At 54.3% G+C, this 139,392-nt stretch overlaps 2 protein-coding genes across 4 annotated transcripts; one reads left to right on the forward strand and one right to left on the reverse strand.

Annotated features, from left to right (window-relative positions):
* The first annotated feature begins 7,664 nt into the window (after positions 1 to 7,664).
* Positions 7,665 to 16,514, forward strand: YKT6 (YKT6 v-SNARE homolog). The gene is made up of 7 exons (XM_006217125.4): positions 7,665 to 8,019; positions 10,252 to 10,334; positions 11,477 to 11,577; positions 12,572 to 12,676; positions 12,966 to 13,031; positions 15,297 to 15,398; positions 16,214 to 16,514. Exons 1-7 carry the CDS (start codon positions 7,916 to 7,918, stop codon positions 16,247 to 16,249), a joined length of 597 nt encoding a protein of 198 aa, XP_006217187.1. The 5' UTR covers positions 7,665 to 7,915; the 3' UTR covers positions 16,250 to 16,514.
* A 3,738-nt stretch (positions 16,515 to 20,252) lies between these two features.
* Positions 20,253 to 108,663, reverse strand: CAMK2B (calcium/calmodulin dependent protein kinase II beta). 3 transcript variants are annotated; one of them, XM_072965274.1, is made up of 24 exons: positions 108,401 to 108,640; positions 77,023 to 77,117; positions 61,898 to 61,957; positions 56,197 to 56,251; positions 52,315 to 52,380; positions 46,131 to 46,203; positions 42,801 to 42,903; positions 42,629 to 42,712; positions 41,855 to 41,949; positions 41,583 to 41,705; positions 40,985 to 41,068; positions 40,189 to 40,231; positions 39,216 to 39,290; positions 34,238 to 34,275; positions 34,003 to 34,074; positions 32,518 to 32,562; positions 30,875 to 30,923; positions 29,420 to 29,533; positions 29,063 to 29,143; positions 28,088 to 28,201; positions 23,068 to 23,143; positions 22,845 to 22,939; positions 22,343 to 22,577; positions 20,253 to 22,128 (listed from the first exon to the last, which is right to left on the reverse strand). In XM_072965274.1, the coding sequence occupies exons 1-23, from the start codon at positions 108,463 to 108,465 to the stop codon at positions 22,345 to 22,347; spliced, it is 1,938 nt and encodes a 645-aa protein (XP_072821375.1). In that variant the 5' UTR covers positions 108,466 to 108,640; the 3' UTR covers positions 20,253 to 22,128; positions 22,343 to 22,344. The 3 variants fall into 3 exon arrangements, with proteins under 3 accessions (XP_072821375.1, XP_072821373.1, XP_072821374.1); XM_072965272.1 differs by lacking the exons at positions 28,088 to 28,201; positions 29,063 to 29,143; positions 29,420 to 29,533; positions 39,216 to 39,290 and having other exon boundaries at positions 34,238 to 34,278; XM_072965273.1 differs by lacking the exons at positions 28,088 to 28,201; positions 29,063 to 29,143; positions 29,420 to 29,533; positions 32,518 to 32,562; positions 39,216 to 39,290 and having other exon boundaries at positions 34,238 to 34,278; positions 108,401 to 108,663.
* Between the last annotated feature and the right edge of the window lie 30,729 nt (positions 108,664 to 139,392).

Below are 139,392 nucleotides of genomic sequence, written 5' to 3' on the forward strand. Positions count from 1 at the left end.
AATTAAGCTGCAGGCGACTGTGTTTCTGTCACACGCGCCAACCTGCTGCCCTGAGGCTCAGTCATCACCCGTCACATCCAGGTGTGGAGTGGGGGATTCTCCTGCCAGCGCTTTCTGCGCTCCTGCGAGGGCCCACGCTGCCATGGCAACCAGGAGCAGGCCTCTGCGCTCGCGCCCTCCGGCCTCCGCAGGGCTGACCATCCTGTCATTAGAGCTGCCATGCAGAAAACTGGGGCTGATGGCAAAAGGCCTCCATCCCCATCACCATAGCGACAGCCCGATCGCCTTATCACCGCAGACTTTGCCACCTGTCAGTTCCCAGGGCAGGGTCACAGGGTCTTCCAAACTCATATCCTAAGGAGTGGAGGCCCCCATGAGTCTGGGAACCAGAGGAAGAAGGAGCAGCTGGCTTGGCCACCAACATTGCCACACGTGCCCAGACCACCCTCGAGCTTTGATCACTGTCTTACGATTGCGTAGCCAGGACAACACTTCCCCCTCGAATGGCTTCACCAATTTATTAATCCTCCCACCGTTATTAGGAGTTTGACTACATGATGGCCAACCTTTGAGATGATAAATCTTTCGGATTTTTTGCTTATCTGTTATCTCCTCTGTCATATGAGTTGCAAACTGCTGGACACATTTTTTATTATCTTTATGGTTATTTCTTTTTCTAAGGGTGACTTGTTTATATTACTTAGCTTTTGTTATTGAATTGTCTTTTGCTTTGCGATTTGTATAAACCATTTTTACATTCCACCCATAATATCTATTAGTCTTTTGCTTGCTCAGTATGCTATCCCTCCCTTTGTCCATTGCTAAACTTACGGCTTAATCAATAGCATCTTTCATCACACAGAAGTATTTCTTTCTTATGAATCAGTTTTTGCTTTCTTTTTTCTGAAGTTCATGTCTTGTTAAGAAAAGCATTTCCCACCCAAATTGGAAACATGTTCACTCACATTTCCTTCTACTAGTTTTTCAGTTTTTAAAAATGTTTAGTGCTTTGATGTTTCTGGAATTTGTGTATGTTGTGAGGCAGGAGTCTAATAGTCGTCAGGTAGGCTAGCCTTTCTCCACTGATTTGCATTCCTGACTGCATCACAGTTCTTTCTCCCTTGTTGTATTTCTCTGTTGTAAGAAATGGCTCAGCTCTGGTCACCTAGCAGGTGTCCTCACAGGACCCCCAGGCCAACTTTGGAACCACAGCCAACCTCAGCCTGTCAGAACACTTTGTGATTCTCCAGGAACTGAGGTTGGACAAGAAGGAAGCTGCCCTGAGGCCACCTCCCACTCTTCCCCATCTGCCCAGGAGGCAATCAGGAAGGTTTCCTCTAACCTCTGCTTCCGAGATGTGAGGCTTTCTGCCCCTTGCCCCTCAGGGTGTAGCTGCCATCTAGAATGGGCTCCCAGCCCCGGGAGATGCTTTGGGGTGACTCAGGACGCAGGGATGCAGACTCTTTGGTTTGGGTGTCAGCCTTCCTGGTGGGACAAGGATGGGGAGCGGCACCTTTGGGTGATTTCTTTTCTTTTCTCTTTTCTTTTCTCCTTTCTTTTTCTTTTCTTTTCTTTTCTTTTCTTTTCTTCCTTTTTCTTTTTCTTTTCTTTCATTTCTTTTTCTTTTTTTTTTTTGCTACCTGTGTCAGTAACAGATTGCCTGAATGTAAAAGTGGCTCCTGGTACTCTGCCTGCCTTGGCCTCGGGTCTGCCTGTGAGCGGACCTCTCTCTGTCCATTTCTGTGGCTACCACACTCTCTCAGTTGGCATAAGGTTTTGATATCTGGTGGGATAAGCATCTGTTCTTTTTTTTTTCTTTTCCCCACAAAATTTTCTTTACCATAAACCTTTTATCTTTCATATAAATCTTAGAATCTCTCATCCCATTTCAGTAAAATAATGCTGTTGATCATTTCATTGGAAAGGCACTGAATTTGTGGAGTTGAGGGTCTGTTTTAGAGAAGTGGCATTTTGATCATGTCAAGTGTCCTCATTCAGAAATGTGATATGTTGTCCCATTTGTTTTGGTCTTTTTTTATGTCCTTCGGGTGAGTTTTCTTTTTCTCTTATAGGTCTTGTACATTTCCTTCCTCCTTCCTTCCTTCCTTCCTTCCTTTCTTTCTTTCTTTCTTTCTTTCTTTCTTTCTTTCTTTCTTTCTTTCTTTCTTTCTTTCTTCCTTTGATGGAGGTAGTTAATTGGTTTGTTTATTTATTTGTAGAGGAGGCACTGGGGACTGAACCCAGGACCTCATGCATGTTAGGCATGCGCTCTAGCACATGAGCTATACCCTCCCCTCTTGGCCTTATGTATTTCTTATTAGATTTATTCCTAAAGAAAGGAAACAGATTTCTTAGGAGAAGGAGAAATTAACATTATAACTATGACTGATTAAAACATTTATGATGCACAAAGTACTTGTGCATTGATTCTGTCATTTGATCAGACAGTGTTGGGGCAGTAAGCAGGGGTGGCTTTATTTTCGCCACTTTAAAATGAGCTCACTGAGACTGGGGAGGGGAAGGATTGGGATGCAAAGTCCTGCGATGCTCACCGCCCCGCAAGGACAGGGGCCAAGGCAGTCCTCTTGCAGAGGTCCCAGGTTCTGCTGCACAGCTCTGCTCTCCCTGGCCACAGCTGGCTGGAATGTCACCTAAGCCAAGGGCAGCCACACTGCACCCCGACCAGAGCCCTGGGGCTGGCCTCACAGGAGACATTTACCCAACAGGGACTACGTGAAACAATGGGTGGCTTTACGGAGGCCACAAAGGGGCAGAATCTCTGAGCGTTCAAGTCTCCCAAAGGAAAGTCTTGCATCTTTCTCCTTGGAGAGAGGCAGAGGGTGGTACATTCCTGGCTGAAGAATCTGGAACAGGTTGGGGAGGGAGCCCCCTCAGGACTCCCCTTGCTTCAGCCCCTCCCCTGCTAAGCCCCCATCCCTGACCTGCCTCTCCCCAGTTTACACCTGCGCACCTGGTTAGCATCTCCCATTAGTTACTGTCTTCCTCCCACCCTATTTGTGCCATTCTAGTGGACGATTTGCCCAGGGGTTCATATAAACAAATGTACTTTATCGTCTATGTTTAACCAGAAGTTGGTATTGATAATATTTGGGGTTCACTGCCCTTAACCTCTACCAGTCCCATTGCTTCTCCCCCAGGTGTCAAACACAAAGTCCTGAGCTTCACTCTGATTGGATGGTCAGCAGATGGCTTGCATTGATTGGCTGAGGCCTGGGTCAGGTGTCCATCCATACACCAATCTCTGCGGCAGTAGGGACAGTTTTGTGCTGATTGACTCTGACTCAGACTTCCTGGCACCCACATGTGAAGAGGGGTGGGGAGCCTCAGGGGGTGGGCAGGTTCAGAGGGGAGAGAAGGCAAGGGGCTGGAAGGGGGGATGTCAGCAGGGGTGGGGTGGAGAGGGGGCTAAGGGACCAATCATGAGAGCTTTAAAATTCTTTGTCACAACTTTTCTTTCGTGATGCCTCCCAGCTTGGGTGGTTTTTTTTTTTTTTCTTTTCTGCTCTCAGAGGTCTGGAGAACCAAGCTCCTCTTTCACGGTGGCCGTCTCTTCCTACTCTGCAGACTTTCGCCCAGTTTCCGTGCAGAGCAGGGCCACAGCTGTCAGGGTGCCCTCCTCAGGTCAGGTCACCGGCCTAAATGACCATGCGTCCAGCATGGGCTGTACATCCATCCGTAGACCCTGAGCAGCGGAGGGCTGCCTGGTGGCACAAATACAGCTGCTGGAAGGCCCTGCAGGGGAGGAAGTTCTGAGGGCGCCTGTCCCACTGTTTCAGGAAGCTGCCAGCTGGCTCCCCGTTCTTTGGCTATGATCTCTTCCTGTCCACTGCCTCCAGGTAAACCTTTTCACAGAATACCCCGCCCTCTCCTGCTCTGACATCCCCTGTTCCCTCTCGGCTGGTGGCAGAGCACCGCCTGTACCAGGCTTCCCTGTGACCTGGAGGACCCGGTGGGCGCACGGGACACCTGGGTGAGCGGTGGTGGTAGTTAAGCAGCGTTCCTGGGAGCTGGGTTTCCTGAGTGATGGCATTATCTGTGCTCGTTAGACTCAGGGAGATACTGAGGACGTGTAAGGGAGGAAAAATTCTCCTCTGCTCTCTCTGGGTCTCCAGCTGGGCCCAGGAATTAAACTGACATTGACAGGAGAAAAGCACAAAAGTTTTACTTACATTTTTTTTACATGTGCTTAGGAGCCTTCACAAGGGAGTGAAGATCGAAGGAAGTGACCAGAGAGAAAGCTTTTATATCTTTACAAAACAATACCTTGGTGGAAAATTGACAAGACAATCTTTATTGTTTCTTGTTCCTTGTTTGTTTGCACAGATTTCTCTTGGCCTCCGTTCATCTCTGGTGATAAGAATGTCTTCCTCTTCCTGGTACAGAGAGGGCACCTTTGACCTGGGAGCGTCACCTCCTGCTTTCGGGAATAACAAGGAAGTTCAGAGTGTCCTTCTTGCAGCTGCTGTTTCTCAAATGCCTTTAACTCAAAACGATCGCTATGTCGAAGCAGCGGATTTAGCGGGTGACGTTCTGAACTCCTGCAGAGGCCCGACCGCATCAATGGCCCCTTACAAGTCCCCCTTCCTGGGTGGGTCGTGGTGGCTAGGGTTAGGCTTACTGTGAAAACAACCCTGCTGCCCTGGCCTTGGCTGACCGACAAGGGGGCACGGGGACAGAGGCGCTGCATGGCTGGGTTCCCTCCCCCCCACCCCCGACTGGGCCTCCTGGGGTGTATCCCTTGGCTGGCTTTTATGCAGCTAATAGAGGGTTCTGCTGTTGCAACCAAATTGAGTGCCTTTTGTGAACTGAACAAAGTCTCAAAGGAGGGTGGCTGCCTGCCTTGCACAGCAGGGTGAACTGAGGGGACCGGGGCCATTTGTCACAGGCAGCCTTGCTCCGGTTCTGTCCGCAGAGGGGCTTGTCCTCCAGTGTCCAGCACACGCTGGGGAGCCTGGACCCCAGAGAGCCGTGCCTCCCCTGTGCCTGCAGGTGCTGCAGGCAGAGCCTCAGGGCCCCTTCCGTGCAGTCTGTTCTATCCCCGTAATTCAGACTCCCAGAACAGCTGCAAGAACAGCACAGTGAACTCCTGGCTACCCTTGATCCTGACTAAATCTACCATATTTGCAGAGGGTGCAGGAGGGTATAACTCAATGGTAGAGCGCATGCTTAGCATGCACCAGGTCCTGGGTTCAATCCCCAGTGCCTCCATTAAAAAAATAATTCATAAATAAAACTAATTACTACCCCTCCAAAAATTTTTTAAAAAATTTAAGAGAATACCATATTTGCTTTACTCTCCATATATATTATAGATAGATCTGAACCCTTTGGGAGCATCTTGCAGACAGGATGTTCCTCTACCCCTGAGTCCTTGCATGGATTTACCTAAAAACCAAGACTTCTCTTATGTAACTGCTACACCATGCTCAAAATTGAGAAATTAACACAGAACACAATACTATTCTGCAATCTACAGACCTCCCTCAGATTTCAGATTTCAGCCTACTGTCAAATCTCCGCTTCCCACAGCCTGCAGGATGCCTCTAACTTACCACAATCTCTCTTCCTTTCGGTCGTGAATGATAACAAGACACAGTATCATCATTGTTCTTATTTATTAACATGTACTATGACTCGAGCTTGGAATATAATGTCTTATCATTCCCAGCAACATGCTTATGGGAAAGGGCATTTTTGCAGTTTTACAGATGGAAGAGAAAGAGAGACTCAGAGAGGTTAATGGTTTGTTCACATTTGCGGTTTTGTGGTTTGTGGCACTGCTGGGACTGAAGCCAAGTTGGGTGATAGCTGGGGTGAGGAAGTGGAAGGTGGGTCTTGCTTTTGAAGAAGATGGATGAGCGTGGGGAGTTAGTAACCAAAGAGGCTGAGCAAGGCTTCCTGGGGAGATGGAGGCTGAGCAAGGCCAGAGAGGAAGGAGGGAGCTGCTAAGAATGCAGCTGGGCTGTGAGAGAGCGTTTGTTCCACGTTTCGGGGTTGACATGTGCCTTCGACTAGCAATTTCCTTGACCTGCATCTCAGTTTCTAGTCTGTACGGTGTTAGTAATATCTTCGTCTGTTTTTGTGAGGATTAAATAATGTAACATATGGAAAGGGCTTAATGTAAGGGAAACCTCAGGACGGCTGCTCCTATGTGGCATGTGAATACACTTAAATCTATTCCAACCAAGCACTGTCCTGGTTCCTCCTTTAGTGGCAAAGGGAAAGGGGCTCTGAGCATTTTCTTCAGAAATGGCTCTCACCTGCCTCCTATAGGGCAACTGTGTCAGTGCAGTCAAGATGGAGCTGCACTGACAGCTCCCCCACCACGCAGTCTTCCTGTGACCCAGCCTGGCAGACAAGTGTGCCCACATCTGTGGGAAGCTGGCCTGGCGTTGGCCAAACTCTGTCCTTGAGGTTTAGCACCAAAACGGAGGGGGTGTGGAAAAGCCCTTTCCACCCTCTGCACTTGGAAATACCCAGGGTTGGTGAGGAAGGTGCTGAGTGAAAGGGCACGTGGTGGGAAATTCCTTTTGCCACAGGAATATTTAGACCAACAGTTCTCTAATCCACTGCTCCCCGGGGTACATCTGGCAATGTCCAGAGACATTCTGGGGTTGCCAAATGGTGGGTGGGGTGCTCCTAACATGTAGTGGGTACAAAGCCTGAGATGCTACCTACAGTGCACAACAAAGAATTATTCAATCCCAAATATCAATAGTGCCCTGGTTGAGACATCCTGATTTAGAGTAATGTTTATAGTGATGCTGTTGATTTTTCAAATATGCCATCTTTTCCCCATTATCTCAGATCTGGCTGCTTCTAGCATGACGGTTGTCTAAGCTTACTGCCAACTTCCAAAGACCAAGGTCCTTTTATGCATGTGAGTCCTGCACACGCATGCTGTGTGTGCTTTCTGATTACATACCATTAATTAAACCAGAAGGGCCCAAGAGGTGGTACCCTTAGGGAATTGAGCCTCATTCATCCCCATCCATTGAAAAAGTATTATTTCAGTATCTCAGGTAAAATGAGGTTTACCGACTCACTGTACACCAAGCTGCTCCCTCAGTGTAGAGCTGAACTTCTGCCCATTTCGAGGTGAAGTGGCTCTGCCACTCTGAGGTCAGCAGCTTGCTCCACAATCAGTGGTTTAGTCAGACCATTGACCAAACAAAACAAAATCGGTGGTTAGTTTCACAGGTGGTGGGCAGGCCCAGGACCGTCACCCCCGCAAGCTTGTGATGACGAGTCCTGTGTGACCAGGGATTTGCTCCAACATGGGAAGGGCGTGAAAGAAACTGATCATCTGAAAATAAGAAGCATGTCTTCACCTCCCGGCAGGAGCCTCTTAAAGAAAAGGTCCCTGCCCTTCACTCAAAAGGAGATCTGGAGGGGAAAAAAAAAAAAAAAAGATCTGATTTACAAAACACTTTCCGGAAAGGCAGTTCGCCCATAAATCAAAGTCCTTCGTGCAGTAGCACTGGTGCTGCTCTGGGACTCACTGCTCGGAGGGAGGACGCCGCCGGGGTCTCAGAGCCGTCCGAAAGGACGCAGGACCGCCAGGAAGAAAGGGAGAGCGACGGCGCCGGGAGGTTAAGGACTGCGAGGGGGTGGGACCAGGACCAGGAGGGCCTAAAAACGCGCACGCGCAGCACCCTGCCCCGCCCCTCTCGTGTTTCCGCCCTCTCCATTCTGCATCCGGGGCACGAAAACCCTCTCCGTTGGGCCTCGGGCGGCGTCCCCAGACCGGAACCGGAAGTGGACCCCGAGCCAGGAGGAGGAAGCCGGCTGCCAACCCGTCAGCAGCCGGCGGCGGTCGCGAGGGGCGGTGCCGCCGTGCTGCCTGCGAGCCGGTCCCGCGGCGGGCGGGTGGCCGGCCCCACGGCGCGGCGCCATGAAGCTGTACAGCCTCAGCGTCCTCTACAAAGGCGATCCCAAGGTGGTGCTGCTCAAAGCCGCGTACGACGTGTCCTCCTTCAGCTTCTTCCAGAGGTCCAGGTGAGCTGGCCCCGGCGGGCGGGGTCCGGGTTGGAGACGGCCGCGGAATCCAGGGAGGTCCGGGGCTCGGCCTCCCGCAGTGGGGCCCGGTGGTGGCCTCTTCCTCGGCCTGCGGACTGTGCCTCTGAGAAATCATCCCCCTTTCGATCGCAGAGAGCCTTGTACCATTCTAGAACATACTTCTGTAATCACTGTTTTTCCAGATTTCTGTCGTATAAAATTATAAGGAGACTTTGAAAAAGTGCGGACTCCCCAGGTTCACACCCAGACATTCTAAACTAGTGGGTTGAAGCCCAGAAATCTATATTTTAAACCAGGAACTCCCACTTGGTGCTTCTGACCCAGGAAGCTTAAGAGCCACGTTTATAATATCTGGTGGGACTTGTCAACAAATCAGTGTAAGAGATACTGGTATACTCTCCCGTTTTGTGGATGGAGTCACTGAGGCCCCAAGAGATAACAAATCAACCAGGACTCAAACCCAAATTGTATGCTCTTTATGGTTGGGTTCTAGTGGTGCAAAAAGGTTCCACACTGACGATTTGGCAGGAAGCATGGGATTTACAGGGCTTACCGGCTCTAAACATTTGTGAGGCGCTTTCATGCAATAGGTGTGTGTTAGAAGTACCACAGACCCTTCCAACCTGTTCGTGAGAGGGGTGGGAGTGACTCGGGCACAAAAGGAGGAGGACCCTACAGAGTCAGTGTCCGTGGTCACCCAGTCTCCAAGTTGTGGAATCTGCCATCTGGATTCTGTTGTTACTGCTTCAGTGTGGCTGTTTTGTTCTTGATGAGAGTGGCTTGCTGGTAGCATCTCAAACCATTTCTCTTGTTATTTTGTTGAAACTTTCTGCTTCTTTTGGGTCCTTCTTGGTACTTAGCTTTCTTTACCATGACCTCTGTTCTGTGTCGCTGTTTTTCTGTGATGGAACTTTTGGTACTTGGCTAACTCTGATTCTTTTTCTTCTTTTTCCCCTGCCCATGTATATTGAAGATCCTCAGAGATTTCACTGTAAGAGTTTCACCTCACTGCTTTGCGATCCCCACACGAGTTTCAGATGACTAACACAACAGCAATACTATAGGGACATCTCTACCAGCGTCTCTTAACACATATTCCAGCTGAGCGCATTTTTTTTTCTCATAAGTCCTTCTCGCTTCCATCTAGTCTTACTGCAAAGATTTCCTTATTTTCTCTAAGGGATTATTTGGATTGTGTCACTCTTTCAAGATAATAGTAGCAAATAATACTTTGGGCCAGACATTGTGCCAAGTGCTCATTGAATCATCAGAGCAAATCTTGATTTTGACAGATGAAGCAAGGTACAGTAAGTACCTTGTCTGAGGTCACACGTCTCATAAGTGGCGGACCCCAGCCAGGCAAGTCCACTCCCGAGTCGGGGGCCTTCACACTTCCGTATGGCTCTCAGTGCAGTTTCAGAAGTGTGCAGGTCTGCTGGAGCCAACCATGGACTCCATGAGTCAAGACCTTGCTTTGATGGCCCTTTATGTGGCATTTTCAGTTGGAGGCTTCTTATTAACTCTGGTTCCTCCGGCTGGACCTCTGTCACCTGTGACTGTTCCATTCCGGGCCACATCTCTTTGTTGGGCCCATGAACCTCCTCTTCCCTTTCAACCTCTCATGCAAGCCTTTCCCCATCTCATTGTCTTGGCTGAGCTCTTGCCCGCCATTCCTTCCAGAGTGCCCTGGGCTGGTACCATGGGTTTGCCCCAGCAGAGCTGAGGCCATGTTCTCCACCAGAGCCAGCGCTCACTGCGGACGTGTGTCACATTGCAGTGTTCGGCATATGGCGCTGCCATGACTGAGTGGGCCTCTGCCGAACAATTTCTGCCACTTGTGTTTTGCCGTCATGGTTTTGTCCTGCTTGGAAGTTAGTGGAGTCTTGGGGACAAGAGCTGGCTTCTGCTTCTCCCGTGTCCCAAATCATACTCAGACCAAAATGTTAAATTGACTATAGCCTGTAGAAAATTCCCTGGTAATCTGCAAGTGGGTTGTTTGGGTGAGCTCGGTAGCAAACGATTTGAATGGTTGTGATGATGAGTAATTACCTATGTTTGCATTATTTACAGAGGCTTTATTGTTGGTAAGGTGGGGAGGGAAAGGAATGAAACCAAGAAGCAGCGTCTCCTTAGTGTATTAGCTCAGAGGTCACTTTCCGTTGTGCTGGCGACACGGTGACAGGAGCAGGTAATATATGTTGTGTTTCTTAGTGTTCAGGAATTCATGACCTTCACAAGTCAACTGATCGTGGAACGCTCGGCGAAAGGCAGCAGAGCTTCCGTCAAAGAACAAGGTAAGAGGACCCTCCCCCTCGTGAGTGCCTGCTGGTCCCGCGGCCACACCTCAGGCAGCTGGGAGCTCAGAGCAGGAGCTGTCACCTCCTGATGGAGAGAGCTACCAGGACCCCACTCCTCACTTCTCTCTTCCCTCCTCCTTTTCCTGTTAACGCAAAATTCTGTGCGCACCTTGATGTCTAATTTGCTTGGTTAAAATCACCCCCGGAAGCTTGGACGCGCTTCAGATTAGGGTCCAACTGTCTTGGAGCAATAAGCAGCCTGTCGTGATCTCCTCCTGGAGTCGCGGATATCTCAGAGAGGGATTTCCAGCCAGCCCTGTTGATATAGCGCTGTATTCTGTGCTCCTTGGATTTTTGCCCAGGAATCTGGAAACTCATAATTTTTTCCCTCTTAACCTTTATTTTTCCTTCTTCATAATTCAGGTTTCCTGGAAGACTTTTTACATGTTTATTTTAGAGGCACTTGGTTAGCTGTGTCACCTCTGAATCCTTTCAAAGTGATGAAAATTAACCCCATGGATTGTGACTGTTTTGCAGAAGTACCTTTTGATAATCAGATGACTTCAGCACAGTCATACTTGAGACCCCAGCCAGCAGTGGCGAGCTTTTTTTTTTCTGGATGGGCCTTGTCGCTTCCTGCCTTCCCTGCCCCGTCCCCACAGGGCCCACCACAGAATGGAGCAGGCTAGGTTGCCGTGATAAGGAAACCTGAGGCCCCGCGAGGTGACTTCCTGAGTTGGGCCCCCTCTTAACAGGGTTTTTAAAGAAAGTGGAGGCCGCTTGGCTCGTCCAGGGTTCTGTCAGTTTGGGAACAGCAGAACCTCAGAGGCCACACTTCCCAAGGCACAGCCGAGCCTGACCTGGAGCTCAAGGGTGGGACTTGGACGTGGCCCCGGCGTCGTGTTGCCTGGGGTGTTTCTGCACCTTTGGTGCACCTGGCCATGCACACTGGGCCTCAGAGCCGCTCCTCGTCCTGAAGCAGGTGTTGGGCCCCGCCGATGGCAGAGCTCCTGCAGGCACTGTCCTGCATACAGGGCCACTTCCCTGCCCGCTCTGAAGGCCCAGCACTGTAACACTTGGACTGATTTGGGGAGTGAGAAGTCTAAAGTCCTCATGTCACCCCTCATGTGTCTCCTTAGAATATCTGTGCCACGTCTACGTGAGAAACGACAATCTCGCAGGAGTGGTCGTTGCTGACAATGAGTATCCATCCCGCGTAGCTTTCTCCTTGCTGGAAAAGGTGAGTTTGCAGCTTGGCTGGGCGAGTTTGGACAGGGGCTGGGAGTGACTGTAGTGCCCCAGGAATTAAAAGGGATGAAACAGTGTGTCCGAAGTCAACCTGTTTTCGCCTTTTTTTCCTCGCCCTAAACCAAGAGGCAGTCTGAGAGCCTTCCCAGTTTCTCTCCCTGGCGCTCATCTCTGGCTTTCATCCCCCTAGTGTCCCTGGTGCCACCCCGACTCTCCTTGTCTGCCCCAAGTCAGACTCTCTCCTGGACTGGGGCCCTCGGGTCAGCTCTGGCTGTACTTTCGTCCCCACCCCCACCCTGTGTCACTCCTCTAGCCGGTTTTCTTCCTGCCTCTGCCCTTGACAGTCATGACTTTCAGTTCCTTTTGAGCCACCCTGGACTCCACACTCTGCCCCATGTTCCACCCTCCCCCCTCTACTGGCCATCCCTGCACACACCAGACTCCTCCGCACCCCTGTGCTTCTGCTCACGGAGTCCCCCTGCTGGCCCGTCCTGCAGTTACAGTCGCTCCTCTCCCTGGTGTGAGGAGGGCCCGCGCCTCTGCCTTCTTCAGCGTCTTTGTGTGGTGCTAATGATAAACTCCTCAAAGACATTGGCCTCGCATCCCCCACAGCACTCGTGTGCTTAAAAGCACATGAAATCTGGTGGGTGCTTAAATTCCAAGGACATAATTACCTTTTTGAAGAATTGTTTTGGAAAATTTAGAAGGCTAGGTATCCTTTTTCCTGGAAGTTCATCACCTGATAAAAGTGGAAGTCTGTAGTTTAAAATTCTAATACTCTTATCATTCACCAGATGAGGTTCATATCAGGCTGGGCACGCTTGCTTTTTAATTCCCAGAGTACTTACAAAGGAGGAACATGGACCTAGATTTTCCACTTGCCATTAGCCAGCCTCCTCCCCCGTCCTCCCTGGGATCTGGAGGCCTGAGAGCCTCTTCTGGATGAGCCCAAGGCGGGGATGTTGTTGAGCTCCCCTGTCTTGCAGGTACTAGACGACTTCTCCAAGCAAGTCGACAGGATAGACTGGCCAATTGGATCCCCTGCTACCATCGAGTACACAGGCCTGGACGCTCACCTCAGTAGATACCAGGTAGGGCACGAAGGCTGACCCAGGCCGTGTGCAGCGGGAGAGCCAGCGGTCCGGATGGTTGTGGCTCTGGGCGACAGCCTCGAGGTTGAACGTGCCTTCGAAAACCGCAGGGATCCACATTGAGACCTGGAATCTGAGCGCCCAGGCAGGCTTTTGCTTCTCTGTCGTGTGTTTAAACAGCCTGTGGTGTTTAAATTCTGAAAGTGTGTCCAGCTCACTTGGTTTTGAGCCCTGTTTCCACGAAGCCACTCCCATCCTGACATTGTTTTTATTTTTGATTCTTTCCTAGAACCCCCGAGAAGCTGACCCCATGACCAAGGTGCAGGCTGAGCTAGATGAGACCAAAATCATCCTGGTAAGTAAGAAAGTGGGAGAGCAAGTCTGAAAACAGAGGGGCAGACAGATTTGCCAGCACTCAGGCACGCACAGCCTGAATTGAATTGTAACTGAAGCACTTTTCGGAAAGTGGTGACTGCCCCCCTCACCCCATGCGTCAGAGGCCTCAAAGCCAGGCTCACTCAGGCAGCCCCAGTCTGTCCCTCCGGCCCCTGTCCCGTTTAACGGCAGCCACTGCCTGAGCTGGGAACCAGTGCAGCCCTCATTCCCCGTCCCGGCTCCCTGTCTGGGCAGTTGCCGGGCTCCAGGGGTCTGAGTTCTGATGTTCTGCCCCCCCACCCGGTGCCTGCTTGACTCACAGCCCGGCAGGTGCCTCTCTTTCAGGGTCTCGGTCTCACCCACTCTGACTAAATACAGGCCCAGAGTTGTCAGATAGGCCTGTTTTAGAGGAGCGGGATCTGTACGTTTTTACCTGAAATCCCTGGTTTGTAATTGCTGCTTCAGTTTTTTTTTTTTTAATTGAAGTATAGTCAGTTACAACGTGTCCATTTCTGGTGCACAGCGTGATGTTTCAGTCATGCATATACATATATATGTTTGTTTTCATGTATTTTCACTATAGGTTACTACAAGATACTGAATATAGTTCCCCGTGCCGTACAGAAGAAGTTGTTTATCTGTTTTGTATATAGTAGTTAATATTTGAAAATCTCGAATTTTTTTTTTAAACTGTGAGCTACTTTTGGCAGTCAGGCAGTCTAGGATTTGGTCCCTGTGGCCTCTGCCTCTGCCTGGCCTCCTGGCTTCCCCCTACCTCCCGTCTGCCCACCAGACAGTAGCTGTTGATCTGTCAGTCTTCTCCTTGGAGCCGCTCTCACATCAGCTCTAGGATAAAGTGCAGACTCCCTGACAAGGCCTCATGACCCCGTGCCCCTTCACACCCTTTCCTGCCTGGCTCCCACGCAGGCGCCCCACGCTCAGGCCTCCCGAGCACTTGGAGGATGTACCCTTTCTGAACGTCACTGCATTGTCACTACGTGTTTATGTGAGTCCCTGACTAGTGGGGAGCTCGCAGGACTGGGAGCTTGTCCTTCTGTTTACAGCCCTGCTCACAGAACAACGCCTGGCTTGGGGTTAGGGCTTAAAAACCAATGCCCAGCAATTAGTGGACACTGAAGTGGGTGGACATTAAGCCCAGAAAAACCCTGCCCCGAATATAAAACTCCTACCAACCCTGGCTCCGCTTTCTTGCACGTCAGCATCTCCTGGGGTTGGACTCGGGTCTGGGCGGGGCCCAGGCTGCTGCGTCCTGTGAAGAGCACTTCCGGGGCTCCAAGCCTGCCTTCTGAACCATGCTTCCAGTAGTGTCTGGGGGCTTTGGAACAAAAGTTAGATGTGAACGTTTTCAGGCATCTCTCTGTCTTTCCTAGTGTATTTCTCCACATTTTCTAATAAGCTTTGGGCAGCCCAGAGCCGGGGACCCCCACTCTCTGCCTTTCCTTCTCTCCCCACTGCAGAGAGCAGATCGGTCCTGGTCACCCAGTCCCAGTGGTAAAATCTGGATTACTGGTCATGCTTCCTTTTAGCCCATTCGCACCTTAATCCAGTTAACGTTTTATGGTGGGAACCTGAGTTGCGCAGCTGTGTGTAGTGATAAAGGACACTTTTGCTCCTTCCTCATTCTGTGTCATCTCACCTGTGCGTACCTAGCTTCGTGCCACTTGCTCTGAAGGGGCCTCTGAGGGCTTGCGGCGCTGTGGCAGCGGCCATCTGGGGTGGAAACGAGCTGGCCACTGCCTGATGGCCCTGGCAGCGGGGCTGGGAGCTCTGCTGGGGGCCTCCATCCCTCACCCGTTCGGGAAGGGTCTGTCTATGTTCCTAAGTGCTGAGACGCTCTCACAGAGTTGTTAGTAATGGCTCTTAAACACAGTTGCCTCGGAGGGAGGCAGGAAGCAGTCTGTCCGGTAGGCGTGTGTGTGCATAAACACAGGTGTCAGAAGTACCACTCATCCCCTCATAGAGTGTGGGTACCTAAGCCTGTGCTGCAGAGGGTTTTCTGGGAAGTGCTCTGTGTCCCAGTCAGGACCTTCTAGATTCTCCAGGGAGGTCACTAGGTCCTGTCTCCTCCACGGGTCTGGGAACGCTGTGTCTGGATGCCCGTGTGGCGGGGAGAGGAGCCCAAAGGCGGTGCTTTCCTGTGACTGAACTTCATGGGGAGGGGGCTGGTGTCAGCTCACTTTGTGAACAGAGCAGAGCGTTCTTTTCTGTTTTTCCTTCTGTCCAGCACAACACCATGGAGTCTTTATTAGAACGAGGCGAGAAGCTAGATGATCTGGTGTCCAAATCCGAAGTGCTGGGAATTCAGTCTAAAGCCTTCTATAAGACGGTGAGTACGGCCCGGCCGCTCCCGGGCACCCCTTCCGCGAGCAGTGGCCGAGCACTCCCACTAAGCGAGCCTTCCTCGGGATGCTCAGTGACGAGCGGTGACAGCCAAGGCGGGTTACAGAGGCCTTGCTCCCCGCTGCGTCCGGGCCGCTCCCCAGGGAGGGCAGGCGGTGGAGTCGGGTTCTGTCCCAGGGGCTCACCCTCGTCCTCGTCCCTGCTGTCTGCAGAGCAGCTACACAGTCTTCCCAGAGAGGTTCTCACACTCCCAGATGAGGTATTTCACTGAACAGTGGGTGCGCTGCGTGTACCAGGTCCATCCACACGCGTTTGCTTTCAGGTGTGCCTTGGCGGGAGCTGGCCAGTGGGGTTGGGGTATCTGAACAGGAAGCGAGAGGGAAGGTAACGAGCCACCCAAACCAAGTGGGGACCTTTCTGAAGACACGCTCAGCAAAAAACACTCTCCATGGGGCCAGATGGCGTCATGGGGAGACAGGGCTGCGGCAGAGGAGGAGATTCAGCTGACTTTCATTATTGGTTTCTCTGTACTTGGCTTAACAGTGGGAGGTTGGCTTCCCCACTGATAGCATTAGGGGTGGACAAAATGACCTTGGGGCTGTGAGCTGCTTCTGGACAGCTTCCCTCCAGGCGTTGAGGATGGGCCAGTTACTTCTCTCTGTCCTTGGTGGTTCCAGGGCCTCTGTCTGACTCAGTGGTCTGGTTCCCAGAGCCCCCGGTTAAGCCGCCTGATCCCTGAGGGGGTCGCGGTGCCGTGCGTGCCGAGGTCTACCTCTTCAGCTCCCCTTTGTCTCTTTCAAGGCCCGGAAACAAAACTCGTGCTGTGCAATCATGTGACGGCAGCCGGCGGAAGCCCCTGCGCTGGAGCGTCACCGTCATTCACATCAGCAGTGCAGCCCCCAGGAAGCGGAGCTGCCGGGGGACGACCCGGATGGGGACAGACGCTCAATTTTCACCTTGGAGCTCCTGGGAGGAGCCGAAGGGTGGTGGAAGGGACCTGGGGGTGGGGAACGTTCAAATTCACATGTCTAGTAATTTTTGAAAAGATGATCTGAGGCCCCCAAAGGTGTACAAAAGGCCCCCATAAAGCTCAGTGACTCCAGTAGCTGGTGCGGGGCTCGTTTCTAACCCCCTGAGAAGGACGCAGGCCCCTGACGTGGTGCCCCCGGGGGTCAGAGCCAGCCCTTTGTCTTCAGTGCGCCTTTGGGTTTTACTTGTTCATTAACTGTATTAACACTCCAGTGGCGGGGGAGGGTGGGTGCTGATCACAGAGCTGGGGCGGGAAAGCTGGGACTTGGTTCTCTCGGGGAAAAGCCGCTGCAGGGGGCAGGGGTTGGGGGTGTGCGCACACACAGTGGAAGGAGACAGTCACCCGGCTTCACAGACGCTGAGACCTGGTTTGCATTTCGGCTGAGGTTGACTTCTGCAGTGCCCATCCATCAAGTGCCACTAAGATGCCTTGAAGTAGGGGAGGGGGCGCCTGCCCTGACTCGCGGTTTGGCTTTGAGCTCTTGGATCACAGCAGCACGTGCTGTAGTCTCTCACAAACGGTTTTCACTGGCCTCTCTGGTGACAGGACTGTCTGGACAACCACCAGGGACCTTCATGTCTTAGCAAGTGGCCTTTCCTGTGGCCACCGTCCCTGGGCGCCAGGAGAAGGTGCCAGCCAGCCCAGGGGTTCGTCACAACCCACTTGTGGACTGAGCCAGCCTCAACCCCCAGCAGAAGCATTGCTGGGCCCCCGAGCAGCGTGAGGCCGGCAGCCCTAGGGCCCAGCCATGGAGGCAGGCACAGTAGAGCCACCAGACGAAGGCCCGGGAGGGTCTGGGCCAACCTGGTCCCTCAGGCCCCGCTGCCATTTTCCGAACTGCATCGTGGCCTGCTGTGCTTCCTGAGGACACAAGCTCAAGATGTGCCCTTGGGACCCCATCCCCATGGAAGGCCCTGCTGGGTTGGTGCCGACCAGTGTGGGCTCGTCCTTGGCTGGCCTTCTCTGAGCGCCCCGTTCTTGCCTTACCGGGGAGGTCCTGCTGCCTTGACAGGGAGTGCCAGTGGCCCTGAATTCCCTTACTTGGGCCAGAAGGTGGGAACCGCGTGGCTTCCAAGGACCTCACCCCTAAGAGGTTAGCCTGCCGACTGCCCTTCTGTGGGCACTGTCCCGGCCAGAGGACCTCGGCCTACCCCTAAGGTAGCCTGCCCACGTGACTTCCTTATGCCACGGACGTCCCTGGAAAGTGCAGCCCTGGCCTGCTCGCTGGCATCTGATGTGGCCGTGACTTCCCCTGAGGAACGGTTGGATATTGTCTGACTTCCCTCGCACTGGGGAGGGACTGGGGGTGGAGGGTGTGGATTTGGGGGAGGAGGGCGGCAAGGGTGGGTGGGACTGGCCCAGACTCCATGTCCAGCATTTCCCCAGCTCCTGTTGTTCTAATGTTAAATCATCTGGCAAAGAGTGTATTTTAATAACTGTCGCCTAACTTCTCTGTGTTCAGTCTGTGAAGTTCCTGTCTGGATAAAATTTTCTTTTGAAATTCCGAAATCGTCCTGTGCTTTGTTTGAGCCACAGGGACCCGTTCCTCGGGGGCCCTGCGCCTCCGAGCTGTGCACCTGCAGGGTGTGGGGACCACCAGAATCTGGGCAGTTCCTGTCCGAGGGAGGCAGCGTGTACCTTGGCCCTCCCGTCCCCCCCACTCCCCTGTGCCCCAGGCCCAAGCTGTGACCTCCTCTCAGGTCTTCCTAGCAGGAGCCCGGTGACAGAGCCCCAGAGTAGAAAGAAACCCTGCCGTCTGAATCCTGTGACCCAGGCGTCAATACAGCCAGGAAGCCCACCCAGAAAGCCACCTCACAGCCGCAGAGCCGGGGCCACACAGGTGGGAGCTGGGGCGGCGGCCTGTGCTCCTCGGATCCTTGCAGGCCCGGGAGGCTGAGTCTGGCCCTAGTTCAGGAAACGAGCCTGGCGGCTGGTCACTGGAGGGTCTGCAAACACTGCTCAGCCTGTTTCATTGCCGCCTGGGCCCTTGTTTTCAGCCTTACCGTGGCCCTTGGCATCGGAAGCAGCGTGGGATTTCTGGCTTTTCCTGCTCAGAGGACCGCCCAGGGCATGGGGTCCACTGAGGGCCCAGGGAGCTTTGCCCAAAGCAGGTGCTGTTTAAAAGAGACAATGGGAAGTCCCCCTCCCTGACCTCTGCCTGCCGTGCCTGGCCTTGCTGGGGGTTTTGCGAGCGCTGGCCCACTTCGGGGTTCGGGATCCACAGTGGGGGCAGGGCGGGGCAGTGGCGGGTGCCCAGAGGGAGGCTTGGCCTGGAAAGGCTCCTCCGATTACAGCTGATAGATGAGTGAAGCTCTAGATACCGCGGCGGCGACAGTCTCTCCACTTGCGGGCTCTGTCCTAGATTCTCTGCGCTGGCCTGGCTCTCAGGTCCGCCGCGGTGTTCCCCAACACAGCCCTCCCTCCTGCCAGCACACCTGAGAGCCCCTGCCAGGTGACCCCGCAAGAAGCTGGCGTCGAGGGCCTCCTGGCCCATCTGAAAGTGTTTGCAACCAGATTCTGAGGCTGGAGGCCAAGGCCTGTCCCACCCTAGTGGACAGGATCGAGCAGGCCCCAGGCCACACCCATCTCACCAGAAGTCACTTGGACCCACGGGGTGGGTGTGTTTGGTGTATAGGATTATTTTGAAGCCCGTATTTCTGTCCTAAGCAAGCCCAAGGTGTAAGGTACAGACAGGCAGCAGGAGGACCTGGGGACCAGGTGCGGAGGGGAGGCCGCCCGTCTCCACATGCGGGTGCCTCTGGGGTACAGGCAGGGCTGCCCAGGGCCTGCCCAGGAGGGAGAAGGCCCAGAGGCCTGCGGAAGGGCCAGCAGAGCACAGGCAGGCCACGGCAGCTCTCACCTGGCTGGGCCTGGGTGTGCGTGGCATGAGGGCAGGTGTCCGAAGAGCCAGGCAGCCATGCATCTTGCGCTCAGGCCGCTCTGTGGTCGTGCGGCAATATGGTCAGGTGGTCAGGCAGCCATGAGGCCAGCACCAACTCATCCGGGACAGGCCGAGGGTCAGCGTCCCCGAGGGAGGCCCAGCAGGCTATGTGTCCCCGAGCTGTAGGGGTGCAGTGGGCAGCTGGGTGACGTGTCCCTCTGTGCTGGGGCCAGGCTGCAGAGGGAAGACCTGGTGGGGAGCGCCTGGCTGTGCCCACCCTGGGCCCTCGTTCCCTCCCTCCTTCCAGTCTGGGGCTGTCTGGGAGCCTCTGTTCCTGGCACCCCGCTGTCCCCCAGATCTCTGCTCTGGGCTTCTGTTGTGGGGGCCTCCGTTGTCACCTTTACTGTCATCTTTGCATCCCAGTAGCCACCACTCTTCTGCTCCTGTCGGTGTCTGACATCCATGCTGGCCTGTGTACCGTCTACCCAACCCAGCGTGCAGGCCCAAAGGAGCAGTGGAGGGGTAGCTGTGGGCATCATGTGTCCCAAGCATCTGCGGCCAGTGCAGCACGCACGGAGAGCGGCTGGGTGGAGGGAAAGACTCAACAGAGCAGAGGGGCTGGGTCCTGGGGCTCTTCCCACATAGATCAGTCCTCAGAAGCCACTAGGGTGACTGGAGAGGTTGGGGGTCATTTTGGTTCTGGTGCCCAAGGCCAACAGAGGACTCGGGGGGGATCAGAGGAGGGGGTGGAGACAGCTGGCGGGGCTGTGATCTGCAGCAGCACAGAGAGGCCCCGCCTGGGCCTGCTGTCCACCCTAGATGGGCTGGGGAAGGCCTGACCCGGGGCTCCTGCAGCCTGGGCCAACCCGGGGCCCACACGGTGGAGGGTCGGCTGGGTCCTGGCACAGAGCACCCAGATGCACCTGAGGGACTGTGTCCTGTTTTTCTTTTATTTGCAGTTTCCCGAGACAGAACAAAATAATAATTTTGTACACTTACAAGGCTCAGAAAGAAAAGACAATGAAACTCAGCAAAAAGAGAGAAGAGGAAAGGCCGGCCAGCACCGCGGGCAGCCGACCCTCTGCAGGGCGGGCCGGCCGACGCCACCACACCGCGGACATCTAGCTAGAAGAGCGGGTGTGGCTTGCTCATGACGGGTCATGCAAAAGAACTATCCCCCAGAAAGAAAAAAAATCCCCAAATTATCCCAGACAGGCAGCTCCGTGGAGATAACAGGTGAGTGGGAGAGGAGGGGAGGCGGCCCCAGGAGGTGAGGATGGCCGGGCCACACACTGTCCACGGCGAGCCCCGCCGCTGCCCGAGGCCGGGGGAGCCTGGCGGATGTTTACCCTGTGTCCATGGGTGGAGACAGCTGTCCTGAGCACAGCCGTGGACAGGCAGGTGAGGGTCCACTCTGAGTGTCTGTCCGTGGACAGTCCCCTTGGAGATCAGCATCCGGTGTCCTGTTCCCCACTCCGCGCCCCTCCCTTGGCTTGATGGTGGGGAAGATAAAGAAAATCCTTGTCGAAAACAATGTGAATTGAAGAGGGCAGATACTGGGCAGGGGGTGTGGGTGCCACACCTCCGTGATCACGGCCCCTGGCTGCCCTCCAGCCCTAACCCAGCAGGCCAGGTCAGACCCACCCCCACACCCACCTGACCACCCTCAGCTCTCTCTGCCGCCATCTGACCGCGTGGCCAGTCCCAGAGGCATTGGTGCGTGCCCGCCAGCACACAGTGGAACCCCGAGGTGAGCTTAGCCCTTCTCCCCACACCGTGGGTCCCCGTCACACACTGCAGTCTCCAAGGGGCCTGGCAGGTGCGAGCCCGGCCCTGCCTCTTGCAGCCCAGGGCAGGCCTCCACTCCCTGCTGCTCTGGGCCCAAGCCCCTCAGCGTGGCCTCTGCAGCAAACACCTGCCTGGACTCTGCCTCAGCCCGGGGGCCCCAGCCACCTGCTCACCTCTGATCCCTCTCTCCTTCCTGCCTCACGACCTCGCCCAGAGCCCTGGGAGCCTGAGGCCCATATCCCCTTGGTGGCCACACAGGCAGGGGAAAGGCAGGCAGAGAGGAAGAGGTATCCGAACAGGTGTGCCCCCTCCCCCTGGCGCCCCCACGCCCCAGTACACCTCCCTGGCCCCGACAGAGCCAGAGCTGGAGCCCTGGGCCCACAGGAGCTTCTTGGATGGCTCAGCGTCCTCCCAGAGGGGTGGGCCAGCCTCTGCTCTGCTCTGCTCATCCGGGCCCGCACCCACGCCTTCTCGGGGAGGAGGGGAGGGAAAGGAAGCAGGAGGCAGGACTGCCGTGATCAGGCCCCCTCAGGTCCCCCAGCCCCTCCCCAGATGACACCTGACACTCCTGACTGAGCCCTGTGCAGCATGGAGGATGCAGACACCTTGGGGGTGGGTGCCACCTAGCAAACACCATGTTCCTCAGGTGGCAGGTCCCTGCGGACAAGTTCACTGCCCCGGCCGGTCCCCAGCGGAGGCCAGGAGCAGACGGACACGTGGAGCTTGGGTGGGGAGCGGCCGGAAGGTTCAAAGCCCCACAAATGCCAGTGATTTTTACAGCTTTTTCCTTTGTTTAGTGTTTTTTTTTTTTCCATTTCATCCGACATCATTTTGTGTGTGTGTGGTTGTCGTTGTCATCTTGTTTTTTAAAAAGAAATCACATCTGGTCTTGGTTTTCTGCAGACACAGGCACCAGGGGAGGAACGAGGCAGACACAAACATGCGACAGGCAGGCCGTGCGCCCGAGGGCAGCTGGGCTCCAAACACCGAGTCTGTCCCGCGAAACCAGCTGCAGCTCTGAAACGGGGCGGGCGCGAGGGTGGGCCGGGGTCAGCTTCGGGGGCAGCCACTCTCCCGGGCTTTGTCGTCTGCAAGGCGGACCCCTGCAGGGCTGCTCGGTGGGCCCCGCGCCACCACGCCTCGAACACGAGGCTCCGTCCGCTCTGTGCCCCGGAGCCAGCCCTGCCGCAGTCCCCACCGCTCCCTGCCGCCTCCCCGCGCGGGCGCTCACCTTCACTGCAGCGGGGCCACGGGCGCGCCCGAGCAGTGGAAGTGCACGTTCTGCCACTTGCCGTCTCGGCGGTGCCACACGCGCGTCTCCTCGGACTGGCTGGTGCGGGGCCGGCCCTGCCCATCGATGTACTGCGTGAGGCGGATGTAGGCGATGCACGCGGCGTCCTCGCCGATGACGTGCACGTGCGGGTTCAGGATGGTCGTGTGGATCGGCTTGCTGTTCTTGGCGAGCACTGTGGGCGGGCAGGGGCTTGGCACTGTGCCCCCCACCCGGCCCCTCCACTGGCCCAGCACCCCTGGGAGTGCCATTCTGGCTGCCCCCTCCCTGTCGCAGTGTGTCCGCACCCCCTCCCACCTCTCAAGTGGTCTTGGGGGAGCTCTGCCACAGGAGGTGGGGCAGGGGCTGGCCAACCCTGGGCACAGACTTCCCAGGCCCCTGACCAGCCGGCCACCTCCAGGGATGGGTGCCGCCCTCCTCCCTGCCCCAGCCCCTCACTCACAGTTCTCAAAGTAGAATCTGTGGAAGTCCATCCCTTCAACCAGGTTGCCCAGAGCTTCAGGCTCAAATGAAGTCAGGCCTGGGTCGCAGATTTTCCTGGGGGGCAGACCCAAGTGAGGAGAGGCCCCTCAGAAGCTGCCCCTTCCATCCACCCCCTCCCTGTAGGGTAGGTTCCCCTCTCCGACCCCAGCTGCCCCAGGACAGGCCCGGGCGCCCTAACTCACGCGTAGGCCTCGAAGTCACCGTTGTTGACAGCCTCGATGAGCTGCTCTGTGATCTTGATAATCTCCTGCTTCCGCGCTGCAGGGAGACAGACATCCGCCCGGTGACCCGTGCACCACGCACTCCTGCAGCCCAGGAGGGGCCCCAGGCAGAGCACCCCGCCCCCAGCCCCCACCCGCCTCTCCTCTCCTCTGCAGGAGGGACCCTGAGGCCCCGGATCCTGGCACCCAAAATGCCCAGCTCAGACTGCTCCCTGTGAGGTTGCAAATGGCTTCCACATTTCAGGGTCCAACAAGATTCTATTTCATCTGTCTGAAATGCAATGTTCCTGCATGACTGAAAAACTCCATCCGTGGTACAAAATGTCTGGAAAATGCAGAAAGCGGAAGCAAAGCCGGTCACAACCACCCTGTACCAACCCCAGTCCCTCAGGCCACATCTCCTGGGCCCTGGGCAGCTGCAACACTGTGACCAGCCCTCCCGGCTCCTGCCCAGCCGGGCACTGCTCAAAGATTCCTTCACGCATTCAACAGCTCTCGGGGAAGGGGGAACGTCTACTGAGGGCCAGCTCACAAAGCAGGGAGCCAATCAGGGACTGCAGGGCCAGGCTTCTGTGCAAAGGCCAGGGAGCAGGCCCAGTGGAAAGCACAGGGTGGACCTCACCTCCTCCTCTTCCTGGCCACCCACGGACTGCCAGCTGGCCTCTGCCTCCTCCTGTTTGCAGTCCTGGGCCCCTGTGCCAGCCTTCCAGCATCACCTGTCCATCCCGCATCCTCTATCTGCGGCCCTGGGCGTGCAGCCTCCTCTGGGCTCCTGCCCCCTTGACCTCTGGCCCTAGACAGTGCTGGTCCCAGGGGTGCTCAACTGGGGGCCCCCTTTTGTCTAACTACAGCTTCTTTTCATGCAAAATATTTTAAACACATGAAAGAAGCAAAAAGAATAATGGAACCCACACCCTGCTGATCCAAACCTGAACAATTTCCGTATTTGCTTTAGACTTCTTTCACTAAGATATAGATGACCGTGTTCCCCTCAGTCTTGCTCCACTCACTCTCCTCAGAGAAATACCGAACTGAATCAGGGGCTTAACCACTTCTGTGCAGATACAGAAACACCCAAACGCATACACAAAACACACACACACAAGCACGCGCACACAGGCACAGACACACCCACATACGGTGGTTTCTGAAAGCAGTAAAAGCTGTAATGTGGTAAAACTCAGACCCAGGGAGGGCACTGGAAGCATGATCCCAGGACTCCTCCCTGGTCACAGCGACACCACCGGAGCGTGTCCCCGCCCCACTCCCAGCAGCACATCAGGACCACGGGCTCTCTGCACAGACACCCTCGTGGGATGGGCGCCCTCACTCCACCAGGCCTGCTGCTGGGTGTCTGTCGGTCTCCCGGATTTAGCCGCCAGCGCAGCGGGGATCAGCAGCTACGTGAGTTGACCTGCGGGCTGAGTTCCCCGAGCACAGATCGCCAGCTGTGACAGGTGCATTTGGCATTTGGAAGCACGTGCCCACGACCCCGTGGGCTGCTGGTATGTCCTGCCATCAGCACCTTCAGCTGTCTGGGTGCTCACTCTCCCAGGCGCCCGCTTGAGAAGCGGACAGAGTCCAGAGCAGAAGACACCGCGTGCTGAGTGTGAGCCCAGGCGTGCCTGCGTGTGTGCTGGGAGCCTGGGTCGTGCTGCACCGGCCCTGGACAGTGACTGCAGGACGGGCTCCATGACACCAGAGGGGCTGAGTGTGTGCGTGCGTGTGTGTGTCTGTGCACATGCGTGCATGTGGGAGTGTGGGCACGTGTGCATACGTGTTTGTAGTGCATGTGTGTGCGCGCGCCGACCTGCAAGCACGCGTGGGCTTCCCCATCCCCACGAGGCCCTCTCTGTGGACCTGGCTGCACTTCTGCTAGCGCCGTGTTTCCATCTCTCATTGAACTGCATGTCTGGACCATAACATGGTTTGGGCTTAAGGCTGTCTGTCCCTGCAGAACCCAGGCCCCACCTGTCTCCAGGAGGGCGGTCCGTGGGCCCAGCTTCCCTGACACCAGTCGTCCCCCTGCAGAGTTCTGAGCTGCAACAGAGCTCTGTCCTGACACATGCAGACAGGTCTCTGGGCTCTGTTTTCACCTGCTGGATATTTCACACCTCCTCCCACACTTGCCTCATCACAGTGCTCCTCCCCTCAATACTTACTCCGCAGCCTGCCCACCTCGCCCCTTCGGCATTTCCCAATTCTGAGTCGCCCCCTCTCCTCTGGGACCTCATCCACCCCCATCCCCAGTTCACCTATCACCTTGGTGGAGGCGGCCTCAAGCTTCAGGCTTCAGTTTCCTCCCACTGCAGCCCCACTCCCCCACCAGAGGCCTCCCCCGAGCCAGGCCCCCTGGGCCTGTCAGAGGGCAGCAACCAGCCCCTGCCTCTCCCATCCCTGCCCATCACCCAGGACCTCGCCACCTCCCTTCTGCGGCACCACGCCCAGCCCCTGCTCAGAAGCCCCCACCTTCCACCTGGGATTTACTCTCCAGCTCTGGGACCGGGACCCGCCTCCGGGCCATCCTGCTGATCTGACCAAGGGGACGTCTACACCTCTCGACACCCCAACACTTGCTGATCCCTCTTCTTCACAGACATCGCCAGCCGCCTCCACCCCACATGGGCCTCAGCCAACAGCCTTACAGCTGGAATTGTGACTTTCTTGTTTTGTTTTCAGTGCACTTTGATTTTACGGCCACCCTACTGCACTAGGGTAAATGAACCGAATCTTCCATTTAAAAGAAGTAATATTGAGTGTTTTTAAACAAAGTGTAATGAAAAATGGAGTCAGTGTAAAGAGAAAGTAGGAGAAATCCAAGGTCACGGCACACATTGCAACGCCTGAAGTTTGGGGAACAGCCACCAGGTCCATTGTGCAGATAGGAAAGCTGAGGGCACGCAGGCCTGGTCACAGCCCAGGAGTGGCCGGACACCCTGCCCCACGGAGGGGCTGCTGTCCAGGCCTAACCCTGCCCTGAGGAGCAGTCCTGCCTCACCAAGTGGCCCACTAAGCAAAGGGATGATACAGATACAGATGGTGAGAGGGTGAAAGCTCCAGAGGGTGAGGCCTGTTAGCAAGGACAAGATGTCCCCACCAGGTAACTCTGGGGACAGAGCCAAGGTGCATGGGCAAGGTCTGGCTTGAGAAGAGCCCCCGAGTTGAGCTGAAGCCCCATGCCTCCTCTAGCTCTCTTAGGGGGTGCTAACAGGCCAGGGAGGCCCAGCCACTGGCAAAAGGACTGCAGTGACCCCAGGGTGACCCCAAGCCTTGTCCCTTGGCAGCTGCAGGGGCACCGGACACCCCCAGCCACCCCAAGGAGGCAGCTGCACCAGGTCAGCCTGGATTGTGCGTAATCCCCGATTACGGAGATCCCAGCCCGGGGCCAGCGGGCAGCGACCCCATTTATGCCCTGAGACAGCTGGTGACTAGGTCCCCGAAAAAGGAGGGTACCCAGGACCCATCCCAGGGATGGCCCTCTGCAGCCTGGGCCTCGCTGCCGGGAGAGGCGGGTCCCGGTCCCGGAGCTGGAGAGGGGGCTCCCTGGCCTTGGCACTCGCCCACACGGACTACTGAGAGCCAGGTCTCACCCCAAAATGGGGTGAGATGCCCTTTCTCCAGGCTGGCGCCCACCTGCCTTCCTTCACCTGAGGACACTCCCACACACACTCAAGGGGCCGGGATGCTGGAAACTCGGGGTAAGGGGACGCACATCCAGGCACAAGGAATCCACTTCTTGAAGGAGAATGATCCCTGCCCTCGGGGTCCCCCAACACTCTGAGTCTGCACCCCGCCCTGCCCTCTGTACCCCACGGGCCTGGCTGCACCTCGGCCACCTCCATTCAGTCCCCGTCACAGCCCCCTCTGCAGCCCCCCACCTCCCCGAGTCAAGCTTGAGACAGATCCCTAAAGGGACAAGCTCATGCTGCGGGCTCCCAGATCAGCCTGGAGCCCTTAGCATCCCCAGCAGGCTCTGTCCTCAGAGCTCCCCATCTTGGCACCCCTGCACTGGGGTCCCATTGCAGGCAGCCTCCTTGGGTACCTTCTCCATGTCTTCTACCCTCAGCTTCTTTATTTGTGAAAGCAGGGGCCGTGAGGGTCTGGGAGATATGGACATGGAGGCCTCTAAACTAGGGTAAGATGCTGCACAAATGGGGAAGGGGCTCTGACCACTCCCACAGGCCCTGCTGTGCGCCCACCGGCAAGTCTGGTCTCTCACCTCTGAGACTCTCCTCCACGCCCCTCAACCAAGTTCAGATTCGGGCCACAGATCCCCCTACTCCTCCCCTACTGCTCCCGGGGCCTCCCTCCCACCCTCAGACCTGGCCTGCAGTGGGTGGGCAGGGGTCGGTGCCCTTCCGGGTCCAGCACTCACCCAGCCTCTCCCCTGCCATGCCCGGCCCCTGGCCCCGCAGCCTCTCCTCTGAGAGCCCGGTATCTCCCTGGAGGTGGGGGTGGCTGCCGCCCTGGGGTGTCATCCATCCCTGTAAGCGATACTGGCCGGCAGTCGGCAGATGGGCTGCAGCAGCGGCGGCGGCTCCTCCCTGCCTGGGGAGGCGGCCCAGCCCAGCGCCCGCCCCGCCGGGGCCCTCAGCTGGAGACGGCCTTTCCCTTCCTTGCCCCTCAGTGCCCAGCATCACCACCCAAGAGAACTGCCCCTCCACCCTCACCCCGAGCCAGGGCATAACTCCAGACAGGACCCCAGCCTGCACACGCACCAGCGTCACTAAAGAAGAAACCCAGCTTGCAGATCACGAGTGTGAGACTCTAGTTCCCAAGAACCTGCTTCCTGATTCTTTTTCCACATGTGCACATCTTGAGCCAAACGGCACCTTCGTGTGGAATTCCCTGTGCCCCGCGTCCCCCCACCTGCCAGCTGGCCCCTTCCCAGAGCCAGGGGGCAGTGCACCGCAGCCGGGGGTCTCAATAACCCTGCGAGCCCCCGGGAGCCGCCAGCGGGGCCACTCAAGGTGCTACTTACACGGGGTGGGTGGGGGGCCTGGGAGAGCCGGAGACAGGCAGGGTGGGGGGCCCTGGGCTTCTGGGGTCCCCGAGCCCCTCCTCACCGTGTTCAGGATGTCAGAGATCCTGGGGGCTGGGGCGGAACAGACGAGACGTGAACACGAGGCAGACGGGGACACGCAGGAGAGAAAACCTAGGGGCTGATGAGCTAAGCCAGAGAGAGTGGGGGAACGGAGGGGGATGTGAGGGACAGAGGGATGGAGAAGGGACATGGGGGAATGGGGACAACGTGGAGGGTGGGGGTTGACAGAGGGGACATGGGGGACAAGGGGGAAGCTCCAGGAATGTTCAGGCAGATACAGCTGTCTGACCAGGTGGCGTGTGGAAAGTTGCGGTGGGCAGAGGGTGCCCTCCAAGGAAGGGCAGCCTGGCCCAGAAGAGGGGGGAGGAGGTAGCCCGGCATAGGACAGACCCTCGGTCAGCGCTGGACGGGTGAATGAAGCAGTGAGTGAGGCAGTGTGCAGAATGTCCGGCCCCCTCCCCGGAGAACCCAGTTCTACGGGAAGGCTGGGCCCTTTCTTGTCCCTTTGAGGCCACAGGCCTGTGGTCGGGAGGGATTTCTGTCATAGCTCCTTGTGCAGGGGCGCCCTGGGGCTCTGGCTGGGGGCCCAGTGTGGGGCCCACATGAAGCCAGCATGACTGGCCAGGTCACAGCACACAGCCTGAGGGGCAGGGAACATGGGTGGGAGGCCTCAGAGAGGGAGGGAGACCCTCCGGGGGAGGGGCCTGAGGCCGGACAGCGGTGCAGGGGGGAGGCGGGGGAGCCGTGGGGGGAGCTGCCTTGCGGAGTCAGCGCGGGTGCCGCCCCGACGGCCAGCCGGGCCGGACGGTGAGCCGGGCCACGCAGCCTGGCCCGGGGGCAGCTGAGGCCGTGCATGACAGGACGCGGGGAGCCGCTCAGCAGCACAGCCAGCAGGCCTGGGGCACTACTTACATGGGGTGGGCAAGGGGCCCTCGGCTTCTGGGGTCCCCGAGCCCCTCCTCACGGAGCTCAGGATGTCAGAGATCCTGGGGGCTGGGGTGGACAGGAGGCAGACAAGTGAGGCGGCGGCGGCAGGGGCGCGGGAGGAGAGGGAGCAGGGCCTCCCGCTCTCTCCTGCCTGGGCCCGCAGCACCAGGGAGCCCCAGCCCCGAGACAGGGGCAGGCCGGGGGGCCGGGGGTGGCCCACAAGGAGGCACTGGAGGGGCAGCACTGGGGAGCCTCGGTGGGGGCGTGTGGGGGGCAGGCTGGCCCTGGCTGCAGGCCCTTCGAGGAGACCCCCACAGCAGCAAGGGCCCGCCAGCTACTTACATGGGGTGGGCAGGGGGCTAATGGGAGCCGGAGACAGGCAGGGCGGGGGGCCCTCAGCTTCTGGGGTCCCCGAGCCCCTCCTCACGGAGCTCAGAATGTCAGGGACCCTGGGGGCTGGGTGGACAGATGAGATGTGAACAGAAAGGCAGGTGAGGACACACAGGACACGGAGGGCATGCAGAAGGATGACCGGGGTTAAGCTGGAGAACCCCAGACCCCAGACACAGCTCACAGCCACCCCAAGACCACACGGTGGGGTCCACGGCTCCTGGGGCACACCACCCCAGCATAGCATGCCCAGGGCTGTGAGATCACAGGTGTATGAGGCAGGCTCAGGACCATGTGCAGGGCTGGACACAGGCCTTCGAGGGCCGGCTGCCAGGTGGGAGGGCTGGGTGACTGCCCAGCCAGGGCCAGCGGAGGCCAGGCCGGGGCCCACCGGGGCTCCTCTGCATCTGATGGACGACACAGCTGAGGTGAGAGATGCCCCCAGGCGCCTTGGGCACAGAAAAGGGGCTGTGATGAGGCTAGCCGGGCCGGCCCTCTCCCCCAGGCTCCTGCAGGCTCGGGCCGCCTCAGGCCTGCACGGAGCCACAAGAATGCACAGGAGGTCTGGATGACCTCCATGCTGATGGCTTGGGGCCTGCAGTCTGGGGAAACCACAGAAACGTTCAGTCTCCCTGTGTCCAGAGTCCCAAACTTTGTGTTCACTTCCACTCTGGGACAAGGGGGATGCTCGGGACAGGGTCACTGCATCTCCCAAACTGACAGAGTGGCCACCATGGGGCCGGGCCGGGGGCAGCCCCGAGGGTGCTCAGCACTCATGTATACAAGTGTGCGGCTAAGAGGTGGCCCCACGTCGGGGTAAGAGGCCTGGCCTGGGTGGAGTGGGTACCAGATCCCCTCTGCGGGGCGATTGAGAAAGCCAAGAGTGGAAGTGGGGGCCAGGTGAGCCCCTGTGGGGCCCAGCTGGGCCTGGGAGCCCCGAGTGTGGGACAGAGTGCAAGTCTCTGCCACCCACCCTCCCACAACGAACCCAGGAAACGCCCCTTGCTGCCCGTTCAAGTGTCAGCTGCCAGTCAGGCAGGCACAGGTTTAAGGACCTTTGAGAGAAGAAAGAGCAAAATCAATCATGAACTCGTTCCCCGATGGGAACTGGGTGTGCAGCCCCCGGAGCGACTGGGGGACCTGGGCAGAGAACTGGCCTCACCCAGGGCAATGGCGTCCTCACTGGTCAGGGTGCCCGGGACAGTTACGCTTGGCTTGGACGCTAAGCCCGAGATTGTCAGGCGCCGGTCTGTGCCCAGGCTCAGCCAGGACTGCAGCCCTGCGCAGGGTCAGCCCCAGTGGACACACCCTCATGGCAGGCCCTGGCCTCTTCCTGTCCCACCTGTCCCAGCTCCACACCCGCCAGCGGCCCACCCACCGGCCACCGCAGCCTGGGCGCTCAGGTACCTTTTGTGTCTTCATCTTCTATGGTGGTATGGGTGCTGTCGGACGACTCCTGGGGAGACACGGGGAGGAGGCACTTCAGGACGTGGCCTCTGCCCCCATGGGGCACATGCAGGCCCCTCTTCCTCTGCTGTGGCTCGGGGCCCCGTCCCCAGACACCCACAAGCAGTACTGGAGCTTCATGTTGGCCCCCAGGGGTCACCTATCCCCGGGGCTGGGCCACCCACATCCGCAATGGCCAAGGGCCCCAAATGTGCTTCTCCCGACAAGACACGTCCAATGGAAAGACTCCGTGTTTAACAAGAGAGAAAAACGAGCTTTTTGCAGTTCCAAGACCCCTGGAGAAGCAAAAAGGCACCCACAGCTCGTACATTTTGGCAGAGCAGGAAGCTGCCAGTAGGTCCTCAGGAATCTGGCCCTAGCCCAGCACCCACACCTCCTTCCCAGGCCGGGACCGTGCAGCCAGGCCTGGCCTTACCTCTCAGGTGGCCTTAAGGGCAGAGAGGTGGCCCCAGCACCTCCTACCTCACGCTCCTGGCTTGCCGCCCTTCAGTTAAAGAACCAGGCGCCATCCACCTGTCACCAAGTTCCCAGAAGGCCTGCCTGCTCCTCAGAGGAACATCTTAGGAAGGTCCCCAAGGGGTCCCTCTGTCCCCCTCACCGGACACACTGCTCTGGGCCACAAATAGTGGTGTCTTTAGGCTGTAGAATTAAGACTCACAACACAGCCCCAGAATGCTGTCTCAAGGCCCCTCGCAGGGAGAGCAGGACCCTCACCCAGACACACGGTCCTAGGAATACCCGAGTCTCAGAGGCCCCTCCTAGCACCTCGAGTCTGGATTGGCCTCGAGGCAGTGGTCCATGGCCCCTGGTCCTGGCCCATGGCTAGGGCGAGTGGGGACCCTGGGAGGAGCTCAGGCCCACGTGAGAATCTGGCTGCAGGCCTGGGCGCGCGTAGGGTGGTGCTGGCCCTAGAAACACAGCTTGGCCGCCCACCCATTCCTCCCACCACTCAAGAGAGCCAGCCCCTTCCCTGGCCCCCGGGGTGAAGATGCCAATGCAATGGGAGCTGATGCCAGAGCAGGGGGAGGAGCAGGGGAGAGGTCAGCTCAGCGGGAAGCACTGGGCGCAGCGGGCAGAGGTGAGCAGTGGGTGGGGTCAGGAGGGTCTGAGCTGCACTCCTCCTCCCAGCCCTGCACTCGGGGGCGCTCTGGGCAGCCCACGCTGGCCCTTCTCCCCTGGAACCCTCACCCCTGGCTAAGAGTCACAGAGCACACCCAGGCTCTTCACAGCACTTAAGCCTCTGGAGTGGGCCCTGTATTCAGCTGCTCCTGGCCACTGCCAGGGGGAGATGGAAAGGACCCTGAGACGTGGACCCAGCTCGGGGTATCAGGAAGCCCAGTCTCCTGTATCCGCAGTGGACGCGGTACAACCGTGCCTCCAAGGGTAGCACCTGGGGCCCTTCCCCAAAGGAGCAGCCCGTGGACTTGGGGAGGCTCTGTCCTGCCTTGGGAGGGGGTCACTGCACCGCTGTTTCGGCACAGATGCTTCCCCGGGGTCAACATCCCAGACCTTCCCCAGGGCCGGGGGGTCTGCCTCCTGCCTGAGCAGAAGTTCCCGAGAGGGTGACGAGGAACGCGCAGTACCTTGATCCCGTCCACTGGGTTATGAATGACGGTGGTTTGAGGCTCCTACAGAAGAAGGAAGCACAGAGGAAGGAAAGAGGGAAGTGAGAAGAGGAGGAGAGTGGAGGCCCCCCCGCAGGAGCCTGGGAGAGGAGAGGAGAGGGTGGCGAGCAGAGCAGGATGGAGGCAGATGGCCAGCAGGGAGCGGAGCGGCGGGAGAGGGACCCGGAACAGGACCAATGTGGATGGAACACGCAGATCCGCCCGAGCCTCGCGGGCACCTGCGACGGGAGGGTGATGGAGAGAGTGGGGCCGAGGGCGGGGCTGAGAAGCGGCCCGCTGGGTGCCCCGCCTCCGGCGCGCTCCCTCCTCCCTTTGCTGCTGAACCCTTGGCCCCAGCATTGCGGGGGGGTGGGGAGACACAGGTTTGATGTCATGGGGGTGGGGGTGGCACATGGGATGGACGGGGTTCGAGACGGGGCTGGCTGTGAGGCCGGCGTGTGCGACCCTTCCCTCCTGGGCCAAGGCCGCCCCTTACTCGCCAGGTGGCCATTTGCCAAACCCAGCCTCCGTGCGGATGGCCTGGGGCCGGCTCCCAGAAGCAGGGCCTGTGGCCATGGGGACACCAAGTGTGCTTTCAGCAAATTCAGAACCTGGAGACCAGCAAACCCCAACCTCTTGGGCTGGCCTGCTCTTCAAGAGACACCATAGGCACACAGCACCCAGGGCAGGAGGGCTGGCACCCACTGGCCAAACCCTGTGTCCCCAGCTGTGGGTTCCCCTGGACACCTCCACGTGAGGGCCAGAGCTGGCAGGTCCCTCTGAACTCGTGCCTGCCCACCCCTCCCCAGCAGACCCCTGAGCCCTCTGGGCCAGCACAAGGCCAGCACAGTCATAGAAATGTATCTCCCCCACCCGCCTCAGGGCCTGTAGGACACGAACTTGGATGGGAAACACCACAGCTGCTGGGCCATCACCAGGGAAACCGCCAAGGGATCTCTGTCTCCCTCCAGATCACTGGGTGGGCGCTGAAGCTAAGACCAGGCCCACTCATTCTTCCTGGGGAGAAACCAAAGCCCCCACCTCCCAGATGGCAGAACCCCGCAGCGCCCCAGGGAGGGGTCGGGAGCGTGAGCCCCCACTGCCCAGTCTGCACTCCCCCGGGCCACTCCCTGTGCAGAGCTAGCCCGGCCGGAGCTCTGGGTCAGCCTTTGCGAGCAGAGGAGCTGAGTGAGGCTGGTGCCCTGGGTCCCATGTCTCAGCCTCTCTGGCTAACTGAAGGCCTCTCACCGCTGAGCACAAGTCAGCCCGGGCCTGCCCACAGCACCCGAGAGGGGTTCCCAGCCCAGCCATGGGCCCGCCTGAACTGGGGTGCCCCTCACCCCCACAACCTGGGGGCAGTGGGCTCCAGGGGCCAAGTGTCATCTGTCAGAGACCTTTATCCCAGGCCTCCTGACAGGTGGGGTACGGGAGGCCCGGGACGTGGGGTGCCGAGGGGTTCAGTACCAGGGCGGCTGGAGGGAGCGTCCCCTTGGGGCTGGTGGCAGCTGCACTGTTTTTGGTGCTATTCGTCTGGGGCTGCAGAGAGAGGAAGAGAAGCCATTAAGGATACAATAAGGGGCCACACCCCTTTCTTGGGAGGGGCGGGGGCCCAGGAGGAGATTTGGGGATGGGACAAAGCTGCAGGCCCGGGGTGGGGGGACAGGGCGCCCAGACCCCCCGGGCCAAGCCAGAGCCTCACCTTGACTCCGTCTGCTTTCTTGTTGAGTAAACTCTTGGCTGCTGCATAGGAGGAAACAGGCATGATGAGTGAGGGGCCCAGGTCCCAGTGTAAGCCACCCCCTTGGCGTGAAGCAGCCTCGGGAGCCTGCCGGGAGCCTGCCAGGAGCCTGGCCTCTCCAAGGTCAAGTGAGTGGACAGCCCAAGGTCCCGAGGCAGGGGTGGCTTCTGTACCCAGCTGGGGACAGAGTGGGTCTGCGCCCAGTGCTGAGCAGAGCCATTCCGGGGAAGGCCTGGCCAGGGCTGCCTGAGGACCCTAGCCCCAGGACAGAGTCTTCCCCCAGCCATCCTCCATGACCTTGGAGGACGCCAAGATTTCTCCTCCCACCTGGGACCGGCAGCCTCTGGGCAACATGCAGGCTCTGCTAAAAGGGTGGCAGGGCACTGCCCCCTACCCGAGATGGGCGCACAGGACAGGGCACCAGGTTGCGGTGGGAGGCACCCCTCAGTAATTTTCCATGTTCTCAGGCAGAGGTGGGTGGGCTGCAGCTGGCCACCCACACAGGGTTGGGCTTGTCCCAACCCCAAGTGCCTGCCTGCTCCCAGCTTCCTGGCCCCCCTCCCTCAGCAGACAGGACTCAGAGCTCTGCCCCCATGGCCAGGCCCCAGGCGTGACTGTCAGCTCAGAGCACCCAAGGGGCAGCTTGACTCGCCCTCATGGACCGCCCCAGCAGCCCTGGCCTTGCTCTGACAGCGCTGACTGGGGCCAGCAGGGGCCTCTGTGCCCACCCACCAAGGATCTTGATCTCAGAGTGGGGGCAACAGGATGACACACTTGGGGGAGGGTCCAAAGGGTTCCCCGCCTCCCAGGTTCCCACCACCCCTCAGACTCCCAGGCCCAGCAGATGGCCCATCTCACCCCAGCCATACCCCCCAAGGAGGTCAGGGCTTTGCCCGCCTTCCCGATCAGAGGCCCTGACCTGCCACACCCCCACAGGCCCTTAGCATCTGCGCCTTCAGCAGTGGTTAGTTTTAATTACAGAACTACAAAAAAAAAAGGAAATCAGCTTACCTTACAGAAAAGGAAAGGTGAGGAGGGGGGAGGAGAGGGAGTGAGGAAGGAAGGAAGAGAGAGAGAAAACAAGATTTGTGGAGGTTCAGGCTGAGTGCAAGTCTGCAGCCTGGGACTCACAGCGGCTCCTGCCTCGCCCGCCCTGCCCACAGTCACGCCAAGCGATGCCCCGGGACGGCCGGTGCAGTTAGGGAAGCAGCCGGGGTCGGACGCCGGACGGCGGGGCCCCTTGCCCCGGAAGGAAGGTGGCCTGGCCCCACGGCCAGCTCCCAGAGCTCTGGCCGGCCAGCCCTGAAGTGGGGGCTGCCTGCTCAGAGGGACGAGGTGGCCCACAGCAGGCCCGCGCAGGGATACTCTCTACCAGGAACATCCCTGGAGGCCACTGACTCGAGCTGGCACACACATCCAGAGAGATGCAACGGTTCTCAAAGTGGGGTCCCCCGCCAGAAACATCAGCAGTGCCGGGGCCCCCCCAGACTTACTGAGGCCGAGAAGGGGGTGGGCTGAGCTTCTGTTCAACTGTCCATCTGTTTTGGGGGATCCTGACGCTGCCTCAGCTTGAGAACCACTGGTCGAGGTCACCAGTGCAGTGACCAGGCCTTTCCCTGTCCAGGTGGCCATCGCGCCACCCTAGGGGCTCTGCATGGGAACACCGGTGGCTGCTCCCCGCCAGACGGCCCTGTGGTGCCATTGGAAAGCTGCCACACTGGGTGGTTTCAGTTCCCAGCCTTTCTCCCCAACAGACCCATCAATTCTCTCAAAAGTTTCCCTCCCAAGATCCATCGGGCAAAGTTTAACAAGAAGCCTGCTCCTGACCCAACCCTCTTGCCCAGTGAGCCTCACCCCGTGAGAAGCATCGCAGGGTCCCAGCCAGTGAGGGGACCACAGGCCATCCCTTTCTTTGCCCCCCATGCTGGCCTGCTCTACATTTCATCCTCCCAAGGGCCTGGTGAGGCCGGACTCAGGACCACGCCCTCACGCCCTCACGCCCTGGCAGCCCTGCCCCGCAGGCATCCCAGGACCAGAAATGCTGCCTTCTCGAGGCCACGTCCTACTTCCCACTGAGGGGACTATGAAAACCTCCCCTGGTGGCAGCTACATCTGCCTCCCTATAACTCACCATGGAGGGACAGGCCAGCCCTGCAGACATGAGAACTCGGGGGCCTCCAGGGCCAGCAGCCTCACTCCTGACCATCATGCCTCTGGCCTCCCTGCTGACTTTGCCTCTCTGCTCTCTCCCCATCTCCGGTGCACAGGGGAGCGCCACCACCTCTGCAGTGGGAGTTTTGCTGAGGTCACAGAGCCCAGGGGCCCTGTCTGTGCTGGCCAACCAGCCAGCTGGACGCCACTGGGAAAAGGGCTTCTCCCAGGGGCCTGGAGGAAAGTGGCGTCCAGCTCTTCTTGAAGGCACTCATGAGAGCTGAGCAGGCAAGCAAGCTAAGCCCCAGCCCCCAATTTAAGGTGGGCAGTTTGGGGAAAGTCATCCCCCAGTGCCACACAGCCTTGGCCAGTGGCATTCTCGGCTGGCTCTGAGTTACAACCAGCACAGACCAGTGCTGGTCTAAGAAGTTTGGCCGGGGCCAGCCCAACGCCCCGGTGGAGACAAGTCGGCTCTGCCTGGTCTTCCCCTTGGGCAGGAAAGGAGGCCCCTAGGTCAGACCCTGGGTGGAGATGGATGGAACCCTGGGACAGTTCTGGGTGTCAAGGGGTCCCCTTTGGTCCCTGATTTTATCAACACCCCATTCCAGACCCTGCCACTTGAGACAGCATGAGTTTTGCTCCCTAACAATCCACCCTTCTGGGGACTCAGATGGCCACCACCATGGCCCAGGCTCTGCAAATCCCTGCAGCAGGCACCTATCCTTTCCATCGATTTCCAAACACTCCTCCTTAGGAATCCCCTATAACCGACACCTGCGTGTCTGGGTGCAGTGTGGCCACACAGCTGGGCCCCTCCTGAGCATTCCCGTCTCTGTCTGGGACTAACTCCAGAGCCCTGTTGACCGTCATCTATACAAGCGGTCACAGGCATAGAGGGTTTCCTCTGTGGTTCCTCAAATCTAATGCATGATTACACAGCAGGAGCCAAGGTGGGCCAGGCAGGCGCCCTGGACCCCTGGGAGACAAGCGGAGACCTTCTGCCCCACCTGCCCCGGGTCCTCAGGGTCAGGCCATCACTGCCACAGTGAAGCCCAAGTGGGACCGTCCAGGACGCTCTGATGAACTGTAAGAGATCTACAAAGACACCAGGTCTGCTGGCAGAGGGCAACGCATCACCCCAGAGGCCGTCACCCTCAGAGACGCGATGGCCTTGGAACTGAGACCGCCCCGCCCCGCCCCGCCCCGCCGAGTCTGCTGGTTCCAATGCACTGGCGGAGGTGGGTTGACCTAGTGGTGAGGGGGTGGCCTCAGCCCACAGGGCCCAGCCGTTACCTCGTCCCCTAGCTCGTCACTCGAGGACAGCCATGCTGGGCTCCGTCCACATGCACGGGCCACCCCCCAGACAGAGCGGCCCTCGGCGCCCAGGGCGGAGCCCCACATGCACACGGCCTCATGCACCGACGCTCCACATCCACTCACAGGCAGCGGGCATTGCAGGCGGGAGCCCGGGCAGAGAGCGGCTCAGAGGCGCCTGCCTCCATCGCGCAGGAGCCCCGAGTCTCACGTTCCCTGACCCTCTGCCTCGCCCTCCCCTGGGGTGCTCCAGAAAGGCCCAGAAAATGAAGCTGACTCAGGATGACCCCTGGGGGTCGGCCTGTTGGACCTGTCCACTGGGGTCACAAAAGGACCGCAGACGCTCCTGTCCCAGGACAGCCCTGCCCTGAGCACCCCAGGAGGCAGCGGCCGGGGATGCTGGGGTCCTCCGGTCAGGCAGGTGGGACTGTGTGCCCTGTGGGGTCATGGGGCAAGAGCTGGGCTGGACGTGTAGGGGGAAAGGCCTTGGGCCTGGGAGGGGCTGGGGCATCTGCCATCTCAAGCTGACACTTGAAGGGTTTTCTTTCAGGCTCCACAGCTCCATTTAGGGAGCGCCTGGGTCAGCCCTCAGCTCCAGCTGGCTCTGCCTGGCCTAAACTTGCACCATCTTTGGCTCGGGCTGAGCCCTGGGCCCACTGGGAGGTCTCAAGTCCACTAGTCTCATGGGGTCTGGCCAAGGTCAAAGCCAAATAGCCGGGAGCTGGCCTGGGCCTCCTGGGAGGTCTGCCCCTCACAGACTGAGGCAGCAGGTTGGCAGAATTAGCCTCTGCCCTCCCAGGCTGAGGACGAGGTGACGGGAGCCTCGCAGAAAGAACCAAGAGGAAGCCTTCGAAGTCATTCTCTGGGCGACTGAGGGCCCCTGTCCTGGGGCTCGTGGGGCAGACATGCACGTTTGGGACTCAGCACAGACCACCGGCTCCGTGCGCGCGGCCAGGAGCTCAGTGCAGGTCCCTGGGGCATGTGCGGGCCAGGTCACGGGTGGACCGGGTGGCACGTGGGCTCTCCCGGGGCAGGTCTCTGCCCATGCCCTTCTCCCCGGGGCCCCCATTCGAGATCCAAACCCCCAGCAGCAGCCCCGAGGCTTCCTGTGGGTGGTGTCAAGGTCATTCTGAACAGGAGGTCGTGATGGCCAAGTGGGGAGTGAGCCTCAGAGAGCAAAGGGCTTGACCAGAGGGGTCTCCGGACCCCCAGACTGGGGAATGCAGCCCAATGCATGTAGGGTGACTCATGGCTCAGGAGTCACCTAGCCTGGCCTCTCCTTCAGTAGGTGGAGGAGGCCGCCGGGACAGTGGGGGCTGCCTCCCTGCCCACGGGATGGGCTCTGTGGGGCGTGTCCACGGCGGGAGCAGGGGCTCCCGGGGCCTCTGGGGTGGCCCTCAAGGCCCAGCTGGCGGCTGCGGGCAGCGAGGGGAGCTGCATGCCGACAGGCGGGACACTGGTCAAGAACATCTACCTTGTTCCACCAGCCCCATGGTGGTGCCGGAGGCCGCGGTGGACATTGTGGCCGGAGCGGTGGTCTGTCTGCCCACTGTTAGCACCGGGTTAGAGACGAGGGGAGGGGCGGACACAGACGAGGGGTGGGCGAGGTGAGGGAAGAGAAGAGACAAAGGAAGCAGAAGAAGATTAGAGTCAAAGTTTAGGTGACGGATGGTTTCAGAACCCCTTTCACAGGAGCGTGAAAACAAGATGGAGACCGATTGACACTGGAAAAGCATTTGCCTCCTTTCTCCTTAGAAAACCCCAGGGGGGCCTTCCGGGTGCCCGGCCGGGCGTGCGGACAGGACACGTCCCATTAGTCTTGGTGTGACAGCATGCCCCCTGCTCCCGGCAGCACAGCATCACAGCAAAAGGAACAGGATGGGCGGGTGCTGATGCAAGCGGACACGGAGGACGCACCACAGACGCTCCCGCACCCGGCCTCACCGGCGACAGACAAGCCACAGGAGAGCGAGGGGGCGGCGGCCCTACTCGGGCGACACTGTCCCCGCTGGGCCTGCCGGGGCCTGTGGCCCTGGGGTCGCCGACAGACCCCCGGAGTGGCCGCACGCCCCCAGCCATGGCCACCCTCGGTGCCCCAGCAAGGGGCTGCCAGCCAGAGTGTCCGGAGCCTCCTGTCACCTCCCCTCCCAACACACACACAGAACGGGTGCTCAGAGGAGTCAGGACAACGAGGCCACAGAGGTGCCGACCAACGCCGGGACAGACACACGGAGCTGCAGCCCGGGCGGCGGCGGCTCAGACACAGACCCAACACGCAAGGCTGGAGCCCAGGCTCCTCTGCGGCCCGCGGGGCTCAGAGGACAGAAGGCCGGGCTGGGCCAGCAGCGGGGGGCAAAGGGCCACGGGGGTGGCAACAGGGCAGGCAGCTGGCCCATCCTAGGCCTCCCCGCCGCAGGCCCGTTCCTCCTGGAGAAGACCGTTCTCACCTGAGAAATTCCGCGTGGCCAGCATGGTGGTGAGGATCGCGCCCTGCGGGGAGACACACAGCTGAGGCCAGGCCGGGACCCCAGCCGGGACCCCCTCCCGGACCTCGGGTCACGGCCTCACAGAGAGGCAAGAGTTTGGCACACTCACCAGCTGCCCCCAGACAAGCCCCCACATCCAGAATCAAAACAGTGATGCTCCCCGGGCCCTGAACTGCCCACCAAGCCCAACTTTTAAAACGTGTGAAGACCCCCAGGGGCCCCCAGCGCACCGCAGCCCCTCTGGGGGTCTGCCTCTCCCCGCAGCCCCTCTGTTTCCTGACAGGCACCCCACACCAGGACTGCGCCCGGGCCAGGCCCGGACACGCGCCCTCAGCAAGGAGCAGCCTGGCCCCAGACGGCCTCCTCGTCCAGGGCCCCCTCCCTCCTAAGCAGCAGTTTGGCTGCCCCCCACCGACCCAACCTGCCCTGAGTGAGAAGCTTCTCAACTTGCTCACACTCAAGGTAGCACGACCAGCCACCCACAGGGAGTCCCCATGTGGAGCCCCAGGGACACCAGGTGGGGGCATGGGTGGCTGGCGGGGTGGAGCCAGGCCCACGTCTGGGCGCCTTTGGTGTCATTTCTACAGGGGGACTGAGTCCACCCGATGCGTCTGGGCTGGGACAGTGCTGATAAGCAGCCTGTCCTGGGTGGCTCCCCTCCCCAGTGCGGGGCCCTCGGGGGGACGGGCTCCTCTGGGTGGGTGAGCATGTGTGCGCGGACGGCACCTGGGGCCACACACGGGGGTCAGCCTCTCACCTTGAGCTTCCTCCGGGCGTTGAACTTCTTCAGACACTCCACGGTCTCCTGCCTGTGCATCATGGACGCCACAGTGGAGCGTTGCTGTGGGGAGGGGGGCAGGGAACAGGGGTGTCATGCACTACAAGGTGCCCCAAGGGGTTCTGTTCCCAAGGGGAGCTTGAGAAATGGGGGTCAGGGAGAAGCCCAGGACAGCAACATCCCTGGGCCCTCATGCCAAGAGCTACCAGCCCCTATTGCAGCCAGAGGCCACCTGTCCCCGCTGCCTGCCTGTCCCCCAGTCCATCATCCCTTATGGCCCGTCCATCCCCCACCTGTCCCCACTCCCGCCTGTCCCTCCTGCCCATCTGTGCTCCCCCTCAGGCCGTGCCCCCTGCCCACCCTCTCCCCAGCTTGCCGCTCCAACCCCTCACACACTGGACTGTCCTCCTCTTTCCGCGGAGCTCCTGTCCTCCCAGGGACAGAGGCCTTTAAACCCCTCAGCATGTCTCAGGTCAAAGGCCACACAGCCCCCAGGAGACCAGGGGATCCATCGGATGTCAGGAGAAGGCCCCACGGTCAACTCGCCAGGGGTCGGTCCAAGACTGAGGCGACTTACGCAGACCCACGGGTGTTTCAGCGCCTCGTGCGCTGTGATGCGCTTGGCAGGGTTGATGGTGAGCATCTGGTTGATGAGGTTTTTGGCTTCAGGAGTGACCGTGTCCCACTCGGGGGATGGGAACTAGAAAGGAAAACAGTGCACAAGGGAGCCTGAAGCCCCCTCCCCACGCAGGAGACAGTTCTCCCAGGGCCTCATCTGCAAACAGGGGGCATCGCCCCACTCCCTGCCTCCCCCGATGAGGAGGGGTCAGGACGGGTCCCAGCACTCACGTCGTAGGCTCCAGCCTTGATCTGCTGGTACAGCTTGTGCTGGTCCTCGTCCCAGAAGGGCGGGTAGCCCACGAGCAGGATGTACAGGATCACCCCTGGGGAGAGCCGAGAGCACAGGGCCTCACCTGCCACTCCACTGCCTGCCTGCACCCAGCAGCCCAGCCCCGCCCAGCCACACGCCAGGCGGCCACGACCCCCGGGGGGCCAGATGCCCAGCTCTGGCTCTTCACCGCTATGGGACCCTCAGCCAGTTTCTCGGCCTTGGCTAGGGTGGGGGCCCCCGGCCCAAAGCCAGCAAACCCCAGGAAGGCACTGGGGTCCTCAAGACCCCTCAATGCCCCCTGCAGCCAGCATTAGTGAGTGTCACTGTTTGGAGACCCTTGTGTTGGCAGAACAGCCTAAACAGCGCCCTCACCTCTGCCCCACTGTCACCCTACTTCACAGGGGAGGGGCCTCCACGGCCGGACAGGCTCTGCAAGAGATCCCCACCAAGGAGGCAGCGAGCCAGGGTGGTCCGCGCCACCCCCCTCCCCTCCAGCACCCATCTGCCTCCCATGCACCTGCCGCTGCTCCCAGCCCAGACCTCTCTGCCGAGCGCAGGGCGGGCTCCCCAGCAACAGCCGGGCTCACACTAGCAGCTCTAGCCTGGGCGGGAAAGGCGCTCCTGGCTGGGGCAGCCCTGAGAGCCAGCCCAGGGCGGGCCTGGCACAGTGCAAGTGGTGTGGGTGCAGCTCCCTCGCGGCGGCCCCGCCCCACCCCGCACACCAGCCTCACCGCACGCCCAGATGTCCACCGGCTTGCCATACGCCTCCTTGCGAAGGACCTCTGGGGACAGGTAGCCTGGCGTGCCAGCAAACCCTAACAAGAGGGGGACGGGTGGTGTGAGGGGCCACAGCGACAGCTGCCACCCCCACCCTGCCCCCTGGCCGGCCAGCTCGGTACTCACCGAACCATGCCTGCTGGTCCCCCTGCACCTCGATGGCCAGGCCGAAGTCCGCCAGCTTCACTGCGGCCCCTTTGCACTTGCTGGCCAGAAGCAGGTTCTCCGGCTGCAGGAAAGTTGACCAGCCCAAGGGCGTGTGGTTTACACCCGGCGGGGTGTCGCGGGAGGGAGGGGGACAAAACAGCCGTTTGCAGGCAGGGGCACACAGGCCTGACCTTCCACCACGTGGGTGTCCCCCTGGGACGGCTGACATCCTTGGCTTGGGTGCACCCCAGAGCCCCAGGCCCTGCACCCCGCAGCCTGTCCCTGCCCCCCTCCCTGGGGGCAGGGACAGGAGCCCTAGAGCAGAGGGAAGTTGTTCTCAAAGTGCCAGCTCAGATGCCTCACACCCAGGAGCAGTGAGCCTGGGGCACTGGGACCAAAACTGAGCACCTCCCACAGGCCCAGGCAGGCTGTGCAGGGGGGCCAGGACCCCCGCCGGCAAAGGCGCTTCTCTCCTCTCTCCAAGGCTGGCTGCTCAGAGACGCGGTCGGGGGCTGCCTGGTGTGGGGCTCAGGCACTTCCTGTGGGACGGCGACCCTCAACGTCAAGGAGGAACGACCAAGGGCCCCCGCAGCCTGGGCACTGCAGGACATTCACCCACCAAACCCCACCGACTCCGGGGCAGAAGGGACCAGCCTTGACCACTGCCTACCCAGCACCACGGGTAGGAAGGGTCTGGTGTGCAGCTTCCCACCTCGAGGAGCAGCACCCTTGCTTAAGCCGGAAGGACATTCACCCCTGTCCCTCTGGAGTGCCGAGGAGGATGCCATCCCTGACTGGGGGCTCTTGGCCCCAAAGGCCTGAGGGCCCCTCGATGTACACTGTGTCCTGTACCCTGGGCCCCTCCCAGCCCGGCCTGTCCCACCCACCCCACCACCTCCCAGTGGTCAGCGCCCAAAGCTCTGGACTTCCTCATCCTGGACTCCCAGGGGGCTCTCCAGGCCCTCGGGCCACCCCCTACCCCCGACCAGGCCAACCTCACAACAAGACGGCCCATTGAGACCACACTGTCACTTTAGTGCCACCAAGAAAGACAAATGCCACCATCTAAACTGAGTTAATGCTGCTTGTACACTGAGGCGTCAGAACACAAGGAATGGAATGAACGAAATTCGCCAGCCTCACGTGGCCGGCAGAAGCCAGAGCTCCCCCACAGCTGGCCAGACAAGGCTCGGTCCCCCAGGTGACCCATGCTGGGGACGCTCAGCCCTGTCTGCCCAGCATGGCCTGGAGGCCTCTGAACATCTTGATTTTGCCAACCTGAGTGGGGCTAGGGGACCCCCAAGTTCCCTGCTCACCCCACATCAAGAAGCCTGAAATAGCAGGGGTCAGGACTGCAGCTGGGAGCTTGACCTGACTTCTAAGGATCAGAAACACCCCACCCCCACCCCCCACTAGGAAACAAACCAGCACTCCTCTCTGGAAAGACGGAGCTAAGTGAACTTGGTCCTTGGGAAGAGCTGGGCAAGAAGGTTGGGGCCCCCAGGAGGAGAGGGAGGGGACCCAGGTGGCCGCACGGTGATGCCCCAGCCCCCAGGCTCCACCCTGACTCCCTGGCGGCCCCCCGAGATGGCACCGACTCTCCCCAACTCTCTCCACCCTCCACACCTTGGCTGAGAGGAAACCCACCGCAGCACCTCTTCTGGGGGGCTGTCTCAGCCAAGGCTGATGGGGGGGCTCTCTAGGGCAGGAGGGACAGTCTGCGCACCCCACAGCTGGCAGCAGGCAGGAAGCCAGCTCAACTTGTCCCCTTTTTCTTTTTTTCAGCAAGGATTCTGCATGCCCCTGGGTCACACCTCGGCCTGGGGCGGGGGCAGCCCTCTCCATTTTTGTATTTTGGCCTCAAAATTAGCTATGCATTGTGGGGTCCAGGAACCAAGAGGACGTGTGCCCACTCCCCTGTGGTCCCCGAGTGAGGCCACTTCAGAAGAGACACAGTGACAGAGGGGAACCCACAGGACAGGCAGACAAGGCGGGCCTGGGCAGGCACATGAAAGGACACGGGACCACACAGCACATGCAGAGAGGGAGCGGGGACACACAGAGGGCACAGGAGAGGGTCCTGGGCCTGCTCCTGGCGGGACATCATCCCAAGAGCAGCCCCACAAAGATCAGCTCACACACACACACACCCCTTGGGGGCCCAAGGAAGGGCGTGGCCCCATTCAGCCCAAGCACCCATGGGAAGCTTGGTCTCAAATGCCACCAGCAGGTCTCTCAGCAGGAATGACTGGCCCAGGGGTCCACCCTTAACAAGAGAAGAGACTGACCCAAGCCCAGACTGGGAGAAAGCAGAAGTCAAGAAAGGAGGAGAGACTGAGGAAGGAAGGAGGGAGGGAGCGATGGAGAGAGGGAGGGGGAGAAGTGAGGGGATGAGAGGGGAAGGGGGGAAGGGAAGGAGGGAGGGGGAGGAGAGAGGGGGAGAAGTGAGGGGTGAGAGGGGGAGGCGGGAGGGGGAGGGGAAGAGGAAGGAGGGGAGGGGAAGAGGAGGCAAGGGAAGGAGGGAGGGGAGGAGGGAGGGGAAAAGGAGGGGGAGGGGGGAGGAGGGAGGAGGGTGCTGCAGTTCCTCCTGAGGGCCCTACCATCAGGCTGAGCCCTGGAGGTGACAAACCTGATTTTAAATGGGCTGTGGTCACTTTGCCCAGAACTGAGCCAAGGGCCGCAGAGACTAGGAGAAAGGACTGGAAGTTTGCAGAGAACTTTGAGGCTGGCCCCTTACCCCTGCTCCCGAGGCATCGATCCCATCTGCACACACATCACCTGTGTCCCACCTGCCAGCTCCAAATCTCAACTGGAGCCCAGGGAGCGAGACCCCGAGTGAACACGTGCTAATATGCTGATTTTTGACAACTGTCCCCTCTCAGCCCTGGAACCTAGAAGCGTTGGCAGGGACGTGTGCAGACACATACATGCATGCACGCACACACATGTGCATACATGCACACATACACGGACACATATTCTCACACATGCACAAACACACATGCCTGTGCGCACACACCCACACACGCGTGCTCATGTACATACATGTGCACATACAATGCACACCTGTGCATCTGAGCACACATACACACGTGCCCACACAGGTGCACACACACATCCTCACATGCACACACCACACACATACATGCTGGTGCACACACACACATCCACGTGCACACACATGTGCAAACGTCACCCACGCACACAGCATCTCCTGACACTTGCGCTGCCCCACCCCAGAGCCTCCTGCTAAACGACATGCAGTTACAGACGACAGACACCTGGCACAGAGCGGGGTGGGGGACTCACCTTGAGGTCCCTGTGGACAACCCCCATTTGGTGGCAATGGAGAACCGCCTCCAGGATCTGCTGGATGCAGTGACTGCGGCAAACAGCAGGCGCATTAGTGCAGGTGGCCCCCGAGGAGTGGGCCGGGGTGCAGGAGCAGGGTGCTGTGTGGCACTAGGTGGGGTGGGGAAGCAGGGAATCAAGGTGCCGCCTGCCATGTGGGAGAGGAGACGCTGGCCAGGAGGGGGCCTCTGGGGCTCCTTCCTCACCCTCAAAGTTCAGCACAAGGCATGGCCAGGCTCCCTGCACACCCCAGCCCTGCCCTCCCCTCTGGCCAGGCCCACGCAAGTGATGCTCAGAGGAAACATGCCTGTCCCCGGTGCACCCCTCCCCAGGCTCATGCTGGCCGAGCCTGGCCCTGAGCCGGGTGCCCTCTGGGAGGGAGGCCAGGGCTGAGCCCACACCCTGCAAAACAGGCTGGAGATGGGGTGGGGGTGGGTGGGGGAACCTAGGCAGGGAAAGGGCGGAGGCAAAACAGCAAGAAAAAGAGGGCAGGCCAGTGCCACGGTATAGGGGTGACGCCCTGAGCACCAGGGCCCCACTCCGTTCTGGGGCAGGGCTAATGCTGCAACCGCTCATGTGCTAAATAAACCACGTGTCATTTCACTTTAAGAAACTTGAGCTTCCACACAGGCTGCTGGCTGCTGTGCTAGGCAGCTCGCTCTGTGGCAGCCCTGGGGTCCTGGAAGCTCCCCTGGCAAGGGGGCAGCCTGGCACTGCCCAGGGCCCAGAGCCAAGGGCTTCCTTCCAGACTGGGGAGAAGTCCTGAGCCCCCCAGGCTGGAGGGAGAGGTCCAGGCTCTCCGCAGGCACCTCGAACATCCGCGCTTCAGCAACACCTCCTGAACATCAGACCAGATGCCCCCAGCCCCTGCACACACGAGACCCCGTAGCCTGAGCCTGCCTCCCCCAGTGGCCCCGGGCATCTGCAAAGTTTCCACCTGCCCCCAGAGCCGGGCCCAGACCCCTTGGGGGTCCCACCCCACCCCTGCAGCATTGCCAGCCACGAGAGACAAGAGGGCCAGGCTGCCTGGAGCCGACCCTCCGGGGTCCTGGTCACAGCCCCTGTGAGTGGGGGCGAGGGAGGCACAGGACCCCTCCACCAGGGACTGGACCCAGAGGGGTGACTGAAGGCCGACTGCAGGTGTGGGCTGTGTTTCCCTAACAGCAGTCTTGGAGAGGGGACAGGGGACCTCTCCTTCTCCTCAAACAGCCCTGTCTACATCTGGAGACCACTCACTGCAGAGAAAACCCCCATCTCCCTCTACAGAAACCTAGACCTCAGATTCCGAATGGTGATGGATTCCTCAGGTTTGGGGGCTCAGAAGGAGCCAGGCCCAAACCTGTGGGAGACAGTCCCCCAGCAGCCCCACCCCATCTAAGGATGCCACTAAAGGCTGGAAACCCCCCTCCCCCACCCCACGCCCTGAGCTCTTCCCCCCAAGTGCCGACCTGCCCCCAGTGCCTCCCTCCCTGCTCCTGCCCCTCCCACAACGCCCTCATCTGCCAGGAACAATGCTTTGTGGTCCTGTCTCCTTGCATCCCCAACTCCCCATCCAGCCATTACCAGCCCTCCCGTTACTGCTGACGTGGGCGCCGCCCCCACAGGCTGACCCACCACAGCTGGCTCACCTAGGGGCCCCCCTCCTCGCAGGCAGAGCTCAGCTGTGAGGTCTGGGAAGCTCTTCTGAAGTCAGGACGGGCTGCTGGGTGGAGGCAGAGGCCACATGAAGCCCCCAGCACTTGCTGCTCAGAGCCACTGAGCCAGGGCGCAGGGCAGGGGAGGCTGGCTTTCCCAGCCCCAGGAACCTGCAGCTCACTGGCAGACCCAGAGCCTGGAGAGGCGTGCTGGCGCCATCACCGCTCCCCCATGGAGCTCAGCCGTGAGTCCCCAGACCACTGCACCCTGCAGCACATCACGCTGGGGCTCGGTGACCCTCCGGCAGACCAGCTCCTGCCTGCACTGCTGCGGCCAGACCCTGCTTCTGCCCTCAGGGACACCGGTCCTTGTGCCCAGCCATGTGCCCTATCATCCCCTTCCTGCAGCACACCTTCACAGCCCGCAGGTTGGCATCTCCTGTGCCCTGGCCACTCCTTGAAAGCCCTGGAGGGACATGGCTCCAACCTCAGGCCCGCTGAGACCCCTGTGAGTCTTGACTTTAGCTTTGGGTCAAGCGCATCTTCTGTATTCACCCTGGCAACCTTGCCTCGGCTCTCACCCCAAGCACGCCCTCTGGACTCTCCGTGAGCCCACGCGGTCCCCACTGCAGTGACACGGTGGCCCTGTGCTCTGTGTGGGCATCTGGGCAGCGTCTGTCTCTGCATTGGATTGTGGCTTCCGAGACCCACAGAGACGGGTTGGTTCTTTTCTCTCCATTGTGTCCTCAGCCCTGGACACAGGAAGGTGTTCCCCAAACGTTTCTTGGACCCATGGATCCTCCTGCCACAGCACTGATTGATGCATCCACTGAGATGAGGGTGGGCTGCACCCTCTTCCCTCCTCTGAATACCATCCTGGGGACGCAGGGCCCCAAACCAGCGCCAGAGACGGGGCCACTGCACCTGCTGAGCCAGCACCCGGTCTGCATCCCACCTCAAGCATCACGGGACAGCCCATGCTGCTGAAATCAAGCCACACAGCTCTGCTGCAGCCCGCGTCCCCCCCATCCCACAGGCCCTGCTCAGGGCACTTCACAGCCACCACTTCACGGAGAGGCTTGTGCTGGCTTGGCCCAACGCCCGCTTCCCCGTGCTCACAAATGAACTGGCCAAGCAAACTGGGCTCCCGAGAGAAAACTGGGCTGGGCTCGGCCCTTGCCCCCCGCCAACTGGGCAGTGCTGGCCTGTCTCCCCAGTCTACTCTTCACAGCATCTCTGGGACCGACATGGGAGTGGCGTCTGCAGCCTGCAGGGAACGGGACACCCACCTACCTGGAGAGCAGCCCGTTCTGGGCAGCCCTCCCTCCAGGGACCTCTGGGGACCGCTCCCAGGGCCTCCTCACCCAGCTCTCGCCCTGCGCTCCCATCTGAGACCACGGCCTTGGAGGACAGGAGGCCACCAGTCACAAGGTCCTGCCTCCCTTCTGCCTTCCATTTACATCATATCAGCTTCCTTGTGGGGCCCTTTTGCATATTCTAAACAATTTAGAAAGTCACTTTCATGGTCCAAGTTGTTCCCAAGCTGCATTCTAGACGCTGGCCGGGTCCTGGACGTCATTCTCAGGTTCTGGGCTCTGCTGTCACCTCAGCGGTGCTCCCTCCTGGGACAGCCAGCGTCCATCCACACAGGGTCCCCTTTAACCACCTCTCATGAGCCATATTGCTTTTCAGGGTTTTTTAAAAAATTAATTGAGCATTTTTTATTTTATTTTATTTTGGGAGGGAGAAAATTAGGTTTATTCACTTATTTATTTTTAATGGAGGTACTGGGGACAAAACCAAGGGCCCTGTGCATGTTAAGCACGTGCTCTACCACTGAGCTATATCCTCTCCCTCAATTTTTCAGGCTTTTTTTTTTTTTAACAGATTCTAAAGATTTTGAACTTTGCTTTCCTAGGTTGAAAAAAGACCCCTCATTTCTCCACAGACTCCAAAATAAAGATCCCATTTCTTCCTAAGAGGAAGCTCCAGCCTTCTTGGCTAGAAAAGGGTTCAGAAGAGCAACTCCCGCCTTGCTCCCTCTCCTTCTAGAGGTGTGACACGTCACAGACTCATCAGATGCTCAGCTTTGAGCAGCGTGGCCCTGGGCAGGCCCCCCAGAAGGGTGGCTGATAAACGTGGCCAGGCCAGACCTGCACGCTGGCCAGGGAGGCGCTCCCCATCTCAGCCAGGAGTCTCAGACTCCAGCCTCAGCACAACCCAGGGGAAACCCAGTTGGCACCACCACCCTCCCAGGGACGGGGAAAGCCTTCAGCCCATCTGCCACAGTTCCTGCCGATGCCCATGGGCGACCCAGAAGCTGAGCACTGACACAGCTGTCAAACGCACAGTGCCAGGGTTCCGGACGCCTGGGAAAGAGGGCAGCCTGAGGCGTGAATTTCCAGCTGGAAGGGATCCCCAAGAATGTCCCTCGTTCCCTCTCGCCCCCTCCTCAGAGTCTGGCTATGAGCAAGGCAGAGTCTGTGAGAGGGAACTGGGTGTTTGTGGGTGGGGCCCCAAATACCAAGGGAGCCCCCACCACGGAGTCCCAGGGAGGGAGGTCAGGATGCCTGCCATCCAGGTGGGCAGGAGGGAGCCACAGAATTGAAGGTGTGGGGTGGAGGCGGAAGGGGGCAGGGGCGAAGATGAGGTCAGAGGCAGGTACGAGGTGACAGTGGGCAAGGGGGAGCTCTGGGGCCACAGGTGTTGGGGGGATGGGAGGCATGGGTGGGGGACGCGGGTGGGCTGGGGGTGGGGGCAGGCACACAGCATAGGAGGAAGGCGCCAGAGGGCTCCAGGGGCTCCCGGCCAAGAACAGGGCTTCGCTGTGGGCCATGTCCCCCCTCAGGCAAGACCACTCACTGCAGAGCGGAGGAAGGGCCGCTGACGACCAAGGAGCCCTGGCAGGATGCTCCAGGCAGGACGGCAGAGAGGGCAGCCCTCCCCGTCCCGGCGCTGCCCTGGCTGTGGGCCGTGGGGTCTGTCCTGGGGGCAGCCAGCCAGGCCCCTTCCTTCCTGGCCTGGCCGGGCACCTGCCCTGCCCTGGCAGGTGTCAGGACCGTACCAGTCCTGGGATCTGTCCCCACCCAGCAGGCAGACACCCGCACTTGGTACATTCCCCCCTGAGCATCTCAGAGCAGGAGGAGGTGGCTCTGTTCTACTTTCTACTTTTCTTGCAAGTAGGAAAGAAATTTGAAGTCTTCCTGCTCTGAAAGGGAACAGGCCGCTGCCAGGCTGTTGTGTTGAATGAATGCCCTCCCTCAAGGCGTATCAGAAAAGCGGCCAGTGCCCGTGAGCCCTCAGGCGACTGGCCGGAGAGGGAGCTGAAGACCTGGCCCGACACCCCACCTCACCCGGGCCCAACCTCCCGCCCCAAAGCCCGCCAGGCCCGCGCCGCCTGCCGCCCAGCTCCGTGGGGGCCCGGGTGGCACCAGGACCCCGCTCACGCCTTCTCACAGGGACTCCACTTGCCCAACGAGCAAGGCTGCCTGTGGGTGCAGAAGCCAGTCACAAAGGCTACTTTTGCAAATAACGCTCATTTTCCTGATTAGAAAAGTAATGCATGTTCATTCAAGAAAATCTTACAAATAGACAAAGAAGATTAAAAAGTTAAAAACCGTCTGTTACTCCACTGCCTAGAGAGGGTCACTGTCGGCCTTTCTGCTTTTTAAAATGAGTGTACCCTTCATGCCAGGCGGGCAGGGAGTGGTGGCCCTCAGCCGTCTCCAGTGGAAGTCATTCCTGTCACGGGTCAGGGTAGCATCTGGCCAACAGCAGGGGCCACAGCAGGACCCAGGGGGCCTACCCTTCCAGGGAGAGGGACCCCGCCATCTCCCAGCAGCCGCACTACTGGCATCTCTGAGAACGTCGGTCCCCTTCAGCCCCTGGTGAGGGCTGGCGAAGTCCCTCCTTCCTCCTGCACCACGGGCCCTGGCTTCCTGCCCACCGCCCCCCAGGGAGCCTGTGGCAGGGACCCTAGGAAGGAGGGTCAGCGGGCACCCTTCCCACCAGCACAGGCCCCGCTGCTCTCTGCTCTGCTTCCAAGATGGCCCAGGGAGGATGTTACAGAAAGGGATTCCTGGCCCGTCTTTGGGAAAAGCTTTTGGAAACTGAATGTCCGTGAGGAAGGCCAGGGTGCCCACTGCGGGCCATGGACAGACGTCTAAGGGCGGGAGGATGCCCACCACTGCTCTGTCCCCACCAGCACCCCCAAGGAGAGCCCCTCTGTGAGCCAGCTCCCACCCCAGGGCAGACGGCAGGCCTGGGCCCTCCCGGACTCAGGCCACAGCTCTGTGGTCAAGGACACACGAGCTGTCCCCTGCCCCTTGGACGGGCCCAAAGAGCCCCCAGCAGGGCTAGGCGGGGCATCAGCCTGGCAGGCAGCCTGACACTTCAGCCCCGCGGCCACGTTAGGGACAACGTGCACAAGGGTAAGTGTGGGCCGGAGGGGCAGGAGCGGGGCTCAGCGAGGGGACGACAGGGCAGGCCGGCACGGGCTCTACACCCACCTGGCGTCTGCTTCACTGTAATATTCTCTTGCCACAATGTCCTCAAAGAGCTCCCCACCGGTGACCCTGTGGGGAAAGCACACAGAGGTCACAGATTCTGGAGACCCCCTCCCCAACCCTGTCACCACCACCATCATCTCCACCTCCTGCACGTCACCACTGTCACCACCAGCTCCGGCCATCTTCGCCTCCATAAGCACCAACACCATCATCATCACCATCTCCACCGCCACCTCCTTCTCCGCCACCGACACCACCTCCTCCTTATCATCCCCACTGTCACCTGGGACTGACAGCTCACCAAGCGCTCGCTCACACAGGGCGGCATTTAGCATTTCAGTCTTCACACCCCCTCCATGACACTGCTGCTCTTATTAAGTTCAGAAAACTGAGTCTCAGTGATCTCAGTGACATTCCCAGGGTGGGCAGCCTAGGAGTTGGATCCAAGCCTCTGCAGTGTCACCCGGGCCTTGTGACTAATTCTAGGCCTGAGAAAATCGGGTCTTCCCTCCTCAAACCCCCACCAAGGGCCAGAGACGCGGCCCCGGCACAGAGCAGAGGGGCCAGAAGAGACGGTGCCTGGATCTGGCCTCCCTGGTCAGGGAGCTTGCGAGATGTCCCAAGTCCCAGCTCCGGAAGGACAGTGGGAGCTCTGTCCGCATACCCTCTGGCCAGGCGCCCCTTGCCCAATGAGTAGCCTTTGGGCCCTACGGTCGGGATGGACCCTCCCCCCAGGTAGGAACCACCACCTGGAGGGCCTCTAGGAACCCACAAAGGGCTGCCCAGAGTCCCCTGGGCTGGGAAATGTGGGCGTGGACGGAGAGGAGTGGGTGCACAGGGGAGCAGGGAGGAGCTATCCCTGGATCTGCCCGAGCCCCTCGCCCAACTCTGCCAGCTCTGAGTCCTCACAGCCTCCACCAAGAGCTCTTCTATCCCCGCGTGGTCCAGCGTCTCCCTCCTGCATCCCGTGGGGACACCGAGGGGCACTCCCCCTGCAGCATCTTCCTTCCAGCGCCCCGTCTGAAGCTGCGCTGGCCCCATGCGCTATGGTCTACTATATGCATTTCGGTTCTCATAGGTGAGGCTTGAGTTGGCCTCATTTTTGACCAGCACTCAGGGCTGGGCTGGTCCATGGAGACCATGGGCACTGCTGAAAGTGGCCCTGGCGTGGGCAGGCTCTCCCTTAGTGGTAGAGAAGCACAAAAAGAAGGATGCCTTGGGTGTTGACACGCCCCAGCTTGAGGCTGGATGCATGTCCTCAGATCCTGGGGACACCGCCTACAAACCCTTGGGAGTGAGGAGCTTTTAGGGTCCCGCTTCGCCACTGGAGGAGGCTCAGGCTCAGAGCAGGTGACTGCTCAAGGGAGCAGAGTCTCATGTGCCTTTGCGCACACGTGGGTGCAGAACAGGGTCCTAGGTCCAGCCCAGGAGAGGAGAGTTCAATGTTTATCTCTCTGCACACACAGCTCACAGCTCAGGCTCTGCAGAGCCCGAGTCCAAGCACAGGGCAGAGGGGGAAAAGGCCACAGGTATTGGCCAGGGCTGCAGCAGGGGTACATGGAGCCACCCCTCCACCGGACCTCTGGGTCCTTACATCCATAGGAGGCTCCAACCTGTGCTGCCGGCATCTGGGACCTTGTGGTCCAGAGCTGCAGGGCAGGGAATTGGATGCTGGCGCTGGCGACTCGAGCTGGCTGGGAAGGGCCTGGTTCTCCCTTTCCTCAGGCCCTAGACAGACAGCGTGGCCAATTCTGGCCTGCAGCCATGGCCACGGGGGAGCCCCTTCACCTGTTCCCAGGCCTGATGCCCAAGGCCCCGTGACATTCTGAGGCGTGGGAACGGGGGAAACCTATCAATCCCCGAATTCATAGAGTCCCCAAACTGCCAAAGGGCCTGGGGCCTCCTGAAGTGATGTCACCCCAGGCCTGAGACGGTTCCCCAGTCCTGGGGCCATATGGTCTGTCCATACGCATTTTGGTTCTCGAAGGTGAGGCTTGGGTTGTCCTTGTGGCAGAGGGTCTGCAGCGTGGCACAGGGGGGCTGGGCGGGGAGGGGGAAGTGTGGCAGGGCCTGCCAGCATCCCTATGTCTCCACTGCTCCCCTCCCCCTGCGCAGGCCCTCCCTGCCCCCCAAAACAGCAGCCTGAAGCCTAGGGGTGTCCTGGATGTCCTAGAATGCGAGCTTCAAAAGGCTTAGGGGGAGGTTTTGGGGGGTATGATGTGCAAGACCCAGGACCCTCCCTCCCCAGCCTCTCCAAAAACACCAGTCAATTTCCTCCCACCAGCCCCTCTCAGAACCTCTCCCCACACCTGCCTACTGTGTGGGCCAGGAGAACCAAGAACCTCTCACACGTGTGCACACACACGTGCACATGTGTTCATGCACTTAACATGTACAAGTGTGTACACACGTGCGCACATGCACACACCATTTTCTCCCCCACTGGCTGCTCCTGAATCACACACACCCACCCATTGGCCACCAGTGCCCCTGGACATGACCACCCTCCAGCCCAGTGGCCTCTATGTTTCCTGGAAAAGAGGCTGGTGGAGCTGAGTGACAACAAGGCTGCCACCTCCACAGGGGGCCGTGGGACAGGCATTTTCAGGCACAGCCTCTGCCAGGCAGTGGCAGTGGTGTCACAGGTCAGTCCTGGCCACCTGAGTGGTGTCCTGTGGGACACAAGGGTACCAAAAGGTAATCAAGCCTTCCAGGGGCCCAGAGTCCCGGCCTCTCCTGACCAGAGGGCCACCAAGGGAGCCGGGGACTTCCCAGGCCTCCAAACCCCAAGGCCAAGGCGTCTGTCATTTGAGGGAGGAGCTCCCTGACGCCAGCACATCCTGTCACCACGGCCACGCCCCTGGGCTGGGCTTCCCAAAGGCCCAAACCTACCGCCCCTGCCCACCCCGGGGTCCGGAGCTGCACTGACTCATGGGAAGCTAAAAATAGCAGTGCCAAGCTGGAGCTGCCAGGGAGGGGGTGACATCACTGCTTCTAAATCCAGCAGGGAGCGAGAGGCGGCAGAGGCCCCAGACGCTCTCTCAGCCGCCGCACACGCACGTGTACACACACGCTCACACGTACACGTGTGCACACACCAAGCAAATCACACACGGCATACTCCCACAAGTCACACATGTACACACACACACACACAACCACAAACCATACACATGGGCACACCCACAAACCATGTATGTGTGCCCACATGCACCCACACAGGTACCTACCCCCACAAATTACACTTGCACAATCTCCCCTACACTTCAGGCAATCGCACACACACGTGCTGAGCCCACAGACACGCATGCACACACATACATGGCCGCACCCCCAGCTCACACACGTTCACACACACATGTACACACATGCATGCACCACAAATCACACATGGCCATGTGTTCACGCAATCACACTCACACACATGCCCTCATAAGACACGCACTGTTGTGCACACACAGCCCACAAATCACCTGCACAGGTGTGCACACATACACGCCCACAGAAATCATACCCACACAGTTTTATGCAACCCCATTCACACTCACACCCTCACTGGCTCACACATGCTCACTCATCAACGTACACAAATGCACACAATCATCAACACTCGTGCACTCTAACACACGCATGCGCGTGCCAGCCAGTGGGCCCCAGGGCAGCTGTGATGAGAAGACCAACGGAAGGAAGGTGAAGGAAGACGGAGGGTCCGTTCCTCTGGGGTCCTCCCCTCGTCCCCTCCCCTCCACCCCGGGGCCTCCAGCAGGTCCTGCCCACTTAGGGGAGGGGGCCCAGCCTGGACCCCGCGAGACTCCATCCCCTGGGACTGGGAGGCTGAGGGTCCCACCCCAGGCCGAGGCGGGGAGCAGACAGGGCACTCACAGATCGAAGACCAGGTAGTGGAAGCCCTCCTCGGAGATGCTGTCGTGGAGGCGCACTGCGGGGACAGGAGGCGCCGTGAGCGTGGGCAGCAGCCGGGGCGCCCCCGCCGCCCAGCCCGACCCTGCGCCCGGCCCGGCCAGCGGCCCGCAGCTCGGGCCCTCCAGGGAGGGAGCCCGCCCACCCCGCCAAGGGCCTGGGGCGTCCCGCAGGAGGGCTGGAGCGCCCAGGCCATGGATGCAGGCAGAGCCCGAGGGGAGGGCTGTGCGCCCTGCAGGCCGATGGGCCCAGGCGAGCATCCTCAGGGCCTCGGGGGTCTGGTCTCTCCTCTCCTTCCCTCTGCCAGAGGGAGACCCAGACCCTTCCCAGGCCCCGGCCACGTATGTCCCCTGCTCCCAAACGTGGCGGACAGCAACAGAAAGGGGACCACGGGCTGGAAAGGAGCCGCTGAGGGCCTTCACGGGAGAGGAGGGCCGAGGGCTCCATCGCTAACCTCTCAGGACAGGCTGAGGGGACAGGGACCTCCCGGGCGGAGGGCCACCCGCCCAGTGCGCAGAGGCATCGCTGCTGAAGGTTCGGACCCTGAGTTCCCATTCCAGAACCCACAGGGTCAGCAGGATGGCGCCACGGCCATGCACGCCCTCTCGGCCTTAGTCTGTTTCCTCATGTCCCTGAGCCTGGGACAAGGCCCCGCCAGAGTCGCGCTGGCTAGGATTTGATGTGTGAATGAATGAGGGAATGAATGAGTGAACAGCAAAGTGGATTGCAGCACAAAGAACACAAGCCTCCTTTTCCTTGAGCTGGAGATGCGCCCGGCACAAACAGCAAGTATTTCTAGGAATGGCTCGTTTTGGACACTGCCCCCCACTTGGTAGATCCTGCCTTCTGTGACTGAGGCCCACAGTGTGCTCATCAGTAACCGTCCCAACCATCCCAAGAAGTTATAGATGTGGAAGCTGGTGCACAGAGAGGGTAAGTGACCAGCTGAGGGTCACACAGCTCACACATGGCCAAGGAGCAGTGTGAACTGGGGCTCAGGACCCCCACGGAGCTGCTGCATCACCTGGCCCGCTCGGCCCCTCTGCTCCTTAGGCCTCTCCCTAACTCCGAGGGATGGGGCCGCAGTGCAGAAAGGGAGAAGAGCAGGGCTTCTCCCAGGCCTCCAGGTCCCTTCCCCACGCCCTCAAGGCTGCCCCAGTGTCCTCCAGCCTCCAGCTCTGGTCTTCCCAAGAGTCTGGCCCGCAGTGTCCTCACACCAGGAACCCCAATCTGGCTGCAGTGGGTGGCCCCTGACCTTGGGCCAAAGCCTGGCACCCGGGGGCAGACCCCTGTCCCGAGCGGCCAGGGCACCTGGTCACTGAGGAGAAGGCGCATGTGCTGGTTCCCGGGGTGCCTCGTCTCACACCCCTGCTCCTCTCACCATTCCTTGCTCTGTTTCTCTGCTCAAGGGCACGGTGTCCAGCCTTCTGCCTTCATCCCACCCAGGCCTGGGGCCAACGCCTGGCCCCCTCTCACTCCCGCCTGGATGCCCGCGGGGGTCTGCATCTCCCTGACACTCAGCAGACCCCTAGCTCACTGCAACCTCCTTGAGGACCCTCCTGCGAAATCACTGGAGTGAACAAAAGCTCTCCCTTTGCTGACTCCTTTCTGTTGGGGGCCCAGCAGGTCCGCCCCGTTTGAGCAGCCTCCCCAGGCCCCAGCTGCCTCTCCTGGAACTCCAAGAGAAGGAAGGCCCAGGGTGGAGGTGGGGCATGGGGGGGCGGGGTCCACCCTCCACCACCCTGCCAGCCCTGCAGACGGCACACACAGAGGGACACTCCCCGGGGGCCTTTCTCTCATCCCATGCAGGGGAATCCCCCTTCCCCAGGGGAGCCCCACGGATCCATGAATCTGGGGTGCCACCGGGCCTTCCTCCTGGGGGAGGCCACCCCTGCCCCCTGGGCGTCTGGAGACTGGAAATCTTTCACCCTCCCCTCCTGCACCGGCCCCCCCCCACCTCGGCTGGAAGTCCTCCCAGGGCCATGGTCCCCTGAGGTGCCCACCTGCGCAGCTCACAGGTGGACCATCCTGCAAGGGAGGGCAGTTCCAGCCCCGGAAACCAGGAGGCGGGAATTTGCCATCAGTGAGTCAGGCCCAAGGCGGGAGGGTGTAGCTCAGTGGGGAAGCACATGCTTAGCATGCGAGAGGTCCTGGGTTCCATCCCCGGTACTGCCATTAAAATAAACTAGCAGATAAATAAACCTAATTAGCTCCCCCCAACAAAACAAAAACAAAGAGTAAAATAAATAAAATAAAATATATTTCGAAATGAGCCAGACCCAGGAGAGAGAGGGTCAGTGTGCAGAGGGGAGGCTGGAAGGAGGCTGAGGGGAGGTTGGAGGTATCTCAGGATGGTTGGGTACAACAAGGATGTGTGTGTGGAGCTGGAGGCCACAGAGGGACCCTTGAGGGTCAGGCCCTTCCTGGATGCCCGGGCCTGCTTCCCAGGAGGGGCCCACACTGTGTAGCAGGGCTGGCCAATCCCCGTTCAGTCAAGGCCGGGCCACACTTGTCTCCTCTGCCCAGGCGCCCCCTCATCTCTGAACAGGAACTAAAGCGTGCAGGGTGGGGGCTCTGCCTGTGAGCGGCTGCCCAGCAGCCCGACCCTGGGGACCTGCTCCTAATGCGACCCCCTATGTCATCGTGCTGGGTGTGAGTATTGCCGTCCATGGACACGCCTCCTTTAAGAGGGGAGCTTGGCTCCTTCACTCCTGTGTGTGCCTTCAAATAAACAGAATAAGGCAGGGTGACAGCGTGATCCCGCCCAGACTGGATCATAAAAAGGCATGGTGTGTCCTCCAAAAGGTAAACACAGAATTACCATGTGGTCCAGCCATTCCACTGCAAGGTGCACACCCAAAGGACCGGAGGCCAGGATGGGACAGACACTTGTACACCCATGTTCCTGGTGGCATATGGTCCCACATCTATGAGGTTCCTAAAGTGTCAAATCCACCGAGACAAAGCAGAATGGTGGTTGCCAGGGCCTGGGGGTAGGGGGGTGTTCAGCGGGTACAGAGGTTGCCCTGGGGGTGATGAAAAAGTTTTGGGTACAGATAATGGTGATGGTTACATAACACTGTGAACGTACTTAATGCCACTGAACTATGCACTTGAAAATGGTTAAAATTATAAATATGATTACATATATTTTACCACAATTTGGGGTAAAAAAAAAAAAAGCACTGCTACTCTTCCTCTCCCTCCCTCTCCATCTCTCTCTGTCTCTCTGTTTCTGTCTGTCTGTCGCAGCCTCTCTGTCTCTCTCTGGGTGTCTCTTTCTTTCTGTGTGTGTTTCTGCCTCTGTCTGCCTCAGTCTCAGTCTCTCTGTCTGTCATCACTCACTCTGGGGAGTTCACTGCCCTGCTGGGAAGATGCTCAAATGGCCTTAAGGAGATGCCCGTGCAGAGAAGGACTGAGGCCTCCCACCAACAGACATGTGAGTGAGCCACCTTGGAAGCAAAGCCTGCAGCTCCAGGCAACCCTCCAGAAGATGCAGCCCTGGCCAGTGTCCACAGTGCACGGGAGCCCTGAGCAGGGCCGGCTCCTGGCCTCAGGTCCCAGGCTCCAGAGGGCCCTGCTCTGTTGTTGCTGTCTTGAAATTCATAATAATTTTTGAACAAAGGCCCCACATTTTCATTTTGCCCCGGTCCTGCAAGTTATGTCGCAGCCCAATCACTCAGCTGAACTGCTCTGAATCCACAGAAAGAGAGAAAATCAGTGCTTGTTGGTTGAGTGTCGGGGTAATTTGTTCCGAAGCCTAGACGACTAGCGTGCTTGTGAAACACGCCCCTTCCACGAACAAGGAGACGGTGCCTCGGAGCGGTTCAGAGGCTGCTGCGGCTTGTGAGGGGAAAGGCTGGGCCCGAATCCGGGTCTCTGCGCTCCAAACCTCAGCAAGCCACCTGGGAAAGGGGGGCCTTCACAGCTTACACCCTGTTCCCCAGGGGAACGCTCTCCGTTCTTCCCATGGGGTCCCTGTGAGGGAGGCAGGAGCATCTCCACTTTACAGATGGGCAAACTGAGGCTCCTCCCCTCCCCACACCCTGAGCATAGCTGCTTTCTGAGTGAGCCGGGAGTTCCAGGAAAGGGAGGGCCTTCCAGAGCCCCGGCCCCAATCCATCTGAACATGGTGCAGGCAACTGTCCAAAAACACCAACCCAAGTACACCGGAGTCTTCTCCCCTAAGTAGGGGATTCCTGAGCAGCGCTCAGAATGGGGGACCCTTGCCTGCTGGTGCACAGGGCAGGGGGCCGGCAAGGGAAGGGGCGTGGTTAGAGCTGGCGGTGAGGTGGCGGCTGCCAGGATCACCAGGAGAGAGGGTCATCGGGTGCCTGGTGGCTGGGCCTGGACGGGCAGAGGGGCGGCATCGCAGGGGTGAGGCCACACTGGAGCCCGCCCTTTGCTGAATGGGCCTGGTGAAGACTGGGCTGGGGTCTCCCTGGACATGCACCTCAGAACCACCTGGCGTGCTGGCTAGGATTCAGATTCCTGATCCTGCTCCAGGCTTCCGAGTCAGGCTTTCTGGGGCAGGTGAGGAATTTGTCTGCCATGATTCCATCAGACTCAGCCTTGACAATCTCTGACTTAAAGAGAGCCTGCCCAGAAACGGGAGATCTGCCTTCCCCTGCACCTCCCATGTGCGCTGGGACAGCTGGAGAAGGCCCCGCAGCCAGGAGGGGCCACAGCCACAGCTCCCACGACCAGCTCCGAGGACCCCCGAGCCCTCCCACAGCCCCCATGGCCCCGCTGGGCCCCCCACGTGGCTGAGGCCCCGGGCTGGGGGTGGTGTGGACATGGCTGCTCAGAAGCCTGTTTCCTTCAAACAGAGGCCTAGGTGTCATCCTGGTGCAAATGAAACAGAACTTTGGCGGGAGGGGCCCAGGAATCCGCCCTGACAAGCTCCCTGGGTGCCTTGGAGGCAGCGGGCCCACCATCCCCTCTGCACCTCCCGGCTGCTTCCCAGCGTGGGCAAGGCTGGGGTCCTGGGGTCCTCAGAAGTCCCTGAAGGGACGAGAGGTGGACAAGGGGCCACACAAACCGAGGGGGCAGGTGGAGGCTGAGAGGCCCCAGGGATCTGCGCCAACTTCCGGGGTCGGGGGTCCCAGCGGCACTCACTCAGACTCCATCTGGGGTTTCAGAAAGGAAGGACCTCCCGGCGGGCAGGAGAGCCACACTCCCTGAGGCCAAGACCTGGGCTCCTGGGGCTTCGTGGGCCCCCAAGGAACAGCCGATCCTCCTCACCGGACTGCAGTTCCAGGGGCCCTGGGCTGGGGTGGGGAGGCCTGGGGTGGGGAGGGTGGCAGAGGGTCTCCAGAATCAGACCTCAGACCGCAGGCTGGGGCTGTGCCCTGTGTGGTCTGTGACTGGTTTGGGGTTTCCCAACTTTTTCTTTGTAATCAAGCTGTCTTGTGGAGCCACAGAACATTAGACCCCTGTGTGTTTCCGCCAGAATCACGGCTTGGAGTTACAAAGTGCTGGGCGGGGACCTGTCCAGGCGAAGCCCGACCTTGACCTTTGGAACTTCTAGGTCAGGAGGAGACGCTGCTAGGAGTCTGGGTGGGATACTTCCATGGAGAAGGAAAGGGAAGCCTTTGGGGTCTCCCCGTGGTCTGTAAGAGAGAGCTGGGACCCCTGTCTCCGCCCCCCTTGGAAGGCCACTCACCGATGTTGGAATGCTTCAGAAGACGGCAGATTCGAGCCTCTCTCTCCAGCTTCTGGTGATCTGGGGACAGAAAGGGACACGGCATCACTTCATGTCCCTGCAGCCAGTGACACCCTTGCGCCCCTTGACTGCACGCCGGACAGGCCGCCAACCCCAAGACTTTCAGCCCAGGGGACGTGTGGCCACCACCTCTGACAGCCTCCACCTGGCTGACCGCCCCCTTCCCAGGGGTCACGTCAGGTTGTGGCCCACTCCTCCCGACCCAGACCCCCAGCTGGCAATGCTGGAGCTGAGCTGCCAAGTGCCTGGAGCGCAAGGCCCAGGGAGGCGGGACGGATGCTCCCTCGGGGCCCAAAGGTTCCCTAGGTGATTCAGGAAGAGAAAATGCCACACATCAGCAACAGAACTGACAGCACCAATTTAATCCTTGACTTAAATGTGTCCTAATTCCAGACTCCGCGGAGCTTTCTGCTGGAGTCTAATTTGTTCTCGGGGGCGGCCCGTGGGGCTGGCAGAGCAGCACTGTCTGCCGGGCGGGGGCCGTCCCACCAGCGTGCGGGGTCCGCAGGGGCCTCAGCCGGACTCTGGCTGGACGTCTGGGGAAAGGGGTGCGCGACCGGAACGCCACCCCCACGCACAAACTCATAAACACAGCCCTGGATTTGGATGGCCCTGGTGTTTATGCAACGCTGGCAAAAAAGAAAAAGCAAAGCGTCAGAGGAAAGCTGCCCTGGGCAAGACTGGTGCCGATCCCAGCGGGCCCGCAGCCCACCCGTGAAAGGCACACGACCCCGATTCCAGAGCCTGGCCCCTCAAGGGCCAAGCAACTTACCAGCCAGAATTTTATCTTGCAAGCAAACAGCGGTGCCAGGAGGATTTTAATAGCAGATGGAGATTGTAATAGCAAAAAAACGGAAAAAACCCACGTTTCCACTGACCGGAGAAGGCAGAAATAAATACACAAAATTTGTTATAAATATATATAATTACACAACAGAATACACCCCTCCACAAGTGCACGTCGCCCCAACACCCCAACATAAGGCTGAGTAGGAAAAGCTGCTCACAGAGAAAGACCCAAAGTGGGCTCCATTCACACTGAGGTTCACACGCATGGCCCTGGGCACACACGTGTGGCAGGACAGGGAGGAAAGGCAGGGGTTTTCAAGTTGAGGATGGCGGCTGCCAGGGGGCAGGATGTGACTGGGGAGAGTGTGCCTGGGGCCTGGAGCCCCTCATCCAGCCCCTGTGTGCACGGAGCCCCTCCCCGTGAGGACCTGAGGAGGACATTAATACACCAAACGAGACCTGATTCACCGGGAGCCCCTGACAGCCTCCGCTAGCAGGACACTGTTCATGTGCTAATTACAAAATGCCCTCAGAAGCAGTAAAGCCAGTCCGCAGGCCTCCTCAGACCTGCCAGCCCATCCTTGCCTCTGCCTGGGGCAAAAAGACCCGGACAACAAAATGTCCTTCTGCAGGAAAGGAGCCCACCGACTCGTCAGCCCACCGACTCGTCTGTGGTCAGCTCGCCCTGGGCCGGCTGCTGGTGGCGGGCTGGGAGCATCAGAACAGATCTGAACGTGGACAGACTTGCAAGCACTCATGCACCTTTGTCCTGAGCAGGAAAGTCATGCCTGCAGACAGGAATCTCTCTGGGAACACCTGGGGCATCCAACTGGCTCTCCCTCCTCCCGGGATTGGTACTCAGGCCTCCCAGAAATGCGAACACCTCCCTGAGCTGCCCGCCTGGCTCCCATTGGTCACGCCAGGCCCCTTGGCACTGGGAGGGCTCTGGCAGAACCACAGGGCAGGGGCTGGGCCTTCGGGACAGACCCTCACGCCCTCCCTGGCGCCCTCACCTCCACACCCAGTGCAGCAAGCATGTGTGGTGTCCACCCCCACCCTGCTGTGCGGGGAGCGGGGGCTAAGGTGGCAGCAGACAAGATGCTGGAAGCAGCCCAAGAGTCACCATTAGGAGGGATGCATGGAGAACTGTCACAAAAGAAGACACACGACAGTACGTCTGTACGAAGCTCAAAATCAAGCAACACTGAATGTAACGTGGGGCAGGTGGGGGGCAGGTGTCCGCAGACGTGAGGCTCGCTCTACAGGAAAGCAGGGAAGTAGTCCTTGCCACGTCCAGGACCGCAGCTCCCTTCTGTGTGTTGGGGGCGGGGGATGTGGAGACACAGGGTGGTGGGTTCATGGGGTTGTTCTGTCCTTTCATGGTGGTTTTTTATATTTACTATTCCGAACATTTTTCAAACTTTAAGTTGCAAGAATAGTGCAATGTACTAATAGAAGGCATTTTTGCAACATCTCTGGCCTTCCTAGACATAGACGTACTCCTGAAGCGTTTGCGAGGAAGCCCCAGACTTCACGTCCTTTTGCAGGTAACACCTCAGCGTGTATTTTGTAAGAACAAGGACATTCTCTTAGTAATCTCGGTGCAGTTACCCCACTTGCTAAATTGAATGCAGACGTGGTCCTCAATCTAACCGACAGTCCCCGTAATGTCCTAGCTGAGTCCTTCCGACGTGGATCCCAAGAAACCCATCTGCACGTGGATGGGGCCGGAGCAAGGCTAGGTCAGGGAGAGTCCAAGAAGGTCAGGTGGTGGGAGCTGAGGCAGTTTTCTCTGGAAACAATTGCCTGATTGCAGTCATAAATAAAAAATCAGGTGAAAAACTCGGTGTGGGAACTCATCTTTGGGAAGCAGATAACTATATTTTATTACTGAAACATCACCAAGGGCAGAGCCTTAGCCAAAAAAAAAAGAAAGAAAAAAAACTTGACCTACTCTTGACTGTGTTTGGGGCGATAAATGATTTATTTGAAAGAGGCCAAGAAGGGGCACCAGGCTGACCAGACCAGGCGCCAGTGTCCACCCCAGCCACGCAGGTCACTGACCCTCCCAGCTGCGCCCTTTCTGTGCCCGATGCTGCAGCGCTCGGCCAGAGAGGAACTCTGAAAGTGCACATCATGACACCTGCTCTGAGCTGGTAAAAGTCTATGTGTTTACATCCCAGCAAGACGGTAACTGCTTCACTCTGGGCAACAAAATTACGGGTAATTTTTATCATTTATATTTCCCCCCTACTTTGACAACAATCTTGTGTTACTTGTACAATAGGGCAAACCATTCTTTCTTATTTGAAAAAAAAGTTTGATCCTGTCTCCAGTGAATACAAACTCACTGGTTAAATACGATGAGGCTGTGTCATAAAACCTGCTATGATAACATTTGCCCTGGAATTAAAAATTGAAGCTTGATATTCCGTGACCATGGATGGAAACCAGAGGCCACAGGAGAGGGGATGGGGGAGGAGGTTGTCCCTCTTGGTCCAGAAGGCTCATCCCGGGCCAGGCATGTGGCCAGGGAAGGGACCAGCATCCTAACTCTGCCCACATCCCATGATTTTTTCTCTGCAACGTTGAGGAGTTATTTCTGAACTCTCGACTACCGTTGTAAAACCCATCGTAGACACAGTTAGGTGAGTCAAATTTAGTCCAATTCGCAAGAAGTGTGTCCTGGCCCTAAACCATCAGTGGGAATCTGGGAAGCCACCTCCACTCTACCTCGTGCGGGCAGCAGGACATGGGACAGGCCAGTGGCCCTGCGATGTCTCATTGCACCTGCTCATCCCTGCCAGCCTGCCTCCTTTCCGGGGCTCTGGCCCCAGGGACCTGCCTGGACTCAGAAGACCATGGCAGTAACCACTGAGCGGACCAGACCCATGGAAAGAATCCAGCCGGAATGCTGCCCACCCTGCCAAGGGCCCATCGGCACCCCAGGGGACCCAGCCCAGTACCCGCTCCTGAGGCAGGTCCCAAGAGTATTCCTGAGCAGCCAGACCCTGTCATGCCCACTGCAGTGATGTGCTGGCTGGGCGGGATGCAGGAGACCCCAGGAGGGGCCAACCAGCCACCTACCAGGGCTGTGGAGGCCACGGGGGCCTTGAGCCCAGCCAAGAACACCAAAAGGGCCTTCCCAGGGCTGTGACCAGGTGCCCTAAGGGTCCCGGTGCCCAGAGTTGCCCTGAGGCCCAGGCACCTGCTGCTTGTAGCCCCGCTGCCACATTGGCTGGTGTTTTGTCATGGAACATTCGGTATGTGTCTAGGAACGTGGGCCACACCTGTGCAGGCTTGAAACCAAGGACAAGTGAGCCCCCGGACAGGGTTGGGACCCCTCTCCCCGGTCAGTCCTTGCATCACCCCTCACATGCACTGCTCTGGGGAATGCACCTTCAATGCCGGCTTTTCCATGGAAGGTCTGAGGATGACCTCAGAAACGGTGTGTGGAAGGATGGGGCGCCAGGGAGTGAGGGCACCAGCCAAGTGGCCCTGAGCCTCCAGAACCCTGCCCCACCAAGGGGAGGCCTCTCTGCCCTCCTCCCAGCCACAGACCCCAGGCCAGCACTGACCGTGTCCCCAGGACCCATGTGTCCCCAGGAGCACATGCAGCAGTGCCATGAGCCCTGAGGACAGCAGAGTCAGAGGCCCTGGTGCTGCCTGCGGGGGACTGAGAGGGGGACCAGCTGAGTGAGGTTTTGAAGACATCTGCCATCCATGGGGGTCAGACTCGGTTCTTACACCCTCTGTGATGTGAATCTCTGAAAGGGAGCTCCCGAGTTCAGCTATCTCTTAAATGCTTGGGCATCTTAGGATCCGCACCCCACATGGAGACCAGCCTAAGCACATGTGGGTCCGTGGTCAAAGGTGACTGGCTGGTTCAGTCTGAGGCAACCTGACACACACACACACACGTGGTACTTCCACCTGTACCTGAGACAGGGCCAGCAGAGGCATAAAACAAGCTACTTCATTCTCCTGCCAGAGAAGCACCCCACGGATAAAACACAGCAGTCACTTATACCCCCATAAATGTGCTTATCAAACAGAACAAAACAAAAGCAACTTGACTGAAAGACACAAGCTACAGTGGACCTGTGATCGCCCGCCTGCCACCCTCCTGAACTCCAGCCACAGCTCGTGAGGGTCCTTTCTGGGTGATTCTGCTTCCACCTGTGTCAGGCCCGCCCTGCACTCTGGGCGTCCCCGAGGTGTGGGGTGCCCCCAGGCTCAGAGGTCAGGGGACCCAGGGAGCCCTGCATGCTTCAAGCTGGGTGCACACCCCACACAGGACAGCAGCTTCCAGATCCCAAGAGCCCCCAGGAGCCGGAGAGGGGGCCTGCTTGGGGCTGTCACTGTGCCCTGGCTGGCACCCATTACCGAGAAGGGGATGGGCAGGGGACCTCAAGTGGCAGGAAGAGACAAGCACTTCCACTCGCGACCACACGTGGGCGCTGTCTGCACGTTGCAGGCATTAACTGTTTCACTCCAATAACCCCTTGAGGAATGGCAGCGGGAGGCTCAAACCAGCTCTTCACCGCCCCAAAACTCATCAACGGGGCGGTTTCCCCAGGCATGGTCCTCCTGGGCAGGGTCCCCCAGGTGAGGGCACCTCGAGTTTAACCAGAATGAAAAGGAGGCTGCTGAGGGCGGTAGGAGAAATGCAACCCTCAGGGGTGGGAGAGGACGATCGTGGGCCCTGCTGTACCCCGCAGAGTGGGGCATGGTCACAGTCCAGGAAACAGGCACCCAGAGGCGCTCAGAGTCCCCAAGGCCAGGCCTGGACTCAAGGCTGGTGGCCTCCCTCACAGCCACCCCAGTGACAGCCCCCTCCCCAGTCCCCCAGGCCCCTCCAACAACCCTCCCAGCCCCCATCTACTCCCTGGCTGTGGGTGACTCACAACAGATCAGGGCGAGGGGGGGGTGGAGAGGGTGAGAGGAGCCAGGAGAGGGGGGACAGGAGGGACGTGGGTGGGTGCCTGGTCCCTCGCCAGCTGCCAGGAGCAGCAGCAGTGCTGTCACCAGCAGAAGGACACCCGCGAGGCACCAGGCGGGGGCGGAGGAGGGACAGGAGGGGGAAGACAGGAGGCACACCCAGCAGGACACGCTGCCAGCCTCTCCCCCAGGCCGGGCCTGGGACAAGTGAGGCCACATCTCAGGAAGCCGGGAATGAGGACAGGTCATGCTGGACCAAACAGGAAATCCCACAGGGCAAGTCCACACCGCCTGGCACGTGGAAGGGCTCAGAAACGCTCTCTTCTCCTGGGACAGCCCCTGGACCTCCACGGGCCCCTGGGGCCGGGCGGGCTGCACTCACTGGGGAGCCCACACCAGCACAAGGACTGGCTTCCGCAGTTCCCTCCCTGGCTGGAGGACGACCTGGCCAGGGAGAGCTGGGGATGGAGGACAGGAAGGCGCTCTGCTGGGGCCCTGGCCTGGGACGGGGAGGCTGGGACATGCCATGGCGCCAGCTGGAGGTCTTGGGCCGCTGTGGCTGCCGCCCAGGACACCCCGTCAAACCCGGTAACTCCTGGGCACTGAGCCAGCAGGGATCTGAGCATCATATTGGGGTCTGGCCCATCCCGGGGTCACCGTCCACTTCTGCCCTAAAGCGTGGACACCCAACCCGAGGCCCCAGGAGAAAAGGATGCCCACAGGGAAGGGGTGGGCAAGGTTGGCTGGCCTTCAGGCTGTGAGGTGTGGGAGGAACAGACCCCAGAGGTTGACCCGTCTGTAGGACCACCTGCCTGAAAACGGAGCCGTGGACTGGGGGCTGCAGTTGGAGGCAGCAGCCCCTGCCCTCGGCTACCTCGCGTGTCCTCACCATGGTTGTTGTGACCAAAGGCTTGGGGCCACGCACCAGCCAGAGACAAAGCTGCTCCCCTAGGTCTGGGGTCGGGGAGGAGGCCAGATGGTGATGCCGACCACCTCAGGAGGTTTGAGGAGGGCCATACCCTTCCAGGGCAGCCAGCTCCCACGTCCTATTCTGTTGGCTCTGCAGGGTAGGGGGCTGCCTGGGCCCCCGTTCCTTCCAGGCTAAACCAGCAGTGAACCCAAACCAACACTGTCAAGCTGGGAGACGGTGAGGTCGCCTACGGGCCAGGCTCGGGTGGCTGCAGGGACACTGGACACAAGGCCCTGAAGGGGGCCAAGCCTTGTTCTCGAAGTCTCAGTTTCCCATGTGTGAAAAGGGGCGGGGGGAGGTTCCCAGAGAGAGAGGCCACGGAAGAGAGGAACCCCCAGCCTGCCCTGCTTTTTTTCCTGCTTCCTCCCTCCATCCTCTGTCCAACAGAACATTCAGGACGCCAGCAGCTGTCCCCACTCTCCTCTCTGGGGGCTTTGATTCTTCCAGAGGAGGTGGGGGTGGGGGTGGGGGGTTGGGCACGATGGCTGCGACCCATTGTCTCCAGGTGACCTGCCCCTGTGGGCCCTGGGACGCACCACTCAGGGTTCCTTCCTCTCTTTCCCACCTGTCTCCATCACCTACGCCATAGGATGGCACCAGAGAGCTTTCTAGAATTCTCGGAGGCTCATGGAGATCCACATCCCACCTCATTCCAGCTCGTACTGATCACTCTCCAGCATCAACTCCCTAACTCACACATCCCAAAGTTCTCAAAGTCCCAAGGGACAGAGCACGGGAACCCAGGCTGGCAGCCCTTGTGGCTCCGAACTGCTGGTCAGAATCTGTTAGAAAGTCCCGGTCGTTCACGGCAGCCGGCAGAGCCCACGGCGCCCTCCACGGCGCCCTCCTGCCACGGCCCACAGTCATGCCCTCAGGGTCCCAGGAAGGGGATGAGCGGGCACGGGGGGTGGGAAGACCAGAGCAGACAGGCTCCTTCAAGCACCTGCTGGCCCTGGAGGCTCCAACCTCAGCTTCATCCTCTTTCTGGGCGCAGGACAGACGGGCTACAGGGGAGGACACGACTTTCTGGAAGAACATCCCCAAATCAGGGCTTCGGGGCTCTCACCTCCTGACAGGGCTCACGGGACTGGGATACGGGTGCCAAACCAGCCCAACCCCGGGGGCAGCGCAGGGTCCTGCGGCGGGGCCTGACCGTGCAGTCACTGTCACTGGGCAGCAGCTGGTTCAGGGGTTGGAAGAAGGTCGCAGGGGGCGTTGCCCTAAGATCCTGCTGGTTCCTCTGCTCCAGAGCACAAGACGGCCTGCGGGTCCACCTCAGGTCAGTGTCTACTGTTTGCAGATCTGGCTCTTTGGCTCTTCTTAGGCCCTGAAAGTTGCCAAGGGCTCCCTGCAGGGTAGGGCTGTTATTAACATCGCCCCAACTTTCAGATGGGGCACAGGAAAGCCCGGGGTTGGGGTGGAGCTGGGCCACCACCCGGGGCGCTGGCACGGAGACCCAGATGTCCCACAGTCTTTCCCAGGGGGCTTCTCAAGCCTGCAATGGGCTGACACGCTTGACTCCAGCCCACTCTCCCGGGGAGCACCTTGGGCCCTGGGGGCGCCCATCCTGCTCCAGATCTAGCACTGTCATCGTGCTGCAGCCCTGGTGGGCGCCGGCAGAGAGCCCTGACGATGAAAAGGGCAGCTCCCACTGTGGCTCCTTGTGCATGTTTTGTTTTAAAAAGGCAGCACGGCACCCAGCAATTATCCCACCAGCATCACCCGGCAGCCACACCGGCCCGGTGGTGGGGCGGCGCCTGCGTGCGTCCTGCAGCTGCCGCAACCTCGCCGGAACAAAGGAAGGGCTCTGGGGGGGGGGCGCTGACGAGCGCCGCGCGCACAGGGGAGCTCGGCCGGCCGGCATCCGTCCGCTCCCCACACCGCGGCTGAGCCTCTGAGCCGTTTGCTGGCCATGTGGTCCCCAGAGCCCTGACTCCGTGGCTTTTCAGCTAGTCCTCTGTGGGCGCACAGGCGCCCTCTACAGGCTCAGAGCCATCATCACCCGACACCCGGCACAGCTCAGCTTTGAAACAGACATGACATTTCATGATGTAAGGTCTAAAACTGATGCCCTCTGTGTGATGTGATGCCCTGAGGTCCCCACAGCTCCCCTCCCCACATCGCTCTCCACTCGCCACCTCCCCGCCACACAGCCCTCCTCCCCAGACAGACCAGGCGCAGAGCTGGCCTATCCCCAAGCAGTGGCCTCGGTTCCCTGCCAGTGAGGAATTATTCAAACGAGTCAACCACATACCCCTGCCAGGATCAGGGGCACCACACTCTCTTGTCACTACAAAGCCTGCCTCTCACAGTCCACTGATCACTCTCCCCCGAGCTCACCCTGCGTGCGTGGCCTGCGGGACACACGGGGTCCTCCCCAGGCTCTGGGCCTGTGTGCACAGACTGCTGTCCATCCCAGTTTCTGGGGTCGGTGTCCCATGTTCAATCATGCCCATGACCCTGGGGTGGGCTCCCATCCTCATCAATGAGCGGGAAGGAGGTGATGTGAACAAAAATGGCTATCGTCTCAAGTCCTCAGTTTTGTCAACTGTACAATGGGACAGTACCACCCTCCAGTGCAGTAGGGCGTGGTGACAGCAGGAGCCCACCAGGGGCCGCCTCCTTTCCTGCTTCCTTCCCCAGGAGCCCAGCAACAGGTCCCACACCTGGGGTAGGGTCTCATCACAGCCCACCCCGAAGACAGAGCCCACAACACTCCCGCAGCCACACAGCCTGGATATGCTCTTGAGGGTGAGCAGAGACTGCGTGCTTTCCAGGCTAGGGGGCGGCTCCCGGTGGGTGCAGGGCTCACCCCATCAGGGTCCTTCTCAGACTCAGCAAGGTCTCTGGGACGTGCGTGCTCCCCTCCTTCCCACCAGCCTCCTCCTGCCATCTGTAGTCACTGGTGACCCAGACCAGGCCCTCATTTGGTTCAGTTCTTAAGCTGAAAGCATGGGGCAGGAGTGTCACAGAGCTGCCCACCCACACTCTCCACCTCGCAGGTGAGGCCACCAAGAACATGGAGGGGGATGGCAGTGTCCCCCAGGACCCCTGGCCACACAGCCTGGCTTCCACCCCGTTTCTTCTCCTCCTTGCCTTCACCCCAATTTGGGGACGCTTCAACTTAGCCTATATGGTTGAAAAATCAATTACAAAAATCTTTTCTCTCAACAGTTCTGTTTCGCATTGTCTGATAAAACACAAAATGACCAGTTAAATCTGAATTTCAGATAAGCAACATGGATTTTTTAGCATAAGTATGTCCCAAATGCTGACAAACAACAAACACGTTTCTAGTGTAAGTATGTCCTATGCAGTTTGGGACATATTTGCATTTAAAGATTTTTTCTCGTCTATCTGAAATTCAAATTTAACTGCTAAATCTGGCAACCCCAGCCTGGTTCCTTCATTGCTCCCCCATCCTCCCCCTGGGATGGGAATTGGGGGGTCCTCCCCGCCCACAAGGGCCTCCAGCTCTCCCTCTTATTTCCTCCCCACCTGCAGAAGGGCGCCCCCAGCTCCCCATAAACCCAAGTCCTGGCAACAGAACCTGGGAGGGATGGGTCTGCCCAGATAAAGGTTGACCCTGAGGCAAAGGGAGGGATTCCCACTCCCGCCTACCCTCCAGGTCCCTAGGGAGACCCCTCCCACTGCCCAGAATCCCCTGAGGCCCTGACTTGAGAGCAGGGTCCACGAAAAGCTGGCTGGGGGGGTTGGAGATACTTATTCTAAAAAATTACTATTTATCTGGAATTGGGACATCATACAGTGAGGGCCTGGCTCCGCCCCTGGGGCGCTAGGAGCTGCTAGGGAGGGGGCGGGGGAGGGCTGCCCGACGGGGAGCGCAGAAGGGAGGGGAGGGGGCCTGAGCCGGGGAGGGAAGGGAGGACGGAGACCGGAGGGGAGGGAGGGGCGCCCGCCCGCGCATGCTCAGCCGCCCCTGCAATGCGGCGCCGCCGCGTCCTCTGGTAACCCAGTTCCCGGGGCCCGTTATCCTCTGGCTCGAGGCTGTCTTCCCGCTTGCCGGTTGTGGGGGGCCGGACCGGAAAGTCGCAGTCGCGCTGCAGTAGGAGAGCCCCCGGTTCCCGGTTCCCGGTTCCCGGTTCCCGGTTCCCCCATGAGCAAAGGGAGGTTTGGCCCAAGGGAGGAAGCTGGGTGTGGGGCGTGTGGTGCAGGCTCAGCCCCAGAGCACCCCCAGAGACAAGACAGCTCCTCCCCATCACACCTTGGGCAGGAGCGCCCACTCCCCACCCCCAGGCAGAAGAGGCCACACAGGCCCCTGAGGGTGAACTGGGCACCAGCCTGGGGGCGGGAGGAGGCTCAGAGGTGATCCCCACACCTGGGCTCTGCTCATTAGGGCCGTGGATTCCCGAACAAGTCTCTGCTTCTGTGCGACTCAGTTTCCTCGTCTGGAACGGGGCCCCCACCTCCAACCTCGGAGCATGTGTGGGGGCCACTGAGAAGCCCCTTGAAGATTGCTGCTGAGGGTCAGGGCACAACACACGTCTAAGGCCCCGATCCTGTGCCAGGTCCTTCCTCCCTCCGACTTCAGCCACTGCCTGGGGTCACTTCTCCAGCACCTGCTCCCTGGACACGTGGAGCCAGTGAACACTAATGGAGCTCAGGCCACAGGGTGCCCTCCAAAGACACCAAATCAGCCCCAGAAAACAGCCACTTAGTGACAGTGAGCTTGGGGGTCGGGGGGAGGCAGGAACAACAAGAAATGCTTTTTTGACCCATGTGCCTGATGATCCCCCTCCCCCTCCCCCTGTCAATTCATTTTCCTCTAACTGCTTTTGTTAACAGTAGTTTAATCATCTCTAATTATTCAGTACATTCACAGATTCTGAATGTCTCACAATCCTCTATTTAATTAAGTATTAAATTTTAAAAATCTAACTCTTACAGCCTCGGCATAAGCTGGGTGCCGTCCGCAGTGTCCTTGTGGCCCCAAGAACTGTCAGTTACCGGGTGGGGCAGTTTTTCTGCGTCCAGTGCCAGCGTCGCCCTCCTGGGGCTTTCTTTATCATTGGAAGTTTGTCTCCTCAGTCCTGGGGTCCTCGGTCCCTGCAGGGCTGAGTGAGGCCTCTCCACACTGCACTGAAAGCGAAGCAGGAGGGGTGGAGGGAAGGGCTTCCCCTTTGGCCTCTAGGTCCAGCCTCCACTTCCCGACTGTCTGTCTTTCTAGGGCACTTCCCCTGCATCCTCCTGCCCACCCATGAGCCCCCTCTCCACCCCCACTTTCCAGAAAAGCTGAGGCAAGCATCCCTGTAATGGGCTTCGTGCTGATGGGGGTGGAGCTGGTCTGGCTTCAGGACACTTGCTCTACTTGGAGCACGTCTGATCCTGCAGGACACAGATGCGGGCTGCATGGAGGCCACCAGGACTCAGGGAGGAGCAGCAGGCTCCTGGCCTCCTCTCCCCGCTTTCCCACCACCCCAGGCTTCACCACAGAAATTCTCCTGAACTTGGACTTCCCAAATGCTCAGGTGCTCAGCGACCAGGGGCCTCCCCTGCAAACTTGACCCTGGAGCAAACCCTCTTCCACCCAGTCCCCACCCCAGCTTCACACCTGGGAGACTAGCCTGACTCTGGCACAGACTGCACACCCGCTCGGTCAAATCCATTCATTCATTCAAACATGTATGGAGAGTTCACCACCTGTCAGGGTGTGGGCCGGGTGTGCCCGATACAGTGGTGAATGAAAGTCCTGCCTGCACAGCCTGCCAGTCTGGTGGAAGAGACAGCTACAAAATAAACATACGGTCTCTGATTCCCACTGGATGCTCAGGGGAGACCCCTCTGAGGAAGTGCCATCAACATGAGTTAAGCAGGTACAAAGTTCAGGAAAAGCATTTCCAGAGAGAAGGCAGGTGCAAGGCCCTGGGGTGCGAAGACCCGAAATCCTCTCCCCTCACCCCTCCTCTGCCCACTCAGCTAGGAAAGCTCCGAAGGGGCTGGCGAGGGTCAGATCATCCCTAGGCCCCTGTACAGGGAGGTGGTTGGTTGTTTCTAGAATCCTTTTCCGTTAAAGAAACATGCTGAACACTAGAGGTGAAATGATGGGTGGTCTGGGTCTGGGATCTGCTGCAAGATATGGGGACAGGAGCCGGGGGAGAGTTACAGATGAAATAAAATTGGCTGAGAGTGGGTAACTGTTGAAGCTGGGGGCTCATTCTATCATTTTCTCTAAACTTGGAGACGTTTGCAATTGTCCATAATAACAAGTTAAATGGGGGGAATGCAGAGACCTCCACAGGCCTGGGCAATGCCGAGGCCCAATTGCGGAGGCAAAGCAGCGGGTGTCTGGCTTCCCTGACCAGGAAAGTGGTCCTACGGGAGAACAGGCAAGGGCCAGCTGCTTCAATTCCAGATCAGCCCTGGCTGGCTGCCCCGCCTCCCATGACCCACCCTGGTCATTGTTGAATGCCGGGAATTTCAGACTCCCACTCCTCTCGATCCTCCCGATTTGTAGAACACTTTGAGGGTACAAACAGGGGAGTGTGAGGTTACTTGAGAGGGGCTGGATGATCCCACGAAAATGTACTCAGGTGGTTTTCTGGGTCTCACGAACTCCTATTCATCCTTCAAGACCCATCCAACTTCCTTGTGCCCTCGCCTGTGCTCCCACCCACACACAGGGCTGTAGTGGCTTATCTGGATGTGTTCATGCACCACCGCGTCCTCTGTGCTGGGCACATGGGAGGGGCTGGGTACACCTGCTGGATGAGTGAGGGTCTCCCCTAGGGAGAGGCCATCTGAAGTCTAGGGGACTTTGTGTGGGGGACCCCTGAAGGTGGGCTCTCTCTCTTCCTGTGACCTGGCATGAGACTACAGAATGAGAAGGAACATTCCTCCTGCTTTAGGAACTTCGTATGTGTGTGCACATCCTTCTGAAAACACTTAACACCGTTGTCCCACCCGTGCCGCCCACCCAATGTCAGGGACCACGGAAGCTCCCCTGAGTTCTGGCGGTGCAGTGCATACAGCAAGCGCTCAGTAAATGTTAGCTTTAGCGTTATTATCATTATTACAGCTCAGTTGAGGGATCTGAGCTTTCCTGAACACACATGCCCCAGGGCTGCCCTGGCTCGCGCACCACTCCTCTCTGTGGTCCCCTCTCCCAGCACCAGCAGCCCGCAGGAGGGCTTGGGACTGGCCCTACCAGGCACGGACTGGGAGAGGAGTGCCCGCCCCTGGAGACACTCGGCTCCGAAGGCCTGGTCCACAGCAGGCTCCCAAACACCACCTACACACAGCTTAGTGAACCGCACAGCGGGCTGGGCTGCCCGCCCCCATGGGCTGCTGGGCTGGCATCCGCAGACCCCACACGCGGAGGTGTTCTCAGCACCGACAGCAGGGAGGGATTCGGGCCAGGACTGCCTACCATCAGGGCCTCTTCACAGGAGGAAGAGCCTCTCAGTTAGCTCAGATTGGGTCTGGATGCTAATGGGGATCGCAGGCGTACTGGGAGGCGGGAGAGCCGCAGGCCAGGGGCTTAGCTCAGCTCTCTCTGCCCGCGGGTCACCCGGCCCCCTGTCTGACCCCAGGGTCAGAGACCCGTGGGACCCCCCCAATAGCACTGGGGGGTGGTAGTGGTGCTGCCACCTCGCTGAGACAGCCCACACCTCCACACCCACACTGGTTCCCGACCCTTCACGCCCGCACTTCAAGCTCTGCCGTCACCTGCTCAGGGTGGCATCTCCACCACGGCCTTGTCACAGTTGTTCACCACACGTCCCTTGCCCCCAGGTCCCGCCCTATCCCTCACCAAATGGAATATCATTGGATCCTAGGAGGATGGGGGTCTGTCTGTCTGCCCAGAATGGGCCGTCCCCTGGCAACGGCTTTGGAGGTGCTGGATGGGGTGAGGTCACATGCCCAGGGCCAGCTCTGGGCCAGCACCACGCCCAGCCCTGCAGGCCCACCGAGCTCACCCCAGCATCCCTGCATCCGGAAGACCTGCAGGGGCTGAGTTAGGAAACACGCCATTCACACCACCCCTCAAGCATCATCCCATCACCCAAAGTCTGCAGGTCACTCAGTCCTCCTGTGGCCCACAGTTCTTGGGGAAATGACATTATCTGACCTGGCAACCACATGCCTCTCCCCTTCCAGCCCTGGTGAGATGAGGTAGGGGCTCCATGAGCCCCTACACCAGAGCAAAAGTACAATCCAGATCTGAAGATGCATGGGTGCCCCTCCCTCCCCGCCCCATTCGGCTGGAGGCATCGTGCACATCCCACTGTGGCCACGAACCCCGATCCCCCTGTGCCCACGTCTGAGCCACAGGCCAAGCCCCATCCTGCAGCACAGGCTCCAGCCCCTGCACCCGGCCACGCCGGCCAGCACAGCCATCCCCTACCTCTGGCCGATAGCTTCTTGGTGTTGATGATCTTGGCTGCGTACTCATGGCCGGTGCAGAGCTTGACACAGCGTCGGACCACAGAGAAAGCCCCCCTGGGGAAGAAATGGGAAACAGAGACAGAGGGCTGATTAATCCCCCAGTGAACACCGGCCACCCAGTCACGAGGCCTCGGGCAGAGATCTGTGCCAGGAAGGGGCGTCCCTCTCCAAATGACTCCCAGCCCGTCCCACCTGGCACCAGCCTGACAGGGGCCCCTTCTCCCAGCAGCTGGCAGATCCCAGCACCTGCGAGACCCCCAGCCTCGGCATCCTTACGGGCCAGCTGGGCCGAGGGGCCGTCCAGGGGTCTCTGAGCGTACATCCTCCCGTGCTTTAGGCCAAGTCCGGGAGACCCAGCGAGTCTCCCCAGAGCAATGAGCACTGGCTCGGCTCCAAACATCGGAGCACACTGGTGCAGCCTGTGGGGACTCATTGAAGGTTTTGGAGGGAGGGAGAAGCAGCACATAATTAAGTTCAAAGCTGGAGGAGACGGTCCCCTCCCCTGGATCCTACACCAACAGTGTCCCGCGTTACAGCAGAGGCTGCCAGTCCCACAGCAGAGGAGACATTTACCCACCCACAGCATCAGCGGGCAGGGACCAGCCAGGGAGGCCAAGAGGAAGAAACCCAGGAGAATGGGTTACCGCTGCCGAGGCCATCACAAGGGCCTGCGGGCAACCCACAAATGCTGAGCCTTGAGAGGAGAAAGGCTTGCATGGGGGCAGAGCAGGCCAGAGCGCAGACCGCAGGCCCGCCTGGTCCAGGGCAGGCGTGCGGCACAGGCCTGAGGGAGCCTGCGGCCCATCAGAAGGTCCTCCACGGCATTCAACTTGTCACCGCCCTTGGTTTAATTTGATTTCAGACCATTTTCTAGAAACATTAGACCCAGCACATGTGAGACACGGCCAGAACAGGAAACGTCTCGGGAAGGGTCTCAGTCCAGACAGGAGGCGCCCGGGGCGGCTGGGCACAAAGGCCACCTCTGGCTGAGCGCACGGGGCCAGTGGGGCTGGGGCCTCCCTGAACGCAGGCTCCTCCTCTGTCCTCCCTCCACAGAACACAGACCCCCCCGCTGCCCACACAGCCCGAGAGCCTGTCAGTCCGGGTTCTGGGTAATGGGAGAGCAGTATCTTAAACAGGGAACGCTTTTTCACAATCATCCTTTTGGAGCCAAAACTTCATTAAGATGTATTATTCACTTTCTCAGGGAAAAAAAAATAATACACTAAATCCAACTGAACATTTTCTTGATGACCAGGTCTTCACGATCAATAGTTGTGTTTGGAGCTACAGCTCTGCTTCAGCCTGACTGGAGGGCGGGGAGACGGGGGGCACACAGTGTTCACGGTACATCCTCCGTCCCGTGTGATGTTTTCACTGTCTGCGTGGCTTACGTTCTCAAAAATACTCTTTTATTTATTTTAAGGAAAAATGTAAAGAAAAGATGACTTTTTTTGGGGGGGGATCCATGACACTAGCTTGAGATTTTGTGTACTGAGGGGGGAAAGGCCACAGGCTTCATGCAGGTCTGGGTTCAAATCCTGCTCTGTCGCATCCTGAGCCTCAGTTTCCCCATCCGTCTGAGGAGCAAGAGAGGCTCACGGGGTGGCCGTGAGGGCTGAGCCAGGCCCCGCGTGGCTGCCTGCCTGCCTGGGGCTACTCTGGCCTCGTCCTCACCAGCCCAGCCCACCCCTGGTCCGTGCGTCCGCTGCCTGCTCAGGAGGGCCACGCGTCACAGTTATAGGCCTGAGCTGCCCTCCTTCATGCTCTAGCCCCCAGAGGGCACAGATACCCACGCACCAGCTCCGCACGCCTCTGTGTGGTCGTCCAGGCTTCCTGTGCCGGAATCCGACCCCGCAGTGCAGGCCTGACCCCCAGCTGGAAGTCCCAAGCATCCAGGGGGCACATTTGTGGAAAGCTTCCAGCATGGGCAGCACCAGGTGAGGCAACAAGAGGCCCTAAGGTGCACTTGTCCCTGGAGTGGAGAGGGACTCACACAGCCCTTCCGCCAGCTGCTGTCCAGACAGAGTACAGGAATGAGCGAATCCTCCCTGGCACACGGCAGGATGGGCAGAAATGAAGTGAATGAGAGCCAACAGCCAGATGGACGATCCCGGACAGGCTGCCCCCCCTGCCCCATGTCCTCCCACGTCAGACTCTGCTTTCTCCTCCACAGAAGGCGCTGGGTGATGAACGCAGGGCCAGGTGGGCAGGAGCCAGACGCTGGAGGAAACAAGGAAGGCAGCAGGTGCAGTGCCCGGCATCCAGCAGGTGCTCAATAATGGGGCTCAGAGGTAGTGCTCAGGCTGGAGAAGGGCCTGCTCTGGGACACGGGCCGGCCTCTCCCGGAGTCCTGCCTGCCGGGTGGAGGGGAGGGCACCTCTGAAGCCCCTCGGGGGTAGGGCTCCTCTTGCCCCGCTGCCCAGCCTGAAGGAAAGTTCTAGAAGGAACAGCCCTCCGCCTGGGCCCCCCCCCACACTGGTCTGTGCCTGGGCACTTGTACCCCGGTGCCCATCAAACATAAGGGGAAACGTGGGCCGCCTGGAGTACGTGCAGGTCCAGGACGACCGGAAGGAGGAGCAGACGGATCCCCGGGAACCTGAGTCCAGTCTTCCAGCTGAAGATGCGTGGAAGTTGCCAAGAAAGCTTGGCCCGGCACCCGGGGCAGCTCACAGGTTAGAGGATTCTCCCTGACTTGACCACCCAGAGGGAAAGGCTGGCCGGAGCGGGAGGCAGCGGGCTGTGGGAGCCCAGGGAAGCGGCTCAGCCCCGATGACCACCTCTCCTGGACCCCAGCCCCTTGGCCCACCTCTTGCATCCCTGAAGGCAGCCTCTCTCTTGGTCATTGCCATCCCCTAGTCTCTCTCTGCCCCCATCCCAGGCAGCCGCCCCTTTCCAGGTGGTTCTGCCAGTTAACACTGATCACAAGGAAGCCCCCACAGAAGCGCCAGCGCACTGAGAAGCACGTGCCATGCAGGCCGTGGGCTGAGGGCCCCCAACACCCTGGACATCACAAACCAACAGTGAGGCCAACACTAGCACCGTCCTCCCTCAGAATTCAGCATCTGCCCACCAGAAACTTATAATCATTGAGTCAACAATACAGACACAGGCCCCTGGTCTGTATCATAAACACATTCCCACTGCCATCAGGCAAACTCCTATGCATCCTTCAACACCCAGTTCAAATATCTCCTCTTAGAAACCTTTCCCAGCTCCCACAGGAAGTCCGCTCAGTCTCCTCTGGTCACTGTGCTCTGCATGTGTCCTGGCACTTTGTCCACTTTATTGTAATTATTTATCTGTCTGTCTCTGGCCCCCCACAGTGACTCTCCACAGGCAATTGGGATGCTGGTGTCAGGCACAGTGTCCAGACTGCAGCGTGAGAATAAGGACTGACCTACAGGCACCACAGGTCGACCGTGGAGAGCAGAGGAGCTGGGCCTCAGCAGCAGTCAGGCCAGTGGGACAAGAAAGGGGCAGCTTTCTGGGAAGACGGGGAGAGACTGGGGTGGGGCCAGACTCCGGAGAGCAGGCCGACAGGAGAGGGTGGCCCCCCAAGGCTTCTCTGGACGGGGGTCAGGGGTGTGTCTGTGGAAGGGTGGAGGTCATCTGTGGGGTCGGGGGTGTGTGTGTGTGAATGTCTCCTGTGGGGCTGAAGTCGTGGGGCCCCTGATCAGAGCAGGAGGGCACTGTTGTGACCAGGGCCTGGCAGACCCCCTGACCCCGTACTTGGATAGGCTGGGATGCCCATCTGCTGATGCAGAAGCAGAGGGAGGCAGGGCGGGCAGTGAGGCAGCAGGTCCCTGGGCTGCCTCGGAGGGGGGCCAGCCAGCGCTGCCCGATGCTCCGATCGTCCATGAACGGCGTGGCAGGTGGCAGCCGGCAGCAGGGTCAGGAAGGCCACCTGGAACAAGGCCGTCCAGCACAGTTGTGGGGGAGAAGCAAGGAAGCTGAGGTTGAAGGTCAGGGAGGAGGGTCGGGAAGACGGCAGGCCTGGTGGAGGACCACTCTGAACCTTGAGGTCGCCACGCAATGCCCAGTGGAACACCTGCAGCTGAACTTGGGTTTAAAGTGATGAGAATCATATGTTCAGATCATGAGGCCCCCAGGCACTGAGCATGTTACGGGCTTTTAAAACTCAAGTAAAGCTGATTTAAAAACAAAAAACAAACACTTTTTCAGTCCTTACTGGCTGGCAGCTCAGAAAGGTATCTCATCTACTGTGGGAACATGACCCCCGAGAGGCCGGCCAGGGAGAGGGCGAGATTAATTCTGGAGCTGCCTGGGGTCTGGTCTGCTGCACATGGGCCCACGGTGGCATTCAAGGGTCAGTCTCTCGCCAGCAAAGAGGATGATGGCCCCTCCACAGGCCTGCGGCCATCGGCTGACCAAGCCCACTCATCACACCGGGCAGACGCAGTGGGCTGGCAGCGGCTCTCTGCACCCCGTTTACTTTTTCCTCCCTATCCAACCTGTGGCCGTGCCTCTGACCGCCACCTCCCACTCGGACACAGACAGCCCGCTGGCCCTCAGGGGCAGGGTCTGGCCCCGGGGCTCTGAGCTGCCCCTATGCCTGCCCATCCACCCGCCACCACCTGAAACTGGCCCCTAACATGGATTACCTGCAGCCCCCACAGATCCCCCATCGCACCTGCTTTGGGGACCTGCCTCCCCCAAGCTGTGCCAGCTGCCCGGCCTGCCCCCTGCCCACCAAGCTGGGCTGGTTTTGGTGGGAGAGGCCGAGAGGGGCCGGAGGGTCCAGTCTCACCCTGTCCCCTTGTCTTGGGTCTGGGGCTGCGGGGCTTCCTGACAATCGTCACCTGCAGCCGGTGGGGAGCCCCTGGCACAGAGCGGGCATCAGAATCGTGCAAGCCGGGAGCTCCTACTTCTGCTTCTCAGGGCTTTGAGCTGTTTGCACAGCCCAGGCACAGACACACCGGGGGCTGAATAACCCAGGAGACCCAGTCCACACTCACACAGGCACTCTGCTCCCTCAGATGCTTGAATTCCGGACAGCCCGCCAGAGCCCAGGGCCCACGTTGGGGACCGCCCACAGCCTTCTTACATTTTACAGCCAAAACCAGCCAGGGGCCCTGAGTAAAAGGACCAAACCCTTGTTTAGCTCTTTGGTAAAGGCTCAGGCACAGAGGTCCCCTCTTGATGAAAACAGCCCTCCTGGATCCCTGCACCCCCGAGGCAGATCCGCCCATGAAGATCTTTCTGGAACAGGTTGAGCAGGCAGCAGGCGCACTTGGCTGCGGCAACAGTTTTATTTCCCACATAAATTAACACTTGGGTGTTCTGAGACCAGCCCGAGGCCGTGTAAGTCCGCTCTGCCCAGTTCGATCAGCCCCCCGCCCAGTAGTCCTGGGTCTGGAGGATGCGGGCCGGCGCGCAGGGCAGGGACAGCCCCGCACCCCGCACTCACCCACCACGCCAGCGCCTCCCCTTGCTTGGATCTGTTGGTTGACACTAAATCAAGCTGCTGTTTCTTTGTGTGTGAGCTTAAATTTTTTTCCCTACCTTTGATTAAAATGACAAGGGAAGTCCTTTTATATTTTTTAATCTGGACCTAAGTGTGTAAGCCATTTGGTAGAAAATGGTCATTTCTACACGAGATTGTTGTGCGGGGTTTTTTTTTTTTCCTGCGTATCATAACGCTTTTAAGAACAGAATCCATGCTCACGGCAGAAAATGGAGTAAGCAGGGTAGTTTAAATACAGCGAGTTGAAGCCACCTTCACCTTTGTGACCTGCTGGTGGCGTCCCACGACGTCCTGATCCATGTGTCTCCTGTGAGGTCTAGCCGGTAAGGAGAGCCCTGGCTCCATGGGATTTGGGCAAGTGTGTGCCATGCTGGGCAGGAATGACTGATGTCCAGGGTGCAGGCCATCGATGGTACCCATCGCCCACCAACAGGACGGCACACGGAGCTCAGGGGACCGTGTCCCACTCCTGCCCAGGGCTCAGAACATCCTGGGCTCCAGAAACAGGGTCTGAAGTAGCCAGACCAGAGACAGGAGCTTGACAACGTTTAAGTCTATTTGTGAACACCCGAGTGCCTGTGGTCTCCTGCCAGCATCCCGGCGTGCCTTCCATCGGCGCGTGAGTTCCTGCTTTGTGTTTCGCCTTTTATATTTAACATCACTTCACACACAATTCCCACTCTCTGACCTAGATCACATACTTGTCATCTTCATAGTAGAGAACGTTCCTTCTATGGAGAGCCGAGGGCTTCCTCGATTGGCAGGCATTTGGGATGTGTCCAATTTCCCTTCTCATAAATGCCTGCCGTAAACAACTCGGTTATTTCTGTTAAGGGTTTATTTCCAAAGGCGCAATCACTGGCTGATTTTACAACCACACCAGCAAGGGAAACGCACGCTCGTGCCACTGTCCCCACATCCAACTCTGGCCTTTCAGAAGTCCCTCCTTGGAAGCCTGCCAGCTCCCCAGCCCCTGGGACAGAAACTCAAGTCATAACTCAGCCATGTGTGCTAATGTCCTGGGGCCGCCACAGCAAAGAACCACAGACTGGGCAACTTTAACAGCGGAAGCTGATTGTTTCACAGGTCTGGAGGCCAGAGGTCAAGATCATGGTGTTGGCAGAGCTGGTTCCTTCCGAGAATCTCTTCCAGGCCCTCTCTGTAGCTTCTGGGGTTTGCTGGCCGTCCCTGGGGCCCTGTGGCTTGTCGAAGCATCACCCCCATCCCTGCCTTCATGTCCACATGGCTTCTCCCTGTGCGTCTCTGTCCAAATTTTCCCTTTTAATAAGGACACGGTCATATCGGATGAAGGACCACCTTACACCTCATCTTAACTAATTAGACCTACAACAAGCTTATTCTCAAATAAGGTCGTCTTCTGAGCTGGGGTTAGGACTTCAGCATATGAATTTTGAGGAGATACGACTCAGCCCATAGCACACGCTGACCCCCAGTTCTGCCTGGTGGAGTCTGCCTTTGTGTGTACCAGGCAAACGCTTCCCAAATTACCATCTTCAAATATTAGCTCTACGGGATGTTAACAGATGTTACATCTGTGGGCAAATAAGTTGGGGAACCAGTAAGTTGAACAGTGCTTTCCTTTTTCCTTTCTTCCTTTTTTACTGCAGGACTTCTCAGGGCCTTTAACTTGGTCATCTGTACTGTGACTCCCTATCCAGGGAATATGAGGTACAGCCGTTCCCTACCTTATTTGACCAGAGAAATCTTTACGGAAAGAAGTGTCATGAGGGCCAAGAGTGAGGGGCAGAGAGGGTTTCTCATCTAAGGCCTCGACACTGAATGAATCTGTTGACTAAGAAATAAATGGCGAGGGTAGGGCCGAAACACCACCGGTCAGCCAGCTGGACACCCACCTGGGGACATCCACCCAAACACAAGATGTGAACACTGCCATGGAGTCTGTGGGTGAATCTCAGATGGAGAAAACCCCAGCCTGGCCCCCTCCTCTGCCCCTTGGAACAGGGCACCCAGGCCCTGGCGGCTCCTCGCCCACCGGAAGAACCCCCCGCAACCACGCAGGTGGCAAGTCCCACCATTGTCCTCCTCCCTGATGTCCCACGGAGCCAGGCCTCATCTGGAAAAGCCCCTAGAACGTCAGTTCAGACAGGACATTTCCTTTTCATTTCTGACAACGCTGAGAGCAGGTGGAATGCTCCTTGAGCAGAGCAGGGGCTGTGTTCTGATCAAATAGGCTTATGGCAAAATGCACCACAGAGTCTAAAGAGATTCAGGTGTAAAGGACCACACACGGTCACCTTTTCACGGTTCACGTAAATTACTGCCATCATTGTTACTTCATACAGTCACATCAAGTTTGTGCCGTCCTATACAGATGAGAACAGCCCAACTTTGACACGTGTCCATGCCACTGTGTTCCGTTTAAACCTCCAGGGCCTCCTGCCTCACAATGTCCCCCTCAATATCACCCAGACCCACTACCCTCCCCGCCATAGCTGAGGTCCTCTGGGTCCCAGGTCTACCAGGCTCCAGACATCCTGGAGAAGTTTCCTGGAGAGCTCAAGGCAGCAAAGCTGACAAGAACAAGATGGTGGGCACCAGCCCAGGGGACATGGTGGGCTCTGAAGGAAGTGGGACACACTGGGGCTACTGCAGGCTGTGATAAAAAAAAGTTCTGGAAACGGATGATGGTGATGGGTTACACAAAATTGTGAATATACTTAATGCCACTAAACTATACACTTAACAATGGTAAATTTTATGTTCTGTGTATTTTTTACCACAATGAAAAAAAGAAAAAGTAAAGGGATGGAGAATGTATACCATGCTAACACTAATCAAAAGAAAGAATAGCTGTGTTAATTTCAGACAGAGCTGATTCGAGCAAGGAAAATTATCAGGACTAAACAGGGGCATTACATCATGATAAGGGGCTCATTTCTCTAAGATGTAATAGTCCTCAATGTGCATACCCCCAACAGAGGAGTGTCAGACTACACGAGGCAAAACTGATAGAGTTGCAAGGAAAAGCAGACAAATCCACTACTACAGGTGGAAACTTCAATATCCACCTGGCAGAAATGGACAGATGCAGCAGGCAGAAATCCAGGAAGGACACAGTTGAACTGAAAAGCACCATCAATCAACTGGATGTAACTGACATCTATAGACGACTTCACCCAGCGACAGCAGAATACACATTTTCCTCAAGCTCACATGAACGTTCACCAAGATAGGGCACCTCTGGGCCATAAAACACATCTTGACAAATTTATAAGAAGAGACATCATACAAAATGTGCTCTCAGATCACAACGGAATTCAACTGGAGATGAAAAATGAAGAGATAGCTGGAAAACCACAAAATACACAGAGATTAAACAACATACCTCCAATTAACACATGAGTCAAAGAAGAAATCTCAAGAGAAATGTTTAAATATTTTAACTAAATGAAAATGAAAATAAATCTTATCAAAATTTGTGGAATGCAATAAAAACAGTGCTTAGAAAAAAAATATATTCCACAGAATGTACATATCAGAAAAGAAGATTTAAAATCAGTAACTTAAGCTTCCACCTTCGGCAACTTAAAAAGAAGAGCAAATGAAATTCAAAGTAAGCAGAAGAAAAGACATAACAAAAGTTCGAGCAGAAATAAAGGAAACTGAAAACAGGAAATCAACAGAGACAATGAAACCAAAAGTTGGTTCTTTGAAAAGATCAATAAAGTTGATAAACCTTTAGCCAGGCTAAGAAAAAAAAGAGAGGACACAAATACCAGAGATGAAAGGAGAGGATGGGAAGGGTATAGCTTTAGTGGGAGAGCACATGCTTAGCATGTACAAGGTCCTGGGTTCAATTCCCAGTACCTCCATCAAAAAAAAAAAAGAGAGAGAGAGAGAGAGAGTCCATCAGTACTGATCTGGAAATTAAACGGATAATAAAGAAATACTATGAACAACTCTACATCCACAAATTTGACAACCTAGATGAAATGGACCAATTCCTTGAAAGATACACTCTGCCAAAACTCATACAAGAAGACATAGACAAGAAAGACAGATGCTGTATGTTATCACTTGCATGTGGAATGTAAAAACTAAAACCAATGAATGAATGTAACAAAACAGAAGCCCACTCACAGCTACAGAGAACAAACCAGTGGTTACCAGTGGGGATAGGGAGGGGGAAGGGGCTATGTACGGGCAGGGGACTAAGAGGTACAAACTATACATATAAAATAGATAAGGTACAGAGATATATTGTGCAGCACAGGGAATACAGCCAATATTTTATAATAATTTTAAATGGAGTATAATTTATAAAAATTTTGATCACTATACTGTACACCTGAAACTAATATAATATTGTAAATCAACTATACCTCAATCTTAAAAAGTAAAAAAAAAGAAATAAAAATCTGAATAGACATGTCTATTAAAGAAGTTGAATCAATAATAACATTACAAGAAAAGAAAACTACAGATCAATCTGTCTCATGAATACAGATGCAAAAATCCTTAACAAAATACCAGCAAATTAAATCCAACAATGTATAAATAGAGTTATACACCATGACCAAGTAGGATTTATCTCAGGTACGCAAGGTTCCACATTTGAAAATCAATTAATGTAATCCATCGCACCGACTGACTTAAAAAGAAAATCACGTGATCATATCAATAGACGTAGAAAAAGCATTTGACAAAATTCAACACCCATTCATAATAAAACTCTTAGCAAACGAGGAACAGAGGGGAACTTTCTCAGCTTGATAAAGAGCATTGTCTTAGCTCAGGCTGTCATAACAAAATATCACAGAGTGGGTGGCTTAAACAACAGACATTTATTTATTTTCTCACAGTTTGCAGGTTGAAAGTCTAAGATGAAGGTCCAGCAGGGTTTGGTTTCTTAAGTGAGCTCTCTTCTCTTGACTTGTATGTGGCCACCATCTTGCCATGTGTTAACGTGGCCTTGCCTCAATGGGTGCCCATGGAGAGAGAGCAAGTCATGTCTCTGGTGTTTCTTCCTATAAGGACACTAATCCTATCAGATCAGGGACCCACCCTTATGACATCTTTAACCTTAATTACCTCCTAAAGGAACTATCTCCAAATACAGTCACATTACGGGTTAGAGTTCCAACTTATGAACAATTTACTCCACAGCAAGCATTTACAAAAAACCTATAACTAACATCATACTTTTGGTGAGAAAGTAGATGCTTTCCTTCTAAGATCAGAAACAAGGCAAAAATGTCACCTTGCACCAGTCTTTTTCAACACCATAGAAGTTTTAGGTAATGCAATAGTTTTAGGTAATGCAATATGACAAGAAAAAAGAAATTAAAAGGTATATAGATTGGGAAGGAACATATAAAACTGTCTTACTTTACAGATGATGTGATTATCTATGTAGAAAGTCCCAAAGAATCAACAACAACAACAACAAAAAAACCCACTGGAACTAGTAAGTTTGCAGGATGCAAGATTAATACACAAGAGTCAATTGCTTCCCTATGTATCAGCAATGAGCACATGGAATTTGAAATTAAAAACACAGCATCATTTACATTAGTACCAAAAAATGAAATACTTAGGTATAGTTCTAACAAAATGTGTACAAGATCTATATGAGAAAAACTACAAAACTGATCAATGAAATGAAAGAAGAACTAAATAGATGGAGAAAGATCCCATGTTCAAGGATAGAAAGACTCACTACTGTCAAGATATCTATTCTTTCCAACTTCATCTATAGATTCAATGTAATCCTAATCAAAATCCCAGCAAGTTATTTCGTGTGGCAATCAACAAACTGATTCTAAAGTTTACATGGAGAGGCAGAAGACCCAGAATAGCCAACACAATGTTGGATGAGATGAAGAAAGTTGGACGATTATCCAACTTCAATACCATAAAGTTATGGTAATCAAGACAGGGTGGTTTGGAGAAGGAATAGGCAATAGATCAGTGGAACAGAATAGACAGCCCAAAAATAGGCCCAAGCGAATACAGTCAACTGATTTTTGACAAAAGAAGTAAAGGCAATTCAATGGAGAAGATGGTCTTTTCAACAAATGGCGCTTGCTATAGACTGAATGTTTGTGTCCCTCCCAGAATTCATATGCTGAAATCCTGACCCCCAAGGTGATAGTATTAAGAGGTGAGGCCTTTGGGAGACGATCAGGTTGTGAGATCCCTGAGAAGCCTCCCTTCCCCCATCCCCCACACCGTGTGAGGACACAGGGAGACGACGGCAGGTTAGGATGCGAGCACTCACCAGACACTGAATCCACCAGAGCCGTGACCTTGCACTTCCAGCCTCTAGAGCTGTGAGAAATAAACATTTGTTGTCTATAAGCCACCTAGTTTACGGTATTTTGATTGTAGCAGCCTGGATTGAAGTACTGGACATTCAGATGCAAAAAAAAAAAAAAAGAATCTAGACACAGAGCTTACATCTTTCACAAAAATTAACTCAGAATGGATCATAGACCTAAATGTAAAATGCAAAACTGTAAAAGCCGTAGAAAGTATGGCAGGAGAAAGTTTCGGTGACCTTGGGTTTGGCAATGACTTTCTCAGATATGACACCAAAAGCATGACCCATGAACGAAATAATTGATGAGCTGGGCCTCACTGGAATAAAAACTTCTGCTCTGTGAAAGACGAGTTCAGCAAATGAGAAGCCAAGCCACAAATGGGAGAAAATATTTGCAAAACGCATATCTGATGAAGGACTTGTATCCAAAATATATGAGAGACTCTTCAAATGCAACAATAAGAAAACAAACAACCTGATTAAAAACAGGTCAAAGGCCTTAACGGATATTTCACCAAAGAAGATGTACAGGTGGAAAATAAGCACATGAAAAGGTGCTCAGCATCATATGTCATCAGGAAAATGCAAACTCAACAACAATGAGGCACCGCTACACATCTATTAGAATGGCCGAAACCTGGAACACTGACATCATCAAATGCTGGTGAGGTTGTGGAGCAACAGGAACTCTCTCGCTCATTGATGGTGGGAATGAAAAATGGTGCAGCCACTTAGGAAGACAGTCTGGCAGCTTCTGACAAAACTAAACACACTCTCAGGATATGATCCGGCAATCATGCTCCTTGGTATTTACCCAAAGGAGGTGAAAACTTAGGTCCATATAGAAGCTTGCACACACATGTTGACAGTAGCTTTATCCATAACTGCCAAAACCTGGAAGCTGCCAAGGTGTCCTTCAGTATAACGAATAGATAAATAAACTGTGGTACATCCCGACAACGGAATATTACTCCACACTTACAAGAAATGAGCTGTGAAGCCACGAAAAGACATGAAGGAATCTTAAATGCATATTATTACTACTGAGTGAAAAGACAATCTGAAAAGGCTACATGCTGTATGATTCCAACTATACGGCATTCTGGGAAAGGCAAAATTATAGACACAGTGACAAGGGATTGTTCGGGGCTGTAGGGGATGCAGAGGAGCACAGAGGATCTGAAATACTGTAATGATGGACATGCAACATTATACCTTTGTCAGTCCTATAGGGCTGCACAGCACAGAGTGAACCCTACGGAACCTCTGAACTTCAGCTAATATTTAGAAGCAATCACTATTGGCCATCAATTGTAACCAGCGTATCACACCCGAATACACATTGTTAACAGTAAAGGGAGACGTTAAGGTCAAACTTTTCATCTCACTTTCTCTACTGTCTATGCAACATTTTTGTAAATATAAAACTTCCCTAAAAAATAAAATCCATTAATTTTTTCTTTTTTTAAGTACAAAGGGAAAATGGGGAGTACGGAGGGTATAGCTCAAGTGGTGGAGTGCATCCTTAGCATGCAGGGGGTCCAGGGTTCAATCCCCAGTACCTCCACTATAAATAAATAAGTAAATAAACCTAATTACCTCCCCCAACCAAAAAACAACCCTTAAAAATAAAAATAAATAAATAAAGAGAAAAAGTGTCTTTGTGACACTGGGTGGGGGGGTGGGAGATTTTTTTAACCACACTCAAAAAAAAAATATGCCATAAGGAAGATGCGGCTCTATCAGACTCACACTGAGATTGTGAAACTCCAGCAGGACCCCCGCAATGTGAGGGTCCCCACAACGTGAGGAGGTCTCCTGGGGGGTGTCACAGACTCTCCCAGATCCGACAGCACCTGGGACTACCAACAAGTGACTGGCGCTCTACAGTTTCCAAAGCATCTCCCTCTTGGTTCTTAGGACCCCCGTGGAAGATGGGGCTGGTTGGGGGCACCAGCTGCCTTGCTGAGCTCAAGGCACTGTGGGTGGCAGAGAGGCAGGACTCAAACACAGGAGCCCACCCTTTCTGCACACTTACCTACCAGGTGCCCTTTTTAGGCTCAAAAAGGATGGAGGATGGGGGAGGACGGAATACTCTGGTGGTTGGGGGGAGCAGGAGAAGCCGAGCGCGGGAGTCGGAGCCCAGACCAGGCAGAGCGGGGCAGGGAAGTGCCCAGGTGCCCGGCTCCCTCGGGGTCTGGCTCACAAGCCAGTTCACACCGGATACTGAGAACCAAATTTAGAGGGAAATTTACAAGCTGTTTGATGTCATGCTGGCAGCTTGACATTGGCGGTGATGAGTGTACTTACACCCCAGGGATGGGCAAGCACGATCAATCAGGGTCCCCCCGCCCAAACTGTTAGCGTTTACCAGGCATTACTAGAGAGGGGACTACAACAGAGAATGGTGTGGCCCCCTCTGTACACCCCAAATGGCCACCAGTCCCCTCTCACTCTGTGGATGGGGCAGAGGGTGGGGGGAGTGGTGGGGAGATGAGATCCTGACCTGGCCAGAGTCCTCGTTGGGGCAGACAGTCCAGGTTGTCCCTGGGGACAAGAGAAAGGGCCCCTCGGTGAGAGCTGGCCTCTGTCGAGGGCTCCCCTCAAATCCAGCCTGTCGTGTGCAGCCTCCACGGGGCACGCCATGCCTGGGCTTCTAGTGGGGCCGGGCTCGTGACCGCGGGCTGCTTGCCCGATCCCTCCTCCCCATTCTGTCCTGGTGCCCGTCTCTCTGGTTCTCCCCCTTTCTCTCCAGTCCTCTCATTTCCAGGAATCAGCAGCAGCAACCACACTGGGCCCTCCCTGCCCCACCCTGCCCAGAAGCAATGAAGATCAGAGGTGGGTCTGCATTAAGCAGAGACCAAAATAAGGACAGAGGAGGGGTAGGAGGGCAGGAAAGCCCCAGCACCAGCCTGGACCCCTCGGTGCTCCAGGCCCCCTCCTCCCACCAGGCCAGGGCACAGCCTGCAGTTCAGACCCAGCCTTGCGACCGACGGTGGCCTCTGCAGAGGGTGACAGGGGCCTAACGGGAGCACTGTGGCCCCACCTGGCCCACAGGGGGACCTGCCGGGGAGACAAAGGGGAAAGGAGCCGGAGGAGGGGTGAGCAGGGCCTCCTGCAGCCGGACAGCCCAGCCCGGACTGGAGGAGGCGGCTCTGCATCCCTGAAATTCCTCCCCTGCCTACACAGAGAGGCCTCGGGCCATCCGGGCCCACCCACAACCAGGGCCTCTGTTCACCAGCCTCAGGAGAGCTGAGCCCCGACTGGCCGAGGCAGCCTCATCAGCCCACGGGCCTCCTGGGAGATGGGTTTGAAGCCCGAGGTGAACTCAGGGACAAGGGAGCACTAGCTCTGGTTTAATTTCTATTCTTCGTATTTTCACAGATTGAAAGAACTTCCAGCGTGTAGGGTACAGCTCAGTGGTAGACTGCCTGCTTGGCATGCACGAGGTCCTGGGTTCAATCCCCAGTATCTCCCTTGAAAAATAAACACAGAAATAAAATAAATCAACTTAATTACCTACCACACTAAAGAAAAAGAATTTTCTTTCAAGTTTCATTTCCTTTTCTCTGAACTGCCTGCTGACATCCTTCATCCATATTTCAGCTGGAACTTTGGCTCTTTTCTTACTGACCTGTAGGAGCTCTTTATATGTGAAGGCAAACCCCCTTCGCCGTGTGCAGCCCCGTGGCCTGCCTGCCAGGAGCAGGAGGCTTGTCACAGGCTCCAGAGAGAGACAGTAAGGCATGTTTTTGTCGTCCCCCGAAACAAACGTGGGTGCTTCCAGGGCAGCGCCCGTGTCTGCTCTTGTTTGCCCCAGAATCTCGATGGCACAGGACTCTGGCTTGTTAAAGGAAACTGGCAGTGAGCTGGGAGCCAGGGGCAGCAGCAGGGATGTGTGGATGGACAGGGAGGCCTGGCCGGGCCTGGAGGAGCGGGCCCCCACCGCCCTGTGTGCAGGCGGCACCCCACCCAGTATCCTCTTCCCGGAGCTCCCACCCCTCGTCTCCTTACTCCCGGCCCCTTGCCCACCCTGGGGTGCCCACCAAGCAGAGGTCAACCCCCCCCCCGGAGTTATCAGAGACCAATGACCACAGAGGTTCCCAGAAACACTACTGATTTTTTCGTCTGTTTTCCACCAGGCAGAGCCAGCTCAGAGAGAGGACCCTGACACCCGCCCTTGCTCCAGCCATCCGGGGTGCTCCGGACCGAGCCCGGGTGTCACATCATGGGCCTCCCTTTGACTGACACTTGGTGAGAACGGCAAACTATTTCACTGACAAATAGCTGGAAATATTTTTATGTGTTCACAAACATGACTGTATTATGGGAAGGAAGTAAAATTCACCTCGGTTATGAAGATGACAGAACTGTGTGCCGGTGGGGGTGCCACCTCGCCAGGGTCTTGGCGGTGCTCACCTGGGGGGCTCCGGGAGCTGCCAGCCACCTCACCCCAGAGATGCTGAGATCCAACGCCTCTCCACAGGAGTTCTGGGGCAGGGGGTGGAGAAGTTGTGCACGTGAACCCCCCAGGGGAAAGGCTCACCCCTTCAGAATTCTGGTCCCAAAAGAAAACTGCAGTGGGGGGTGTCAGAGAGAATCCCCAAGGTCAGAGGCCAAGGATGCATGCCTCCCCCAGCCCGCCCCGGGGAATCTGTCCATGGTCAGCTGCCTCCACCGACAGCCAGGCCAGGTGGGCTCAGGGAGGTGCAGCAGAGGCCCTGAGGGAGCAGGTGCAGGAGGTTCCGACAAGGAGCAGCTCACAGCTGCTCAGCTGGGGCCGGGTGCTGGGGTCCGGGTCAGCCCACCCGCCCACCTCGGGCTGAGGCGGCCTGTCCTGACCTGGGGACACTGACAGCACTTCTGGGCCACGGTGCTCTCAAGATGACCCCCTAGAACCTGAGCCCAGGGCTTCCAGGCTCCAGGCCCACCCCAGCTGTGCCCCCACCTGCCACCTTCACACTCAGGGCCCTCCCTGGACGGCTGCAAAGGCCGGCTCCGCATCTCCGCATCTGGGATGAGCCCAGCGCGGCTGCAAAGCAGTCTATGTGGCTGCCGGATGGACTGAGGGCTGATTCGGAAGCCACAGGACAGGTGGAGCCACACACAGCCGCAGCCACAGGCCCCGCAAAGCGCCGGCCGGGTCTTCCTTCCCAGCCCGGGTCTGTGAGCCATCACCCTGCAGTGCCACCTTCAAAGGCAGCTCTTCAAAGCCACGTCCGCCCCACTCGTCACAGTGCCAGGCAGTCGCCGACAGGGACAGAACTGAGTCAGCCCCGCCTCCGGCGGGCCTGAAACGCCTGCCTGCCGAGCCTGCAGCTTGTGGAAGACAAGCAGGAGTAGACATCGGAGGAGGGAGGGAGGAGGGACAGAGACGGGAAGGTTCTGGCAGCCCTGGCGGGAGGCAGGGTGTCTGAGCCAGCGTGGGAGCAACACCGCCCGCCAGACACAAGTGCTCCAAACACAGACCACGACTCACCACCGCACAGTGGCCCAGACCAGCGGGAGCCGGAACCTAGAAGGACGGGCTTCATGGCCATTCAGTCCCTTTTCCCTGCAAGGTGTGTGTCAATGAAAGCGCCAGGGGTTTGTTTTTGTTTTGTGTTTCAGGTCAATCAGACCTCATTCTTCTTTTAAGTTCTATTCTCGGGGATGCAAATACCCATGTGATCAGTCCGTGGACACCTGAGCCTCTGACACGTGAGTTTCGTGGCAAGTCTTGGAGGAAAGAAGCGGGGTTTCCGCAGAGTCAATTCATGGAGACCCAAGGGATCCCAGAAAGTCATCTGACCCAACCCTCCTGGTTTAAAGAGAGGGAAACTGAAAACAGACAGCTTCCCTGGTGGCCCAAGGCCTCCCAGCCCAGTGTTGAGAAGTCGTGCCCTGTGCAAAGAGACCATGTATTTTTACCTTTAAAAATGTCCTTTGCACACCCATGCTCACTATTGGCACTATTCACAACAGCCAAAAGTGTCCACCGACAGGGGAACGTATAAACAAATGTGGTCCATCCACACCGTGAATTATTATTCAGCCTTAAAACAAAAAGGGGGGGAATTCTGACACATGATCCAACGTGGATGAAACTTGAGGACATTATGCTGGGCGAAATAAGCCAGATGCAAAGGGACAAATGTGTGTGTTTTCCACTTACATGAGGTATTTCGAGTAACCAAATTCAGAGACAGAAGGTAGGATGGAGGCGGCCGGGGGCTGCGGGCAGGGGATGGACAGTTAGTATTTAATGGGGACAGAGTTTCAGTTCTGCAAGATGAAAATATTCTGGGGATCATTGGTGGTGATGGTTGCACAACAAAGTGAATGCACTTAACGCCACTGAACTTCACACTTAAAAATGCTTAAGATGGTAAATTTCATTATATATATATATAAATATAAATATATACCACAATTATAAAAAGAAAAGTTCTGCAACTGTATCTCTGAGAAATCATCAAGAAAAAAGTGAAAGAAAGTTGTATTTGTCATGCTGCCTTTAAATCGGGTTTTTAAGAAGAGCTCTTTTAGAACTATGTGACATTTCAAACTTTAACTTCTGCTGACAAAGAAGAAAGATGTAGAGGAAAAAAAATGCTTAACAATCCCGGACAGAAAACCATGAACTGAAAGGAGTGAGCTGCTGTGACGGGCTCGGTGCAGCCAGGCCAAGGCAGGGTGGCTGCTCTGCGGGGCAGACCTGGAGAGACACTCGCAGGGGACACCCACCCCACCCAGCCCGCAGCCTCCCTCCTCAGCTCGGGCACAAAAAAGTGCCAACCGCACTGCCACAGGTGTCCTGGAGGGGCCCCTCTTTCGGTCTGAGCTGTGATCTCCTTAATGGTCACCCCTGGCCCCTCCTCCCAGCCCCAGGCCCCTCAGGTCCCAGCCCTATGGCCCCAGAGACAGACACTGCATGGGAAGCTGACGCACCGTGGCCATGGGACCCGGATCGGATGCCCACCCCGCACTGGGAAGGGCAGCCACATGGCGGGCTCCCTGCACCGCAAGACTGACCCTCACAGCAACGCTCCTCTTTCACAGAGGAGGAGACTGGGGCTCTAAGAGGTGACCCTTCCTCTGTCCAAGGGTGCTGGTCCACCCTCTCCATCAAGGCACAGCCACGATTGTCCCTTCCTGCAGGGAAGGACCCATCTCACCACCCCCATCGCACAGAGCCCAGGAGCCCCAGGCTGACTTGGGCACAGTGGAGCCTGGAGCCCCTGCAGTGGCTTTAACGTGGACTGCACCCCAGTGGGGACCAAGGCGCAAGACCCTACAAACCCCTAGAGGTAACGGCACAGAAGTCTCCATTGAGGTCAAGCCCCAGCCAACCACCCAGTACCCACAGGGCTGGGAGACGTAGGAGGCGGGAAAGCAAAGGGGACTGGAACTCAGAGCCACAGCTTGATCCAGGGGGATGAACTGTCTGACTGCATTTCAGCAGAGGCGCCAGACCAGACTTTAAGAAGCTGCTGGCCTGTGGACCTGGCATTCCTTCCAAGGGGGCCACTGAGGATGGGGAGACAGGAGAAGGCAGGTCCCCAAGACGGCATCAGGAGAGACGCCTAAGTACCCTTTAAGTGAGGGAATAAAGGAGGGGAGAAGAGAAACAGGGGACAAAGCCAGCCCTCCAGCCCCTGCTCCACAGGGTCCAGCCAGCAAAGCGACGGAACCTGTCGGTCACCACACCAGGAAGAGGCTGGGCACCAATGAAGGAGGAAGGAAAAGAAAAGTCTAAACTTGAAATGGAAAAGAGAGCTGAACACTCCCCCAAGACAGGCCAACCTAGGCAGTCTGTCACTCAGGCACTCAGTCAAGATGAGCATTGGTTCACAGATCAGAAAACAAAAATGTACGGACAGGAACGCGCCCAGTCCCAGGCCGGCAGAGGAACCGTGAAAAGCATCACCTCTCAGGCATCACGGTCTGCACCCAAGAAGTCTCACTGCTGTTCCGAGGCCCCACCCAGACTTGAGGAGCGGCACACCCTCGAGGAAGGAAAGATGAGGGGGCCCCAGGGCCCACTCCATGCTGGAATGATGGCGACACCGGAGCCCTAGCTTCGGCGCTCAGGCCTCGGCCCAGGAGTCTTGGATGGGACAGTCCCAAGGGCCACTCAGGGCAGAAGCAAGTGGAGGTCCGGGATGTAGGGCAACACCAGGGGCAGAGCTTGGAAGCCAAGGCACCTACAGGGTCCCTAGGAGTGGAACCCTGAACTTGAGGTATTATGGTGGTGTCTTCCCCAACACCAGTCTTCACCAGGGGCTGCGGGGCCCTCACCCCATGTGGCACTTGGGCTGCTGGACTCCAAACCACGCCCTGCTCCTAGGGACCCGTGGGCTCTGGGATCTTCCTCTGCCGGTGAGGTCCAAGGTGGCAGTGGGAAGGAGGACATAAAGAAGGGCGATGACCCAGCCAGCACAGTGAGGAGGTGTGCAGAGCAGGCCCAGGAAGGAGGCGGCCAGATGTCCCGGAATAACAGAGCCTGGGGTTTGGGGTTGGAACTCTCCCACCAGCCCCACTCCAGCCCCTCCCGTCACTGCCAATCATGCTGACAGGTGTCCTCCTCCTCCTCTGCCCACACCCGTCACCACACCCACTGGGACCCACCCTCCCTGCTCCAGAGGAGCCTCACCCTCCTACCCAGCACCCATCCTGGCACAGTCTCACCTCCCTCAATCAGAGCCAGGAGATGGGTGCAAGGATGGTAACTTCCGGAGCTGTGCGCAGGCGCACGATCTGGGCCGGGGGTGCAGCCTCTTGCTCCCCATCATTACACTGTGTCCACTCTGAGACCGCTCTGGACTCAAAGCCAGTCCTGGCCCCGATAAACAAAACACCAAGATTTGGGGGAGTAAGAAGCGGGCTGGAGCCATGGGGAGAAAAGTCTGCAGGTCTGCCCTCCAGGCCTCTCATCCCCTGCTGTCTGTCCCAAGCCAGCCTCCACCCACCCGCTTCCAGGAGGCTCTTAGCTGCTTCTGGACTCGATGACAGGCGCCTCAGTGTGGGATGGAGTGAAGGTTGGAGCCAAGGGACATGGGAGACCATTCACTGTGGCTTGGCCATGGTGCTTTGGACCCTGCCCTGAGGCACATGAGTCAATTCATAATGCACTCCATTTCTTTTCATGCCTGAATAATATTCCATTGTGTGGATATAACGAATTTTCTTTATCCATTCATCAGTTGATGGGCATTTGGGTTGTTTCTACTTTTTGGCTGTTATGATAACACTGCTATGAACAAGCTTTTGTGCAGTCATATGTTTTCATATCTCTTGGGTCCAAATCTAGGAATGGGACATTTTGAGGAACTGTCAGACTGCTTTCCAGGACAGCTGCATCATGTTACAACCCCGCCAGCAAGACGAGGGTTCCAACTCCACATCCTCACCAGCACTTGGCATGGTCTGTCTTTTTGATTCTAGCCATTCTTGAAGGAGTGAGGTGGTATCTCATTGTGGTTTTGATTTCATTTCCCAAATGATGTTGAGCATCTTTTTGTATGCTTGTTGTCCTCTGGTGCATCTTCTTTGGAGAAATGTCTATTCAGGTCCTTTGCCCATTTTTTAATTGGGTCATTTGTCTTCCTATCGTTAGGTAATAAGTTCTTAAAATATTCAATTATATTAGATCCTTATCAGCTAAACGATTTGCAAATATTTTCTCCCATTCTATGGGTTGTCTTTTCACATTCCTGTTCGTGTCCTTCAAAGCCCAAAAGTTTTTTAATGTGGGTTAAGTCCAATTTATGCATTTGTCTTTTGTCACTTGTGATCTGTGGTGTCATACCTAAGAAACCGTTGCTAAAGCCAAGGCCACAAAGATTGACTCCTACATTTTCTTCTAGGAATTTTATAGTTTTAGCTCCCACAATTAGGTCTATGACCCATCTCTAGATAATTTTTGTATCTGGTGTTAGGTAGAATTCTAACTTCATTCTTTTGCACATGGATATTCAACTGTCCATTGGTTGAATGGACCATTACTCTTTCCCCATTGTCTTGTCAGTTTTGTCAAAAAATCAACTGACCAGAGATGCCTGGGTTTATTCCAGACTCTCATTCCCCTTCCACAGATTTATTTGTTTATCCTTCGGCCTCATTACACCCACACTTAATGCCACACAGTACCCACTCTGTCTAGGCTGCTGTAGGTGGACAGTTAATTTTGCAATCAGGAAGTGTGAGTCCTCCAACGTAGTTCTTTTTCAAGATTGTGCTGGCTCTTCCGGGTCCCTTACGTTTCCATGTGAATTGCATTCTTACTTACTCTTTTTTTTTTAAAGACAGCTGGAATTCTGACAGGTATTGCATTGCCTCTTGGGAGATCAGTTTGGAGTGTATTGTCAATATCAAATCTTCCAGGCCACGAACATGAAACGTCTTTCCATTTATTTAATCTTCTTTCATTTCTTTCAAAAGTAGGTCGTAGTTTTCAACGTTCAAGCCTTCTGCTACTTTTTATTAATTTATTACTACATATCGTACTCTTTTAATATACTTTTATTGAAGTCTAGTCAGCTTACAATGTTGTGTCAATTTCTGGTGTACAGCACAATGCTTCAGTCATACATGAACATACGTATATTCATTTTCATATTCTTTTTCACCATAAGTTACTACAAGACATTGAACATAGTTCCCTGTGCTCTACAGTATAAATTTGTTGTTTATCTATTTTATATATATATATTAGTTAGTATCTGCAAATCTCTTGTATTCTTTTAGACACTACTCTGAATGAAATTTTTTTCCTAATTTTATTTGGGGGTTGAACATTGCTAGTATAATGAAATGTAACAGATTTTTGTCCCTTGATCTTGTATCTCGCCACTTTGCTAAATGCATTTTTTAGTTCTGATAGCTTTTCAGGGGATTTCTTGGGCTACTCTATACACAAGATCATGTTATCTATAAAGAGCGGTGGTTTTATCAATTCCTTTCCTAACTCGGTGCCTTTTATTTCTCTTTCTTGCTTAAGTGTCCTAGCTGGAACCTCCTGCACCATGTTGAAGAGTAGTCGAGAGAGCTGACATCCTTGCCTTGTTCCTGGTCTGAGGGAGAAAGCAGTCAGTCCTTCTCCATGAAATATGTTAGCGGTGGGGTTTCCATAGAAGCCCTTTATCAAGCTGAGGAAGTTCCCTTCTATTCCTAGTTTGTTGAGTGTTTCTAGCAGGAAAGAGTATTAGATTTTGTCAAATGCTTTGCATCTACTGAGATGCTCATACAGTTCCTTTGTTCATTCTATTAATATGGCGTCTCACATCGATTGAATTTTGTATCTGAACCAACTTTTTATTCCTGGGATAAATCTTACTTGCTGGTGATGTATAATCCTTCTTACATGTTGCTACATTTGTTTTGCTAGAATTTTGTTGAGGACATTGCTTCTACATTCATAAGGGATCTTGGTCTGTAGCCTTCTTTCTTGTGACGTCTTTGCCTGGTTTTGGTATCAGAGTAGTTACCGGCTTAATAGAATGAGTTGGGAAGAATTCCCTCCTCTTCTATTTTTTGGAAAAGTCTGTGAAGGACTGGTATTAATTCTTCACATGTTTGATGGAATTTACCAGTGAAGTTACCTGGGCTTGGACTTTTGCTTGTGGGACATTTACAGGTTTTAAATTTATTAATCTATTCAGCTGTTATAGGTCTATTCAAGTTCTCTATTTCTTCTTAGGTCAATTTCAGTCATTTGTGTCTTTCTAAGAATCTGTCCATTTCACCTAGGTTACCTTCATCTTGGCACACAGTTGTTTGTAGAATTCCCTAATCAGTCTTTTATTTCTGTAAAATCAGCTATAATGTCCCCTCTTTCATTCCTGATTTTAGCCAGCTGAGGCTTCTCTTCTTTTCCTTGGCCTCACCACCCTTTTTTTTTTTTTTTTAGGTGGGGAGGTAATTCAGTTTATTTATTTATTTATTCATTTATTTTTAATAGATGTGCCAGGGATTGAACCTAGGACCTTGTGCACGCTAAGCATGTGCTCTGCCACTAAGCTACACTCTTTCCCCTTGGCCTGACCACCCTTTTTATAATCGCAGTCTGCCTCCTAACTGGCACTCCTGAGTTTCCTTAATTATTCCCAGAGAAGAAATATTCAATCACCTTCTAATGTGTTTCATCTTTCTGTTGATCACCTGCCTCCCCCACTGGTAGAAGCCCTGAGAGAGCAGGCACCCTTGACTTTGTTCACTATTTCCTAGAAAATGCCTGGCAAATGGTAAGTGTGCAGGCAGACATGCTGAAGGAGTGAAGGTATCCTCAGAAGAGCAAAAGAAACCAGGAAAGTTGCACAGAAATGTGATAACAGGCATGACCTTGAAGCTCCAGACATGCACTGTCCAACACAGCGACCGCTGCCTGCACGGAGCCCTAAGAGCCTAACCTGCGGCTGGTCCACAGGGAGATGTGATAGCAGTGTAAATTATACAGCAGATTCCAGAAAAGTAACATTTTTTAAAATATAAAATAGCTGAACAATAATTTTTATATTGATTACACGGTGAGATTGATTTTGGAGATACTGAGTTATATACATATGAAAGTTCTTTTCATCTGTTTCTTTTTACTTCATTTCAGGGTGAGAAAAATTGTAATTACACACGTGGCTCACATTTGTGGCTCGAGTTTTGTTTCTTCAGGACAGCCCTGCTCCCGGCGACTCGGATAGGGTCAGGGGTAACACTGTTGAATGTATTGAAAAAGGCAGGCAAATTGCAAGCTCAAGCTAAGGTGAGGTTTACAGAGCCAAGGGAGGGCGCGGGTGCGTGGGCCTGGCCTTGGATGCAGAGGCCCCCGGAGGGTCAGTTACCATGCTGCCCACGGGACACCGCTGAGGCGCCATCACCCAACTGTTGTCTGATTTGGCTGATCTGGGGTGGGGTCCCCCACGGGCAGCCGGAGGCCAGGATCCACAGCCCAGGTCACCTGTGTCAGCAGGAGCAGCTCCTAACTAGACCGGCACTCTACCCAGAAAGCGCCTAACTGACAGCCTGGGTCAAACCAATGACTTTGAAAGTCAGGCTGCACCGCAACTTGGGTACCAGAACAGAAGCCACGTGAAGAACGTTATTAAGAGATGGGCAGAATGCTGCCAACCCCTTGGCATCAGTCTCCGCGCAAGCGCGTAATTCACGCCAGCCCTGCGGCTGCACCTCACCAGGTCACGGGACAGGCGGCCACTCAGGCTGGGCATCTGAGGACACCCCCCAGATCACCAGCACCCGATGCCTCCAACCACCTGCAAGGCTCCCCTCTATTACAGGGTGACAGGAGGTCACTCTGTTAGGCACCTACCGTGCACCAGGCCTGGTTCTAAGCCCTGGAATTCAGCGTGGACTGTGACAGAGAGGCGGGGGCTGCCCCTCGGCTCCTCCCTGGAAATGGGCACCAACTGAGATGTGCTCGGCGCCACGGAGGGCGTGACATCAGAAGACAGGACACCCCTCCTGTTTCATGGTAACGGCCACAGCATCTCCTTCCCCCAGGCCTCCCTGGCTGCTCAGAAAGCGGGGAAAGGTGGTCGTTCTCAAATTAGGCCTGCAGAACAGTGTGGCTTATGCTTCCTCCAAAAGATGTTCTTAAATCTTTGCCCAACTAGTGCCAATCTGTTCTAAAATTCAACAAAAGCTTGTATCTGCCTTAACAAAGATGCATAAGTTTAGTTATTTTAGGATCATTCTGTCAATGCAAAAAAGAACCATGCCCACCAGGAGCTGCAGCCACCGAGCAAGCTAGCGACCCTCTTACCCCGGAGACAAAGGCCACCCGAAAGTTAGGCACCCAGGTAACTGCCAAAAAGGATCGTTGCCAATAAGGATATTTTCATTTTAAATAGATTCAGATCTTTATATGAATAAAATATACATTTCTATGTAACACGCCAATATGGTAATTTTTGGAAAGCCAAGTTGATACATAATGCATTTTTTACGTTTTTACACTAACAAAGTGACTTGCAGCTGCGAACGATGCTTTTAAAAATAATCAAACCAGATTCCGTTGTGGGTGGGGGAGAGAGGGAATTAAAAATTTTGAAAATACATTTGAAATCTCCAGAAAGGCCACCATCTCTTGCCTCGGACCAGGTGGCCTCAGCGAGCAGTGGGAGGGACGACACGTTTCCAAGGAGCAGACGCTATTCACGTCACCTCCACTTGGTCTTTCCGATTAAAGCGCTTGTTAAATTCCAGGCGGCTCAATATGGACTCTCTAAGGAAACCATCTCTGCTAGGATTTCGTATTAGGCGGAAGAAAGAAAATCCAACATTGCATCTCTCTCCCCTAGATTCTTGAAGGATGCCTCAAATTTGAAAAAAAAAAAAAAAAGAGGAATACCTTCTTGGGTTCTTTTTGAACAAGAATCCTGTGTCCCACCCCGGGGGGTCCCTCCAAGAACAAAAGGCCCTCCTTCATCCACTAAAATCGTGCCCTCCTGATAACTCTCGGGCCCCCAATTTCAAACACAGGATCCATTCTCCCTCTGTCATGCCTGTCGGAGAACGGGTCCCCATTTTGGGTTTTAAAACTATGACCACAACAGACACACACATCTCTCTGCTTCTAAGGGACCTGGCAGGCACTTAGCTGTAAGAAAAGACTCTCTGACATGGAGGGATCGTCATGAAAGTGTTGGAGGCAAATAAATTGCAGAATTACATCTCTGTTTTTAAAATCTTATATATGTGTGCATGTATACGTGTGTATACATACACACGTATATATGCACATATATACATCCTTATACAGACGTTAAAGTAGACAGCCCAGGTTCCCCTGGGGAATGAGGAGACTTGACTGAAAAGGAGTCACATATACTGCACATACTTACGTATTGATTCTTCTTCATAAGACATTATCTTTATTGTTTCAATAATAAAATAAAACTTCAAGCCTTGCTCGTCCCAAAACAGGGGAGCAGAGTGTTGGTTGTCACAGAGGGACGATGAAAGGAAATGAGGTTTCTACAAAAAGGAACCGTAGGGCAGTGCCTTGTGCTGGAAATGCACAAAGATGGCTTGGTGAGCAGCCCACCAAGGACAGGCAAGGCCCTGAGGAGCCGAGGGTCAGAGTGGACCACAAGCACGCCATGAGCCAGTCAATGGAATAACAGCATTTTAAAAGTACAGGCTACAGTAGGGTCATGAGCTTCGGAAAGAAGCAGAAGGTGGATGCCAGAGTCAACTGCCTGGATTCAGACTCTGGCCCTGTGTGGCCTTGGCCCTGGGTGGAGCTTCTCTGTGCCTCAGGCACCTCTTCGCTAAATGCGGAGTGATCACGGTATCTATTTCACAGATCCAGCACCTTAATGTAATAAGCACCACTTAACTGCTAGCGACTGTAACCAGGAGAGAAAGAGTGCAGGTAGCAAGCGCGAGATATATTCTTAGCTCGCAGCAAAGTAGGTTATGGTATAAAAATACCGTTCAATAGTAACTAAACTAGCCTCACCTTCGTGTGCATCTTGCAGGAGCCTCAATGTGTGCGACTTCTTCTAAATACCCTACATTAGGGATCCAGACTCCAACTCTGGGAGCCAGCCCAGCAGGCAGAGGCCGCCCGGTTCCCTGGCCCCTTCCTCACGCGTGCAGATGTGCACACCGCGCCTGGCGCTGGAGGCGGGCCCGACACCCCGTCTTTGTGTGGGGGCTGCCCAGCATGTCAGATGGTGCCGCTTGGCAGGGGAAGGCACAAGTAGGGAGAAGTTGGGACGGGGATGAGGCAGGGAGGAGGCAGGGGATTCCTCGCTGAGCAGCCAGGGGAAGGAGTTGTGTGGCCATGGGAGGAGAACAGAACAGCACAGGCAAAGGCCCTGAGGCAGGAAGTGCCCGATGTGCCGAGGAGAGGGCGGGAGAAAGCAAATACGGTGACTCCCTCTCCTCCACTGAGTCCTCTCTTCCCTGACAACCAGGCTTCGAGCTCGGGAGGCTCACCATCGATTTGCTCTGAATTTCCTGAGTTTACCTAGTAACTACCTAGCAAGCTCTTGCTAGCTGTGACTCTGTGGAGAAAGCACGGAAGGCTGACGGCCATCCTCCCGGCGAGGGGCCCGTCCCCAGGACAAGATCTTCTCTCCACCGACTGGGGCACGCTGGATGGAGGCAAGGACACCCCAAGGTCAGCTCTGGGCCTAGCTGAGGTTCAGGGAAACTGGGAGGGACAGGGGTGCCCTGGACTGGACATCCGGGCCTTCCTGTCTGCCAGGGCAAGTTGCCCCCCACCCCCGCTCCCTGAGTTGTGGTTCTGTGTCTATAAAATGGAGGGTGAGGGGGTACTCCTGGGCAACTTGAGTCAAATAAAATCAGATGTCCAAAGTCATGTGCACTTCAGAGGTTGTTACAACGCGGGGGGTGGGGCTTACCATCCCCCAAGGGGAGGGGTCCATGAAACCCTGGATTATATCCAGAGCCATGTGGAAGCTTTCTCCCTGGATCACCCGTATTTTAAAGGGAACAACCCCTCCAAGGAAAAGATCTTGCAAAATCCAAGACCTTCCTACCCACCAAACAGTCGGACATGCAAGGCCCGCCAGCGCCGAGGGCCGGGGAGGGGGGGGAGGAGGCTGGTGGGAGCGGGCACAGGGGAGACGTGGAGGACCCCAGGACCCCCGGCTAGCACCGCCACCGCCAGGGACAAACCCTAAGGAAACCCTCACACCTGCAGGCCAGGAAGTGTGATTGGAAAGGCGAAACCCTGGGTACCTCCAAGAGTACCACGAGGAGGGCCCAGGATGTACTGTATCTACGGTCACCACGCACAAGCGGCAGCAAGAGGTCAGCACACGTCACCAGGCACAGATGCCGAGAAGGCTGAGCTGAGTGCAAAAACAAGTCTCCGGATTTTCATGGAAACTTAAAAGCAAACATACCAAAGAATCCTTTATGTTGGTTGTGCATACTTCTATCTGTGTGTAAATGAACCACAAAGATCTGCGAGGACAAAATTCCAAAAGCACGACAGTCCCTGGAGGAGAATGGTCCCTTAAGATTTATTTGTGACGCTTTATTTCTTATAATTTTTTAAAAAAGAACTTAAAGCCCAAATCATAAAAAGAGTAACAGTTTCCAATTCCAGGAAGACGAGATACAAGTGTTTATTTTAGTACTCCTGGAAGTTTTCTCCATTAAAAAAAAAAATCTATCCAAGATAGAAAAAAATTTGAAACCACTTTGCTGACTGGTCCACGCTGGGCCGAGGGCTTTGCTGTCCTGCTCTGTATCTGTCCGGGCGGTGTTCAGGAGCCCTGTCCTGGCTGGGCAAGGAAGGGCAGAGCCCCAGAAAACATTCTCTGTGCCCTGGGGCCCGATGCCTGGGCCCCCAGGGGATGATCCCAAGCAGAGGCAGCAATGAGGAGGGTGGGACAAGAGAGAGAAAGGGAGGGGAGAGGCCGGTGGCCATGTCACGCGAGCAGCTGTGGGCCGGTGGCCCGACCCTTCCCGGGCAGGGAGCTCAGTGTCGCCTGACTGGTGCCAGGGGCTGCAGCTTTAAATAAACTTGGACACATCCACCTGGGCCGGGAAGCAACACCAACTGTGCCTCGGGCAGGCCAGGCGCTGTCAACAACCACCAACATGGCCACTGCGGACCCCAGCCCTGTGGGAGGCTGTGGCCAGAGTGCCTGGCCCTCGCTCCTGACCCAGGCCCCACTGCTGTTCACCCTGCACTGGCCCAGCCTCCACTGCACCCCAGATACCCCAGCAGGGCTGTGACAGACCCCTGAGCATCCCTCACTGGGCCTGGCGTCGAGGGGCTCCATCAAGAGGAGCTGGGCCAAGCCGAAGTCCTCTGGAGGGCCAGCCCACATGCTGAGGTACATCCCCTCCTCATCTGGGCCTCTGGGCCCCCTTGACAGCTAGGCTTCCTCACCCACTCACGCCCGAGGCCCCCGGCTCCGTTCCCATGGCTGCTCACATTCTTGCTGACAGAAAAGGAGCCTGGCCTCCACTGTGGGGTTAGCCACCCCATTCAGCCTTCCCGAGGGCACCCCAGAAACCTCCACTCCCCAGAGCGGGTGTGGATGGCAGCAGCCAGGAAAACCAGTGGCTGCTGCTGGAACCAGAGGCCTGGGGTGGGGATGACCACCCTACAGGGCCGCTGGCCCAGGGACATTCACAGAAACCACTTCTCTGCTCTGCTCTCCAGGTCCCCCCGCCTTGGGGCCAGGCACCCAACTAGCCCTCACCTGAGGGAAGGGAGTTTCTGGGTCCCCAGGGCCCAGCCGTGACCCCACCCACCCCTATTCCTCAGCTCCCCAGGCCTGACTGGCGTCCTCCCCCACGTGCAGGGAGAATTGGGGAATTCACACACCCCCACACTCCTCCCAGCTCGCACCCACAATTATCAATGATCAGCATCCTTCGCCAACACAAGGTATCACCACAGACGTCTTTTAATAAAGGGAGAAATAAGGATCTGCCGCTGGATGTGTAAGGGGAAACCTTGCCAGCGCCCCATGCGGGAGGCATGGAGGAGGATGGAGGAGAATGGGGCTCTGGCCACGCCACACTAGAGCCTTGCGGATTCAGGAGTTTTGGAGCCAGACCGAGGGATGTCAGGTGCACGCACCCTCATGCACAGAGCGGAGACCCCAGGACAGAGAAGAGCTCCTGACCGGCTTTAGCCTAGATCCCTACGGCAGAGCCAGGTCTGGGGCCCCACACCATTCCGGTTGGTGAGCAGAGCCCTGAGCCACCTGTTCCCCCGGTGAGGCCCTACCTGAAACAAACCTTCAAAGTCCTTCCCCATTACCTCCCCCAAAACCTCTCCAAAATCCAGCCCCCACCTACCTCGACCACCCTCTAAACAGAAGCCCATCAGGCTCCCACCTCACCCCCTCATCTCCACCCCAGTGACCTGATCCAAGCTTCCTTAACCTCGGCCCCCAGCTCTTCAGACTCCTCTTTCCAGAAAGATCTGGGAGAAAATCCTCCAGAACCCACATTCCCCTGGGGACCCACAGCAGAAGCTGTTCCCACGCGGAGCGGCGCGCAGCGGGCACCCCCCGCGCGGATGGAGCCACGCGGAGAAGCAGGCGCAGAGCCTGTCCCGCCGCCCCCGCGCCTGGCCGCTCGGTGGGGGTGGGGACGGCGCGGCCCCCGCCGGGGAAGACCCTCCCGGCCAGGGCCGCCCCCTCCCCCGCGCTCCAGGCCCCGCGGCCGCCCCCGCGCGCCGCTCCTCTCTGACCTCCGCCGCCAAATGCGTCACGTCTGCCCGGCGCTCCGGGGACACCTGCTGCCGCCCCCGCTTCGCCGAGCCCCGCGCCCCGAGCCCGGGCCTCCGGCCGGGTAGCCGCGGTGGGCAGGGCCCGGCAGGGCCGCACGCGCGGAGGTCCGGCGGCTGGGTCCCCGAGCCCGGTGGGTCGGGGCCGCGCGGGGCCGTGCGCTCCGGGCCCGGAGCCTGGCGGAGCCGGGGGCGCGCGGGGCCGCAGTGCGCTCGGAGCCCCGCGGCACGGAGGGTCTGGGTCTCCCGGGTCCCGACCCTCGGAGCGCGGCGCCCTCCGGGGTCCCCGGCCCGGCCCGGCCCGCACGCGCCGCGGCTCTTACTTGCCAATATCCTCGTAGAGCTGGTACTCGTCGGTGAAGCGGGTGCAAGTCACCGTGGTGGCCATGGCGGCGACGGACGGGCTCGGCGTGCGCTCTGCTGCGCTCGGGCGGCGGCGACTCCGGCTCCCGCTCGCGGGCACGGCGGCGACACGGGCGCGGGCGCGGGCGACACCTCGGCTCGCGGCGCCGAGCGGGGGCCGGGCTGGGCTGCGCCGGGCGGCGAGCGCACGCGAGATCTGCGCGCTCCGTCCCCGCCCGGAGCGCGCCGCACACCTACGCGCGGGGAGCGCGGGCGCCGCTGTCGCCGCCGCCGCCGCCGCCGCCGCCGCCGCCGCCGCGCCCGCCCCGCCCGCCGCCCCTTGCACGCGCCCTGCACCCGCTCCCGCACCAGCATCCGCGTCCTGCACCCGCACCCGCTCCCTGCATTCGCACTGGCGCCCTACACACGCGCCCTCGCCCTGCACGTGCTGCTTGGCACCCGCACCCGCGTCCATGCGCTTGGGGCCACGCACACGGGGAACCCTGAGCCGGCTGCCTGCTGGCGGCTCCCCTGCCCACACAGACACACACACCCCCGGGACTGTCCCCAGTGAACCCACCCGGCTTTCTCCCCTGAAGGCCTACCTCAGCCTGGACCTCAAGGGGGACTCAGGTACACATGCAGGGGCGGGGGGGGCTCCCTCCACAGGACACCACAGCGCGCCTCCTGCTCCGATCTCCACCGCCCCACACATCACACAGTCCAGTCACCCCTGGCAGAGCTGCCCCGGAGCCTCCCGGACCAGTGTACCCTGGGGAGACTGGAAGTAGGAGATTAAACGGTGGAAACTGCCCCTTCCCAGCGTGGTCCTAGCCCTTCCCTCCCTCCCTCCTCCTAGCACTGGTCACTGGGTGTCTGGAATGGAGGTCCCAGGAACAGGCATTTGGAACTCAGGCAGAGGGTCATTGAATCAAGGGAACAGTGGCTGTTCCATCAGCCGCCCGGGGTCCTGGGAGCTCACGGCCCCCCTGCCCAGGTAGGGGCACACAGTCTCCCTCTCCCAGGCCTAGTCCACCTGCCTGCTCCCAGCTCTGGCCTGGAAGAAGAGGGTCCATCTTGAAAGCGGCTTTAGAGAGGCGAAAGCAGGGAGGGAGGGGCAGGAGAGACTGGGCTGACCCGGTTTCCCACAGAAGAGCCTCCCCCAGGGCCACACTTAGGCTGCCATCTAGAATCAGGTCTTCAAGCCCAGCGAAGACAACCCACCAGGTTCCAGCAGCCCCGCATTCCTGGACAGGCCCTGAGGCATTGGAGTTTCCAGCAGCCAGCTCTGGATAGGGGTCTTTGGGCTGCCCTGACAGGAGCGACTTTGTGCCCCTCGGGTTCCCCAGACGTAAGGTCTGGGTCTGTACTGCTCATCTCTCACCTTGGTGGTCAGCCCAGGGCTGGCCGCAGAAGCCACAATAAATGTTGCCTGGATAAAAGGAATTATGGGGGCCTGGGGTGTGGAGCCTGGGCATCTCCCACCAGGATGCCTTTTGCACATGGTTATCAGGCAGGTGAGCAGACCAGGTGGTGACCAGTCTCTGTCTTGAGTGGTTTTGCAGAACCTACTTGCACCCAGGAGACGGCTGGAGGCTGAGGAACACTTGGGGTAAAGGCGAGTTCCCAACGAGGGGCAGAGAGGACCCTGTGGTCTTGGTCTGTGCTGGGCAAGGCAGGAGGGGAGACCACCTCCACGGGCTCAGTGCTGGCACCGGAGCACCCCAGGCGCCTCCTAACGGGCAGACACCCACCTCTCCTGGGGCAGCCGTGGGAGGACCGGAGGCCCCTCACAGACCAGCAGAGGCTTGCTCTTGGGGTTGTGTTCAGCCCCACAGGAGCCTCTCCCCGCACATGCTGGGCCATCTGCATCGTTCAGAGCTCAGGAAGAAGGAGGCAGTCCCACACAATAGAATACAATTAGCAAACAATCAAAACAAAATTGCACCCTTTGATAAATCAGGCTGTCTCCAGGCTACAAGCAGACCCTGTGCGCTGCCAAGGTCACACATGCTCCTTTCAGCAGGAGTCCACGCGGTGATACAGTGGCATTAAAATCATGATAACAGTGGACACTGATTTGCTGTTATGCATTCTACATGTAGTATCTCATTTAATTCTCAGACAATTCCCAGGAGGCACATACTATTATGATCCCCATTTTACTTGATGGGACAGTAGAGAGACAGAGAGGTGAAGTAACTTGCCCCGTGTCACACAGCCAAGAAGTGGCTGGGACGCAAAACTTATCGCCCCATCACTCCTCTTTTTGCCTTTATTTTTACACACAAACACACTCATGCAGCTCCGAGCAAGGACACGACAGCACTCTGGGTGTCTTTTTTGAGGTCCCTTTCCCTGGGTGGAGAAGCTGCCCAGAGTCTCTGACAAGAAATCAGAGTCTCAAAAAGGGTGTGATTTGAGGCCCCTGTTCCATTCCTGTTAGCACCTGGGGGCCACGGGGCAGCTCCTTCTCTGGGCTAGAGCATTAAAGGCATGACACCAAGTGACCCTGAGGAGGGCAGGGAGGCCAGGAAGATCAGGGCACCACAGTGGACAATGACTGAGGGACGCAGACAGTCCCTGCCTACCCAGCCCAACCCATCACCCCTACTCATAGGACCATCCACCCCAGACCCAGAGGGTTCATCTTCTGTGGAGTGGAAAAGCTGGAAGGGAAAAGAGTTGCCAGGCATGACTTTGTGGAGTCCCAGACCCCAGAAGCCCTCTCATCTGGCTTTGGCCTCCCAGCCCTCCTTCAGGAAGGGCCCTCTTCCACCCGCAGCCCCCCTGCGGATAAATCCCACCTTATCCTTTCTTGCTGGCTTTCATCAGTGAGGAGGACTCTCCCTCCCAGGTGGCAGCTGGGGCGGGTGTGGGGAGTATCAGTTCTGGGAGGTTATTGTTAGGACGATCACCATGGCAACAAGCATCACATCTGCAGAGCCAAAAGTGTCGCACATGGGGCTCACTCTACCAGGAAAGGCACAGCCTCCCTTATCCTCCTTGCCTCCAGGGGTTGCTGTCATTGGAGGGATGTCACTGCTAACACCTCTCCTGGGCTGAGCCATCTTCCTGGAAGAGCAGGCTGTGGTACCCCAGAGCAGGAAGAAACTACTCTGTCAATCTCCAGTCACCTGACCCTGACATGGCAGCCTGTGAGGGACACTGGGGCAGGTATGTGGGGAGATGACGGTAGGAGTGATAGTGGTGATGGTGGTGATGATGGTGATGGTGGTGGTGGTGACAGTGACAAATGCCATAGCTACAATTTACAATGCTCCCGCTACACACTGGAAACTCTTCTAAAGGTCCAACTCTCACCACTTCATATAAACCTCATAGCACTGCACTCTCATTAGCTTCCTTTTGCAAATGAGGAAACCAAGGCTCAGATCTGTAACTGGGTTCCGATCACACAGCTAGTTTATGGAAAAACCAGTACTGGCTTCCAAATCCACCTGACTTTATAGTTGACTCCTTTAACGTCTACACTCTGCTCAAGGGTGACTATTGGCCTTGTTCATGCAGTTACTGTGCGCCACCTCTGGCCACCCCTGCCCAGGCACTGCGTTACACCAGGGAACAAGGTGGACAAGTTGCTGCCTTCACAGGGCTTACACCCAAGACCAACAACAAACAAATAAGAGTTGTGATATTTGCTCCACACAGATTTAACACAAAGAGCGTGACACGGTGGTAACTTCAGCGTGGGGTGCCGAGGGAAGCTCTCTCTGAGGAGGTGACATTGAAGCTGAGATCTGAATGACAGAGAGACACTAGGATAAGAGAAAAGGGCATTGTAGGCAAAAGAAGCAGCTGTGCAAAGGCCCTGTGGCTGGAAACAGCTGGTGTGTTGAAGGAATGAAACAGGCGGAGGACAGAGTGCCCACAAAAGCATCACCATATCTGTCGTTTGTTCATCCGCATATTCTGCTTGGCACCTGAGTCTTCTAAGGGAGTTTGAGTCTCCTAAATGAGTAACGAGCTAAGTAATAAAGCTAACCAGGCCTGTACAAGGGCTCACCCAAGGACATGAGGGCACAAACCCCTCAGATCTCCTTTCATCAGGCATCCAAGCACAAGGTGGGCAGCACTGTCTGGGAAATTCACACTCTCAGGGGACAGGGACCCCTGCTGTACCCACTCCCAGGCCTCTGGCTGCCTGGTGCTCTTTCCTCGGTCGCCATCAAGTGTCCCTTTCCCATCCAGCTCCATGATGTCCCTCCTGGTTGGTGTCACTGCCATCCTCCTGGAGATGCCCCAGAAGGCAAGGAGGCATTGTCTCAACCCAGCTCCCCGCAACCCCATATGGGGCTCATACAGGTGTCTCCATCAACCAGGGCTGCCCAGACCACAGGAGCAGGCAGCGTGGCACCACTGTCCCAAATGGCCAGGAGGGGCCAGGGAGCCACGCCCAGTTTGTCCTTCCCTCACCATGGACACCAGGGAGTTGTCATGTGGAAACTGCCTCCCGGTGTGAGACAGGAGAACCTGGACTCAGGTCCTTCCCATGTTCACCTGCTCACCCCTCACTGGAAAACATGAAGGGTCTGCTGAAAGGCTGCAGGCCTGGGGTTCCCAGCACAGATCAGATACAGAGGACCTGCGTGCATCAGCCAGGGGCTTATGTGAAACAGACATGTGTTCCTTTCCCCCTGACACCCAGAGGAGGCACCCTCAGTCATCAAGGTCGTGGCTGCTTGGCTCCCTGTAGGCCTCGGGGCCTCTGCCTTTGGGGGCTGGCCCTCTTCCTGCTGTTCCCACATGGACATCCATCCATGTTCCTAGTAGCCAGGTAGTGAAAGGGACAAGGGACAGAGGGCCCTCATCAGCTTTTGGCCACATGTCCCTCCTCCTGATGACCCATTAGCCAGAATCTATCACGTGGCTTCACTTAGCTACAAAGGATGCTGGGGAAAAGGTCTTGACCCAGTGAAAATGTGGGGGGGTCTGTCACTGAAGAAGAGGGGAGAATGCAGCTTGGGGACAAGCAATGGTCTTTGCCGCCTCGCCTGTGGGCGTGGCTCACCAATTCTCTGGCCCTCAGTCCCAAGGAGCCAATGTCTGCAGCCTGCTGTTACAGAAGGAACAGGGACCTGAGTATGTGCCAGCTCAGGGTCCTAATTCTAATCCCAGTTCGGAGTCCCTGCTTTGTGACAGGAGCTGATACCTAATAGCTCTAAGGATTTACTATTCTTAACAGATGCAAAACACTATAAAAGAAAATGTGCATGAATTGGGGACAGCCACTTTGGAGAACTGTTTTGTTTGGCAGTTGCTTATACAGCTAGACCAATATCTCCCCTATCACCCCCTAATTCCTCTCTTAAGTATTTACCCAAAAGAAATAAAAATGTGTGTCAAAGAAAAAAAACCTTTAATGGAAAAGAATATGAAAAGGAATATATGTATGTATATGCATGACTGGGACACTGTGCTGTACACCAGAAATTGACACGTTGTAACTGTACTTCAATTATAAAAATGAATGTCAAAAAAAAAGAACTTTGTACAAGAATGTTTATAGGAAGTTTATTCATAGTACCAAGGTGAATGTGCACACATAGGAGTGCAGGTGAACAAATTGGTGTATGTAAATGAGAACAACTACTGAGACACTTGACAACATGGGCCAGTTTCTCCCAACCAAAGTTGAACAAAAGAAGCCAGGCACGAAGAACACATACTGCACGATTCATGATTATGGAAATCAGAAAAGTGGTTGCCCTGCAGAGGCTCGGGCAGTGCTGGGATTGCCTCCCAGCGATGGGAGGGAAGTTTCTGGGATGGTAGAGATGGTCTATATATTTTTTTGTGGTTACGCAAGTGTATACATTTGTCAAAATCGTAGCAAACTGTACACTTCAAATCAGCGCATTTTTATGTGTGTGTAACTTACATGTCAGTGACCTGTCATTATGTATGTAAATGACACCTAACTTTAAAGTTAGGCCAAATATTGGTATCATAGGCGGAGACTACACGTTCTTCTCAGTCACATGGACCAGTCTCAGCTGTCGGCCAAGCACCAGGAGACCAAGGGAACCTCAAAAAATTCTACAAAAGCAGGAATCAACAGTGCAATAAATTTATAAAGAAATGACTACAGGAATATAAATAAATAAATAAATCCGCTCAGCAGGAAATTTAAATTACGAACTGTGGAAACTACAAACATGGAACTTCTAAACGGATACAGGGGAAACTGCCCTGCCTCACACGGCGAGGGATGGGGCCATGCGGTGCTCAGAGGACAGGGGCCGGCTTGACTTCTTAGAAAACAAGCAACACTGGAAATAAACTAAGGTTTACCGCTGAAGAAGCTGGAAAAGGATAACAAAATAATCCCCCCAAAAAAGGTAGAAGAAAGAGTTTGATAAGGCCAAACAGAAATTAGTGAAAGAAAAAGCAACCAACAGCATGGCTAACTAGTAATACCAAAAGCCAGACCTCTGAGAAAAACAGTAACAGTAAAACAGACACATTTTTGACAAGTCTACTCAATAACAAAAATAACCCCAAAAAGTAGGTACCAAAAGGGTGACAAACACGAAATAAAGAGAGAAGGATTACAAAAGAATATCCTGCACGTTTTACCAATAAATGGAAAAACATAACTGAAGTGGAACATTTTCTAGGAAAATATAAATTACTCATGTTGACTCAAAAAAAAATACCATAGAATAAATGTGAAAACTACAGTGAACTTTGCACAATAAGAATGTTTTCAGTTATTGTACCTGTACTATAAAAAAAAAAAGTCAATGAGAATATGGAAAAAAAAATGGGTAAGTAAACAAAGCCAACAGCTCTGACCAGGGAGTAGGGCTGGGCCTCCTGGCACCAGGCCCCCAGGGCACCTGAACTCCTCTGCCCAGGTGCACGGATGCGCTTGCTCTAAATTTAAATGAATAAAATGTCAGGAAATACTGGGGGCTTTTTCCTTTAATTTTTGTTTGGTTTGTTTATGCCTATGAACGTGGAAGAGGCTGCATTCCTACCCCGGGGGCCTTTGAACACTTGCCAGGTGACCGTCCACAGCGAGGGTCCACGCAGCGCAAGTGGATGTGCTAAGAAGCCAGGAGGGTTTGGTAGGATGCGCTCGCTGGGTACCAGCGCCTCGTGGGGCTCAGTTATTCAGGGTTTCAGAGGAAAGAAGGATTTGTAATAAAGACATGCACAGCGGTGCTATTTATAACCCAGAAGACTGGAAACAACCCAAATCGCCCCCCGCTGGGACTGGCCTGGCAGATCCGCGGAGGAGGGGCTGGAGATGCCGGGCCACGTGACATGTGGGGAAGGAGAGCTCCGTGGAGACAAGAGCCTCATGCGTGGGGGGAGCCAAATATAATGCAGTTTGCACACAGCAACTGTAATTATGGGACACTGCAGGCATGCGCTCACTTACAGGTGTCAGGCCACGGCCAGGCGTGAAACTAGTAAGCTCTCTGCACGCGGGCACGTGGGCGCCGCATCACTTTGCAAATGAGGACGCTGGGCTCTGAGCGCTGGGGCCAACTGCAGTAAGGGGCAGTGGGAGGCCAGCCTGTGCTGAGGCCCCCAGCCCTCACAAGGCCAGGGCCAGGTGATCTAGCGGGCGGGGTGGGCAGTGCCCCCTGAAAGGTGTCCAGATGACAGAAACAACTTTCAGAGAGGCAAGGCCTTGCCCGGAGCTTACCACCTCCTCCCCCACTCCCTGGAAATGAAGGTGGGGTGAGGGGAGGTAACACTTTCAACTCTCCCTTGGGTGCCAGGCCCCCTCATCCTGCCAGGCCTTCCTTCTGCTCTCCTATGAGGTGCCCTCCACATGCAGGGTCTCCCACTCTGGCGATCATCACATGGGGGTCTCCCAGGTTTCTGGGCTCTCCTCTCCTCAGGGGTCCTGGTGGCAGTGGTGGAAGTGGGGGGTAGATGGACACTGAGGCCCACAGAGTGGAGTGGCCTCCCTCCTGCCCAGGCCCAGCCCAGGGTGCCCTGGCCTCTGCCAGTTGCAGCCTGCATTTGGCCTTCCTAGTAGGTCAGAAGAACCATCACACAATGGACATAGTCATCCTGCCCCTTTCCCCGGTCCCTGATCCCCCTGCACCACATCCTCAGACTGGTAGGCCCCTAGGATTTAGGGGCTCTCACACAAAATAGTCACAGAAGGTGGGGGGTCCCTCTCACTCAGGGAGGTGACTACAGAAACCATCTCCTTGCAGCTGGAGGGCAGGACCTCAGCCAGGGTCTCCACAGACTGGCCAACGGGCCCGGACCCTCACAGCTGTCAGCATGTGCTGGGTAGCGTCTCATGCAGACTCCGAAGCAGCCCTGACTGAGGTTGGCCCCCCAGACAGGCCGCCCCTCACTCACGGCAGCTCCCTCACTCCTAGCCAGTCATGTCTCCATCACAGTGACTGGTACCCAGGGCTTTCTGCCCAGGTTCTGCAGGGGGTCATGTTGATCGTGGTCCTCCCCTCGGACCCAGGGTCTCCTGGACTCTCCTCACCTTCCCCTTCCCCGCAACTCCTGTGAGAAAATGCTGGGGACCACAACCTGGAACCTGAACATCTCACCTTCTTCATGGTGTCAATAATAATAACAAAAGATACCATTATTGGCAGGGGGGCTAGAAGGTATTCTTTTGGAATCAGGAATTATGGCCACTGCAAGGGAGAAGTGAGTATGGGGGGACCAGGACTGCATGACTACTCCTGCTGAGGAGGGCAAGGTGGAGGGAAGACAAGAGACTGGAGCAGATTTGGGGTAAAGGCATTAAGTCCCACTCAGGAGTGTTGAGAAAGGGCCTCCTGGCAACATCCCCTGAAGCATCAGGTGAATATTGGCCTGCAGGCAAGAGCCAAGGTGAGAACTGAAGGTACAGACCGGGGAATCATCAGAAGGAGGAGGGTGGGAGCCCCAGCCTAGTGAATGTCACCAGGAGGAGAGTAAGGGACCAGATATGGGTCTGCAAGGGAAGCCTGCACTGAGCAGGTGGTATGAGGAAGGGGTGGTCAAAGATTTCAAGAGGAGAAAGCCAAGGGTGAGAGGACCCAGATAGGAGAGCGTCCTATAAGCCAGGGTTGAGAAGTGTCCAGGAAGAGAAGTGTCACCGGGCGGTGGGACCAGTGGCTGGGGTGCACTGTCTCAAGGAGGGCAGGGGCAGGGGGTGGAGACAAGTGTTGCCCTCCCCAGCGAGAAGCTTACATGTGACTTCCACGTCTAGACATTATGGATTAGCGGGTACCAGACTAGACCTTTCACCATTAATATCCATAAAACTGGGCAAAATGTTGGAGACAACTGCTTTCAGCAATGGACAACAGACAGGCCAGACTAGAATCCCCGACAAAAGGACAACTTGTAGTCACTCAGGTCTTGCCCACGGACAGCTCCTGGCTGTGGCACAGAGCACTGGAGCCAAGAGATCACACAGACCTGCTGAGGTGGAGACCAGATTGGACAGCAGGAGCAGTGGGAGTGTGTGGGGCAGGATATTGGAGAAGAGGGAGCTGTGCGCAGGTCCCAAAACTCCACTTGGGGACCTGCGAGTCCTTGGCTGACAGCCAGGCTGTGCATACCAGCTGTGCGGGTTTGGGTCATGCCAAATTAGAGGGCCTTGGGAAATGCCTCGGATTTTCCAAGATCTGCAGTGACAAAGCACAAAACCAAAGTTATCAGCCAGTGTTTTAACTGCCTATATAAAAAAAAAAAAAGAGTCAACATTCTTCAGAGGAAGTTAACAGAATCTTGAATTTTACATGTTAGCCATAATGTCCCATATTCAATTAAAAAATAATCATTAAATATACAAAGAAACAGGATAATGTGATTCCCCAAGCAAGCAAAAAGCAGTCTACAGAAACTGAAAAACTGAACACAAAATGACCCAGATGTTGAACTTAGCAGACTTTAAGGCAGCTATTACAACTATGTTGAAAGAATTAAAGAAAGATATGGTCTTAATCAATGAGCGGATTGGAAATCTCAGTCCCCAAGTGGAAAATATACATCTGTCTTTACAGATCAGTGGGAGTCATCTAATCTGAAGATCTGAGAATTAAAAGGCTGAAGGAAAATGAATAGAGCCTCAGAGACTTGTGGAACAACATACAATGGTCTTGCACACATATAATTGGTGTCTCAAAAGAAAGAGTGTGAAATTGAAGCAGAATAAATATTTGAAGACCCAGTGACCAAAAACTTCCCAAATTTTATGAAAAACATCAATTAACATATCTAATAATCTCAATAATCCCCATCAGGATACACATAAAAAGAACCACACTCGGACACATGAAGTTCGGAAAAGAAAATTCTGAAAGCAGCAAGAGCAAAAAGACATATTACTTACATGGGAACAATTACAAGAATTGTAACTGACTTTTCACCAGAAACAGTGGAAGACAGACAAGAATGAGATGACATCATCAAAGTGTGAAAAGAAGAAAGCTGTCAACCCCCCAAAATTCTTATCCAGTAAAAATGTCCTTTTAAGAAGGAAGTTGAAATAAATTGACATAAACAAAACTGAGAGTCTATTGACAGAAGACTGCACTACACCAAGGGAAATGACACCAGATGGAAACTCAGATCTACAGGAAGGAATGAAGAGTATGGATGGAAAAACCCGGCAGGCACGACGTCACCCACACAATAGGCGTGACATCACCAGAGCGGGACAAATGGACATTGCAGCATTACCTCTACATCACTGATGAGGAACACGGGGGAAGTAAGACAAGAGGTTTTCTGCAAAGCAGCTGACCTGAGCTCTTCAAAAATTTCAAGGCCCAAAAGGAAGGAAAGGCTGAAGAAAGAACTCTTGTAAGTGGAGAGAAACTGAACACACCCAACAGCTAAATGCAACGTGGAGTCCTAGACTGAATGCTGAGCTTATAAAGGACATTATTAAGGTCACAGGCAACCTTTCCATGGCGTCTGTGGGTTAGATGGTGATATTGGAGCCAGATTCATTTCCTGATTTCAGCAGCTGTGCTGGGTTTATGTGGGAGAGGACCCTTGTTTTGCACAAGGCTTTGGAGGAACAATAAAGAATCATGCCTAAGGCTTATTAGCAAATGAATCAGAAAAAAATACATAAAGACTTATAAAGGAAATGTAGTAAAGTGGTATCCTTTGGGGAATTTGGTTGAAGAGTACATAGCTGCTCTTTGTATTATTTTGCAACTTTACTGTAAATTTGGGATTATTTTTATTTTTTTAAAAAAACATTTAAATAAGAAGCATCTTCATTGGGCTAAAGGAGGAAGAGAGGGCAACAGAATGGATCAAAGTTCAAGAAGGATAATTATTTTTAATTACTTTTATTGAGCTGTAACATATATGCAGAAAGTTGCACAAATCACAAGTATACAGATGTGATAAACTTCCACCTTCACCCAGCACCCAGGTTACCTACCTGCCTCCTGTTCTCTCCCAGTCGTGAACCCCACCACCACCACCACAGTGACAGCCACTATGGCGACCTCTGCCAACTTAGATTCGTATGGCCTATTTGTGAGGTTTCAGCAATTGGAATTGTGAAGCATTTTCTCGTTTGTGTCTGGCTTTTCCCCCTCAATAGCATATGACATCCAAACGTGTTTCTGTGTCCACAGTTAGCAACATTTTCATTGCCATGCTGTCTCCAACCATGCAACTATTTCTGCATCCGTTATGCTGGAATGAACATCCTGGCTCATGCCTTGGTGAATATATACATATCTGTTGGCAAATACCCAAGAGTGGAATTTCTAGGTCATAAGAGTTTTGGCTGCTCCACAGTCTAGCTAGTAAGAACTGGTGGGGCAAGATTTTTGGCTATTCAGGTGGATGTGTGTTACACTGTGATGCCAACTTTCATTTCTCTGATAACTTGAGGGTGAGTAACTTCTTATCTGTCTTTGGACCACTTGGATATCCCTTTTTGTGGAGTGCAGTTCATATTTCTTCCCCATTTTTCTATTGGTTTCTTGTCTTTTTCTTATTGATTTGTAGAAATTCTTTTTATATTCTAGATCAGAATCCTCTGTCAGATACATGCACAGCAAGTATCTCTTGCCACTCTGTGGCTTTCCTTTACACCCCTCTGCACATTATTAAAAATGTATTTTTTCTTTTTACTTTTTTAAAATTGAAGTACAGCCAGTTTACAAAATTGTGTCAAAATAATGTCTTTTGAAAAAAAAATCCTTAATTTCAACGTGATTAAATTTACTGATTTTTTTCCTCAACGGCATTGTGCTTTTTATACTCTTTAAGAAATTACTGCCTACCTTCAAGGTCATAAAGATATTCTCCTGTGTTTTTTTCTACAGCTTTATTGTTTATCCCTTTGAATTGGCTCTACAATCTTTATGACGTAGTGGTGTGTGTGTATACAAATGCGTGTGTGTGCACACAAATGCGTGTGTGTGCGTGTAGTTTAAAGTAAGCATCGATATTTTTTTCCATACGTGTATTCAATTCAGCCAGCAGTAATTTTGGAAAAGACTTTTTCTCCCAATTTATAAGCGAGTGTTAATTTTGTCATAGATGTGTGGGCCTGTTTCTGGACTCAGTTCAGTGCCTTTGGTCTATTTGTCTATCCTTGACTGAGGCCACCCTGGATAATTACTGAAGCTTTGCAGTGAGTAATGATGCTGCTGGCCCAAATCCTCCAGCTTGGTTGCTGTTGTTCCTCTGCCCCTCCTCCTTCAATTCATCTTACCTGTCCTTGGTCCTTTGCAATTTCGGGTAGATTTAGATTTAAAAATAAAATAAGTAAATTTAATTACCTCCCTCCTCCAAGAACAATTTTTTTTAAATAAGTGAATAAAGTAAAATAAAATTTTAACACAGTTTCAAAGGTTACTTTCCATGTACAGTTATTACAAAATATTAGCTATATTCCCCGCATTGTACAATACATCCTTGAGCCTGTCTTAAACCCAGTCATTTGTGCCGCCCACTCCCCGACCTCTGCACTACCCCTCTCCACCTGTAACCAGTAGTTTGTTCTCTACATCTGTGAGTGTGCTTTTGTTTTTCTCATCTCCTTTATGAAGTTACACCAATTTTTTTTACTTAGTTTTTTGAGGTTTTTTTTTAGTGGAGGGACTGGGGATTGAACCCAGGACCTTGTGCATGTTAAGCATGCGCTCTACCACTGAGCTATACCCCACCCTACTTGGTGTTTTTTTAAATCTTATTGTAAATAATAATTCTTTAAATATTTTAAATTGATGCTGGTACATATAAATACAATTTTTTTAATGTTGACATTACAGCCAGTGGCCTTGTTAATTTCACATATTAATTCTAATAAGTTGCCTGAAATTTTTTTGGACATTCTATTTACATGACAATGTCATCTATAAGTAATAACTATTTTATTCCTTTCTTTCCAGCACATAGGTCTTTTCCTACTTGGCTTTTGCACTGGCTAGGCTCTCCAATAGCATGTTGAGCAGTAGTGGTGATTTCAGACGTACTCTGCCCTTCTTAGTCTCAGAGGGGAAGTTTTCATCACTAAGAAAGTGTTTTGTAGAAACTCTTTAGCAGAATACAAATGTCCCCTTCTGCTCCTAGGACATAATCTGAATCATTTAAAATTTTTAAGTGCATTGAAGCTCATGGCTCAATCATATGATCAATTTCTGTAATGTTCCATATACACTGGGAAGCACTGTGCATCCTGTCATTACTGGGTATGGCTTCTATGTGTCAAATGTGTCAGGTTTGTTAATCACGTTACTCAGATCTTGTCCTTACTGAGATTCTTGCCTCCTTGTTCTCTCGTATATTAAGCGAAGTAAGTTAAAGTCTTCCACACTAACTGACAATTTTTAAATTTCTCCTCCTAGTATTGTCAATTTTTAGTCTATATATTTTGAACTTCTATTAGGTTTATACAAATTTTTTAATTTTTGTGTATTTCTGGTGAGTGTACCTTTTAACAAACATGTCCCTCTTTATCTCCGGTTACCTTTATTTTCTTAGCGTTTATTTTATCTATTGATAGTATAGCTAAATTAGTTTTCTTTTGGTTAGTGCCTGTGTGGTATGCAGTAAAGGGTTAACATGTCAGACTTGGTTTGCCCAAACCCTGCACATTCCAAGAAAGGACTGACCTTTGACTGGCTTCTGGGAAATAACCTCTGAGATCTTGGAACATCCTGCCTAAAAAGAGTGTTCTGGTATCCCTGAGATCTTGGGCCATGTTGTATCACCTTGACCAGGGATATAAACTTAAATGTGTTCCCCCAAAACCCATATGTTGAAACTTGAACCCCTAGTACCTCAGAATGTGCCTGTATTTGGAGAGAGGGCCTTTAAAGAGATAATTAACTTTAAATGGGGCCATTTAGGTGGCCCCCAATCCAGTTTTACTAATGTCCTTATAAGGAGATTAGGACATACAGAGAGACACCAGGGAAACACATGAACAGAGGAAAGGCCATGTGAGGACATAGTGAGAAGGCAGCCGTCTGCAATCCACGGCGGGAGGCCTCAGAGAAACCAGCGCTGACTGACATCTTGATCTTCCAGTCTCCGGAGCTGTGAGAAAACCAATTTCTGCTGTTTAAGCCGCCCAGTGCATGGTCTTTCGTTATGGTGGCCCTAGCTGACAACATAACCTGACAGCTCACGCTAACATGAGCTGTGGTGAACGCCTGTTTCTGTGTGCCTGAGGCCCTGAGCTTTGCTGTGTTGGCTTGACCTCCGGGCACTGCAAATTGAGTGGCTGAGGTTAATCATGAAGACAGTGCAGCCAACTCCCAATAAAAACTCTTGCCACCAAGGCTTGGGCAATGCCTCATGTATGTCACCACACACTGTTATCAGGAGAATTAAGTATGTTCCATGCAGCTTCACTGGGAGGGGACACCTGGGAGCTGATACCAGGTTTCTCCTGGACCTCACTCATGCACCTTTCCCCTTTGCTGATTTTAATCTTTCTCCTTCTGCTCTAATAAACCATAATTTTGAGTATAATGGCTCTTCTGAGTCCTGTGAGTTCTTCTAGGAACCACGAAGCCTGAAAGTTGTCTTAAGAGCCCGTGACACACATGGTCTGTATTTTCCCATGCCTTTGTTGTCAGCCTCTCTGCATCCTTATATTTAAGATGTACCTCCTGCAGCAACAACATAGTTTAATTTGTTTCATTTTGATTCGGTCTTAGTCTTTAACTTGGAGTGATCAGTCCCTTTACATTTAATATACTACCTGACTGATAGATTTGTGTTTACACCCACTGTGTGAATTCTTGTTTTCTATTTATTCCACCTGTTTTATAGTCTCTTAATCTTTTCTTTTTTTTTTTGGAATTAAGTACTTTTTTTTATCATTCCATTCCCCCATTTATTAGCCTATTAGGCATTTCTTTACTATTTAAAAAAATTTATTGAATTATAGTTGATGTCCAATATTATATAAGTTTCAGGCGTACAACACAGTGATTCACAATTTTTAAAGGTTATATTTCATTTATAGTTATTATAAAATATTGGCTACATTCTCTGTGCTGTAAGCATGCCCTTACTATTATTTTACTATTTACTATTTAAATTCTATTATTATTCTTTTAGTGGTTACCCTTGATGACAGCATGCATCCTTTACTTATTGGGGTATTAGGGTCTACCATAAATTGGTACTCTTTTTTTAAAAAAATCTCTTCCAAGACCTTAACACACTTTATTTCCACTTCTAACTTTCCCACTTCTTTTGTTGTTACCATGCATTTTATTTTTACATATATGTATTTTTTTCTTTCTCTAAAAATTTTATTGCCTGGGCCCTTCATTCATTTATTCAGTGATATTCATTGCTTCATGGGGAAGGCAATTATAGCTAAGAACCAAGAAATACAGTATTATTATTATCTGAATTAAGCTATAAACTTTTATCTGAAGCAATATTATTGAAAGTTTGGATTTTCACTGCAAGAGCCAAGCTTTGGGGGAGAGAGTAGGTTTCTTCTTCATTTTCTTTTCTTTCTTTTTCGTTTTCTTTTTCTTTTCTTTTCTTTTCTTTTCTTCTTTTCTTTTCTTTTCTTTTCTCTCTCTCTCTTTCTCTTTCTTTCTTTCTTTCTTTCTCTTTCTTTCTTTCTTTCTTTCTTTCTTTCTTTTTTTCTTTCTTTCTTTCTTTCTCTCTCTCTCTCTCTCTCTCTCTCTCTCTCTCTCTCTCTTAGTACTAATTAGTTCAGATTAAGTATGGAATACTACATGCATAGAGGGAAGATCAAGTACAAAAGCAAAAAAGTATAGCAGACTGTGACCATATGGAAAGAGCTGGACCACGTTTCCTCTTTGTCTTTGGCACAGCACGAAGGAAGGGCTCAAGGTATACTTATTTCTATTTTTAAATTATTTTTTAACCAGTATCCATCATCTATTTGCTTTTTTTCTCAATCTCAGTATACATGTATAGCAGTATCAGAAAAGTTAAGTTGCACTCCCACAGGTTTATGTACATTTTGAATCTCAGAAGGCATTCTTATTTTTGTTACAGTGTCAATGTTCATTTATATTCACCCTTTCCATCCATTGCTCTTTATTGCTTCCTGAATTTCCATCTGTCTACCTGGTATTTTTTTTTTTTTGCACAAAAAAACTCCCTGTGCTTTTTTTTTTTTTAAGTGCCGGTATTCTGCCAATGAATTCTCTCATTTTTAAGTTTTTAATTTTTCCAAAAATGTATTTCTTTCACGTTCACATTTGTGAAGGATATTTTTGCTGCCAAACACTATAGTATTCTAGATTAGTAGTTATTTTTTTCCAGCACTTAAAATATGTTATAAATTTACTTCCTTCTGATTATTTATTTGTGTTGAAAACTCTGCTATGTCTGACTGTTACTCCTTTGAAGTTACTTTGTAGTTTGTTCTTTTCACTCTGGTTCCTTTTAAGATTATCTTTGTATTTCTCCTGCTTGGGGTTTCACTGGGTATTTTGAATCTGTGGACTGATGGCATTCATTCTTTTTTTTTTTAATTACCAACCATTATGTTCTCTAATATTTCTTCTGCTCCAATAACTCTCTTTTCTCTTTCTGAGACTCCAGTTGTACATATTTTAGAGCTTTTCAACATGTTCCATATATCTTTTATACCCCTTTCTGTATTTTCCTTCTTTTTTCTGTCTTTGTGCATCATCCTTGAGATTTTTTTACTACAGATCCCCTACTAATCCTATCAACCAACTTCCATTCATTTTCTCTTCTCTTGCATCCCATCATAAACCCATTGATTGCGCTCTAAAATCAATTACTGTGTTTTCAGTTCTAGAATTTCTGTATATATGTATATTTTCTCTAGTGAAATTCTTCATCTTATCATCAATTTTCTTTAAAATATTAATAACAGTTTTTTTAAAGCCTGTCTGGTAATTCCAAAATCTGTGTCATCTGAGGATTTCTTGGTGTGTTTAGTTATTTATAATCGAATGTTGGACGCAGTCCATGACAATTTATTGAGGCTGTGGATTCTTTTGCTTTTCTCTTGTCCTCTGGAGGCAGCTAGATTGTGGGCAGACCACCTTAACCCAAAGTAACATGAGGCAGGATTGCAGTCCTTACGTCTCCTACCTGTGGTTCATGCCCTTTCCTGGGGTGTAGCCCTCCACAGGCCCCAACTCAGATCCTAGATTCCGATTTTTGTCTCTTCATAAACATGAGATTGTTGAAAACTCCAATCAGCCTTTCACTAATTTCCCATTAGTGTCTTAGCCTCTCTAATCTACTTTCTGTCTCTATGAATTTGCCTATTCTATATATTTCAGATGAATGGGATCATATACTATTTGTCATTTTTTGCATCTGGCTTATCTCCTTTAGCGTAACATTTGCAAGGTTCACTCATATTGTAGCATATAAAATAGTCCCTCCTTATCCACAGGGGAAGCATTCTGAGCCCCTCAGTAGATGCCTGAAATTGCAGATTGTACTGTACACTATATATATATTATATATATAAAATATATATACATTATATATAATGTTTTTTCCTATACGCACATACCTATCATAAAGTTTAATTTATAAGCTAGGCACAGTAAGAGATTAAGAACAACAATAATAAAATAAAATAATTATAACAATATACTATAGTGAAAGTTTTGTGGTTGTGATCTCTCTCTCTCAAACTATCTTATTGTACTCACTCTTCATCTTGTGATGATGTGAGATGGTGAAGTGCCTACCTGACGAGATGAAGTGAGGTGAATGCAGTAGGCACTGTGATGCAGTGTCAGGCTCCTACTGACCCTCTGATGACATGTCAGAAGGAGGTCATCTGCTTAGGGTGATCCTGGATCATCGAGCCATGATGATGTCAGTGGTTGAATGTCCAAAGCAGATGATGCCGACGGTCGGGCATCTTGGGCAGAATGACGAGAGATTTCATCACACTACTCAGAAAGGCAGAATTATCTTTTGAATTGTCCATTTCTGAAATTTCCGATTTAGTATTTTGGGACCACAGTTGACCATGAGTAACCGAAACCTTGGAAAATGAAACAGTAGCTAACAAGGGACTACTACATCAGAGACACATTCCTTTTTGTGGCTGAATGCTATTTCATTGTACGGGTATACTACACTTCACTTACCTATTCATCAGTTGATGAGCATTTGGGTTGATTCCACCTTTTGGCTCTTGTGAATCATGCTGCTGTGAACAATGGTGCACAAGTATCTGTTTGAGTCCCTGTTTCCAGTTTGGGGTATATATCTAGGAGTGGAACTGTTGGGTCATATGGTAATTCTGTGTTTAACTATTTGAGGAACCACCAACTGTTTTCTACAGCAGCTGCACCATTTTGCATTCCCACTAGCAATATGCAAGGGTTCCAGTTTCTCCACATCCTCACCTTATTTGCCTTAAAAAAAATTATAACCATCCTAGCATGTGTGAAGTGTATCTCATTGTGGTTTTTGCATTTCCCTAGTGACTAATGATATGGCGGGTCTCCTTATCTGCTTATTGGTTACTTGTCCTTTGAAGAAATGTCTGTTGAAGTCCTTTGCCCATATTTCAGTTGGTTTGTCTTTTTGCTGTTGAGTTGTAGGGGTTCTTTCTACATTCTGGATACTAAACCCCTATTTTCTTCCACTGTGTATATTGTATTTTTACTTTCTTGATAATGTCTTTTGATGTACAAAAGTCTTTAATTTCAATAAAGTCCATTTTCTTTTTCTTTTTCGGAGAGGAGGTAGTTAGGTTGGTTTGTTTGTTTTAATGGAGGTAATGGGGTTTGAACCCAGGACCTCATGCATGCTAAGCAGGCACTCTACCACTGAGCTACACCCTCCTCCCACTCCCACCTTCTTTTTCTTTTCTTTCTGGTGCTTCTGATGTAATATTTAAGAAGCCAATATAAAATTGAAAATTATAAAGATATATATGTTTTCTGCTAAGGGTGTTATGCTTTTAGCTCTTATATTTAGGTTGTTGATCCATTTTGAGTTAATTTTTTTGTGTATGGTGTGAGGTAGGGGCCCAACTGCATTCTAACGAAACAGGCAAATTCACAGAGACAAATTAGTGGCTCATTAGGCCTGGGCACGGGGGTGGGATTGGGTACGAGGTTTCCTTCTGGAGTGATGAAAATATTCTAAATTTAGATGGTGGTGATGGTTGCATAACTGTGAATACATTACCAACCACTGAATTGTACACTTTAAGAGGGTGAATTTTATGCTATGTGAATTATACCTCAATAAAGCTGTTATTAAAACCAACAAACAAAAAGAACAGCTGGTGGCCCGTAGGAGTGGGGAAAGGCCTGGCAGCCCCGCCTCCTTGCTTCTGGGATAGCAAACATGCTGCCCTCCTGTGGCCTCTGGTGGCCGCCGGCCAGACTCCTGCCCTGCCAGGGCTGTGTTCTAAATCCAACACATAGCCCGGGCCCAGGATTCCTTCTCCTCTGCACTGTCACATTTTAGGTAGTAAAGGGTATTCTTTCATCAGCTTTTCTCCCCTTTGGCCTCAAGCCTAAATGCTGCTGCTGTGGGCTCCTAATCCTGGCAAATCAATCAAAAGATGGAGACAGGTCACAGATGGCAGCTCCCATGCCCATCTCTCTCCCTGGGGGTGGATGAAGCGCAGAAGGAAAGGCAGGGACTCGAATGGTCCCAGTGGATCCCTGGTGAGGCCAAGGCCAAGGCCCAGCTCTGCCCCGAGTCCCCACTGTGGAAGGAGGGGCTGGGACTCGGACTGGCCTCTGGCATGAATGGTGCTGGCACGGTGTCTAGGGGTCTTCCTGTTGCCGGGCCGGCCTGGGGCTGAGGGTGGGAGCATTTGCTGACCAGCCCAACTTGGGTTCCAAATGGGATCTGAGCATTTGGATTTGGGCCATTATGGACAGCTTCTCAGGAGATTTGCACTGACCAGATGCATGAGGCCTCTTTGTGGGTGCTTTTGGGGGTGGGGGGATGGAAAGTTCTCTAGTGGCTCCTGGCCATGGAGGGCCGCAGGAAACCCACTGCCTTCCTGCATTTGGAAGGGCAGGGGCTTGGGGCAGGGGTGTCAGCATCCTCCCGCAGCACTGTTAGCAGTGGCCCTGGAGAGGCTGCCTTGGCAGCCTTCCTGGGCAGAGGCTGTTGACAACAGGGGCCAGAAAGGAGAAGGCGGCAGGCTCTGGGTGAGGACTGTGGCTGACAGACCTTGTACAGGTCCCTGGGGACACCCCTGGCTCTCTCAGTATGACCGAGACTCTAGGTTGAGAGCGGAGGGCTGGGGCCAGCCTAGTTGGTGCCAGTGTCGTGCAGACCCCGGTAGGCCTCTGCCTGGGAGGCTCGGGCTCCCCCAAGCAGGCCCCGGGGCCCTGGGCCCTCTGACTTCCTGCTTTCCAGCAGGACAGGGGTCCAGAGGAAGCGGAGTGCAGGACTTGGCGCAAAAGCAGGCTCGGGGAGGAGGTCCTATAATTGTCCCTGTGAGGTCCGTAAGCCCAGGAAGGGGAAGAACCTGAGGGTGAGCTCCTGGGAGGGTGCGGCCCTTCCCTCTCCTAGTCCCCGTCCCCAAGGGGCCTGGCTGGCCCTGGTCCCCTTGTCTCAGGCACTTGGTGCTCTTCTCCAGGATTCAGCAACCACCTGGCCCTACAGACCTGCCTTGACATTTTAATTACAGTCATTAAGATGCCTCCTTTGGCTGTGGCCATGTCAGCAGTTCTAGGTCTTTCTGTGCAGAGCACCTCAGCATCATCCCCTCTGCCTAGTCCTAATCCTCCCCTGTCCCTTCAGGGCTCACAGTCCAGGGCTTTGGGCTCCCCCCTGGTCCCACCTCCCCAGCTGGACGGGCTGGGTTCCAGGCAGCATCTCCTGCTCTCTCCCTACCCACCTCCACCTTGGGCATGACGGGAGGGGACAGCAGCGGCCTTGGTGACTGGATAGGGGCAGGAGCACTTTCCCATGGAAGGTTCCCTAAAGGGTGTCCAGGCCACCTGTCTGCCTTGTCCCTCAGGCCTTGGGACCTCTGTGCAGGACATGCAGCCCCCAAGGGGGCTCACTGTGGTCTCCCCCAGCTCCCAGCCCACCCAGCTAGTACCTGACCCCTCCCGCATGCTACCTCCACACAGACTCCCAGTGGAATGGGGACCTCCTCCACGGGGCCACCACCCCTCCAGAGTTGGGGTGTGACACACACCCTGTCTGTCTGGCTGGCAGGGGGATAACAACCAGGCTGTCCCCTCCTAAGGCTATGAGCAAAGCACCGTCGCCGTGTGCCTCCTCCAAGACCTGAGTCTGAGTCTCAGAGTCTAATTCCCGGGAAGAGCCGTTCAGCCAAACTTAGCACAAAATGGCAATTCTGAGGTTGATCTCTACCTAGCAACAAGATTAGCAGCTGATTTTGCAAACTGGTATTTTTATCCCTGGGACTGGAACGGCTGAGAAAAGTGGCCTCCTCCTGTGCCACCTGGGGACCCCGCCTCCCCAGACACTCCTCCTGGCCCTATGCCCGGCTCTGCCTTCCCTTCTCCCTGGCAGGGGGGTCTCTGAGCCCTGGGGGTGGGGAGAGGGGTTGTGAGAGCCTCCAGAGAAGACTCTTAGCCCCCAGACCCGTGAAGAAGCCCTGAATGGATGCTCAGAGGCCCAAGGTGGCCACTCACTGCCTCTCTTTCTCTTTTCCTCATCCACGCTGCGCTGCACTTTGTCACCCAACAGATGGGGGATCTGTGGGGCTGGGTCGCAGCGGGCTGGGCAGCTGCAGGATGCTCTGGACCACGTCCTCGCTTCCCTCTCCCAGCTCCTCCCTGCCTGCCTTCTCTCCACCCTTCACAATGATGAGAACCTCCCGGCAGCCTCAAGCCCCAGTGCCGTTTGTGTGGGCTGCCATCTGCCAAGCTGTCATCTAGGAGTCATCATGGCTCCTCGTTTTAGACAGAAAATATTGTGATGGTAAAGTCTCCTGGAACTGGACTTCCAGTTCCAGAACAGCATGGCATAGACTCTCTTTTCCAGTTCCTCCTCCCTGGACATAATCCAGCAGACACCATAAAAGGATCCTGAAAGCTAGAAAGGAGAAGGCAGATAGGCTGGGGCCATGAGACTTGAGAACAGCATGCTGTGTTGTCCCTGGGTTTCTTATCTCCACATACCCAGGGCTGGGACAGAGGCCTGCAATCTGGATTGCCACCAGGCATGGACTGAAAACAACAGGAAAAGCTGCTCTCAGGCCAAAAGATTGGAGAGGGGAGGCCCAACAGATCTGGTGCTCCGTGCTTCTCCACCAGGGAGGCAGCATGATGGCACCTTCTGTCTCCCCGCCTCCACCCAGTGCCATGCAGAGACCCAAGCCCAGTGGAAGCATGCCCTCTCTTCCAGGCTACACCACCATGCAAGAACGCTGAAAACTAAACTTTGGAACCACAGCCCATAAAGGTAGGCCCTAACCTATGTATGAAACCTGAAAAGGGCGACTCCCTGCTAAAATAGAGGCATTAAATAAGATTAAGACACTTACAACATAATAACCCAAATATCCAGGATATAATCAAAAATCCTTTGTCAGAGCAGGAACCAGGAAAACCACAATTTGAATGAGAAAAGACAATCAATTGATGCCAACACCAAGATAAAACAGCAGTTGCAATTATCTGACAAGGAATTGGGGCAGTCATGCTTCAAGAAACAATTACGGATTTTCTTGAAACAAATGAAGAAATTGAAAATCTCAGCAAAGAAGTTTTATAAGTTTTTGTATATAATTTTTTTCTATAAAATATTCTCTACAAAGTAAAAATTATACCCACAATTGTTGTTTTTATCATAAATTGATGTTGTATTTTGTCAAATGTTTTTTTCTGGGTCTATTGAGATGATCATATGGTTTTTATCCTTCATTTTGTGATGTATTATATTGACTGATTTGCAGATGTTGAACCATCCTTGCATTCCTGGAATAAATCCCATTTGATTGTGGTGTATGATCCTTTCAATGGGTTACTGAATTCAGTTTGTTAATATTTTGTTGAGAATTTTTACATCTATGTTCATTAAGGATATTGGTCTGTAATTTTCTTTTCTTGTGGCATCCCTATCTGGTTTTGGTATCAGGATATTGCTGGCTTCATAAAATAAGTTTGAGAGAGTTCTCTCCTCTTCTATTTTTTGGAAGATTTTGAGGAGGATCGGTATTAATTCTTTCTTGAACGTTTGTTAGAATTCACCAGTGAAGCTGTCTAGTTCTGGACTTATGTTTGTTGTGAGGTTTTTGATTATGGGTTCAATACCCTTACTAGTAATGAGTCTGTTCAGATTTTACATTTCGTCATGATTAAGTCTTGTTAGGTTGTATGTTGCTAGGAATTTGTCCATTTCTTCTAGGTTGTCCTATTTGTTGGTATATAATTGTTCATAGCAGTCTCTTATCCTTTGTATTCCTGTGGTATCAGTTGTAATATCTCGTTTCATTCCTGATTTTATTTATTTATTTTACTTACTCTCTCTAGGTATTTTTGGTAAGTCGAGCTAAAGGTTTGTCAATTTTGTTTGTCTTTTCAAAGACCAAATCTTAAGTTTCATTGATTTTTTTCTATTGTCTTTTTAGTTTCTATTTCATTTATTTCTACTTTAATCTTTGTTATTTCCTTCCTTCTACTAACTTTGGGTTTTGTTTGTTCTTTTTCTGTTCCTTGAGGTGTAAAGTTAGGTTGTTTGAGACTTTTCTTTTTCCTTGAGATAGAAATTTGTTGCTATAAACTTCCCTCTTAGAATTGCCTTTGCTGCATCCCATAAATTTTGGTATGTTACATTTTCATTTTAATTTGTCTCAAGGTATTTTTGATTTCTCTTTTGATTTCTTCTTTAACTCATTGGTTATTCAGTTGCTTACTTAATCTCCACATATTTATGAATTTATGAATTTTATGAATTTTCAAGTTTTCTCAGTGTAATTAATTTCTAGGTTCATACTATTGTGGTCAGAAAAAATGCTTGATATTATCTTAATCCTCTTACAATTATCAAATCTTGTTTTGTAGCCCAACATACAAGCTATCTTGGAAAATGTTAAATGTCCACTTAAGAATGTGTATTCTGTTGCTTTTGGATGGATTGTTCTGTAAATATCTAAGTCCATCTGCTCTAACATGTTACTTAAGGCCAATGTCTCCTTATCAATTTTCTGTCTGGATGATCTATCCATTGGTGTAAGTGGGATATTAAAGTCCCCTACTATCATTGTATTGCTGTCTAACTCTCCCTCTAGGTCTGTTAACATTTACTTTACATATTTAGGTGCTCCCATGTTCAGTGCATATACAAATGTTATATCCTCTTGTTGGACTGGACCCTTTACCATTGTGTGACACCCTTCTTTGTCTCTCATTACAGTCTTTGTTTTAATGTCTGTTTTGTCTGCTATAAATGCTCCAGATTTCTTTTGGTTTCTGTTTGCATGGAATATCTTTTTACATCCCTTCGCTTTCAGTCTGTGTGTCCTTAAATTTAAACTGAGTCTCTCAGGCATAGTAAATAAACTTATGGTTACCGGGTAAAGGGGGTGGGAAGGGATAAATTGGGAGTCCAAGATCTGCAAATACTAACTACTATACATAAAGTGGATAAAAAACAAATTTCTTCTGTATAGCACAGGAAAGAACTATATTCAATATCTTGTAGTAATCTATAATGAAATAGAATATGAAAACATATATGTGTGTATGTATGACTGAAACATTACACTGTACACCAGAAATTGACACATTGTAAACTGACTATACATCAATAAAAATAAATAAATAAAAAACAAAGTGAGTCTCTTGCAGGCAGTCTATAGATGGGCTCCTCTCTCTCTCTTTTATTTTATCCTACGCCTTTTGATTGGATAAGTCTCACCTGAAACCATGGTGGTCAGAAGTGAGCAGGACAATATTTTTCAAGTGCTGAAAGAAAAGAATAGTCAACTGCAAAATCCATATCCTGTGAAATTATTCTTCAGGAATGCAGAGGAAATAAAGATATTCTCAGATAAAGAAAAACTAAATGAATTTGTTGCTACCAGATCTATCTTTAAAGAAATGGTAAAAGAAAGTCTCCAAACAAAGAGAAAATAATAGAATAAGGCTGGAAATTTCATCAAGGAAAGAACAATGGAAAGAATAAACATAAAGGTACATACAATAGACAACCTCATGAACTGTCTTCATGAATTTCTTTAATAACATTTTATGGCAAAAGCAAACATACTAATGTGTTTCCTCAATGTAGCGGAAATAGTGAAGACAACAGTATTTATAAATTTGGGAGGATAAAGGGACATTAACAAAAGTAAGATGTCTACACTCTTTCAAAAAGATTAACTGTCAACACCAACACGGTGACCAGTTATATGTGTATATGGAAATACCTAGTGCAACCACTGAAAAAACTATACAAGACAATGTACTAAAAAATGTTACAAACAAGTCACAATGGAATTGTGAACAAACAAGGTTCAAGAAATCTAAAGAAAGGAAAGGAAAAGGAAACACAGGAATGAGAAACAAAGGGAAGATAGAAAACAAATATTAAAACAGAAAACAAAGCCTAATGTATCAATAATTACTTTAAATGTACATGGCCTACAAAAAGAGAAAGAAAAATACTGTATGATATCACTCATATGTGGAATGTAAAAAAAAAGGAAAAAAAAGGACACTATGAACTCACCTACAAAACAGAAACAGATTCACAAGCATAGTAAACAATCTTATGGTTACCGGGGGAAGGGGGTGGGAAGGGATAAATTTGGGAGTTTTAGATTGACCATGTTAGCCACTATATATACAAATAGATTTTTAAAAGTTTCTTCTGTATAGCACAGGGAACTGTGTTCAATAACTTGTAATATTCTTTAATGAAAGAAATGTGAAAATGAATATATGTATATATATGAATGACTGGGACATTTTGCTGTACACCAGAAATTGACACATTGTAATTGACTGTACTTCAATAAAAAATTAATTTTAAAAAATAAAAATAAATGTATATGGCCTAAATACACCACTTAAAAGACAGAGACTGATAAAATGAATAAAAAACATGACCCAACTATATACTTTCTACAAGGAACTCAGTTCAAAATAGAATGAAAGTAAATGGATTAGAAAAGATATATAAACATCAATGAAAACATATACTTTTTATTATTTTTATTATTTATATATAGCAGGAATGGCTAAGTTGAGATAAAGTAGATATCAGAGCAAAGAAAATTACTAGGGACAGAGATGGACTTTACCTAATGATAAAAGATCTACCAAATAGATATAGCAATCCTAAATGTGTACATATCAAACAACAGAGCATCATAATCCATGAAGCAAAACTGGTAGAGCTGAAAGGAGAAACAGACAAATCCACAATTAAAATTGGGGGCTCTCAGCAACTGATAAAACTACTAAACCAAGAATAGACAAGGACATAAGAAATGAAAAACATCAACAAACAGGATTGAATTAACATTTATAGAACACTTTCTCCACCTGACAACTGCAGAATAAACATTCTTTTCATGTGCCCGCTGACTCTCATCAAGATAGACCATACCCTGGGTCATAAAACAAACCTTAACAAATATAAAGGAATTGAAATCACATAGAGAATATGCTGCCTGACAATAATGGAATTTAAATGGAAATCAGTAAGAAAAAGACAACAGGAAAATCTCCAAACACTAGCTTGTAAATTTAACAAAATACCTGCAAGAGGAAGTCCCCCCCAAAATTAAGACATATAGAACTGAATGGAAAAAAAATCAAAAGTTGTTGGATGCAGCTAAAGCTGTGCTCACTAGGAAATTTATAGCATTATGCATTCATTAGGAAAGAGGAAAGATTGAAAATAGTTATCTAAGTTCCTACCTCAAGAAACTAGTAAAAAGAAGAGAAAAATAAACCCAAAGGAAAAGAAATAAAAGACAAAGGATAAGAAGCAGAAATCAATAAAATTTTATAAAACTATAAAAACTAGAGAAAATAAATGAAATAAAAAGCCAACTCTTCAAAAAAAATCAGTAAAATTAATAAACCTCTACCAAGATTGACAAAGATCAAAAAGAGAGAAGACACAAGTCACCAATACCAGGAAAAAAACAGGGGATATCATAACAGAACCTAAATACCATTAAAAGGATAATGAGAGGATGCTATGAACACTTTAATACTCATAAATTTGACAACTTAGAAGAACTGGGCCAATTTTTCAAAAATTACAAACTACTAAAACTCAGACAAGATGAAATAGATAACCTGAATAGTCCCATAACCATTAAAGAAACTGAGTTGTAATTTCAAATTTCCTGAAAAAGAAACATCCAGGCCCAGATGCTTTAAGACTTGGCACCAGTTTTAATCAATCTCTTCCATAAAATATGAGAGGAAATAATACTTCTCAACTACTTTTGCAAGACCAGGATTACCCTAATACCAAACCAGAACAGTGTGTGCACATGCACACACACACACACACACACACAGACACACACATACCCCACAGACAAATTTCTCATGAACTTTGCCACCAAAAAAAATCCTCAATAAAATATTAGCAAATTGATCCAACAGTGTGTAGATCAAACATGATTTATTCCAGGTATGCAAGGCTAGTTCAATATTTGAAAATCAATCATTGTAACACACCATATCCATAGGCTAAAGAGGAAAAATTCTATTATATAAATTTATTGAGAAAAAAACTTGACAAAATTCAAAACCCATTCATGAGAAAACTCTCAGCACACTAAGAATAGAGATGAATTTCCTCAACCTCATAAAGAGCATCTTTCAAAAATCTAAAGCAAGCATCACACTTAATGGTGAAAAACTGGGCATTTTCCCTCTAAGTCCTGGAACAAGTTAAGGAAGTCTGCTCTCACCACTCCTGTTCAGCATAGTATTGGATGTTCTAGCCACTGGAATAAGGAAATTAAAATAAATAAAAGTCATCCAGATTGGAAAAAAAGAAATAAAACTGTCTCTATTTACAGATGACATGACTGATTACATAAAACATAAAATCCCAACAAATCTACCAAAAAACTCCTATCACCGATAAATGAGTTGAGTGAGGTCACAGGATATGAATTATAAAAAGTCAATTTCATTTTTATATACTGACAATAGCAAGAGGAAACAAAAGTAAAAGATGCAATGCCGTTTGACCAATTGACTCAAAGAACACAAAATATTTAGGTATAAATCTAACAAAACATGTGTGGAATCTATATGAACAAAATTACAAAATGCTGATGAAAGAGACCAAAGATCTAAGTCCTTGGAGAGATATGTTACATTTATTGATTGGGAGAATCAACATATTTACTATCACAAATTTACATAATTACATATTTACTATGTCAATTCTTCCTACATTGATTTATAGGTTTAGTGCAATTCTTACCAAAAACTCATGAGGTTTTTTTTTTTTGGCAGTCTAGACAGGCTTATTCTAAAATTTATATGAAAAGAGGAAAATTCTACAATGACCAAAACAACTATGAAAAAGAAGGCTGATCATACAACTACAGTAATCAAGACAGTGTGGTACTGATGAAGGGGCAGACACACACAAGTCAATGGAATAGAATTGAGAACCCAGAATAGATCCACATGAATATGTCCAATTAATTTTTGATGGAGGAGCAAAAGCAATTCAATGGCAGAAAGATAGTCCTTTCAATAAATGGTGCTGGAACCACTGCGGGGAAAAAACGGAACCCCAACCTCACACCCTATACAAAAATTAACTCAAAATGGATCATGGACTTTAATGTAGAACATAAACTACAAAACTTCTAGGGAAAAATAGGAGAAAATCTTTGAGATCTAAGACTATGTTAAGATCTTATAGACTTGATACTGAAAGCAGGATTCACAAAGGAAAAGCTTAATAAATTGGACCCCACTGACATTAAAAACTTTTGCTCTGAGAAAGGCTATGTTAAATGGATAAAAAGATTAATTACAGACTGGGAGATAATATATGCAAATCACATATCCAACAAAGGACTTTTACCTGGAATATATTTTAAAAATGTAAAACTTAACACTAAAACAATCAATCCAATTCGAAAATGAGCAAAAGACTTGACAAACATGTCACCAAAGATACATGGATGGCAAAAGGCACATGAAAAGATGTTTAGCACAGTTAGCCATCGGGAAAAAATGCAAATTAAGTCACAATGAGATACCTGCACACACCTATTAGACTCCAGCTTGTAAAGGCCACCTGCATTCCTTGGCTCACATTCTGTCCATCTTCAACAGGTAGCAATGGCCAGTTGAGTCTATCACTGCAACACTCTGATACAAACTCTTCTTCCCCTCCCCCCTACTTCCAATGCCTGGTGCAGGGGGAGCCCGTGGTGGGCTATGTGGAGTGGTGGGGACTGCGGTAGCTGACTCTGCCCACCAGCTACAGCCACAGCTGCCCAGATCCCACGTACCTGGGCTCCCAAGTTTTTAGGAGAGCCCAGAACCTGAGACTTCTCTGTGAAGTTTCATTTCCAATACCAGTGCTAAATTTAAAAATATTTTAACAGGTATGGAGTTTCACTTTGGGACGACAAAGATGTTTTAGAGAGAGATGGTGGTGGTGATTGCACCCCAATGCAAAGGTACTTAATGCCACAGAACTGTACACTTAAAAATGGTTAAGATGGTAAATTTTGTGCTATGCGTTATTTTGCCACAATGCGTATGTTCAAGGGTGTGGGCCTCCTGACTGCCCTGGTCACCAGGTCACCTTTTGGCCTTGAGGTTGTGGCGGGAAGGAAGGAAGGCCTGAGGAAGTGGGGAGAATGGAGCAGGGAGGAAGAGGATGGAACAGAGGAGAGATGAAAGCAGGAGGGGGAGAAGCAGAGAGAAGAGGAAGGAGAGAAAAGCGGAGGCGAGGTGGGGGAGTGGGATGAAGGAAGCAGGGAGAGGGATGGGAGCAGAGCGGAGGGATGGGGAGAAAAACGGATCAGAGCTGGGAGGGGAGCAGGGGTCCCTGAAGGAGGGTAGGGTGGTGACATCTGTCAGGGTCTCTGAAGGCTGCATGGTAAGGCTGGGCGGGGGGAGACCTGTAGGGTCCAGAGTGGGCAGGAGGCCTGGCTCTAGGAGGCCAGGGCTGATGGGCTCCACTTGGCCTGCTGAGTCCAGATCTTTGTGCTTTACCTGTGTCACTAACCCAGGTGTTTGGGGGTTCCAGAGACCACATCGCTTACATCAGTCATCAACAGGGGGTGTGCTGTCTTGTGACCGGCATTGGGAGATGCTGATCCAGTCTGAGGGGGTACCCAGGATGCCGATGCTGTCCATTCCAACAGACTGCAATGTTCCAGACACACTGCCTGCCTCCCCTTAACCAATCCAACACACCCAGAGACAGAGCAGGGGTGCGCCTGGCCCTCAGGGTGGTCCCGGACTGGGCAGGCATCCCTAGGATGCTGGAAGCCGGTGCCCCAGGGGAGGCTTCACAGCGGGTGGAATGAGGCCAGTGGAATCACGGTTCCTGTGGTGGGGGCAGCCCTTCCACCCTC

The sequence above is a fragment of the Vicugna pacos genome, chromosome 7 (assembly GCF_048564905.1).
Source record: "Vicugna pacos chromosome 7, VicPac4, whole genome shotgun sequence".
In the NCBI taxonomy this organism is placed as follows: domain Eukaryota; kingdom Metazoa; phylum Chordata; class Mammalia; order Artiodactyla; family Camelidae; genus Vicugna; species Vicugna pacos.

Excerpts from the sequence above, each read along its gene's own strand:
- YKT6 (XM_006217125.4), top strand. The coding sequence starts at position 7,916 with ATGAAGCTGTACAGCCTCAGCGTCCTCTACAAAGGCGATCCCAAGGTG. Across the intron at positions 8,020-10,251 it reads AGCTTCTTCCAGAGGTCCAG|TGTTCAGGAATTCATGACCT; the intron begins GTGAGCTGGCCC and ends TGTGTTTCTTAG. Across the intron at positions 13,032-15,296 it reads ATGAGACCAAAATCATCCTG|CACAACACCATGGAGTCTTT; the intron begins GTAAGTAAGAAA and ends CCTTCTGTCCAG.
- CAMK2B (XM_072965274.1), bottom strand. The coding sequence starts at position 108,465 with ATGGCCACCACGGTGACTTGCACCCGCTTCACCGACGAGTACCAGCTC. Across the intron at positions 77,118-108,400 it reads CTCTACGAGGATATTGGCAA|GGGGGCTTTCTCTGTGGTCC; the intron begins GTAAGAGCCGCG and ends TTTCTTCCCCAG. Across the intron at positions 34,075-34,237 it reads AGAAAGCAGACGGAGTCAAG|CCCCAGACGAATAGCACCAA; the intron begins GTGAGGCTCTGG and ends CTCTCTCTGCAG.